The sequence below is a fragment of the Lepidochelys kempii genome, chromosome 6 (genome assembly GCF_965140285.1).
Source record: "Lepidochelys kempii isolate rLepKem1 chromosome 6, rLepKem1.hap1, whole genome shotgun sequence".
In the NCBI taxonomy this organism is placed as follows: Eukaryota; Metazoa; Chordata; order Testudines; family Cheloniidae; genus Lepidochelys; species Lepidochelys kempii.
In genome coordinates this window covers 71,842,617-71,986,795 of record NC_136385.1, presented here as the reverse complement: position 1 = coordinate 71,986,795, position 144,179 = coordinate 71,842,617, and the positions used below count along the sequence as shown (strand labels likewise).

Below are 144,179 nucleotides of genomic sequence, written 5' to 3'. Positions count from 1 at the left end.
ATGATGCCCCCCGTGTGGATGTGATCTGCCTACAGAGAGAGCAAGTGTGAACATGAAATTTGCAATTTTTATTATGTCAACTTTTGGGTGTCGATATCACTTTTGTTGACACAAATTGATAGTGTGGACATGGCCTTAGGCATGTGCTCCATTCATATCCTCAGGATGGTGAATATTACTCTCCTTGCTATACTTGCTCCCTGCCACACAACTCAAGAAAATAAATTGTCTCCTTTCCAATCCATGGCGAGGCTGATCACAGACTGGAGGCATGATCTCACCTTTGGTAAGAAGTGATATTCTCTTGGGGGGTTGGTAGATTGTTTTTAAAATAGTGACATCCAAGGCCCCAAAGTACCCACTTGCCCCTCTGATAATGGGACCCTAGAACCAACCCTGGGCAGAAGTGCAGTGTGGGATTGCAGAGGGAGGAGTGCTTGTCCTGGTAAAGCTATATTGCTGTCAGTGTGCAGACAGATTGCCACTGCACTGGTATGATTCCACCAGTAAGGATTTGTGCCACTCCTAAAAAGTGAAATGACTATACTGAATAAACAGAGATATGTCAGTGGGAGTCAGAACTGCGTGTAAACTGACACATGCCTCCACTGAAAACAAGTGAATCTGCTAGTGCAACTCTTGTGTTTAAACCAGGCCTTAGCACTGAAATAACCTTAGATGCTTAAATTTTAAAACTCAGTCTAAGCTATGCATTTCTATTATGTCTGGTTTAGAGTAGTATTCAGGCACCAAATACAGTTATATGAAATACCGTTGCTTTCTGGGAAAATGGCACACTCTCTGTCCCTTTGAAATTTGTCAGATTTCAGGTGGTTATATGTCAAAACTATGCAAAACTACTGTTTGCACATGAATTAGATTCAAAATTGCAAATTAGCTGAGCTTGAACTGAAAACTGGACTCAACATTCTCTAGGAAAGTTCATTAACCTTAGTAAAACATTTGAATGAACTTCACTGATGGTTTTTAAAAACTTGCCAGTTGTCTTAGACAATTAAATAATAACTGCCGTTAGATAACCTTAATATTTTCTGTATTCAAGATATTTCCTATATAGAAAGTACAGGAGAATTCTTTAGATGCCGGTATACCTATTAATTGTAGATGAAACTGGCAAGTTTTAAATGGTTGGTGTCATGAAGAGTTGCCAGTTTGTAACAAAAAATGAAACCAGATGAGCTGTTCATCTTTTCAGGTTTTATTGTAAACATTTCACACAGTTCTCTGTACATTACATCAATCTGTTGTCCTGGTATCTACTATGATGCCACAAATTCAAAATTAAAACTTCACTGCCGAATTTTTGACTCACTTTGTTTGCTCTGAATTAGTTGTTTACAGTTTTAACAATTAGATGCAGAAAATATGGAAAAAGACATGAAAGCATAGATTTATGTCCAAGTCATTTTATGTATTTGACTCCCAGAGAGAGACTGTCTCTCAGAGAGAGATTCAGTTTTTATATTTAAAAAAAACCCAACTCCAAATATCTTTATTTCTGAGTTGAATCATACGAGAATAGTATTGAAAGAGATCAAAAGAGGCCCCCAGATATTCTAAAAGAGTAATTATGGGTGACTTCAGCTAGTTAGATTTTAACTGGTCAAATGTCACTGCAGGACACAGTTTAGCAAAGTAATGTATTGACATATAAAATGATTGCTCCTTGGAACAGATAGTTCAGGAGTTTATCAGATTACTCTTGACTAAGTGCTTAAGTGCTAAGTAGCATACAGGAATTCATTCTAAAAGTAACTGCAGTGAAGCCACTTTGCAATACTGAACTTATATTGTTGCCAATAGCCTTATGGGAGGGATCATTACCAAAAAAACAAACAAACAAAAAAAACCCTGACTCTAAATTGTAGGACAGGGGACTTAAAATACGTTTTAAAAAATTAGGACCTTAGTTTGAAAGAACCTAAAAGACAAAAGTTGAGAAATTAAAACATTTAGAATGAGCGTTAAGGACACATAGTAGGACCAAAAGATATCACTGGGTCTAAAGTTTAGCAGGATTAAAAAAATTAGACATTTTTGTGACTAACAAGAATATCAATTGTTACATTAAATAGGATGAAAAGACTAAGTGACTTTAAAAAAAAACCCTAATGCTTTATAGTCAGCCACTAAGGGTATGTCAATACTGCAATGTAAGCCCAGGTTGTGACTCAGGTTTGAGCCCAGACCCACCTTCCGTACACACCTGGATCCATCTGACTGTGGAATGTAAGCCTTCAAGACCCAGGTCCTACTACCCACCATGGGGGTGGGCCTGAGCATAAGTCCCCCTGGGACGTGGGTCCAGGCTCTACCATTTTGCAGTGTGGACGCAGCTCGGGCCAAGTCTCCAGACTGAGAGTCCTCCAACGCTCTCTCACAACCCCATGGTCCAGTGTTTCTTGGCCTTTCTAATCCAAGACTACCCAATGATAAATGCCTGGGGTGATGAAGAAACTTCCCCCACAGGAAGATTATTGCCTAATTATCCATACTGGGTTTTATTGTGAAGTATCTGGTGGAACCTAAATTTGTTATTGGTCTGATCCAGTACAGCAGTTCCTATGTTCTTATATCCCTATGGAAGTGTTTTCACTCAAACTAACCAATCACAGAATGCTGGGGTTTTCAGGGGTTTTCCCCAACTTCTATTGCTTCCCCACTATAGAGACTTTGCTCACTAATGAGAGACAATGGACATTTATGTAGGGACTATGAGCGACAGAGACAATTGTGAGCATGCACATCTTTGTGTCAGAGTGTATGAAGGTGTATTTGTGGGTGTGAATAAGAGCTGTCGGCATGCAAGCATATTCCTGTTAGTTGGCTCTGTGCAGCCATGTTCCACAGGAACATGAATAACGCCCCTGTACTGCTATTTGTAATTATATTTATGATTTTTACTAGGTGTTTTGCTACAGTTGGCCCATCAAATGAACTTCCCCAGAAAGGGACAGCTAAGAGTGACAACTGGTGAGGTTGTTACAGTCAAGAGACTTTTCTCAAGCAAGGGCTGGACCCAGGGGCATGAACAGTAATAAAAATTTGGCCACTTTTGGAGGGGCACTTTCTGTGCCCCCTGTGGCCAGAAGAGCTGCCTCTCTTGGCCACATCGTCAGCAGAGCTGCCTCTCCCTCCCTCCCCCCGCAACCTCGGGGCCGGAGAAGCTGTCATCTCATGCCCCAGCCCAGGCCCAGAGGACCTCGTTCTCCCCGCCCTGACCCCAGAGGAGTTCTGTACCCCTGCTGATTGGGAGAGCCCATGCTCCTGCTTGCCCCCCCCCCATTGTGCACGGCCCTGACAACATGTTTAAAGGTTGTCAGCAACTCGCCCTCCCCTACAGAGGTATTAAAAACCCTCACCAACAAAGGCCTATCCCTCTGTTCTCTCCGGGCTTGAGAGGCACAGATCCAGCATGCAGGTAGCTGAGCTCTGAGGCCCTCCAGTTGTGATGCTGGATGGAACTCTACCAGAACAAGAGTGCATTTGCTCCCTACTGCTCTCCCCCTGCTGGGACTGCTGGGAAGCTGATGGAAGTCTTATCTGTGAGGTAGATTGAAAGGGTCTCACAATGAGAAATATTTGACTCTGCAGCCTGGTAATGGAAATCTAGGTTTATCAGGCATCTCGTTGGGACTTAATATGTGCTGGGGTAGAGGATAGAAAGAACTATTAACAAGCAAAATGTCGTCTGCTGCAGTTGAGTAGATTGAGCAGTGGATCCTTGCCAGTGACAATCTAATCTCTCCACTCTCGCTGTCTCTGGCTCAGGTAGTTGGAAAACCAAGGTGTTTTGTGAAGGTGATGTGGACAGACGGGGCAGTTACGAGTCATGGCACAAGTTGTATTCTTATAGTGTCCTTACAGGCCTCGCAGTATTCTGCTCTAGCAGCTGGACAATATTATCCCCTATAGTTCTGGATCCTGATGGGATCCATTAGTCTCCTTCAGTGTATCACCACAGTAAGTCTATTTTGTCTTATTGAGCAAATGGAAAGGTACCAATTTCAACATAAAGATGGTTGTGATTGGGCCAATATCTATCCTAAGCCCAGATCAGATCCAGAATGTATCTTCTTACATCTGAAAGTCTAAAAAGCACTTGTAGAATAGATTGACATAATGGCATAAGGTCCCATACTAATGAGGGAGTGCCTCCTTTGTGAGTCGTGCTGGGACTGAGGCATGCAATAGGCACCAAGCTGTTTGGGGCATCAGGGTTGAGGTGACTGTGCACAAGCCCACCCACAGAAAAGCAGGGGACATCATCAGTGGAAACGTAGGCACCTAGGGATTTTAGGTGCCTACAGGGTTTTGTGGCAGCTGAGCAGGAGTTTTGACGATCTAAATGTTGGATTACTGTGCCTAACATGGCAATTAGGTACCTAAGTCCCCCTTGTGAATTCCATCCTTAGACACTATTGAAAATCCTGCCCTGTGTGTTTTTATTCGCAGTCTCTCCCTTCATTCCCCAGCTTTAACTCAGCATGCTAGTACTACCTCTTCCCTAGACATGATCCTATCATATTAGTCCCTGCCTCTTCCCAGTCCTCTTCCTGTCTTCCCCACTATGGAAATCTTGGCCCAGGCATGACTAAGATAACGGATACATCAGTGCATCATGAGAAAACACACAAATACTAGAATTCCCTGCATCTCCTTACTGGAAGAGAGAGGGTCATCTGTCAGTGTCTGTGTAACTAGTTGCACAGTGGAATCTAATGCTTCCAACCTTCGGGCAATACTTGTTTGACTCTGATGAAGGACTTCTCCCCCCTTTTAGCACCAACGGGTCAGTGGTCTTCACTGCGTGAGACCTTAATGAACCATCTGTTCTTCATTAAAAGCAGTTAACAACAATGCTAATGGCACTAATTAGGCTGCATGCAAACATCCACACGTGTCAGTGGCTCCAGAGCCCCAGGCAGGAAAAGGTCCAAATTGAACCAGCTGCTGCACTTATTGGCAAGTGCAAAACCCTTGCCAGAGAGAGGATACAGATCATCAGGATCAATCAGGTTCTTCTGCCTCTGTTTCCATCTCCCCTTCCCCGTCTCTTCTTCCTTATTGAAAACTTTTTAAAGCTAATATTTTAGCTCCCCCATTCTATTTCAGCCTTTCCTTTCTGCCTTCTCCCACCTATCCTACACCTCTTCCATTCCATAGGCCTGCTACTGGGAACAATGGGGAAATGCCAGCAGAATTTTGTGAATGCATGTGTATCATGATAACATTTGCAGTTCTCTGCTGGCAATTACTGAGTCCTGGCTTGTCCGTAGCAACGAGCTTTTAAATTCTAACCAATATATGCAAGGCTTGAGGGAGCACAGCTTAATGTGCTCAGCTCTGCTACTGACTTGCCATGTCACCTTGGTAAGTCATGTCACATCTCTGCCTCAGTTTCCCAGTCTATAAGAATGAAGAGGATAATACTGCACAGGGACTCGTGAGGGTTTAGTCATTAGCGTTTTGAGATCCTTGGGTGAAAAACAGCTGTAACTGAAAGTTATTATTAATAATAAGGGTTTCCTGTTACTGAGGCAGAGGGGTTTACACCCTCACATCATAATCCAGATGGTCAAGATTCAGCAGTATGTTGTGCCATAAAAATCAGTTAAGCAGTGTGACCCAGTGGATTGAGCTCTGGACTAGGACACAGGAAATGTGGGTTCCAATCCTGTCTCTGCTGCTGGGTAACCTTGGGCCAGTCATTTCTCTAGCTGTAAAATAGGGTTAATGATAGCCAATGATTAAAAGTGCTAGATATTATTATAGCTATCCCTCGGCAGAACCTCCAACCCACTGTCCTAATGACCTCATGTTTCCGTTCATTAAGAGAATACCTCAGCAGCTACAGAAATGTCCATTCAGTGTAACTACTTTAAAGGAGAATCAACTTGGGTTGCTGAGACTGTTTCAAGAACGAGTACTATGGATGCAGAGTTGGCACATACAGTACACTAGTTCAGGGCTATTGTTTGAGAGGTCAGAAATTTCCAAGTGGGCTAAACCAACATGCTGCTAGGCATCTCAAAAGATTAGTTTTAAGTCTCCGACTAAATGTGGTGCACCCCACTGGCATGAAGGAGATTAGTTCATTGCTGTCAGTGACGAGCACTAACGACATTTCCTGAAACACCAATGTTTTCTTGAGAGGTCTTCCACTCCAAGTTGACCCAACACAACCCTGATAATTTTCTGACCTCCAACAGGATCTCATCCTTTATGGTAAAGATCAACTGAGACCATAAACTCCTTGCCACCACCTCATCTCCTTTCCATTGCAACTCCTGGTTCATTACAAACAAGATGATGGCAAACTGCCCAAGATGCACTGCTAGACCTAATGCAATGGGCCTCCTTTGAGAAAGTTTGGGTAAAGGAGGTAGGATGGAGGCTGGATTCTGGGAACAAAGTTTAATTAAAGGCCCAATTCCCTGCTATGAAGGCCAGTGATTTATCTATTGTGGCAAGTTCACTAACAGCTTACGGTCTGGTGAGCTCTGAACAAACATTTCGGAACACAAGAAGTCATTAAGAACCTAGCAAAGGCTTGCTCTTCCCACCACCCCAGAGGTCATCAAGTTCATAAACATAGGAAACACCACTGTCTTTGCAGCTGCAAATATCTAGTGTGTGCCCGGCTGGCTGTACTTCTGCAGTCTCCAGGAAAAAAGCATCCTCAATCAGATGTAAGAAGAGAACCTATGGCTTTGCCTTCACTAGACTCTGACCGCATGTTAATTGATTGCCAAATAATTCAAGAGACTTTGCACGTTCATGAATGCTAGTGGGGTGCACTCCTCACATGTTTTACCCAGGCTACACACATTTGTTCTTCACCACAGGGATCACTCTGGGGTGAGAGAGCGAAGTCATATGGAGGTAGCAGGGGAAGACCCCAGGAGAGGAATCCATCTGGGGAGAGTGGGCTTGCCTGGTTATCCTACTTCATATGCGTACAGAAAGTCGCTTGATTCACTGCTTGGTTAATTCTAATTTTATAGCAAATGATCTCTTCTTAGGCCAGGTCTACACTCAAAAGCTAAGCTGACCCAGCTACGTTGCTCAGGGGTGCAAAAAATCCATACCCCTGAGCAACGTAGTTAAGCCGACCTAATCCATGGTGTAGACAGCACTAGATTGCCAGAAGAATTCTTCTGTTAACCAGGCTACTGCCTCTTGGGGAGGTGGATTAACTACAGTGACAAGAGAGCCCTTCCCAGCAGCCTGGGTAGTGTCTACTCCGAAGCACTATCGCAGGGCAGTTCTGTGCTGCTGTTGCTTTTCAGTTGTAGACAAGCCCTTAGCAGATGATCTCTACCTGGGCTAGGAGTGCTTTCTTGCTACTGTAATAGTTTGCCGACAAACAGAGCTTAAAAGATATCTGAAAACATCAACACCACTATATCATGGCACTCTTCTAGACACTTCCAGCACAGAGACACCCGTTATTTAAATGTCTCCTTCTGTATTACTGTACGGTACCCAAGAATCACCGGCACTGAGACATGAGTGCATTACTTCCGTTGTACAAAGAATTTGGGAATCTTCAGCGCTGAAAACACAACTGCATCCCCTCTGCTTTATCACTGCACAGCAGTGCCGGGAATGTCCAACACTGAGACCCCCCCACCATTACACGCTAATGTATCAGAGCCCGGCATTCACAAATGGCACCAGCTGAGAATTCTGCAGCGTGGACTGCTACTCACCAGGATAGCGCTAACATCAGCTAGGACTGCGCCTCTTTAAAAATGAATTACATCAGCAAGCCCAGCTGAAATGATAGATTAGATAGGGTAGTCTTGATGTCCAGAACTCTGAGCGATAAGGCAGTGAGAACAATGACAATTCTTTCAAATAGGTTAGCATGTGGTGCAGTTTCACAAATTTTGTATTGTTAATGGCCTGATTTTCCCAATATATTGACCGACACCCCCCCCCAACACACACACACAGCCCCCAGTTATTTCAGGGCACATGTGTTTGCCCAGCATTTTTGAAACTCAGACCATCAGACTTGAGTCTGTCTGTGTGTTCTATGTGCCTCCCTCCTTCCCACAGCTCTATATCTCTCCACTGAAGCCTCCTTTCCCTCTAATCAGATCTGATAAACTGGTTTCCCTCTCCAGAAGCAACTCATTACCAAGCTAGTTGAAGGAGGTTATCAGACAGGGCAGTATATTTCTGCACAATGACATGTGAAGGTTGTGCTCCAAGAAGGGAGATTTATATGTGAGAGGACACCCAGTGTCCGGATACAAACATCTGCCTGTGTGGGATTAACATCAGATTTTCAGAGCAGGTCTGCACCTTGATTTTTATTTCCTTATGATTATAAAAAAGAAGAAGATTTGAGCTGGTCTGTAACTGTTCCACTTTTTAGGCTGCAATTTAATCAAATCTTACAAAGTGAGCAGCACCAGGCCCTGGTGCTTCATGAAGCCATGTTAGTGATCCAGTAAATGGCACTGAGCCAATGCTCCAGCATGGCGCTAAGGGGTACTGTGCTGCTGAGGTCTTGCCTGCTTATGGTCTGTAAAGACCCTGGGCCTGGTTCTCTACTCTGCAACGTTGGTTTTACATTGGCATAACTCCAGTGAAGTCAGTAAAATTACACACAGGTAAAACTGGTGCCCCTGAGAATCAGGCCACTTTTTGCAAGATTAGGGGTACTAGCCTTAGCCAGGTTCCACTGTGAGTAATTACAGTCCACCTTAATGAGGGCTTGTCTTCATGAGAAAGTTAAGAACATAAGAATGGCCATACTGGGTCAGACCAATGGTCCATCTAACCCAGTATCCTGTCTTCCGACAGTGGCCAATGCCAGGAGCTCCAGAGGGAATGAACAGAACAGGGCAGTTATCGAGTGATTTGCTCTGTTATCCAGCCCCATCTTCTGGCACTCAGTGGCTCAGAGACACCCAGAGCATGGGGTTGCATCCCTGACCATCTTGGCTAATAGTTGTTCATGAACCTATCCTCCAGGAACTTATCTTATTCTTTTTTTGAATCCAGTTATATTTTTGGCCTTCACAACATCCCCTAGAAATGAGGTCCACAGGTTGACTGTGTGTTGTGTGAAGAAGCGCTTCATTTAATTTATTTTAAACCTGATGCCTATTAATTTAACGGGGTGACACTGATTCTTGTATTATGTGAAGTGGTAAATAACACTTCCTTATTCACTTTCTCCACACCACTCATGATTTGATAGACCTCGATCATAGCCCCCCTCAGTCATCTCTTTTCCAAGCTGAACAGTCCAGTCTTTTAAATCTCTCCTCATACTGAAGCTGTTCCTAGGGTTGCCAGTGCTCCAGGATTGTCCTGGAGTCTCCAGAAATTAAAGATTAATCTTTAATTAAAGATTATGTCATGTGAGGAAACCTCCAGGAATAGGTCCAACCAAAACTGGCAACCCTAGCTGTTCCATACCCCTAATCATTTTTGTTGCCTCTAATTGCCAGGATCACCTTGGGAGCCTTTTTTAAAAGTTGACATTACATTAGCTATCCTCTAGTCTTTTTGTACAGAGGATGATTTAAGTGATAGGTTACATACTACACTTAGTAGCTCTGCAATTTCATATTTGAGTTCCTTCGTAACTCTTGGATGAATACCATCTGGTCCTGATGACTTATTACTGTTTAATTTGTCCATTTGTTCCAAAACCTCCTCTATTGACACCTCAATCTGGGACAGTTCCTTAAATTCCTTAGATTCATCACCTAAAAAAATGACTCAGGTGTGGGAATCTTGCTCACATCCTCTGCAGTGAAGACCAATGCAAAGAATTAATTTAGCTTTTCCACAATGGCCTTGTCTTCCTTTACTGTTCCTTTAGCGCTTCGATTGTCCAATGGCCCCAATGATTGTTTGGCAGGTTTCCTGCTTCTCATGTACTTAAAACAATTTTTGCTGTTAGTTTTTGTGCCTTTTCCTAGTTGCTCTTCAAATTCTTTTTTTGGCCTGCCTAATTATACCAGATTAAATTAAGTGGTGGCTTTCTGACAGACTTCCTGATTGACCTTGGATGAGTCACTTAACCTCTGGGTGCCTCAGTAATTCATCTGTAAAATGGAGAGAGAATATTTCCTTTTCTGTCTTGTCTATTTAGACTGTAAGCTTTTCAGGGCAGGAACTGTCTCTTATTCTGTTTAGCACGATGGGGCCCTGATTTCAATTGGGGTCTCTAGGTATTACTGTAATACAAATAATTTTTTAAAGCCAGGAATATTAAATGAAAATAAACCAAAACCTGTCAATATAACATTACGGTTGCACTGTTTGAAATAACAGACAATCAGGAAATTTTAAAATTGAAGTTCCAACAGCAATGTTAACTCAACGACATTTGCCAGCCTTGCCTGATTTATATTATTATTTTTAAAAAACAAAAAATGTGTTAAACTTTACATTTAACAAGAAAAGCGGGACTAGAAAGTGCCATCTGTGTTCCAGGCTGTCGCGTTAACAGTACTGCGGGTAAAACAGGGACCAGCCCTAAAGTCTGGGTTTGAACTCCCACAACGTTCTGCGGTACTTGTATTACAGGCCTTCGTTCAGATCTCTCTCTAATAGGGAGATGCCAAGCCTGCTTGCTTAAAAGACATTTCTCCTCTTACAGAGATTGGGGGACCCTTCCTCGAGGGTTCAATGGGACTACTTGTGGGAGTAAGGGCTCCCAATGAGATCAAGAGTTACACAGTCTACCCCATTATAAAGAATTTGTATTGAAATGCTCTTTGTACTGTTCTAATGCCATTCTGGGTTGAGCTCCATACTTTCTTCTCCTCCTCCCACTCCCTACAGCTAGCTGCTACGTTCATTTGGGGGGGGGGCGTTAGGGGGTGCAAGCGAGTCAGCAAGGGGAAAATAGGACACTGATGAAAAATGCATGTGCTGCCTTATCTGGGAAATGGACAGTTTCTTTCCATTTCTCTACCCTTTGCTGGATAAACAGGCCAATCGTGGAGTCAGGGGCCAGAGCAATTTCTGAATCAATATTTATAAAGCCATTTCCCAAATGCTATTTCACGCCTCATTGGTCAAAGAGCATCCTCTCTGATCGAGCTAGAGGATCCTGACCTTGCTGATGATGGAGGGGCTGCTTGAGGACATAAAGTCGAACTGGTCGCCCAGCCATAGATAACGGCCCCAGTGTGACCGTGCATTGCTCTCTCCCACCACCCTCCCCCTCCTCTTTATCGCCTCCCTCCCTCAGTGACAGCCCTTGCTGTGAGCCCAGCAGTTTAACCCTCATTAAAAGCCCTAAACAAGCTGCTCATTCATTAGCAACAGTCGAGCTGGGAAAAGGGGGCATTAAAGCCGTGGATACCCACCCCACCCTCCGGGCAAGTCATTTTGTCTGTAGTACTTTTCATTAATTAGAAGATTGATTTTTTTCTCGCTTAAGTATACAAAGTATACTGACAGTGGTGCCATCAAACAAAACAATGGCAACAATTATGGGGTGGGGAGCTCTCCTGACAGATGAAAGATGTGTGTGGGCATTGTTCAAAGAACAGATCACAGATGACAGTAAACCCCAAGGCAGACTGTGTGACTAATATAGGACAGTGTCTTATAATCAGATCACGAGAAACAGGCCCAGAGATATTCACTAAAAAATATGTTGTTTCCCATCAAACAAAGAGAAAACTATTCATTAAAAAGCCACTATTGGTTCAGATCTTGGAAGATACTAAGGCTTTGTCTACACTAGCACTTTTGTCAGTAAAACTTTTATCAGTCAGGGTATGAAAAATACACCCCACTGACCGAGGTAAGTTTCACTGACAAAAGCACGGGGGTGGACAATGCTATGTCGACAGGCGAGGCTCTCAGATGTTCATTTGGGGGTGGTTTAATGATGCTGGTTGGAGAGCTCTCTCCCACCAGCATAGAGAGGCTACAAGGGAGACCTTACAGTTGTACAGCTGGAAGGTCTGTAGTGTAGACATAGCTTTAGTGGTGAGTATCCTTATTAAGCCAGCATGGCCTGTGAAGGCAAAGGGATGCATGCAGAACACTACCTTGAAAATCCCACTGCCAGCAGCACCAGGTTGTATTAGCCATCCTGTTAGAACTGAAGAACCACACTGGGTTACATGATCTGGGATTGCAAGCTGTCCCCTTGGTTGCAGTTAGGCAGACCTGTGGCTGTGTGTGATGCCATTTGAACTGGATGCCTCATCAAAAATTAAAACAGTATTTGAGGCAGGTATTGTCCCTGGCTGTTAAGAAAAGGCTAAAAAAATTCAAGTGCAATTATGAAGGGATGAGAGGAGATGTGGCTCTCCCATCCTCGTTCAGGCAAAATAAGATCCATCTAATTGTACAGATTGTTACTCAGACTTCCAATCTGTTGTGAGTTCCATGCTGTGCATTTGCAAGTGCTTTATCCAGTGTAGTCATGGATGCCTCAGGTCTCTTTTTGGGAGACTATTCTGTACAATCCAATAAACTAGCAGGAGTTCTTTCCCCCTTTGATATTTGTTTTCCTATACAGATTTTCATTCCATTACTCCTAGTTATACTCCATGTACTCCCTCCTAAGTAATTTTTCTCCCTCTTTGGTGTTTGTACCCTTCAATACTTGTAAACCAATATTATAGCTTCAGTTATTTGGAATTTAGCTCTACCTATTCAGGTATTTTTAATCTTCCCTACGTCAGTCCCTCCAGCTTTTTAATCACTTTTGTTGCTGTTCTCGGAACTTCTTCCAGTATGTCATATTACCATTTTTCTGGGGCAGCGATCACTATACACCATATTCTAAGGGCAACAGCCTGCCCATGTGAAGTCAATTGGAGCTGAATCAAACCTTATGTGGTGTTCCACTATTGCCATATAGGCAAGGGCTAGTACCACCACCTCGGTCTGCAAAGGGATGCCTCTCTACACGCAGCTGAAATAAAAAAATCAAAGGATGTTTGCTGCTGTATCTCATTATTAGATGCTTGTGTCTCACAACTGACTGTCCCCCAAGGTCTCTTTCATCATTACTGTTTTCCAAGATTGTTTTTCCAATTGCATCTGCATTTCATTGAAACCCACCATGTTATTGTTCCACGTGGAATTCCGCTCTTTTAATTTCAAGACTCCTTTTGTCCCCCTTGTATTTATCTGATGTCTACAATGCTTCTCAGACTAGTAGCATCTGTGACCTTAATTCACGTGCTTTCTTCCAAATCATGAGCTAAGTTCTTAAACAAAATACACCCACAATTGAGCCTTGTACTTCTCCACAGAGTGCCTTCCCTCAGCTTGACACATTGCTGTTTATCATTTTCTTGTGTCCATGATCCTCCAGCCAGTTTCTAGTCTATGTGACAGTGCTATTATCCACGCTAATTTGAATTTGTTTTTCAAGTTCGATTTTATAGACCATTAAGAACGTAAGAACAGAACCTACTAGATCAGACCAATGGTCCATCTAGCACATATCCTATCTCTGACAGTGGCCCATGCCAGATGCTTCAAAGGGAATGAACAGAACAGGGCAATTGTCAAATGATCCAGACCGTCACCCATTCCAAGCTTATGGCAGTTGGAGGTTTAGGGACACCCCAAGCATGTCTGACCATCTTAACTAATTGTCATTAATGGACCTACCCTCCAGAAACTTATTTATTCTTTTTTTTTAACCCAGTCATACTTTTGGCCTTCAGTCTCATATGGAAGCAGTTCCATATTCCCAATCATTTTTGTTGCCCTTCTCTGTATTTTGTCCAATTCTATTATATCTTTTTTGAGATGGGGTGACCAGAACTGCATGCAGTATTTAAGGTGTGAGCATTCAAGGGATTTGTATAGTGTCATTATGATATTTTCTGTTTTACTATCTATCCCTTTCCTAATGATTCCTAATATTCTGTTCGCTTTTTTGACTGCCGCTGTACATTGAGCGGATGTTTTCCAAGAACTATCCATGATGACTCCAAGATCTTTCTTGAGTGGTAATAGTAATTTAGACTCCATCAGTTTGTATGTATAGTTTGGATTATTTTTTCCAGTGTGCATTGCTTTGCACTTACAACATTGAATTTCATCTGCCATTTAGTTGCCCTGTCACCTAGTTTAGTATGATCCCTTTGCAACCCTTCGCACTGGGTATCAAATGCTTTAATAGAATCCAAATACATGGCATCTACTGCATTCCTTTCATCCAATAAACTATAGCCAAATTAAGCAACCATGTCTTCCTTTCAGAGTAACAGCCGTGTTAGTCTGTATTCGCAAAAAGAAAAGGAGTACTTGTGGCACCTTAGAGACTAACCAATTTATTTGAGCATAAGCTTTCGTGAGCTACAGCTCACTTCATCGGATGCATACCGTGGAAAATACAGATGATGTTTTTATACACACAGACCATGAAAAAATGGGTGTTTATCATTACAAAAGGTTTTCTCTCCCCCCACCCCACTCTCCTGCTGCTAATAGCTTATCTAAAGTGATCGCTCTCCTTACAATGTGTATGATAATCAAGGTGGGACATTTCCAGCACAAATCCAGGTTTTCTCCCCCCTCACCACACCCCACTCTCCTGTTGGTAATAGCTTATCTAAAGTGATCACTCTCCTTACAATGTGTATGATAATCAAGGTGGGCCATTTCCAGCACAAATCCAGGGTTTAACAAGAACGTCTCAGGAACAGTGGGGGGCGGGGAAGGAATAAACAAGGGGAAATAGGTTACTTTTTATAATGAATCAACCATTCTCAGTCTCTATTCAAGCCTAAGTTAATTGTATCCAATTTGCAAATTAATTCCAATTCAGCAATCTCTCTTTGGAGTCTGTTTCTGAAGTTTTTCTGTTGTAATATCGCAACTGTCTGTAATCGCGTGACCAGAGAGATTGAAGTGTTCTCTGACTGGTTTATGAACATTATAATTCTTGACATCTGATTTGTGTCCATTTATTTTTTTACATAGATACTGTCCAGTTTGACCAATATACCTGGCAAAGGGGCATTGCTGGCACATGATGGCATATATCACATTGGCAGATGTGCTGGTGAACGAGCCTCTGATAGTGTGGCTGATGTTATTAGGCCCTGTGATGGTGTCCCCTGAATAGATATGTGGGCACAGTTGGCAACGGGCTTTGTTGCAAGGATAGGTTCCTGGGTTGGTGGTTCTGTTGTGTGGTATGTGGTTGCTGGTGAGTATTCGCTTCAGGTTGGGGGGCTGTCTGTAGGCAAGGACTGGCCTGTCTCCCAAGATTTGTGAGAGCATTGGGTCGTCCTTCAGGATAGGTTGTAGATCCTTGATAATGCGTTGGAGGGGTTTTAGTTGGGGGCTGAAGGTGATGGCTAGTGGCGTTCTGTTATTTTCTTTGTTAGGCCTGTCCTGTAGTAGTCCTTCCGCGCCCCCCCCCCCCCCCCCGTGTTCCTGAGACGTTCTTGTTAAACCCTGGATTTGTGCTGGAAATGGCCCACCTTGATTATCATACACATTGTAAGGAGAGTGATCACTTTAGATAAGCTACTACCAGCAGGATAGTGGGGTGAGGGGGAGAGAAAACCTTTTGTAGTGATAAACACCCATTTTTTCATGGTCTGTGTGTATAAAAACATCTTCTGTATTTTCCACGATATGCATCCGATGAAGTGAGCTGTAGCTCACGAAAGCTTATGCTCGAATAAATTGGTTAGTCTCTAAGGTGCCACAAGTACTCCTTTTATTTTCATGTCTTCCTTGGTATTTATGTATTTTTATGCAGAGCTGCTGCCATGGCACCAGGCGGCCATCACAACAGTTAAAACAAATATAAAACAATCTTAGTCCCCACACCCGCAAAGGCATGTGCCTGTGCAGAGGCTTAAATGGGACCCCACATAGGAGAAACTGCCCATGTCAGATGTCAGACTAACAAACCTGCTGTTACCTTCACCAAGTCTCACTCATGCCAATTATATCAAATTTCTTCTCATCAATGAGAATCTCCAATTCCTTTTGCTTGTTTCCAAGACTCCTAGCCTTGGTATACAAACAGTTGAAAATGTCTTCTCTTCACATTCTTTGCCACATCAGTTCAGTTTGTTTGAAAAGTCTTTGGCCATTTAGTTTTGCTGATTAGAACTTGGCTATTGCTAGAATGACAGCTGGTGGGTCTCTTGATCTCTTTTACGACCAGGGCATAGGAATTCTACCAGATCTGCCACTCAACACTAACGTACTAACTGGCTGCACAAAATCCAACAAAAGCCTGGTTCCTAGATCCATAGGCTGGACTTCCAGAATATCTGACTTTCACAGCCCTTGATTTAGACAGAGCAGTATGTCCACCTTAAAATTCACCATTCATGTGAACATCAACGATGACGTTATACAAGCCACTAGTTGACCATGTGACTAGAGCATCTTAAATAGCTTTGAAATCTAATCAAGAATAATAATATTTTGATGACTTGAGAGAGAAAAGCCCTTTGTGTCTCTGAAATTAAGACCTTCTGATTTCAACTTCACCTCCGTTGCTGCTGAATCAAGCAGTTCAAAATGCAGATGACGTGTGGCAGTAACCTATTTGGGATGAAGTGGAGCACCATAATCAGTTGATTGAGTGAGCTGGCACATTTCCAATTCCTTATGCACTCCAAAAAAGGAGAATATTTTCCTTCCTCTATTGTCTCCAGCCTCTGGACCCCATAGCCCTGCTGGTTAAATGTTTACATTCCGGTGAATATTTGGATTGATCATAAAGATGAAAAGACCCAACAGCATTAAAAACCAAATGAAAAGCATTGTCAAGTATATAATGTGGAGATAGTGGCAGAGAAGAGGAGAAAGAAAAAAGGTGGAGGCTTATGTGAAAGGAAACCCAGATGAGGCGATGAGCACATAAGAGATGGAGTAAGGGATTAAAGGGAGGAAAGCAGCACAGAAAAAGTGTGAGGCTATGTCTACACTACAGCTTATGTGGGCATAATTTATGTCGCTTAGGGGTGTGATAAACTACCCGCCAGAGCGACATAAGTTACACTGACGTGAGTGCAGGTGTGCACAGCGCTACATTAGCAGGAGAGTTTCCTAAGTAACGCTTCAAGCAGATGCGTGTCACCGTGCACTACAGAACAAAAGATTAGAAGTTAGAACTGTAACGATCTTGGGATTCATTAAATAAACCAGTGAATGAGAAAGGAATAAAACTGGAAAGCCTCTCTGGCAGGGTGGCTAACTTTCTAATTTGTGAAAACTGGACACTGAGCCCTGGAACCTCCCCCGTTCCCTGCGCTGCCTCTTCCCTTGAGGCCCCACCCCCTGCTCCTCTTCCCCCCCTTCCCATTGCTCACTGCTCTCTCCACCTCCCTCCCCCCACCAGCTGGGCAAGGGCTCTAGCATAATTTGACTGGGAGGGTGACTGAGGTAGGATGGGGGAGGGAGAGCAGCACTCTGGGGGTGGAGAGGGGATGACTGGGGCAGGATAGGGGAGGGAGAGCCGCATTCCAGAGTGTGGGGGGGTGACCAGAGCAGAACAGCGGGTATCACCCTGGGGGCAGGGCACAAAGGAGGCTGAGAAGGGGGTCCGGGCGGTGAGCCCAGCCACCCACCCCACTCGTCAAACACCGCACGCTTCAGGATCTGTCCCCCGAGCGCTGGCCACTTGTATCACTCTCCGCTGGAGCCAGGCAGTTCCTGAGAGCTCCTCCAGCTCCAGCAGCAGCTGGTCTTCCCACTTTCCCTGTGGCAGAAGGGAAGCTGACTGCGGGTGATTACTGAGGTAACCGGACTTTTGGTGTCTAGCCAGTAGTACTGACTGGACACTGTCAGGTCCCATTTTCAACTGGACTTTCTAGAAGAAAGCAGGCACCTGGCCACTGTACTCTCTGGTGAACTGCAGCACACAGCCATGCGGCGTTCCCAACCCCCGCCTCCAGGGCACATCTTCAAATTCCTATGTTCATAATACAGTCCCTTATGACCAAGCGTCGCAAAATTATAATCTTCTATGAACATATCTTGACATCTTCTCTCTGAAAGAAAAACAAATTAGCTCTTATATACATATATATAAACAGCTAACAACTATCTAACAACACATGCATTACATTTTCAATCCATGTAGTACATTTCCATAAACCCAATGTGTCAGTCACCTAGAGAGGAGAGGTTACCAGCACATCACTCTCGAATAAGTCTGTACTACTCGCTTTCCTAAAATACCCCTACTCCAGGCAGGTTAGCAAGCCTTTGTGAGTCTTTCAGGATGTCAAGGTTCCTTCCTCACTCTGTGAATGCTAGGGTACAGATGTGGGGACCTGCATGAAAACCTTCTAAGCTTACTTTTACCAGCTTAGGTTAAAACTTCCCCTGATACAAACTATTTTACCTTTTGCCCTTGGACTTTCGCTGCCACCACCAAACGTCTAACACCAGTTACTGAGAAAGAGTTCATTTAGAAACTTCTTTCCCCCCAGAATCCTCCCAAATCTTACCCCCTTTTTTTCTGGGGAAGGTTTGATAAAAATCCTCACCAATTTGCATAGGTGACCACAGACGGAACCCTTGGATCTTAAGAACAATGAAAAAGCATTCAGTTTCTTAAAAGAAAAGAAAAAGTAAAAAGAATCACCTCTGTAAAATCAGGGTGGTAAATACCTTACAGGGTAATTAGATTCAAAACATAGAGAATCCCTCTAGGCAAAACCTTAAGTTACAAAAAGACACAAAAACAGCAATATCCATTCCATTCAGCACAGCTTATTTTCTCAGCCATTTAAAGAAAACAGAATCTAACGCATATCTAGCTAGATTACTTACTAAGTTCTAAGACTCCATTCCTGTTCTGTCCCCGGCCAAAGCATCACACAGACAGACACAGACCTTTTGTTTCTCCCCCCCTCCAGCTTTGAAAGTATCTTGTCTCCTCATTGGTCACTGTGGTCAGGTGCCAGCGAGATTATCCTAGCTTCTTAACCCTTTACAGGTGAAAGGGTTTTTCCTCTGGCCAGGAGGGATTACCTTCCATTATGGTCTGAGTTATTCTCTTGTTCCTTGACAGTTTCTCCTTTGTGTGTTGATGATAAAGGATGAGTCAGATGGGAAATGCCAGAATCCACATCTACTGTCAATGTGTTGGAACTTTCTGGGATTACTCGTAAATCCCTTCGATTACACTGAAGTGTGTCCCCCTGGTCTGTCTGGACTACATAAAACCTTGGATGCAGCTGTTCTTTAATGGGACCCCTTTGGCCCCAAGTATTAAAGGTGTGATTCCTCAGGCACACTCTATCAACTGGGTTAAGAGATGGGAGCTCATGGGGCCTTTTGTCAAATTGATATTTCTGCTTCCACTTCTGAGTTTCTTTCCTTTTCCGTATAATTTCATTGTTATGAGATTTCAGCGAGTTATCAATAATTGGTAAATTAGATCTGATCCTTCTTCCTATTAACTGTTAAGGTGGAGAAAAGTCATTCTCCAGGGGTGTACTTCAGTAAACCAGTAACGCTGTGTACAAATCACCCCCACTGTCAAAAATAAAAGTATTTTTCATAATGTTCTTTATCTGTATAGACTTTTCCACAAATCCATTTGATTGGGGATCATTTGGACTTGACGTTTTGTGATGAAAGTCACAATCTATGGCAAATTGCCTAAAATTTGCATTGGAAAATTGTAGCCCATTATCACTGAAGACTTCACCTGGAACTCCATGTCTGGAGAAGATTCCCTTCAAGCCGGCAATCACTGACTTACTATTCGTACTGGTCAGTGTGCAAATTTCTGGATACAAAGAATAATAATCTGTGACTATTAAATAAACCTTTGATTGTCAGGTGAATAAGTCAGTGCCGACCTTTTCATAAGGCCTTTGTGGAACTGGATGAAGTCTCAGTGGCTCTGCCTGTTGGCATGGCTTGTATTTCAAGCATGAAAAGCAGTTTCCTACCACATTAGTAATGTCGCGATTGATCTGTGGCTCATACAGCACCTCTCATGCTTATTGTTTGCACTTCTCAATTCCTAAATAACCCTCATGGATCTTCTGTAGCATTTCTTTTCATAGGCTCATTGGAATTACCACCTTACTACCCTTGAAAATCACCCCATCTATCACAGTAAGTTCATGTCTGCAGTTCCAATAGTCTCTTATACTGGGACAGCAACTGCTTATTTCTTCAGGCCACCCTTTAATTATCACTGTTTTAAGGATTCCCAACAATTCATCTTTTCCCATTTCCTCTCTTATTTGTTGCAGTTTCCTGTTAGCTATGGGAATTGACTTTACAATCAGATCTACATAGGCTTGCATCTCTGTCTCTAAAGTCTTCTCTAGTTTCATGGGCCCCATTGCTCTGGAAAGTGCATCAGCAGTGAACATGAGTTTACTGGGTGTCTAGGTCACAACCAAATCATACTTTTGTAACTTTCTCACCATTCTTTGAATCCTTAAGTAATCAATAATCATTTAGTGCTTTGCTAAATAACACTAACAGGGGCTTGTGGTCCATTTCAACTTCCACTGTCTGGTCATAAATATACTGATTGAATCTCTCACAAGCAAACAATATTCCTAAAAGCTACTTCTCAATCTGTGCATATCTGGTTTCTGCCTCCGTGAGTGATTTGGATGCATATACCACTGGTTGCCAACAATCCTCATGCTTCTATAAAATCACTGCACCTAACCAAGATGTTCATTTATTTTCAGTCCTGGATAAGAGAATGTGTGTAGGGTGTAGCAGCTAATTACAATCACATATTACTACAAACTGGGAAATATGCCTCAGTATTTCAGACAAGCCTACCATGGAAAGGATAAAAAGGAACAAAGGGAAATTCCTTTAGACAAGGAGTACTGAGTAGGGGGAAAACTCTGCTGGTCATTTATATTCCTGGCATCACAAATAAAGCAGTCTCTGAAATGGATGGCCAGATCAGATGGTGACAGCGTTAGTTATAAATTCAGTCTTTCAGATGAGACATAAAACTGAGGTCCTGACCTCTGGTGATCATTAAGGATCTCATGGCACTTTTTGCAAAAATAGGGTTGTTAACCCCAGTGGCCTGGAAACATTCCAATTTAGGTAGCCACTTAAATCATCAATTGAATATGATATTCTCCTCTACTTTCAGAACTAAAGTATTGTATGGTATTTCTGTAGACTGCTACATTACCTCTCTCTATTTCAGTACTAGATGAAGTGATCTCTATACGTACATCCTCTGCCTTCCTCACCGGTGTGTTAGGAGGCTTAATGTTTGTAAAGGGCTTTGAGGTGCTTTAGATGAGAAGAGAATTATAGACTTCAACATGGTTACACCTGTGTGAACCTTCTCTACACTGGGGTCAGTAATTGGGATTTCTGAAATTCAGAGTGCTGAGCAATCATAGAATTGTAGGACTGGAAGGGACCTTGAGAGGTCTTCTAGTCTAGTCCCCTGCACTCATGGCAGGGCTAAGCATTATCTAGACCATCCCTGACAGGTGTTTGTCCAACCTGCTCTTAAAAATCTCCAATGATGGAGATTCCACAACCTCCCTAGGCAATTTATTCCAGTGCTTAACCACGCTGACAGTCAGGAAGTTTTTCCTAATGTCCAACCTAAACCGCCCTTGCTTCTTGTCCTATCCTCAGAGGTTAAGAAGAACAATTTTTCTCCCTCCTCCTTTTAATAACCTTTTATGTACCTGAAAACTGTTATCATGTCCCCTTCCCAGTCTTCTCTTCTCCAGACTAAACAAACCCGTTTTTCCCCCCTAATCTTCCCTCATCGGTTAATGAGAAACTGCAAACTCAAAAGGTAAAACGTTTATGCCATTTCCATTGAATAATCCCACCTGAGAATATTCAAAGAGGAAGAGAGAAGAAAACTAAATAACTTAAGACAGACTGGATAATCATCTAGCTGGACTACCTAGGAAGAAGTGAGACCCCTGCATGTGGAATAATCCACCCCCAGGAGAGTGAAGAACCTCATGCTATTAAGCAGCAATAAAATCTGTGACACTCTAGGAGAAGATGTGAAATACCAATGAAATAAAGCAGAGAGTTTTTGACTCCAGTCGAAGTGCAAAAAAGTATCTGCATCCATCACTGAAAGTATTAACCCTTTACAGACACTGGATATCCATCTATTCACAGTTTCCTGGCCCTAAGCATTCATTTGGCTAGCAGTTGAGCAAGAGACTGCTATTCTAAATTAAACACTCCTGTCACAATCTGCAGAAACAAATACATTCTCTTAACTTACTATTTGAGAGTCAGATGAAGAGAGGAGTTCATTACTCGAGAAATGCTCAAGTATGCCTTTCTTATGTGGCCATTTAAACCCTTACTATACAGAGGGCCTAATTCCATTCCAGTAGTAGCCTATGGGAGTTTTGTCATTGACTTCCCTGGGAGCAAGATCAAGCCCATACTGAGAGAATAATATTAGGACAGATTCTTGTCCATCTACTGTCACATAGAGCCATTTCTGACATGGGCTACAGGAAAGCCAGGACAGCCAAGAGTAGTTTAGGAAGGAGGATTCAAGAAAGACGCTGTTTGCCAATTTGAAATTTGTTTAGTAAAGAGTATGTAGGACTAGAACATTTGGACTTCACCAGGGCACTTATTTTCCCCTATGGGACTTGTTGGTAGAAATTCCATCCTCCCTTCTCAGGCTAGGGGAACCCAACCCAGGTAGGATTGTTTCATGCTGAGTCTTCCTGGGCAATTTCACACAGGGAGTGAAATGAAATGGTCAGGGTGCTACAAAGACGGGCCAAGAAAATGTGCCAAAAATACACCCAGGAAAGTCTAACTTACAGCAACCAGTAAGAAAGTGTCTGCATGATCTTTGAGCTACTGATTTGGTGCAGTTGTCTGGAACAGCCTATTGTATATACCTTCCATCTGCAGCCAGCCTTAGGAGCAGTCAAAGCAAGCAGCTGCAGAAGATTCTAGGATAAGGAGCAATAGCTTGAAGTTAAAGAAGGAAAAAGTTTAGCTTCCACATTGAGAACTGTTCCTTCACAGTCAGAGCAACTTGGCAGTGGAAGAGACCTCCAAGGGAGGTGATGGAGGCACCATCCATAAGACACTAGTGAGAATAATGTGCTGATTGCAGAGGAGTCCCCATAAAATGTACATGGTGTGAGGGATGGTGGCATAGGAAGTCTGGCCTAGCGGTCACAGCTGGGCTTACATCCACAGATCAACAATGGCCACATGGCAGTAGGCAGCAAGCAAGGATCAGGGTAGTCGCTAGAGCCAGGATCCATAAGCAAGAGCCAGGATCCGATTCAGGCAGGGGTTGGAGACTGGAGATCAGAGGTAGTACCAGGCTGAAATCAGGGAGGCAAGAGTTGGGGTCAGAGTCAGGTTGGGGTTGGAGGCTGGAGATCAGAGAGCAAGGTAAGGTGAAGTTTGGAGTTGCAGCAGACCCAAAGTCTGTGCCATTGCCCTAACAACTTCCTGAGCCACCCTACCTAGCTAAAGAGTGAGCATGGGCCAATCAGAGGGCCACAGGGTGCTGTCACTCTGGACCTTTGGGGCGGTACTTTTAGTGGTCCCTAATCTCCACAGTGCTTCTTAGATGGGGCTCTGCATAGCCTCCTGGGGGTGATGTAGGAACATCAGCAGACCCAGGCACTGCTGACCTGAGCTTTAGTCTCACAGATCCTTACATATGATCAGAGTGGATGACCCACTAAGTGGTCTCTTCAGGCCCTGTCACCTATGATGTAAGCACCTAAAGTATAATAGGCAGAAATTATGGATTTGTCGAGAACAAATCATGCAAAACTAACCTAATTGTCTTTTTTGACAGAATTACTGGCCTGTGGATATGGGGAAAAGCAGTAGACGTGATATATCTTGATTTTAGTAAGGCTGCCGACACTGTTCCACATGACATTCCCATAAGCAAACTAGGGAAATGTGGTTAGATTCAATTACTAAAAGGTTGGTGCACAACTGGTTGAAAGATCATACTCAGAAAGTAGATATCAGTGGTCCACTGTCAAACTAGGAGGCTATATCTAGTGGGCTCCCACAGGGGTCAGTCCTGGGCCAGGTACCAGTCAATATTTTCATTAATGACTTGGATAATGTAGATGACATCAAGCTAGGAGGGGTCTCAAGCACTTTGGAGGACAGGATTAGAATTCAGAACAAATTGGACAATTGGTCTGAAATCAACAAGAAAAAAATTCAGTAAGCCAAGTGCAAAGTACTACACTTCGGAAGGAAAAATCAAAAGCACAGCTACAAAACTGGTAATAATTGGGTAGGCAATAGTACTGCTGAAAAGCATCTGGGATTACAGTGGACCTGGTAATAGTCTTCAACTATGTTAAGAGCTATAATAAAGGGGGCGGTGATCAATTGTTCTCCATTCCACTGAAGGTAGGATAAGAAGCAATGGGCTTAATCTCTAGAAAGGGAGATTTGGGTTAGATATTAGGAAAATCTAACTAAGGATGGTTAAGCTCTGGGAGGTTGTGGAATTCCCATCACTGGACATTTTAAAGAACAGGTTGGACAAACACCTGTAGGGGATGGTCTAGGTTTACACTTGGTCCTGCCTCAGTGCCGGGGCCTGAACTAGATGACCTCTTGAGGTCACTTCCAGCCCTACATTTCTATTATTCTGAGAGCTTGTGGTATCAAGGATGCTCCCTGCATGAAACTCTCTATCCCTGATACCCTGCTGTGGGGGCTCTTCCCATTATCTTGGGACCACAAACAGGGCCAAGTATCCAACCTCAGGTGCCCTACTTTTTACTCAGAACTTTTTTTGCTGAGCTTTGCATACCATTTGAAAGCGTGCGAGTTGCCGATAAGATTTCATTGCAAGCCAGCATGGTCAGCAAGCCAACCTTCCCTGTATAAATATTTTAAATATATGAGAGATATTAAACAAACACACTATTCTCAATCTTCACACTCCCTCACATCTTCCCCTTTTCCTGCACCACTTTTAAGAGCAAACAGAAAGCAGGGAAACAATGCCAGCTCTTCTCCAAATGGCTCCAGTGACCTGAACATGATGAAATTGTGGGGGCCTATTGATGTCCAAGCTAGTGGAAGAGGACCAGCAAAGATGACAAAAACTAGAGCTGCCCCCTGTGGTCTGTTCCTGCTGCAAGGGCAGCCTCCATTTTTTAAAGACAGAGTTGACAGAGCAAGTTAGAGGGGAGATAAATGGTGTTTTCTCAGGGTATGTCTACACTGCAGTCAGACGTGTGACTATGGCACATGCAGATGTATCTGAGCTAGCTCTGACTTAGCTAGAGCAAACAACAGCAGCAGTGAAGAGGCGGCATGGGCGGCACAGCAGGCTGGCTAGCTGCTCACGTACATACTCACGGTCCCAGGCAGGGTAAGAAAAGCGACTTTTGAGAACTAGGGCAAAGGCTGAGAAATGTCCAGAGCACTCTTTGCATGAGGAGTGTCAGAGGACCAGCTCTGTGAATGGAGAGGTTATGTAAGCTTCTGTGGGGCTGAAGAGAAATAGGTTTTGCCCTAAAAATTGATGATGAGGCGGGAGCACTTCCTTTACGATAGATTTGTGGATAGGGCTCTCAAAAACTGGGGGGCGGGGGGAGCAAGGACCCCTCTACTCAATTTCTAGAAATGTTTCATATCTGGCACTGGAGGGGAATATGCAGGGTAATTATTCCCCCAGCTCTCATGGCCTGTGTTATTTGCACATCTCTTCACAAACATGTGTCTTGACTATTTTCACATTAAATATCAAGCTGGAATGACAGCATGTGACTTTAGAGAATCAGTATGCATCTCTCAATTAACTGCCCCAGTCTAGCATATGGGTCACTAGATACAATATAATGAAAGCATTGATAATGCCCAATATGTACATTCTTACAATGAAATTCTAATTCTTGCAATGAAATTCCAAGATTTTCTGCCATGCTAAATCCAGGCATGTGGCATAGACCTGACACCAGCTCAGGTGGGCACTTCTGCCCACACTGGGAGCTGCCACCCATGCAAATGACGGATTGAGAGTCACTAAGGTAGATTCTACTCTTGGGAATTACAGGGGGACTGAAATGGGGGCTCTGTGGGGAAGGTCAACATCTGCCACACATGCAGCAGAAGTAGGAGATGAGCAATGACAAAAAAAAAGGAGAGAGAAGCAGACTTTTCCCAAGGCATGGGAGGCTATTTCTACCCTTACAGAAATGCTATCATCAACATTCACTATCCAAAAATGCCTCCTGAGTCCTTAAGATCGCACAACCAGCCCTGTGGGTTTATTTTACGATATACAGCTGTATACCTGTTCTAGAGGGTCTCTTAGCCCCAGTCAGCTGAGCTGGTCAGTTATAAAGCAGAATGTATGCTGCAAACTGTTAAAGGTCACCTGCAAAGAATTTTGGGAAAACTGACTTTTTCCCCCATTTTTTATGCTGAAAAATTAAAGCCTGGAAAATGTGTTTTTCTCCTTACTCTTTGCGTGCTTCTTACCTTAGCAACACCAAGAAATGCAGATCTGGTCTTCCCCAGTTTTTTGTGTTTTTTTAGGACTTGTTGAAAGTCTCAGGAATGTTTATTAGGAACTTTTTAACACCTTAATTGAAGGAGAAAAAGTGCTGAATCTTTAAGAAGCTCTTCCTTTATTCAAAAGCTTAATATTTAACTAAATAGGTGGTAATGATAAAAACCAAGCCCCCAGTTTTACACTTTTGACTAAAATCCCTGCAGCTCAACTTTGTCTTTTCTACCTCCTCTGATGACATCACTTCACTAGCTCTCCAGTAATGAGTCTTCCGGCCTCACCCAAACCAAGATTTCCTAATATAAAACAAAGTTTTTTAAATGTCAGGCCTTCTTTCTAGAATCTCATATAGAAGCAAAAATAAGCACTAGACTCATTCCTCCCATCCCACCTTAAATTAAGGTATTTTAGCATCTTTCTTGCTGTCTACATAAAGAGCCACACCTCACCACTCCCAGGATTGGCTCTTCCTGCTTTTATGGGACATAAGCACTGGAATGACCCCAAGTATCTTCCAGCCAGTCTCGGCCAGAAGGTGTTTTTATCCTCCTCTGAACGTAGAAGGTAACACTAGTTTTCCCTTTGTCCTCTGATCAGAATTACCAAGCAACATACAGTGCTTGGGCTAGAATGACTTCAACCCCAAAAACATGATCTGAAATTAAGGCCTTATTTTAGATGGAAAAGCAGAAGCATCAAGATGACCCTCTTTTTGGAGCACCCTTTAAACCTCTGGCAACAACAGTGTGCGCAGAAGGAGTTAAAATATCAAGCCCTGCCCAGTGGTTGACTTGTTTGTTTTTACTTTGTATATTGATCCAAGGAAAGACGCCAACACAATAACCAAACCCCTCTAACATGTTTTTTTGATGAGGATTAAACTGGATTACCATAACTAGCACATTTTGTCCCTACTTAAAATGGCAATTTACATTTCAATTTTCATTTACTGTACCAATGGGTCTTTCAAAAGTGTTCTCTCTCTCTCTCTGCTGGCAAAGCATTGATTGATCCTTAGCAACCACTCAAAAACTAAAACCAAACACAAAAGCTTTCAAAGACTTTTAAAGAAAACGTAGTGAAAGTTTACAGCAAGAAGCAGAAATAATTTTAAACCACCTTCCCCAAACCCAGAATATGCAGCTGCGCAGAAAGATTGGATTTAAAGTAGGTTAAGCAGTGCCCTCTGGTGCCTTGAAGAGGGAATACAGCTACCCAAAGCCTTATAAAATTGAAGCTGTGAAGTTTTGTTACATTTGTGCCATGGCCAATACCAAAGCATGGTGAAACTTTTTACAGTTATGGTAGAGATGCAGTTTGTCAGCATATTCTGTAACACAATGTGGCCTCTAAAGCCATCTGCTGTTTCCCCCTTCATGGTTGCTACTTGCAATCCAGCTCCCTACAAAAAGATGGTGGGGGGAGCCGTGAGGCAGCAATCGCTAGAGGTTTGAGGAACCACCAGAGGCAGAGGAAGCCAGGAAATAGCCTGATCCACTTTTTGCAACAAGGACCACTGGAAGACTTCAGGCGTGTTTGTGGGTGCACCAGTACATGCCACCCAACCTCTTCCATTATCATTCACGTCACCTCAGTGGCATCATTTCACTGCACACTTTAGAGTGGGGAACCTCTTCCAGTGGGGCAAACATTGTGATTTGACTTCAAACACCTAAACGCCTGTTCTTAAAAGCATGAAAGTCAAGCTAGTGCACTAAAACGGAAGTGTAGCTGCTGCAATATGAGCAGCGAACTGGGCTAGCGGCTCTGACTGTATACCTAGGGTCTCAGATAGGATTGTACTTGGGGTGGCTAGCCCCTCCTATGGCTTCCATCATAGTGGCTACACTTCCATTTTTAGTATGCTAACTAGATCAGAGCTAGCACAGATATGTCTGCTTGAGCTGGAAATTACATCTTTGAACTCCAGTATAGACACACCTACAGATGACACGTTCCAGCAGCTATTCTCTCACATAAACATCACTATTACTGGCTCTTGGAATGGTGAGAGAAGGTCAGTAGAACAAGCAGTGCTTCCCAAAAAGAAGTCATGGTCTTCCAGTACACAACCCTCCACTGTATGTGCACCCCAGATTCAGTACCCAGGTTTCTGAGTACCAGGATTCAAACTCCCCACCTGTAGGCAAGGTAAGCCCCATATACCAGCACAAGGGACTCCAAACCTCTGACTTGAAGAGGAATCCACAGAGCGTTGCTCCATGGCCACCATCATTTCCCATATTGTACGGTATTCTCAATGTATTAAACATCTGCCCATGACAGGGCCACCCAACCCCACGTAAGAGGTTAAATAAAGAGAGGAAATGAGCATCCCCTTCGTTCCAAAAAAGCTACAGAACTATAAATGTTTATTTACAATTTATGAACATTCCAAAACTCCACTTTGCACAGAACAAAGGACTGGAAGGGTTTTGGCAAAGGAGGTTGGAAAAGGAATGTGCGATCACGTTATGTCATTGGCTAACTCAATTATCTAATGGTCAACTAGCAGCCCTTAAATCTTTCTCCATATTTTTCCTGGAAGAGTAGGGGTCTCTTGTCATGGTAACACACAGAAAGTGGAAAAGTTTCATCATAGCTAGCACTTTTAAAAGAAAAAAAAAAGATCAATACTGGCTACTTCTTGCATGTCTGGCTTTATGAGCTATTGATTTTCAGCTGTGAAAGACCTCAGATCAGAAACTGGATAAGAATAGAAAAAGGATTAAAAAAGAAACACTAGCACTGCCCAGACCCTGCTTGAAATAAAAGAAAAGGAAAGTGCTGCAGGAGAATCTGAGATTTTTACCCTTCTGGGGACGTTGGGACTGGGAAGAGAGATGCACAACCTTTCATTTATAGGTCACTAGTTCAAATTCAGTCCAGGCTGGCAACAAGTTACAAAGTCATTACCATCTGACAGCAGATCAGCGGCCTACACAAAATGAGTGAGTTGCCTGCAAGGGAGTGGATTGTTCAGAGCAGAAAGCATGGACTCCAGTGTGACTGCTCATGGTAGTAAGTGCTGTGCCTGGCAGTGGGCTCAGTTATTTTTGTCACTACACTGCTAGCCCCAGTAGCTAAGGTTAAAATACAGGATTAGGACAGGGAGGCTAGTCTCGTAGCCCATTCAAGAGAGCACCATGGAAGGATCTGCGCGGAGCCCGGGTTTCTAGCATAGTTTCCTTAGAGGTTTGACACAGTGCAACTGGGTGGCTTACTGACTGCATGCAGCACTTTCTGAGAGAGACTGCTGGAGAAAAGGACACGTCCACAGAACCAGCTTCTTCCTTCCCTCACATTGCCAGTGTATAGAAAAAACCCTGCAAAGCTCAGGATCCAGAAAAGCGAGGGAGAGGCTAGAATTCAGAAAGTGGGGATGGCCATGGAAATCACATTAAGAAAATCAGACTTCCATCAGAAAGGACTGAACTTTATTTCACTTCATTTAATTTTTAAATCAGTCTGCACTCACATTCCATTACACAGGCATGTTTCCGTCGCACTCTCCAGTCTCAAGCAGCAGGAAGTCCGAGAAAATCCAAAAGGATGTTCCAGCACTAGACACACTTAGGCTATATACAGATCACCCACACCCACAGAAGCCATGTGATGTGCCACAGTGCTGAAAGGATTTATTTGCCTTTCCCTTTGCCAATATGGCAAGGATGCCCAGGCAACATTGCACCCCATGGAGTTCACTTAAATTTTTTCATCAGCTTGTCTAAAATGAGCTTTCCCAGCTCTCAGTCCTTCTGTCGCTGAGATGCTTCACTCTGGGTCTGACATCTGCATGTTCTCCTTGGGCTCTTTCTTGGTCACCATTTGCAGGTACTTCAGTCGAATGGGAGGGAGCTGCTCATAAAGGTCGATACCCATCGGGCTCTCTGGGTTGGGCACTTTGTAGTAGAGAAGGTGCTTTTTCAATACCTAAAGAAAGAAGCAGCCACTAAGTGTGGTGGGAGCAAGTGAGAATCTAAAATTCTACCCACTCACCACAGCTGGAATCCCAGATGTTACTACTACCCCACACCCAACACAAGAGAAAAATCTGTGGGGTGTTAGCTGTCTCTGAGGAAGATTCACTTCCTTCCTCTATGCTCTATTTGCCTGAGGTGACCCCATTTGCATACAACCACCATGCTCACCCCATGTCCTTGCTTTCATCAGCAGTCAGAGAAGGGGTCTGACTGAGAAGCAGGGAGCCCACCTTAGACAATGGGTACTAACAATGCATATATTTATCATTTGCGTAATAAAAAATACAACACCACAAACTGGCATGGTGCTTCATGACAAGTTGGGTTGAGAAGGAAGAGGTTTGGTTTCTTTGAAAAGAGGACTTCTGGGAAGGCAGAAGAACATGTGAACTTATTTTATACTTTTTTTTTTTTTTAAAGTCTAGTTTAGAAGGTTAGCAGAGGAGAGTGGGCCATGAAAATCCATGCTGGTACCCTGCTCATGGCTGAGCTAGAATGGAACCTCCCCCCAGATCTTGAGGTATCCAGATACACTAGTGCTCAAGCCGCTTTCATGGAATGAGAGAACAGGAAACCCATCTCACTCCCAAAAATCATCTATGCCATTCATTCATTTGTAGGGAGGCCAGTATAGTGCTGTCAGAGCTCAGGTTTAGGCATCAGAAGCCAAAATACTGTCACTAAATTTTCACTTGCTCAAGACAGCAGTGACTCATATTTAATCTACCAAGGATGGATAAATGGGGAGTCCAATAGCCAAAGCTGAATCAATGATGATTCAACACCAGTATAATTCTGCTCCGAGTACAACAGCTGGGTACCAAGGAGCCTACCTCATCCACCAACAGCCAGGTCTTCCGCAGCATGCTTTTCCGAGCAGTATCAGCCTCCTGGGAGGAAAACAGAGATGCTCAGCTCAACGCAGCAATGCCTGACGTGTTCATATTTTTCCTTCAGATGGCACAGGACTCCTGAGGGAGTTCTGCCTATTGTTACACTGCATCAGACAGCAATTGGTTCTAGAGCAGAACAGTTGAATATGCAGTAGCGGTGACCCCCACCCCCCTTCTTCCTCCCCAAGTGAGGAAGATTTTGGAGGCAGTTGGGTCAATAGGGTCGCTCTCAAATTGCCACAGCTGAAACTCTACTCTTGCCTCTTGGCATTTCAACTCTCAGGCCTCAGGCATTATATAATGGAGAGGAGCAATCTAGTGCTTAGAGCAAGGGACCAGGAACATGGACTGCACAGCTCCTAGCCCTGTAGCTGAACCCCAAGATAATCCAGGACATACCTGTGTTGTGCTATCCTGAGAGAAAATGAAGCTATTCACATGAGCCACAGCCACAGCATAAAGAACGGGGCACCAGGTATGACGCAGCACACCTGTGACCAGTGTTCGGAAATATTGTCTCAAGAGGTTCAGGTTGTCCTCAGGAGGTGAGGTGTACCGCTCCAGCGGCACAGGAAACTGCAACAAAGCCAAAAAGAGCACCATCACCCTTCCCGAAGGGTTTGTGTCACTGACCGACAGGACAAGCTCCTCTGCAGTGTCCTCAAATACCTCCTCTGCTGACAGACAAAATAGTCACAGATTCCAAGAAGAGAAAGGACCATTGTCATCATCTAGTCTGACCTTGTGTACAAAACAGGCCACAGAACTTCCCCAAAATAATTCCTAGAGCAGATCTTTTAGAAAAACATCCAATCTTGATTTTAAAATTGCCAGGGATGGCGAATCCAGCACAATTCCAGTTGTTTCCATGGTTAATTACCTTCACCGTTAAAAATGTACCCTTTATATCCAGGGTGAATTCATCTAGCTTCAAGTTCTACCTATTGGATCATGTTATACCTTTGTCTGCTACATTGAAGAACATTCTATTGGACACAAAATTTTGGTTGCCTTTCTGCTCGTGGGTAGTGAATGAAACAGTGAGGAGTTGGCAGGTGAAGCACATTCAAGTTATGAAGGAGAGTCACTCTAGTATCACTGCAGCCCGCTAATGTGGCAGTGAGATTAATACATTGATATATGCATCTAACCAGACAGGGGCAAGCAGACAATGGGGCCGAGTCTACATGACCATTGGAAGCTTCACCTTTGCATTTCCTGACTTAACTGTCCACCTTAAAAAAGCATTAACAAAGCTTTTTGACCTAACTTCCTAGGGTTTTCAAAAATATAATTTTCAGCTGATTTTCCTCAAGTATGCAGTGTTAGGAGGATCATCTCTGTTAAATCAATTCCAATTACTTTTCAAATCAAGTAAAGGCAACAGTCCTCACTGACAAAAGGATGTCCGTGCCAAGTTTCAAACTTCAGTCTTTGTTGTAGCAACAGTGTAACTGGAATTTTTCCCCTTGTTTAAAGTATTTTTTCCACCAATCTCCTATTTCTTAAAAAAAGGAGGGATTTTGTTCAAATGTTCCAAAACAAAATTAATTTTGAGCAGTGACAAAGCATGGAAAATATCAACCTAAATATTTAGTGTTCCATAAATGTATGAGCGTGTGAAAATGAGGGATAAAAATTGAAATTTTTCTGTAACCTTCGCTAGTCAGAAGCCCCTGTATTCCATGGTTTTGTGACTGTGGAATCCACACCACACCATAGCATTATGCTCCAGAATTAAAGCCTCCATTTAAAATGGATGACAACTTAAATGCCAGCATGTTACTATTACGCTCCTAATCATTTTATTAAAAGTACCAGCGAATGTGCTCAGCCCACAATCCTAACACCTTTCCAGCTCCTCCCCATTGCTGTAAGCCCCAAACAATCCTTACCTAGTGGCTAGAATCTCCAGTGGCCCTCAATAAACTTAATCATAGAAGCGGAGTTGTCACGTAATATACCAAAGATATGGGGAGAGTGTAAAATACACTGAAATTAATACAGCTTGTACTGTATTAATTAATACAACCTTCTATGCAGGATGTATTATTCAGTTTCCCACTGAATTCAGTAAACACCTCTGATTTGGTTATTTAACTGAAGCTGCTGCAGAATTTCCAACACTCCAGCAACAGAGTGCCACAGAATCCAGGAACTGCCCCTCCACCATCTCCTCCCACCTTGAGGTTAGGTTCAGTTTGCAGAGAGTACCAAGGACCTTGACTACAGCAGGCATTACCGGCAACTGCTACAATAGCCCTGAACTGAAGGAATATCTCCTATGTCAGTCCGTGTGACATTTTATGTTCGACATATTGGATTTCTTCAGCAGGAATAAAGAACTTGCCAACAAGAATGTATAACTGCCACACAGGAAAGAGACAGCTAGAATGCCCACTGCAGAAAGGGAAGAATAATGATGGTGACAATATCCCAGTTTGGGGAATAAAGTGACTGCCGAGTAGTGTGCCTAGAGGTTACCTGTTTGAGTGGCACTCCCAGGGCTCTCAAGGTGCTCACATGCTCCCCGAAAACTGCCAGCCGCAGCTGAACGCTGAACCGCCTCTGTAAAGGGAGGAGAACAAAGACTCCAAAAAGGGGGTCACCGAAGGAGACGCCTTCAAACTGCTCCAGGACACTTATATAGAGGTCATGGAATGATGCCAAGCCAGGCAGAGGAGCATCCAATTCCAGGGAGTCCAGGACCTTGGGTTGGCAATAGAGAGCGAGAAGGGCAGCTGTGTAGCAATAAACAGGTCCTTCCCGGAACAGGTCGCCACCTGTGAGGAACACACACATAAGCCGTGCCAGTTTGGCAGCAGCTGAGATGTTCTGAAGTACTCTGGCACGCCACGTTTCCAGGAGCAGGACCCACTGCAGATTCCGGGTCACAGTGTTCACTAGATCAGGTGGAAGAGAGTTCAGTACAGCCCCCCGTGTCTCTGCACCGGTCACTTTGTTATAGAGGCTGATAAGAGGAAAGAACGGCCAGTCAGAAGGTAGGATGGGCCCTTTGACTTCAGGAAGCAGCAATGATTGCACGAGGTAAGTCCGTCGTTGGTAGGCTACCTGGGAACGGGCAAGAGCAGGCTCCAAATGAACAAACAGAGAGAGATAACAGGCCCGAATGAAAGGGAGATGCTGGTATGATTCTCCCAGCAACACACCGCGGCGGGGTTTAGGGAAACCTGCTGCCACTAAGCCAGGCTGTGCCAGCTTTGTGCTTGTGCCCAGATGTAGGATATCGGAGAAATCGGCCGCTTCTGGCCCTCCAGTTTTCCCTTCTCTGTAAAATAAAGACAAACATAACAAATATTGGTACAGGAGTACTTGTGGCACCTTAGCGACTAACAAATTTATTAGAGCATAAGCTTTCGTTGGCTACAAGCTTATGCTCTAATACATTTGTTAGTCTCTAAGGTGCCACAAGTACTCCTGTTCTTTTTGCAGATACAGACTAACACGGCTGCTACTCTGAAACCAAATATTGGTACTTAACCCCTGCCCGTGCACACACAAAATCAAACTGTGCGCCTCTATATTTCCTTTCCAACGTCAGGAACAATGAGTACCCAGCATCACTGAACCCATCTATGGCTCCCAGCTAGAATGACATGACGCCTCTAGCATCCCAGATGCCACTGGCAGGTCGCTGCTGTGAGGAAGATCACACGCCCTCAGCTGGCAAGAGCACAACCCATTGCCATAAAGAAACATACACACCGGTAGAGTTCTTGCTACTCTTAAAGGAAGCAATGATCTTTGGAAACTTGCAGTGCCGGATGAAGTGCCAGCAGGTGTTATCTATGTAGGTAGATAACACGCTTGGCTACGCAGTGCTGTCAGGGCACTGATGTGAGAAAAAACACACTGCAGGAGCCCCATTTGCATTGACAGGGCAATACTCACTCTGCTGGTTTTGCAGCTGGCTTTGATAAGGGATTGAGAGAGAGATGTGCTCTTGTGCTTAGACTAGAGGACAGAAAAATCAAACCCACCAAGACCTAATCTCAGCTCAGTCACTGACTCCAACTACAGCTTCCTTAAACGTTCGATGGAGACTACTGGGAAGGCTGTTGTGGAGGATTAGACAGTGTTTGTAAAGCACTTTGAACACGAAAAGAACTGGAGAAGTCCAAAGTATTTTTATGGTGGGTTCATCCAGCCTCTTCCAGGGATGTACCATTGCTCCATGGCAAGCTACAAGGAGACACTCAGAAGCAATACAAGACCCAACTATCCCCATTGCCAAACACTGAAAGCCTCACATCTATAATGCTCAGTCTCCACTAGTTTGAAGTAGAAAATATCTGTGGTTACCTCTTAAACCTTCAGCTTTACAATACTGGAGCAAATTGTGCAGGTAGCTAAACATTAACGGTGAAAGGGAGATTTAAAGAGGTCTTCCAATAGGGGGCAGAGAACAGAAGTGGGCAAGATTTCCATCTGCTTCACAGATCTCACCGAATCTTGACTCGGCATTGGTACCTCGTTGCTGTCAGGAAGGTGAGACCAGTAGATGGGGATGGAAGGACACCTGCCACTAACAGGAGGGGAAAAGCAAACCATCATGTCTCTCTCATTACCAGTGTGCTGGAGAGAAACCTGAAGGTCATGCCTCCAGCCTTCACCAGGAGGTCATGTTGCAGGGGAATGCACTATGGTGTCTGTTTTCACTCAGGCCATACATGTCTACACTGCAGTTAGACACCCGTTGCTGCTCCCTGCCGGCTGACTGGGGATCCTGGGGCTCAGGCTAAGGGGCTGTTTAGCTATGGGGTAGACGTCTGGGCTTGGGCTGTAGCCCAAGCTCTGGGACCTTCCCACCTAGAGCAGGGGCGGCTCTACCAATTTTGCCGCCCTAAGCAGTCACTGCCGAATTGCCACCGCCGCAAGCAGCCACAGTGGGAAGAGCTGCCACCGAATTGCCGCAGCGGGACATGGTCTGTCCCCCCATTCTAAATGCCGCCCCAAGCACCAGACTGCTGGAAAGCTGGTGCCTGGAGCCGGCCCTGACCTAGAGGTTGGGTGCTAGCCCAAGCCTGAATATGTACACTGCAATTCAACAGCCCCTTAGCCAGAGTCAGCTGGCACGGGCTGTGGGTTTTTAATTGCAGTGTAGTCACACCCATAAAGGCTGAAAATCGTAACTACGATCTAATGTAAAAATCCATTTTTTCCTTTCTTTTCCAAGAGATTTCCCATATCCCAAACTACAGGCAAGGAATGAGCTTCTTAAGGGAAAAAAATGCAAAGCTTACGGAATGAATTCCGGATTAAAGGCGAGACCCAAAAGGAGCTCATGAGCCAGATGCTCACTCCCTGGCAACAGACGGCTTAACAATGCCATGGCAACACAGTGATGAAGCGAGGCATGCTGGGCGTAATCCGGACAAGTGCCTGCCTGCACAGGAAACAAAAACCCAACAGATGAGAACATTGCAGCATGTCTCAAGGAGGCAGTTACAATGAGTCAGAGGGGCAGTTAGCTGGCCTGGGGGCATCACTGGACCAGAGGCATATTAGATGTTGAGTCAGAGCACAGGAACAGCCAATTTTCATATGGAGATAGTTTTCCTTCCTTTTTTGTCCTAAATCTTTAGGTAGCGTTTCTGTACATTAATAAAACAGCCTCTGTGTTCAGGTCCAGAAGCAGCTGTCTTTCAATAGTGGGTGAAAGGATTCCTGTAGTTACAGCCTGCAAAGTGATTTGGGATTGAAGGCTCTGTATAAGAAATAGGAAAATTATGATAGTTTTGGTAGTAGGTGAGTTGGGCAGTCAGACAAGACAAAGACCAGCTGATTCAAGAATCATTTGCCTGCCTGGTATGTCAGCTGGTAAGGGAGCCATGGCTGAGGCTAGCTGTCGGGGTAAGAATGATTGAGGTGCTGGGGGTTACCATTTTCTGAGCCAATGCTAGCACAAAGTACTGAAGATGGTATTCATGCCGCAGGATCCAGGCAGATGAAGGGGTTATGGAGGGAGGTCTGGTGGGCCAGCTCTGGAGCAGGTAGTCCTTCAGACCTTTGAAGTCTAGCACAGAGGTATACTGTAGAACCAGAAATGGAGGCAAATACCATTAACAACAACCCACTCAGGGAGAGAATACTCTCCCGTGTCACCTCATCCCCTACAGAGGCTTCTTCAGACAAGAGTATTCATATGCACTCAGATGATGTGATGAAACCTCCCTCCTCTCCACTGCAGTGAGAGGCTCTACGTCAGAGATTCCCAGTCTTTTGATTTCTTTACCTTGCATACATGCAATCACAACCAGGCCTCCTAGTGTGAACACCAGAATCATCTGTACCAGATCCCACAGTGCTTCAAAAGGTGGCACATGGGGAAAATCAGCACAATGGTTTACGTGGCTTCTGTTATATGAGGAGGATGCAGCTGCCCAGCTCCAAGCAAAGTCACTTTAGCAGAAGACCAGAAAGCAGATTTGAGGAGGGCCTGTATCAGTCATTTTCTCTCCAGCAAAGTACAAAGGGGTTTCTGTCATTGCCTGCTTACATGCATTTGAATTTACTCACTGCCACTATCTTTTCATTCACAGAAATCAGAGTCAGAAGAAACCTATTAGATCACATAGTTCATCCACAGGGAGCTAATACAGAGTAAATCTCAACACAATATATTCTCCAGTGCTTTAGTCTACTTAGATGTCTCTGGCCATGCACTTCTGCTTCTTTAAGGAGATTATTCCATAATGTAGTCGCTTAGCTGGCAGAAAGGTTTTCTTGATACCCATCCTTAGCGTTTCTTTGTTTAATTTCTTCCCATTACTCCAGTTTTATCTCCTTTGACAACCCAAAAGAATTAATCTCTACTCCTACTCCATGGTATTTAGATTTTTCAAATGTTCAGGTATATCCCGCACCTTAGCCATCACTTAGCTGAACTATAAATATTTATCTGTTCTGATCTTTTCCTATAAATCAATCCTTTGAGCACTTTGATCATTTTTTCGCTGAGTTATTTCCAGAATCTCTAAGCCCTTCGGGTACCAAGGATCCCACGACTGAACGCGGTATTTGAGGTGTCGTCTCACAGGATCTGAATAGAGAGGGGACTCCTCGCCAGTTGCTACTTTGTTTTCTCTTCAGCAAAACGAAACTATTGTTCAGCATAAGTTACCCAACACTATTACCCTTGAATCATGTCTGCAGTTCCTACCCCCTTGCTGGGCTATCACTCATGCAGCATTCATAGCCAGAAGCCAACACTCACCTTGCTGACCAGCCCTTTGTGGATATGGGTGACGTTGTTGATGAGGAAGAGGAGGGCAGTGAGGAAGGGGAAGGGTGACTTGGAACCAGCTAAACTCATCAGGGGTTTCCCTCCAGTGCAACTCAAAGATACAATGCTGGGGAGAGACTCTGGTGCTGGGGAACAGGACAGGGGATTGCATAGAGCAGAGCATGGCCTGTGTGAAGAGAGACATGCAGATCAGATCATGGGCACTCATTTCACTGAGAGCTTTGGTAGTAAGTTGCAGATAGAATCCCACATCTCAGAAACACCCATACAATAAACTGTAGCCAAATGGAATATCCCAGGGATTGCATGCATGTACAATACCTAGCAATATTGGGCCCTAACTGGAGCTGTTAGGCAGTACTTCAATACCAAATAATGTAACATGCTGGTTCTAATGGATTCCAATCTTATGTTGAACTCTTCAGAGAGTCCAGGAACAAAGAGCACAAAACCCGATATCTGATGTTGTGCATTCAGAACTACTGGGCCATAGATACCCAAACAGACTAACATTTTTCCATAGGTAAGCGTGACCCAGATTGTCAAAGAAAATCCTACCCACAAAGACTGAGGAAGCCAGCCCTACGTAAAAAACAGGAATTGGAAAACATGCTGGATTTTTCTGAGTGCCTCCTCACACATCTCTGGTGTGTGGGAAGTGAGCACTTCAGCATTCTCTTGTCCCTTTAAAATAAATCTTCACCTGTAGAATTTGGTTTAAGAAGGCTGTTTGCACATCACCCACCTTCCAAACTAATGGATCACAAGGGCACACTCATGACACAGAATTGCTAAGCTCCGCACTTTCAGCAGAGTAGGACTTTGTAATGCTCTTAAAACTATACTTTTCACATATTCGAGGCACATGCTAGGGGGTTTCTTTATTTTTTTAAGAAACGTTCTCAGTCACACAACTGCACCTCTCCCTGCTCAAACAGGTCAGAAATGGGACTGCACCTGACTTGTCAAGCTGCAGCTGCAGTCTGGCTTGGAGTGGTTTTACCTGAGCAGATCCCACATGCTGTGCATGGCAGGCTGGCTAAGGAGAGGCAGCAGCACCTCAGACGTCAAACGCTCCACTTCCTCCAGGCAATCAATTGGATTTAGTGATGGCTGCAGAAATCATTGAAAAAAGGGGCATGTCTGAAGACATTCAAATGAAGTGAACAAACTATTCTTGGGGAAGAGACAGCTAGATTTATCTCCCTTCCCCCCGCCCCCTTTTGTTTAAAATAGCTCTTTGCCCTATACACACAGATTTTTGCTTAGCGATAATACCATGGGTTACAGTAAGTTGCTACAGGTAGATAAGCCTCCCACTACACCAATGAGAGACCCCAGTGTGCTAACCTTTCCATTAAATACACTTATACAAAACTATGTTGTCTGTTGCAGGACTGAAGGACTACAATTACAACACAAGATCTAATGTAACTGCCCTGTTATTTAAAGGTGGGTAGTTTAGTGCAGTGTTATCAAAGACTTCAGGAGAATCAGCAGCACACAAGGAGATCAGTTTAGCCTCGGAGACTGAATAGTTCCCAGTATGGCCAAACATCATCCTAGATGAGCAATGCACATGATAGCATTTTACACTCCCAACGCAGAGCCTTTAGGGGACCTTTCCATTTCTCCTGCCCTCAATAAAGAACACTTGAGATGAAAGAAGCATTGCAGAGAATTTTGCATCTCCTTCACCTCACCAGAATGTAGTCACCCCACAAAGAACAAACTAAATCCCTCTCCAGAAAGAGACTTAGCTGATTATTCAGTGAAGCGGAGATGCACACCTCAGTTCTGCGCCTTCTAATGGGCACGGCATAAGGAAGCCATGATAGTCACCACTGTATGATTATTACTGTGACAGATATGACAATATCCTGCAATATCCCAGACAAACCTTATGGATTTAAGTATTTGAAGAGTCCATTGTATTAAAAATGCAAATATTTCTGTACTATTGTGGACTATATAGAACTTCTTATGGAGGAACACAGGATTCATGCAATTTCTGGGAAGTACTGGGGACTTCAAAGGACTTTTGGGGACAATATGCATGAAGTGGATTGCCTAGAAAACACCTGGGGTCAAGGGAATGCAAATGACCCACCTCAAAATCCATCCTTTTGAAGCTGCACCTTGAGCAGAAAACCATTGTTTAGTTGATTACCTATTCACGGTCTCTTCAAAGGCCCAAACCAGATAACTGAGTAACTCTCAGAGTCATGAGGGTTCTTCTTCTGAGCAAAGAACCTTACGAACCTGAAGCTACAGGAAAACTCCTGTGCAGGGGTTTGAAGCTCTGCTGATCTGTCAGAGGCCTTGTTGTTGGAGTGATCTCCGGTAAGCTTATTAGCATGCGTATAGGTTCTTTTATTGTTTTCTGTATATTTTCTCTGTAATGCTTTTACCTTAAGAGTAAAATGTGCTTGCTTATAAAGATCTGTGTGGTAACTGATAACTGGCAATTACGCTGTCTACTGTCTCTAAAGAGAAGGCAAAAGAAGTCTGCATAAGCAGCCTGTCTTTTGTGGGGGATATCAGTATAGTCAGGGGACTGCGCAGTCTGGAAATACCCTGGTCAGAAAGGAGAAAGAGAAATGTCTCCCTCCAAGAGAGGCACTGTCTGGTGCCCTTGCTACACCACAGAGGGGGAAAGTAAAGGTGCAACTGCCGTGAACTGTGACAACAACAGAGACAGATTTTCATACCTGCCAATTAATGTTTTGCATTTTTTTTCATGTCATCTAACCACAAGAACATTATTGGGGATAAGTAATCTTTGTACTGGCAGGGTCTTACACACAATTTCCTTTATTCTTAAAGGGGAAAAAAACATTCTAGAATTAGAATTCAAGATTCTAAAAAAAATAAAAATGATTTCTAAATATCCCAGGAGGACTGGATGGCATAAATGTCTGCCAATGAGTGTTAGAGACGTCAAACACTAATGCCACCAGTTCAGAGCCACCCCCAAGTTTGTAGTGACTGACAGTCATTAGCATCTTTTGGCTATTTGGTGGCCTATTTGAAGTGAGCTGGAGGTCTCCATCCACTTCCTAGCAGACAAGTCTCCACACCACTTGAACTGGCACTACAGTGCACATGTTTTGGGCACTCTCAGAGGGGGCAGCAAAGACTGACTGGCCAGAGATACCAAATTATCCCACACTCTTAAGGGATATTTCTTCCAGGTCAGGGCTGAGACCTTTTGGTGGGGCAGTGCACAGGATGCTTACACTGTGGCTGCCTGTCTGATACTTTTTCTGTGAGTAAATGCAAGATGTCAGGCTGATGTATTTTGAGGCTTGACACATTTCAGAAAATTCACTTTAAAGATGGTCATGTACCATGCCAATTATTGGGTTCCTCTCCCTGTCATTACAGAACTTTACCTCAAATGCCCTTTGGGCAGCAAATACACTCATCTTCATTGTTCCTATACTCCAAATACTGATGGGATGACACTCAGTCACAGGGAAAACAGGATTGTGGGCACTGCTGAATGTGAAGGACACTGACAGTTCAGCCAATGGTCGCCTGCAGTTTAAAGGCTGTCCAGCCTGGATTTAAGGACTGGCGATCAATGTATAGTCTTCAACTTACTGTCAGCTACATTTCCTTCTGACTTGCTCTTGTTTCAAGCCTTGCTTGGAATTCAGGAGTTAGGAAGAAAACACACAAGCAGGTGACATGGAAGGATGTCCTGGTTCTTTAACAGGCCTTACCTGTTGGCTGCAAACACTGTAGTAAACCCCCAAGTAGATGATGTATGTTGTTGTAAGAGGCTGGAGAGCTTGCCAGGTTTCCAGCCGGGATATCTCCTGGACAGACCTCCTCAGACTGGTCTCCAGGAAGGGTCTCAGGCCTGACACCTGATTCCAGGTGACTGGTGGAGGAGGAATCTGCTCTCCATCCCCTGGACCACTGCTGCAACGTAACAGAAGAATGATATGGCAAAGGGGAATTTCTCAACAAGAATCTTATCCATGAATCATCACAGCTAAAAATACTTTCCAGCAATGTGCAGTCTTAAAGACTGGCAGACACTAGGGCAAGGTACTGGCTCAGAGCCACCACAAACCTGCCCAATCTGCCTCATGGACGTACATAGTGCCAACATTATGTGCGTCTGTCCCTTTACTAGCAGCTTTTTAACTGCTAGTGCGCCTTGAGCAGATGCCGTCGTCGAATGATCTGTAACAACTTCAGATCTCTCTTAAGGGGCTCCAACTAATTCAGAACGTACCAGTATGTGTTGATATTCTCACCTGATCCTACTGCCCCTACCTGCATTCCCTTCTACTTATCTACTTTAAATTTATCTGCCATGCTGACCCAATCGCCCAATTTGGGTAGCTTACTCTGGAGCTCCTTGCTCTCTTCCAACCAACCATCTTCAGGAAATTCTAGTGCTTCGCTGTCTACTCCTCCTCTACAGCAGTAATAAATATTAAGACACTGGACTCAATATTGATTCCCTGGGGGAACCCATTATTAATTTTTTTCCCACTATGAGATTTAGCTATTTACTCCCACTCATCCTCATAGAAATAAGGGGGAGACAGACAGACAGTAATAGTCTGATATTCAGTAAAAATAAGGGAGAGCTGTGGTAAATACACACAGAAGAATGACAGAATGCATTGCTAGCTCATGGAACAATCCTCACTGCAAAAAACTGGGCTGGGAAGGAGGGAGATGAGTAGCAGCAGTGAGGAATGTAGTAAAAGGTTTAGCTCATTCCCCCTGAGGAATTTTGATATGGTCTTAAAGTGAGGTGTTTTATACCTATGGAATTTGCAAACAAGAATACTCATGTCATTGTCAAGTTAAAATTCATATATCTTTTTCTCACATCTCTCTGTCACTCAGAAATTCTGAAAGGTGAAGGAATTTCTAAAATCTAATTTGCTTTCCACCATTCACTTTCTGCACCTCACTCAGTCTGGACCAGCGATTCTCAACCTGCTTCTCACGGGCTGCTTGTGGTCCAATCAGCAAGGAGCTGCGGCCCATGTGACATCCTCAGGGCCACAGAAGTAGCATTGGATGCAGCCCACAATGGTAAATAGGTTGAGAACCACTGGTTTGGACAATGAAATGAGGCAGGTCAGTTTCACTTTGTTACTGCTCATCAAGTGCCTGGTTCCACATACACTAATGCAAGCTGTTGCAGCTGAATCTCCAACCCTTACAGGGAGCAATCAAAGGGAATCCAAAAGAGGCATAAAAACTTGCTTTTCATTAAAAATAAAACCACCATGGAATAGGTTTATTTGAGTGGCATTTTATGGAGGACCAAAGACTGCTTTATTAATGATGCCCATTTCCTTTCACCGGTCCTCAGGTGTTACTTTTTAAACTACAGCTGACCAGCACCACCATGAGAATTCACTTAAGAACATAACAGCCATACTGGGTCAGACCAAAGGTCCATCTAGCCCAGTATCCTGTTTTCCCACAGTGGCCAATGCCAGGGGTCCCAGAGGGAATGAACAGAACAGGTAATCATCAAGTGTTCCAGCCCCTGTTGCCCATTCCCAGCTTCTGGCAAACAGAGGCTAGGGACACCATCCCTGATCATCCTGGCTAATAGCCATTGATGGACCTATCCTCCATGAATTTATCTAGTTCTTTTTTGAACTCTGTTATAGTCTTGGCCTTCACAACATCCTCTAGCAAAGAGTTCCAGAGGTTGACTGTGTGTTGTGTGAAGAAATACTTCCTTTTGTTTGTTTTAAACCTGCTGCCTATTAATTTCATTTGGTGCCCCCTATTTCCAGTGTTATGAGGAGGAGTAAATAACACTTCCTTATTTACTTTCTCCACACCAGTCATGGTTTTATAGACCTCTATCATATTCCCTGCTTAGTCATGTATTTTCCAAGGTGAAAAGTCCCAATTTTATTAATCTCTCCTCATACAGCAGCCAATCCATACCCCTAATCATTTTTGTTACCTTTTTCTGAACCTTTTCCAATTCCAATACATCTTTTTTGAGATGGGGCGACCACATCTGCACACAGTATTCAAGATGTTGGCGTACCATTGATTTATATAGAGGCAATGTGATATTTTTTTCCTTATTATCTATCTCTTTCTTAATGACTCCCAACATTGTTAGCTTTTTTGACTGCTGCTACACATTGAGTGGATGTTTTCACAGAACAATCTACAATGACTCCAAGATCTCTTTCTTAAGTGATAATAGCTAATTTAGACCCCATCATTTTATATGGATAGTTGGGATTATGTTTTCCGATGTGCATTACTTTGCATTTATCAACATTGAATTTCATCTGCCATTTTGTTGGCCAGTCACCCAGTTTTGAGAGATCCTTTTGTAGCTCTTCGCAGTCTGCCTGGAATTTAACTATCTTGAGTAATTTTGTATCATCTGCAAATTTTGCCACCTCACCGTTTACCCCTTTTTTCCAGATCATTTATGAATATGTTGAATAGGACTGCTCCCAGTACAGATCCCTGGGGGACACCACTATTTACCTCTCTCCATTGTGAAAACTGACCATTTATTCCTACCCTTTGTTTCTTATCTTTTAACCACTCCTGCACAGGTGACCTTCAGGATGCATGAGCAACACTCTCACCAGTGGAGTGATGGGAGGACAACAGCCAGGTCCTCAATGGGAGAAACTAGTGTTCCTGGGAAAGTGCTTCAATGATGCACCTTTTAAATTCAATTGACCACAACTTTCATTACACAGAAGTACCAGGTACAGGATAGATCAACTCTGACTCTAATCTCCACGTATATCCCCATCTCTAGTCACTGTCTTGTTCCCCCTTATGTCACACCCAATGCACTAGATAACTACTTCAGCTACTTTCAAAACACGTGTCCTTTTGCAGAATTTCTACAAAACCCAGGAACATCTTTGGGACAGGGATCCTGCTTTCTTCTATGTATTACACACTGTTGAGCACACTGATGGTACCTCTGGAAAACAGGACACTATCACATAGTTTAGGCTCCAAACATGACCTATCTAAAGTGAAGGTTAAACAAAATGGGAGGGTAGGCCATTCTACATTCATGCTTCTGCGCAGCTACTGCAAACAATGCCCTGGAGAGAACTAGACAGTGTTCTTTTAAAACCACAGCTGACAGAAAGTGACAGGCCTACCTGCTAAGCCGGGCCTGCAGCTCTGCCGTGCAGCCAGCTGTTTGAGTCACGTGGGTCAGCAGGGTGACCACAGCTGTAGCTCGCTGGATGGAAAGTGGAAATGTGGGGTTTTCCTGGCAATCACTTAGCAAGTGGTGCAGGGACTGGAGAATCTTCACCAACACGGGGTAGAGATCCCTGCAGTTTGTGATGGGGGTGGGGTGGGGAGGATGAGTAAAAAAACAAAACCAGGAGAATGTCATTCCAAGCTCAGCAAAAAGGGAATGTTCAATTAGTGCAAAGTTCTTCCTGATAGATAGGGCACTGCCCTAGCATAACCAAGTATTTATACCACACTCACTGCTCTAACATTCAATCACCTGCCCAGAGTAACATATGTACAGACATGCAGCTTTAAGGAATCCTCTTCGGTTTCTCTCCCAACTACTCCTTGGCATTAAGATTTTTTTTTAAAGATAATCCTAAACGTCCTGATCTTAGTCAGCGGGTTTGGAGTATTGGGGGATGGATATTGTGGAAGCACTATTATGAAGCGACAAGTCTCTCGCCTGAAGACAGTGAAATTTCCCATCACCCTAATCTCTTCTGAAAGGGAGCTCGACAGCCAAAGCCCTGCCCCTGAAAAAGCTCTGTCCTCCCCTCCTACGAACCGCATTCCTCTGGGAAAGAAGTCTGTGGTTGCAGGATAGCACAGTTATCAGAAGAAGATTGTAGCCTGGACCCAGCCCACTAACATTTAGCCTGTGTCATTTAGCAGGCATGCTGCTGCTTGTTGGACCATTCAGAGCTTTCTTACAGATGTCGGGTTCATTCCTAGGTGTGTTGCAACAACTGAGCCTGGAGGTCATGAATGCATAGACCACCCATGTTATATGAAAGAGCTGAATCCAGTCGCGAACTGCTGGGAGAGTGGGAATTTCTTGTTGTGTGGAGAAGGAGCAGCACGATGCTGGTGCTAATGCTCATTTAAACGAGGGAGATCATGAAAGGACAGAAGAAGTTGAGATCACAACATAGAAATCAATGGAAGCTAGGTTTTACAGCACCCTGGGGAGGCTCCACAGATCCCTGCAATTACCTGCCCCGGAACAGGCAGCTCATTCTCTTCATTACACAGACACTGAGTCCCCATTTCTCCAGGTTTGGGCCATACCTGTACAGATCACAGGACTGACCATAGCCAGCAGCCACAGCCCACAGCCGGAAAGCCTCAGTGCTCAGCCTTATGGCTTCCTCCCTGCAGAGAGGCAGGTCCTGAGGATCTTCAGCTATAAACCGACTCAGCCGACTCTTCAGCTCAAATTTATTAAGCTGGAAAGAATAAGCAGACAAATAAAGAAGTAAGATGTGTGTCTTCTTTGGGCCTTCTCACTAAAGCCTCATGCAGCTGCAGCCTCCATTCATAGATTCAAAGGCCAGAAGGGACTATTGTGATCATCTAGTCTGATGTCCCCTATAACACAAGTCACAGAACTTCCCCAAAATAATTCTGAGAACGACCTTTTCAAAAAACATCCAATCTTGATTTAAAAGTTACTGGTGATAGGGAATCTACCAAGACTCTCTGTTCCAATGGTTAATTACCCTCACCGTTAAAAATGAATGCCATATTACCAGTCTGAATTTGTCTAGCTTCAACTTCCAGCCACAGGACCATGTTATACCTTTCACTGCTTGATTGAAAAGCCCATTATCAAATATTTGTTCCCCACCTACATACTTACAGACTGTAATCAAATTACCCATTAATCTTCTCTTTAAGCTAAATAGATCCAATTTCTGAGTCTGTCACTATAAGGCATGTTTTCTAATCCTTTGATCATTCTCATGGCCCTTCTGTACCCTCTCTAATTTATCATCAACATCTTCCTTGAATTGTGGGCACCAGAACTGGACACAGTATTCGAGCAGCAGATGCACTGGTGCCAAATATAAAGGTAAAATAACCTCTCCGCTCTTACTCGATTCACTCGTTTAAGTATCCAAGGACTGCATTAATCCCTGTTGGTCACAGCATCACACTGGGAGCTGATTCTGTGATTCAGCTGATTATCCACCATGATCTCAAAATCTTTTTCAGAGTCACTGCCTCTCAGGATAGGTCCCCCATTCTGTAAAGATGGCCCCCAATCTTGGTTCCTAGATGTATACATTTACATTTAGCCATATTAAAACACATATTGTTTGCTTGTGCCCAGGTTACCATTCAGTGATGTTGATCACTGTATCAGTGGCCTGTCCTCTTCATTATTTCCAACTCCCCCAATTGTGTCATATCTGCAAATTTTCTCAGGGATTATTTTGTGTTTTTTTCCAGGTCACTGATCAAAATGTTAAATAGCATAGGGCCAACAACCAATCCCTGTAGAACCCCACTAGAAATACATCATTCTATGATGATTCCCTGTTTACAATTACATTTTGAGACCTATCAGTTAGCCAGTTTCTTGTTCATTTAATGTGTGCAATGCTAATTTTAATTCAACCCATTCTAAACTCTCCTTTAGAATCATACAGCTCACTGTAACATTCAAAGTGATCGGTTTAGTTTGTGTTACATTAAGGTTCCATTTATAAGGGTTTACTAAATGATCAATAAATGTTACAAGCATGTTACAAACATGTTATAAGCAACCCATTGTGGGACTCTAACATTCTATAACTACTGATTAACCTTTTATTAAAAGCCTACTAATCCTTTATAAGCCATTTATAAATGGAAACTTAATATAAAAGAGTGACCTAATTTTTGATATTTGGTGGTTGTTCAATAGGTTTTCCTCTTTCAAAACGGGGTGTCTCATGTCTGTTCAGGTGCTTTATTTGATCATGGGCTCCTGCTCTCTTGGAAACCTTCAGGTTTTAATTTAGTTTCTTGGATATCAATCTATTAGGAGCCTCTATAAACACTGAATTGAGAACTCCGGGAGGTGCCTGCTGTATTATGACAGGTACCTGCTAGCCATGCTGACTTCATACGCTGCCTTGCATAACTGACTTCATTTGTTTTTCTGATTGGTTGTTGGAAGTGAGGTCATCAGTTTGATGAGCAGGGATAGCATAAAGGAAGAATGACTATTTCTGAAGGCAGATTACCTGCCGAGTATTCATCCTCTTTATGGTTTCATTAAGTAATGGACTCAAGGAGGTGTGTGAGAAAGCACCTGGTACCTTCTTGGGTAGAACAGTTGTAAGAGGGCACCTCTACAGAGATGCTGCCAGCACTTTCCCAACACACGTCCACACATACACTCTTGGCCTCCTAAGAGGACTGTCTGACCTTCAGGGACGCCTCTTAACAGTCAATCAAATTACATAGAACATATGCATTTGGCAGCATATGGCTGAGAGAGACAGAGATGGAGGGGCTGGGAGTTACACTGCTAATATTTAAGTGTTTGGAAGCCAGCTGCTTTTCTTCATTCCAGAGATGGATCCAAATCAGAACCCTTCCCTCCACATGAACTCTGGGTCCAAATCTGCAACTCAGACCCATCTCTAGTTAATTCCCTCCCTTTATTTAGAAACCAAGGCATATTAAAACCAGGGCTTCCACTTCTGCCCGTTGTGACCAGAAAGACCATGCTGAATCATACTGCTTACCAGTCTGGCTGTTGCATTCCTCCCCCCAGATGCCAGGACTCTGATTAACTTCATGGCGGTGGCACACGCAACTCCATGGAGGCTGGTGAGCAAGTGCCCTGGTTCAGCTACCCGGGGATCCCACTGGATAGGGAGAAACTCTCTAACGATGGTCTCAATCAGCCGAGGACAGGCCAGGAGCTGTACAAAAGCAAGCAACACAGACATTGACTCTCAGGGCAGGAACGCAACTCCGGCAGTTTGATTGTCAGCAGGAGCAAGTAGCACAACAATACTGAGCCTCCCTATCCCCTCTCCATTTCTCCATCTTCTTCCTCACCATTCCCCCTCCTCACCCATTGCCCCTTCTCTCTAACCGCCTGCACAGGTGGGTACCTGACTGCATGCTTCAGAGGAGTGCCTTGCTACCCGGGTGAGAATATCCAAGATGTCCAGAACTACAGCGGGGACAGGTCGCACCACCTCAAGGATGTACCTCAGCCGATGAAGAAACTGAGTCTTCAGAAGCCCCTGCAAGACAAAGAAAACAAAAACAAACCCATCATGTTCCTAACATTAGCTCTATACACAGTGTTCATGCTACAGCCGCTGGAAAGAAAGCCCTGTAAAATAGGTGTCTATTTATAAGAACAGGATTGAAAACCATCCTTTGTTTTAACGGGAGAACTCTCCACTCAGAGCTGCTAGTGCAAAGACAAACAAGTATAAGTTGGGAGAGAGAGAGAGAGAAAGAGCAACCGAACTTCCATATGGGATCAGACCAGTGTATGAGGGATCCAAACCCACATGCTTCAGCGCATAAGACAACTACTGACTGACAGGGGATAGGAAGACCATTTCCACCGTAATAGACAATTATGAAATAATGTGCCTGTACGGGTTCTCCCACCTTTGCTGAAACTGGCCACTGATCCCCATCTAGTTCAGTATCCTGTCTCTGGCAGTGTCCAGAACCAGAAACTGAGAATGGACAGTTGTCAAGGTTCCTTCCCCACTCTGAACTCTACGGTACAGATGTGGGGACCTGCATGAAAGACCCCCTAAGCTTATTCTTACCAGCTTAGGTTTACCAGCTTAGGTTAAAAACTTCCCCAAGGTACAAACTTTGCCTTGTCCTTGAACTGTATGCTGCCACCACCAAGCGTGTTAAACAAAGAACAGGGAAAGAGCCCACTTGGAGACGTCTTCCCACAAAATATCCCCCCAAGCCCTACACCCTCTTTCCTGGGGAAGGCTTGATAAAAATCCTCACCAATTTGTACAGGTGAACACAGACCCAAACCCTTGGATCTTAAGAACAATGAAAAATCAATCAGGTTCTTAAAAGAAGAATTTTAATTGAAGAAAAGGTAAAAGAATCACCTCTGTAAAATCAGGACGGTAAATACCTTACAGGGTAATCAGATTCAAAACATAGAGAATCCCTCTACGCAAAACCTTAAGTTACAAAAAGACACAAAAACAGGAATATACATTCCATCCAGCACAGCTTATTTTACCAGCCATTAAACAAAAGGAAATCTAACGTATTTCTAGCTAGATTACTTACTAACAAACAGAAGTTCTGAGACTGCATTCCTGATCTGTTCCCAGCAAAAGCATCACCCAGACAGACGAACCCTTTGTTTCCTGCCCCTCCCAGTTTGAAAGTATCTTGTCTCCTCATTGGTCACGTGCCAGCAAGGTTATTTTGGCTTCTTAACCCTTTACAGGTGAAAGGGTTTTGCCGCTGGCCAGGAGGGATTTTATAGCACTATATACAGAAAGGTGGTTACCCTTCCCTTTATTTTTATGACAACAGTTAATCCCAGAAAGATTAGGTCATTTTTTAGGGTTAAACAGTGGGAGATCAGAGTCAGTGTCAAAGGAGGGAACAGAATCTGAAAGTCAAGTGACATTCATTTTTGGACCTGGAAAGCAGGTATTTCCAAAAACATGTGGATTTACTACTCATGTTTTATGGTAACATCTTGGTGATCTGTTCTGGCATTTAATATAAAATGCACTTGCAATAAAAATAGAGGGAACTGAATTTCAAAGAAGCAGAAGATTCATATGGCTATGACATAGCCGTGGACCTGTATCTTGAAAGGTCCCTTGCAAACCTTCTTCCTTTGATAAGAGTCAGTATGGGAGGATATAGCCTTCTTAAATCCCTCAAAATTGCACCTTCCAACTTCATTCATGGTCATCCTTATGCTCTACTTCTTGCGACCGCACTCTATAAACGTTCTGTAAAAGCATACCCCTTCTTATGCACGTTGGACATGACCCTACCACTGTAGTCATCTTGTTCCCAACTAGTGCAAGCCTGCAACTTGCTGGGATTGTCTAAGTATCTCCTAGTTCGTTACAAAAAATCAAATCAACGGATTTTAAGAAGCTGCCATAATTATTGGCATTGAAAACAGTTTAGTTTCCTCTCCTCAGCTGTTTTTAACAGCCATGTTTCTGCTCATCAGTATCATGTTGAACACTCCTATCTTAGTTGTCACAAAGACATGCATCCAGCCAAACAGACCTCTGAAGATACTAAAATGCCACTGACACAAGACCGATCAAACGTATGACTTCTTTGGTTATAGAACCTTCTGCTGTCAACCAACTACCTGGATAGATAAAACAATTCCACCATTCAATGTCACGGCCTTCTACATGCGGTGTCGATAGGTCATTCATTTCTGTTTTATAGGAGGCATGCATAGCTTTGGTTTTATCACCATTGGTCTTAAATCCATAGACCCATCAGTTTTTCGCAGCTCTTCCAGCATTAACTGTAGTCGGTCAGTACTCCCTCCAAGTAAGGCATCATCATCCACATACGAGACCTTCTAAAGATGAATCTTTAAAATTTCAGACCTCCTACTTTGGCCTCAACCAGCTTTGTCATCAGACAGTCTATCAGAACAGTAAATAAAGTTGGGGAGCGAACACACACGTGGCACACCCCTTATTCTACCGAAAAATCAACCTAATACAACTGTTGACTCTCATACATCTAAACATACTGTGGTACAACTCAACCACTAGGCACACTATATCCTGAGGCATCCCATACTAGCATAGCAGTACCCTCAGTGCTGATGGATGCACTGAGTCAAGGGTGGCCGCAGAATCTATAAACACAATCTGAACTTCCTTTTGTCACTCTAGTCGTTTTTCAATAACATTCCACAAAGTATATATAGCAGGGACTGACCAGTATGGAAACCACACTGGTTGTGTCTCATTTTGTACAAGATGATCGCTGTCCTTTTTTTAAAAGGAGATGAAGCAGCCCCTTTTCCAATCTTCTGGAATGTGACTGGTTTCCCAAACTTTTAAGACAACTAAAAGCTGAAACTCCACTCTTGAGCAGTTTTGATGAAATATTGTTAAGACCAGGTACTTTATTATTTAGTAACTGTTAGATCGCAAACAGCATTTCCTCTAATGTCACCAGCCTGTTTCTGCTGGGTTCATTTTTGGATTAAGGTTGTAGCTAACATCTTGTGAGCATCTGTTCATTAATTCACAAAAATTCATGTTAGTTCAGATTAGTTATAACACTACTTGAGGACAACAATCACATCAGCAGGATTTAGCAGTTATACTGATCTGAGAATGACAAACTTTTCATTCAGCACCACAAGCTGAGTTCTCCTCTGCTTTGATTCAGGTCTCGGTTACTACTCCTTTAAACACACTGCCAGTATCTCTGAGTAGAACAGAGATCTAGCTACCCCTGAGCTATTCAGCTGGAGTATCCCAGGGAAACGGAGTAACATGGTGAAAGCCTTAAGCACGTGGGTCAAAATGCTATAACTGAGGATTTATATACCACAGTGAGTAATGGTGGCCATACTATCATTACCTAGAAGGTTGGCTCTGAGATAACAAAAATGACTGTGTTTCTAGGTCTCATATCAGTGGGACAAGGATGAACAGAAGTACATGCAGAATTCACATTAAAGTTATAAGGGTTTAATTGCAAGATGCAAATATAAGAGGGAGGTGGATGAATTATTAGGTGGTCTCACTTAAGTGACATCCCATAAATGATGGTGACATCAAGGTCACCAATGTTCCAGAAATCAAACTGGAATTTCAATGTACAGGTCCATCTAGCTAGCTTTAACAGCACATACAGCCTTCATGCAAGATATGGTTTTGCTGGCGAGATTCCAGACACAGCTATGGGTTTACCTTTATGACATCATACCGGGCCACATCTGGATCTGGCTTGTTTTCATCCCTTGATTTTTTCCGTGGTGTCTTTTCCATTAGAGTCAATTCTTCCTCTTCCTCCTCCTCCTCCTCCTCCTCTTCACTGTTGGGGGTGAAGGGGAACACAGCCATCCCCTGGTACCATGAGAAAGTCTGGTCAAGATACTCCTGTGAGGAAAAGAAAAGCACATACATAACTTATAGCAAAGGGAGGGTGAAAAGGGAAGCATTTTAAAAATGCTTTTGAATACAAGCCAGTGCAACCCAAAATGGGAACAAGAAACCATGGTGTATTCACAAAGCCCAAGTCTAAGCTAAAAGGACCTGGGGATGATGCCAACCTCAGACTGGTCCAAATTCCACTGAGACAAAAGCATTCTGAACAGATACGCAGGATGGGTAGTAACTGTTTATCTAGTGGTTACCTGGAAGACAATATTCTTGGGTTCTATTTTGGTTTCTACCACTGGCTCACTGTTGATCTCAAATGGGTTACATAGAGGTGCACTCGAGTTAAAAAGTATGTTAAAATAAGTGTTATCCATTTTCCTCTATATTAAACTTTGTTTACTTTTTGCATCTTTCTCAGCTTGGACAATGAACATATAGACTAGACAGCTTTACTTTTGTTTCTATCCCATTTCACATTCAGGTTCTCCTGCTCTAGAACAAGGCTGTAAATATTTGAGCTTCCACCACTTCAGAGAAATGTTTCCATCCAAACCAGACCTGTTTTCCAGTGAATGTTTTTAACTGCAGAAAAAACTTATTTTATTTTTTTAAATGAAAACTAAATCTGAGGCTTCAACTACTTGACAGAGTCCCTTTAAACTTATCACTTGGTCTGCCAATCAGTAAAACAATTATTCTACTAGCTGCCTGCCACATAAGTGTGTCGTGCAGCTTAGTTAATGCTTGTAAAGTTCCCAAACAATCTTGGATGAAAGGTGCTATAGAAGTTTGAACTATTATTAGGCACAAAAAGCAATGCTGACAAGATGAAGGGTAAACTATGAAGTCAAGGGCTCAGAGAGAAGGCTGGGATTCCAGCTCGAAGCCCTGAAATTGGGATCCACTGTTTTAAATCTAGAAGTCAAACTCTACATAGATTATTTCAGTCTTCAAATAATTAATAGAAATAAGTCACCCTTGCCTCCCTTTGGCAAGACTAATTTATGGATGACAGGAACATTTAGGCTAGAATGATAAAGCCCTGAAATTATAACAAAGATAACAGAAGTATTAACAGACCCTTAACTAGGCAGAAACTTGGCATACCTGGAAAAGCTGGAGTACTCCTCAAGAGTGAGGTCATGCACAGACGAAGGTGAGATAAGTACTTTGCACATGTAAATTATCATCCAGCTAATGATCTCAGAGTGCTTGACAATTATTAATAAATGGAGTCTCACGGGGATGTTTGGAGGCAAGGCAGTATTGTTTATCCCCATTTGACACAGGAAGACTGAGGCTGTGAGACTTGTCAAAGATCACGCCACATGTCTGTGGCAGAGCCAAGGACACAATGGCAGATGCCCAGTCCAGAGCTCTACACACAAGACCATCCTTCCCTCGTAGGTCTGGAGCCACCCTCTGAAGCCTGATAACGTGAGTGACACACTGAGGATGTTCAAAATGAGAAATCTCAACACAGACAGATGCCTTTATAGTGCAATTGTTGGTAGAGTTTCTGGCCTTGCATATGCAAAGACATCATACCACAAGTCAAGAAGGCAACATTCCTTCTTTATGGCTCCAGCAGAGAACACCTTGACTACTGCATTTTGCTCTGGACACCTAGTTACCAGAAACATGCAGACAATTCAAAAGGGAGTCAGAGAAAAAAATCATTAAGAGGTTGGAAGGATTGGTTTATGGCACTGTTTCCAATGCAGGGGGCAGGGCCCACCCAGGAGAGCATAATTAGACCAAGGGATGATGGAGCAGAGGAAAGGAACAGTAGAACAGGGAAAGCTACATGAAACCTCCATTCACCTCACCTCCCCCACTGTGACTATGCTCCTGTGATTGGAGGAAGTTGCAGGGGACTGCCTGCAAGCTACCTGCTTTCCTTGCCTACTTCAGTGGCAGTCCTACTGCAGCTCCCCAGGGGAGCAGCTCCTGGTCAAAAGGCTGCAGATTCAGGCAGCAGGGCTCACCCATGCTCCTTCTGCAGGGCAAAGCCCAGCCAGGAGGGCATGTGGGTCTTTGTCTCAGAGAGCTATCAATGATATCTGCACCTCAAAAAAGACATGTAGTCTTCTGGTGAAAGAGGGACACACGCAGGAAAGAATAAGAAACAAGACCAAGAAAACAGAGCAAAAGAGCACAGGAGAGGGAACCAGAAAAAATGGACAGATGAATGGAGTGAGGGCAGCAACTGTGCTGGGATAAGGCATGAGGGGGAGAGCGTCCAGCTGCCAGTCCACTGGCTGGAAAGGAGGCACCACAATAAAGGGCCAGAAACCATAGATGTAAGAGGTCAGATTAAAAGAACTAAATACATATAACTTGAAAATGGGGCTGTGAAATAATACAGTGTACATGAACACCAAAAAAGGGAGAGAAGTTCAGCAGCCCTGAGATGAATTTAGGGCAAGGCAGAGTTAGTCTGAACAGCAGGAACAAATTCTGAACAGTGAGATCTATTAAGAGTAACTAGGCCAAGGAAAAGGAGCGATGGAAGCCCTACTGCTTACAGTGACACTGAACAAAGCATGAAAATAGTGTTCTGTGGAGAATAACGGGACACTGACCATCATATAGCTTGATCCAAATGATTTAATAGGTCCCTTCCTTCTGATTCCCACACCCAAATCGCTATTACACCCAGCACCGCTCTCTCACCTCATCTTCAGGGGACACCAGCAGTGCATGGAGAGCCCGGACAGATGCCGCAATGACATTATCCACCGTATCATCCAAGGAGAAGCGCAACAAGAAGAGGAATCCAGCATCGAGCAGCAAGCGCAGGACACTACCCTTCAGGGAGGAGGCAAACTCCCCAGCCTTGGCCTGAAAGAAATGCCACCCACATCCTCAGCATCCACCGAGTCACCCCATTAAAGCCAGGTGTGTATTAACATGCACCACACTTGCTGTTGCCTATGTTAAATGTAAAGCAGCTAAGAAAGCTGCGTTTGGTCAGTGACAACGATGGAGCACCCTGTCCAATGGGAGCTGCATGGCAAGACTGGAACATTACATAGTGGCTACACATTTTTACACTATTTAATCCAAAGCTGATTAACCCCAGAATGACGCTAGCAGTTGCCCACGAGGAGACTTTAGAACCAATTAAAAAGGGAATCCAACGGGCATCCTGGACTCCAGTGGACATGCACGACACAGAGAAATTCAGTAGAGCCATATTGAGTTCAGATACCCACAATGCTCTGCACTTTGGGAATGTTTCCAACTAACAACCTGCCATGGCTTCTTTTGAACCTCCCCCTCTCTCCACAGGAGGGTCACCAACATGCCCCGACGGGATAAACATACATGAGCAATTACACTGCAAACACACGGGGATCCATGAGGAAGGCCGTGCACATCACGAACACCAGACTGCTTGCAGCTTCACGACCCACAGTCCCCCCAGAATACTCCTTTTGTACCTCCACTAGAAGGGAACAGTCCCACGTTCCTCATGCCATTCTGCCATTTGCTGAGATTTCACACTTAGTTTGAGGGATCACAACTCATTTCCTATTTAAGCATGACAAACTATCCCTATAACTGAACTAAGGCTCTCCCACTGTGGTCTAGCCCCACTGCACTAACCCTATCAATGTGTGGGGCAGGGAGAGTGAAAAGCAAGTACAGCAGGAGTAGGAAGACACTTCATCCCTTGGTTTCTATTCTTTTCCTTTTGTTTTCTGTATGTGAATGGCTCCCCTTCCCTCACCTCAGAGATCAGACTTTTTAATTCTGGACCAAACTCCTGCTCCTCACCCCAGCCCAAAAAGTTCTTCACATTAAGTCCTCTCTGCATCATTCATTGCTGACATCCCCTGCAGTACTTTCCCTGTGAGCCAGTAGGAAGTTATGCTCCTTTCCACTGAGGCAGACAATTCATTCTGCCACTGATGCTGGTGCATTACTTTAGGAGCAGGATTGTTTATTCTCACCTGCTATAAGAACAAGCATGTCACATAGCTGGCTCAGCCAACGGAAGAGGAAGTGTAATAAAATCGCTTATGTCAGATATAAGACTGTAGATTAATCACAGTTAACTCAAAAAAATTAATCGCGATTAATCGCAGTTTTAATTGCACTGTTAAACAATAGAATACCAATTGAAATGTATTAAATATTTTGGATGTTTTTCTACATTTTCATATATATTGTATTCTGTGTTGTAACTGAAATCATAGTGTATATTATTTTTGTTACAAATACTTGAACTGTAAAATAACAAAAGATAGTATTTTTCAATTCACCTCATACAAGTACTGAAGCGCAATCTCTTTGTCATGAAAGTGCAACTTACAAATGTAGATTTTTTTGTTACATAACTGCACTCAAAAACAAAACAATGTAAAACCTCAGAGCCTACAAGTCCACTCAGTCCTACTTCTTATTCAGCCAATAGCTAAGACAAACAAGTTTGTTTGCATTTACAAGAGATAATGCTGCCCTCTTCTTATTTACAATGTCACCAGAAAGTGAGAACAGGCATTTGCATGGCACTTTTGTAGCCAGCATTGCAAGGTATTTACATGCCAGATATGCTAAACATTTGTATGCCCCTTCATGCTTCGGCCACCATTCCAGAGGACATGCTTCCGTGCTGATGACGCTTGTTAAAAAAATAATGTGTTAATTAAATTTGTGACTGAACTCCTTGGGGGAGAATTGTCTGTCCCCTGCTCTGTTTTACCCGCATTCTGCCATATATTTCATGTTATGGCAGTCTCTATGACCCAGCACATGTTGTTCATTTTAAGAACACTTTCACTGCAGATTTCACAAAATGCAAAGAAGGTACCAATGTGAGATTTCTAAGGCTAGCTACAGCACTCGACCCAAGATTTAAGATTCTGAAGTACCTTCCAAAATCTGAGTGGGACAAGGTGTGGAGCATGCTTTCAGAAGTCTTAAAAGAGCAACACTCTGATGCAGAAACTACAGAACCCAAACCACCAAAAAAGAAAATCAACCTTGTTCTGGTGGCATCTGACTCAGATAATGAAAATGAGCACGCGACGGTCCGCACTGCTTTGGATGGTTAACAAGCAGAACCCATCATCAGCATGGACGCATGTCCCCTGGAATGGTGGTTGAAGCATAAAGGGACATATGAATCTTTAGTGCATCTGGCACATAAATATCTTGAGATTCCGGCTACAACAGAGAACGCATGTTCTCACTGTCAGGCGACACTGTAAACAAGAACCGGGCAGTATTATCTCTTGAAAATGTAAACAAACTTGTTTGTCTGAGTGACTGGCTGAACAAGAAGTAGGACTGAGTGGACTTGCAGGTTCTAAAATTTTTTATTTTTGAGTGCAGTTTTTTTTGTACATAATTCTACATTTTTAAGTTCATCTTTCATGATAAAGAAACTGCACTAGAGTATTTGCGAACTGAAAAACACTATTTTTGGTTTTTTTACAGTGCAAATACTTGTAATCAAAAATAAATATAAAGTGAGCACTGTGCACTTTGTATTCGGTGTTGTAATTGAAATCAATATATTTGAAAATGTCAAAAACACCCAAAAATATTTAAATAAATGGTCTTCTCTTATTGTTTAATCGGGTGATTAATCAAAATTAATTTTTTTAATCGCTTGACAGCCCTAGTCAGATGAAACCATGGAGCCACCAAATATGCAATGTCTGCGACACTGCGGAACAGCACTTTTGAGCATCTTCTTCTAGCCCAGGGGTCTCAAACTCAAATGACTACGAGGGCCATGTGAGGACTAGTTCATTGGCCCAAGGGCTGCACCGCTGCCCCACCCCACCCCCCAACAGCTGCCCCAGCTCCGCCCCACTCCACCCCTTTTGTGAGGCTCTGCCCCTGCCCCGCCTCTTCCCTGCCTCCATTCCAACCCCTTCCCTGAAATCCCCACCCCAACTCCACCCCCTCCCTGCCTCCAGGGGGTGCAGGAGGGGTGTAGCAGGGGGCTCAGGGCAGGGGGTTGGGATGCAGGATGGGGCAGGCAGCTCAGGGCAGGGGATTGGGGTGCAGGAGGGGGCTCTGGGCAGGGGGTTGGGGTGCAGGAGGGGTGCAGCATGGGGCTTAAGGCAGGGGGTCAGGGTGCAGTAGGGGTGTGGGGTGCAGCAGGGCAGGGGTTTCGGCTGCAGGAGGGGTTTGGGGGGCGGGTCCGGCCCGGCGCGTACCAGGGGCAGGGCAGGCAGGCAGGGAGGGAGCCTGCCCTGCCCCCACACCGCTCTGGGAAGCGGCCAGGACCCGGGGGGCGGGGGAGCAGCGGCGGTGGCACAGGGGTCTGTGTGTTGCCTCGGCCGCTCCTCCAGGTACCTCCCCTGAAGCTCCCATTGGCCGCGGTTCCCCATTCCTGGGCAATGGGAGCTTCGGGGGAGGTACCTGGAGGAGCAACCAGGGCAACACACAGACCCCTGAGTCGTCCCCCTCCCCTCCCCTCCCCTCCCCCAGGTCCTGACTGCTTCCCAGAGCAGCGCAGGGACAGGGCAGGGAGGAAGCCTGCCCTGCCCCCAGTGCGCACCAGGCCGGAGCTGCTCTAGGTAACTTCTGGGGAGGTGGGGGTACCACGGGGAGCTGGCGGGCCACAGAAAATAACCGCACAGGCCGCGTGTTTGAGACCCCTGTTCTAGAGATAGCTGGGGCTCAGTTCTCCCATAGCACAATTCCACTTGGATTCACACAGATCCACACCTGACATGTGCATACACACACCCTGCCCCTTTGTCAAGGTGGCAGGGACAGATGATACAGGAGTTGGCTCTGCCAGCTTCACACCCGTGACAGGTTCTCCTTCATAGGGGGAATTTTCTGCTGGTGTCTTCTGGCTGGAATCCATCCACTTTGTGCTGCCTGAGCAGTGCAAAGCGAACTTATCGCATTAGAGAATCTGGGCCCTGATATTGCCAGCAGTGTAAACTAGGAGGAAGAACTTCCATACAAAGGTCACTCACCTTCTGGACAACATGGCCTAGCACCTGTAATGCCAATGTCCGCTGCTGAATGATCTGACTGCGGCACAAGTGGAAGAGCTCTTGGAGGGAGTAACCAGCCCTCTACACAGAGGGAGAGAGTAAAGGAAAAAAAAAAAGCTAGATAAAACAGGATCCTTAGAGTAGTTACAAAATATAGCACAAGGAATAAACTGCATTGCAAAAGAGTTGTGAGTGCTGCTTTATGCAAATGACTAAAGAGATTCTATTCTACTTCATTGAGAGACTAGCTAAAGGGTAAGCCTTGATAGGTAAGCCAATTGTGTGGGGGTATTCTTTTGCAAGTAGATACATTTTAAAATGGGATTAAGGAGCGGAAATAGTGACTCAGTATGTTCTGATTTCTCTCCTGGGTCCTAATTCAACATGCATTCCTAAGGGGCACATCAGTAGGATATCCAGACACGAAGAATCTGAGAATTAAACATGGAAATCAGAATACGGTGTACTCTCTTTCCATTTCCACTTTATTCTGATATCTCCCTTACTTCTGCTTCTTCTCCATGGTGGTGTAGGCCCAGATGAGTAGGTAAATCTGCATCTGGGGGAATCAATTCTCCTTTCAAACTAAATCGTGCTTGCATGCCCTATTTAAAAAAAAAAAAAAGTTATTTTACTGCCTTTCACTCCACTCAGCTTTTATATCTTACTTCCTTAATACAGTTTCAAGCTCTTAGCTCACGAAGTCCCAAGTTCTCTACAACTTATCTCCATTGCCCTGGTTTCTTAACTTCCAGAGCTATTTCCCCACATATTCCAGTTGCCAAACTTCAAGTTCCCAGATCTCTCAGACACTAGACACTAAATTCCCATCTCAATCCCTGGTCCCCTCTAGTTCCAGATCTACCCTGCATAGTATCATGGAAAAGACAAGTACTGGATGAACATGGTAACTGGATTTTCATCACACTCTAAGAGAGGATAGGGACAGATCTGGAGAGATGCCATTGTTGGCATCGTTTATAGTTTGAAGAAGAGAAGGCTCATTTTCCAGCAACATCAGTCTCTGAAGACTTCACCAACATGAACCACACGTCCCACCAACAAACGAAAAGAGAGAAAAATCAGTTTCTACTTTCCAAACCTTTTTGGTTCTCTTCTGCCGTGGGTGGGGCAGATCCTTTATCCACTCCAGCTTCTCAAACTCCACATTGTTCATGTGGATCCATTCCTTCTGGGGCTTGATGGGAAGGTCAACTTCTTTGAGGAAGGAGAGAAAGCATCAGAGGCATTATCTTTCCTGGGCACAGAGAGAGACAGCCAAATATTTGGCTATGAGAGTATTTCATGTGCAGTTTTCATGTAAAGTAACAAGAAAACTATCTTCAAATTGACTTATAGCTGGTGCATAAACATCAAAGATTTACTGCTGTTTTAATCTTTCATAAGCTCTAGAAGAGGAAGTAAACAGCACTATAATGAAATTCACAGACGATACTAATTTGGGAGGAGCTGAACACCAGACAGGATACAAACAAAGAGATTAGGGACAGAAAAAAAAATTAGATTCAAGTTTGAGAACTGCAAACTAAAAACATCTGGGGGAAAATAATCTGAAATAAAGAGGCAGAAAGCTAGGAAGCAGTAATGCTGAAAGAAACAGATGAGAATGGACAGTAAATTATTAGCCTGCAGTGAATTATGGTAATAAAAAGGTCAGTGCAATATGGAGCTGCCTAGAGACATCATGTCACAGGACAGAGAGGTAATAGTCCCTTACTACACAGATCTGATGCATCCACACCTGCAATGTTGTATTCAGTTCTGACTACCTAGATTAAAAGAGTTTGTGATGGCATGCAAATCCCGCACAGGCCCTGAGCAGGTCAATGAGAGCTGAGAGGCCAGTTATGTTACTGATCATGAAGCCCAGTTGGGCAAGAGCAGGCTGGTTAATATAAAGAGCAGAAATCTGTAGCAGAAGGGGGCTGCAGGGAGAGAGTCGGGGTGGAGTGGGGATAAACCCTGGGGATCCTAGCCTGATTAGAGAAGGCTGGTAAGCAGCTGGGGAGGCATAAAGCAGGCACTGAGGTGGAGGAGGCCCTTGTGCTGCACCCTGAAAGAAGGGCAGGATTTGGACTGCCAGGAAGAGAGAGCTCTGGGAGATGTTCTGTGGAGGAACAGAGTAATGAGAACTTAAGAGGCATAAGGGAAAGGCTGAGAGAGGCTGGGTAAAAAGGAGCCCAGGGAAACAGCAGCAAAGAGTGGAAGTGCACAGACCTTGGTTGCTGGTTACAGGGTCCCTGGGCTGGAACCTGGTGTAGTGGGAGGGCCTGGGAAGGTGGCAGGAGCCTGGAGCTGGGGCCAAAAGACCTTCTGGTGAACTAAGGGGTGGACAAAATCATGACCTGGCCAGAGGACTGAGTTATAGGAAGAGAGGCCACCGGAGTGACCATCAGCAGAGGGCACCATGTGGGAAAACCACTGCTATGCCACACCTGGCCACGAAGAGGTGATCCTGAGGCACGCGAATACCCTTCACAGAGCTAAATACATATAGAGAGAGAGCTTGGCTGAGCCACGACTCAGCGGAGAAGCACGACAACAGCTGACAAGTATTTGAAAGATGTAAACACGATGGAGGAAGATCAATTATTTAGCATAATAAACAGAGCTTTAAACTACAAGAAATTGAGAGAGAGGAAATTTAGGCTCAACATCATGGAAAACTTTTTGTCAGAGAGATGAATTAAGCTGCAAGTTGATCTCCAAAGGGAAGGGGTGCTTGGGACATGTACCTGGAGCCAACTAAACACAAGCAAAGGCACAGTAGAAATCTGTCCCATACTGGCTTGAGGATGGATTAGTTACCAGTCTTTTCCATCTCCAGATTCAACCTGGAAAACCACACAAACATTAGCTCAAGGTAGCCTGGACCAGGACTGGTTGCTGTGACCAGAGGGCATTGAAGAGTAGCAGCCTTGTTTCTGATTGAACAAAACAAGAGCAGGACATGGAGATGTTTAAATTACTGCTGTAATCCTCTGCACTGACACACCCTTGCAAGAAACAATGGATACACAGAAATCCTTTTTTCTGATCAGTCCTTTTCCCGCAGATAACTGGCCCAGCCTGAAGCCTAACCTTCTCCTGGCTCATGTCTCCAGTTAGCATTTTAATCTTCACAAAGGGCCCCCATAATTTCTGAGACATAGCCACAGACTCATGATTAGTGTAGTATTGAATCAGGCAAGGAACCAAGAGCAGTGTTATCTACCCCAGCCAGAAAACTGTTCCACAGAACTTCAGCCAAAGGCCCAGTGCACATTTTAATTAAAGAAAAAAAGCATCTGAAATGAAAGAAGGTGGCATGTTTGTGGGTGGTGGGTGTGAAACAAAAGGAAGTAAAATCACCAGAAAACTGAAATCTATTAACATTTCTAATTCAACAAGTTGTTTTTCCCCTCTCCATTAATCACTAAATGAAGAGGGCTAATTTAATCATGCCATGAACAGGATTATTAATGTTACTAGTGGCCCTTGCATTACAATCTTGTCAACAGGAAAAGACGGATACATATTCCAAGGCATCAGCAGATTGTTCAATTACTGAGAAATCCCTTTACAGAAACACAAGCTGGTAGCCTGAATGCAACATATGTACCAAACTTTGCAAGGCTTCCATTGCTTTAAGGGTGACAAACTCAACCCTCTCCCTCTCCACCCTCCTTCCCAGAGCCTGTAGGCACTTTTTTCCTCTGATGAGAGTACAGCCTATGGGCAAAGGACTTGGGACAAATTTACCAGAAATTGAAGCCTTTTATTCTCACTAAGAAGGAATTAAAACAAATGCCTCCTCGAATGCTGCTGAACCGAGCTGCTGTTTCTCCTGTGGGATTCAGGATTACCATTTCTGCCAGTTTACTCATGATGAATATATTCCTTGACATCAGCAGTGGCAGCTTCCCAATGTTAAGTGCCAATGTAAAATTAATATTACATCTCCTGCTGGGCATGGTGCATTGCATGTGTAATCTCATGCAGCTGGAAATGCCTCAGTGATTTTTAGAATTGCTTCTTTCTGTAAAATGCTTTCCTGCTCCTCTCCTCCTTGAAATATGAAGTCTCCCATAGAAAATCCTCTTTTCCCGTTCCAACACTGGCTTCCAGGGGGAGCAAAGCACCCTCCCCAACCAACATACTCTTCCCAAGAGCTCCAGTACAACCCTGCCCACCCTTTAAAGACCACTTCTCCTGAGCAACTAATTTGTGCTGGTGCCTGGTGTGGAGTGGGGCAAGCGAGTGTCACTTACTAAGATGCAGCTTGTGCACTCCATTGTTCTGGAACTGAAGAGCTAAAAATAACCTTTATATTAAGGCTGATGGAGATAAAGAATCAGAGGGAGAAAACTGTTGTGGAGAAACAGCAGAAGGATTGTGGGGCGAGGCATTTTCTTCAATAGATGCTAAAACAGCTTTCCTTCCCCTCCACACACACAAGCTTCTCTCTCACCAAGGAAATGGTAAACACCGTGGTTATCTCCCCAAAACACACTGCCGAAATCCAGGAGCAATTCAAAGATCTCATTAGGCAGCCTGCACGCTACATTGTGACCCAGAGAACACATCAGAAAAGAGGATCGAGAGATGGAGACAGCAAAGGAACAATGTGAAACTGGGGAGAGGTACACCAGCGAGGGAGAGATGTAAGCAACAAAGGCACAGTGTTGGGGAAAAAACGACAACAAGATGGAGAAAAGGAAAAGGCACAAACAAAACAACAGGGAGGAAAGCAGGACTTGGAACAGAAACTTAAGGGAGAAGTACTCCTGTTCGCTAAGCAAATTCAATGCTGACGTAAGACTCCTGGAGACAGAGATCTTCTTGTCAAGAGGGCAGGTGCAGCAGCAGTGCTGGCTTCCCCACAGTGCCCTCTCATGGTGCCCCAACAAGGACCTACAGTGAGAGCGTGTTTCTGTCTCCATGTCCATTCTCTCTTTGGCCTCTCTGCTGAGACTGTAAATAAGGGGACAATTAGCACCAGTTGCATCGGTACTTTGGTGAGGACCACTAGCCGCTCACCTGAGACCCATCAATTCATTTAACTTTTAAAAAAGGGAAATAGGAATAGGCATTAAAGCATGCAGAGGACACACAGATTGGTGGTCTCAGCAAATCCAGTAGCCATGCATCTGATCTGCACTGTGGCTCTGCTGGGAGTAGGATGCTGACTAGACTGAGGCCAGGTTCAGTGGGCACTTATTCTGCACTGGCAGTACTGTAGCTCTCAGTATCTCACCTTCCTCACAGCCTGGAAGGCCACAGCCCCTTTTATGCACAGTGGATAGAAATTAGCCTCCTTTTGGGAGAGCGGAAAGGGTGGAGACTTACTCCTTCCCCCGCTCCCGTTTCCCTTCTATGGGGTTTGGTGAGAAAAGGAGACGCCCTCTCTCCGCCCCCCCGGCCCGTTCTGAGAGAGGAAGAAAAACTGAGCCTTGACTGGTACCCCTCATCTCCATGGACAAGAGAATAAGTAGACCACCTTGGGGACGGAGCAGGGGGAAAGAGATGTTTGCTAGTAGGGGTTTGGGGAGAATAAGACCCAAGGGAGCACTGTAGGGTGCCCCTGAAGCACTACTCAGAGGGAAAAATGCTTGATTACTTGACAACAAAATGTCTGCTGAGCCAGGGTAGGAGACACCTGAGTGGGAACTCAAGAGGCTGAGGGGATTGTTTCTGACCCGGGAGCCAAGATATTCATTGACAAGAAACTGGCATTTCCCCACCCACTCCCATACACACTTTGCCTCCTCTCTGTCTGAGCTTCAAAGACCAGCCCTGGTAAAGCAAAATACAGGAAACACCATGGAAAACTTAGTAGGATTATCTTTGAACATTTCACTCTGTAAACGACAATTCTACAGCACGATTGCTCCCTTGCTGCTTTGTACTACTCTGTCACCCAAAGAATGGTGGAGCACCCCGACCACAACCACCCCCGTGTGAGCACCAGGCAGGCATCCGCTGGAAATCCACTCAGTTGGTTCTCAGATCCAAGCCACACAGTAAGATCATGGGAAGTAAGGAAAGAAAAGACCAACTAGGTCACCCAACCTGACCAAGGCCATTTACTGCAGAATTCCCACTAACATCTTGTCTTATTAGTAGGGCCAGCACCCTCCAAGAGAGCTGAACTCTTGAAGGCAGAAGCTGAGCCCCAAGGGCTGTAAATACCCATAGGTGTGCGGATTCATTGCAACTGAACGGTGGTTGCTGACATCCCTGGACCATGCTGCAAATGAATCAGCAGCAAAGGGCATCAGTCATTCCCAGATAAAGCAGCTATTCGTGAAGTGGCAGTGCCATTTAAAGAAAGCTATTCCAGCAGCAGCTGCCTCTGTTTCTTTCTGCCACACTTTGTCCTTTCCTTTCCTTTGCCTGCTCAGAAGATCAGTGAGGCTCACCCTATTTCCTCACAATGCATCTCTGAATGAGTTAGAGAGATTAATGGGTTCTTTCCATTTACAGGCTGCATTGTATAAAAAAACACCCTTACAATGCACGGAGTTCAAATTAAAATAAGTGTTGTTGTTCCACTTGGACTCAAAATCTGATTTATTCAAAAACTTCTGACCAAAGGCTAATTTGGGTATTTAACAAATTGTTGCAGAATTCAGCACTGGAATGATTTAGAAAACAGACAATCTTGCCACAGAATTAGGTCTAGCGTGCCACCAAGCACGAGTTTTGTCACCTGTGATTTCCATTCTTGTATCTTTTTCAGTCCGCACAGACTCCTCCATGCCTGACCCCCCTACAGAGAAATCCTTCACAGTCTCCTTTGCACCATGCTGTGATTCGGTCCCAGGTTCTGGAGGTCCAGGCTTCTCCCGTCTCTCCTGACCTTCATCAACACCATGTCGTGACTTTAAGAAAGCAACTAAGCTGGGATCTGAAAGTAATGACAGACAAATAGAATAGTGAAATTGAGTCATCAAAATGCTTCTTGATCCAGCTCCTGCTATTTATGCTTTAATCTTTTTTACTCCAGTCCCAAATGCTCTTGGTGATCCTCTCTAAGGCACTTACTGCTTTAGGACCTCTTGATCCTGTAAGGTGGGGACAACTGGTTGTTAAAATGACAGGAAGAACCGATCTGATGTCTTTCAAGGCAGGGAAAAGACCAAAAATTCTATTAATTCTCCCAGTTCACAAATATAAACAAAGTAATTTCCCCCTGTATTACAAAAAAAAAAAAAAAGGCACATACAGGTCACACTATTCATTATGGAGAAAACTCTGCTCTCAGATCCACCTGGTAATCTCAGTTCTGACATTCTGCTCTCCCTATATATGGACTTCTCATTGACATCAATCTGATTTCCACATGAATAGGAAACACAGAACATAGTAAGAAGAATTATTCACATTTTATTGAACCACAACAAAGTTTCAGTTCAAGTTCTGGGTACAACTTGAGGGGAGTTCTCTTTATCTGAACTGGATCATCATCCCTAGTATCAGACATGGACTTCAAATCCAGAGAATCATAGGAATGAAAGGGGCCTCGAGAAGTTATCTAGTCCAGTCCCCTGTACTCATGGCAAGACTAAGTTTTGTCTAGACCATCCCTGACAGGTGTTTGTCTAACTTGCTCTTAAAAAACTCCTATGAACGGAGATTCCACAACCTCCCTAGGCAATTTATTCCAGTGCTTAACCACCTTGACAGCTGAGAATTTTTCTTAATGTCCATCCTAAACCGCGCTGCTGCCATTTAAGCCCATTGCTTCTTGTCCTACCCTCAGAGGTTAAAGAGAACAATTTTTCTCCCTCCTCCTTGCAACAACCTTTTATGTACTTGAAAACTGTTATGTCCCTTCTCAGTCTTCTCTTCTCCACACTAAACAAATCCAATTTTTTCAATCTTCCCTCATAGGTCATGTTTTCTAGACCTTTAATCATTTTTGCTCTTCTTCTCTGGACTTTCTCCAATTTGTTCACATCTTTCCTGAAATGTGGCACCCAGAAAGGGACATAACACTCAGGTTGAAGCCTACTCAGTGCAGAGCAAAGCAGAATTACTTCTCATGTCTTGCTTACAACACCCTTGCTAATACATCCCAGAGTGATGTTTGCCCCCCCCTTTTTTTGTTTTGTTTTTTGCAACAGTGTTACGCTGTTGACTCGTATTTACCTTGTGATCCACTATGACTCCCAGATCCTTTTCTGCAGTACTCCTTCCTAGGCAGTCATTTTCCATTTTGTATGTGTGCAACTGATTGTTCCTTCCTAAGTGGAGTATTTTCCATTTGTCCTTATTAAATTTCATCCTATTTACTTCAGACCATTTCTCAAGATCATTTTGAATTTTAATCCTATCCTCCAAAGTACTTGCAACCCCTCCCAGCTTGGTATTGTCCACAAACTTTATAAGTGTACGCTCTATGCCATTACCTAAATCATTGATGAAGATATTGAACAGAACCGGACCCAAGACTGATCCCTGTGGGGCCCCTCTTGATATGCCCTTCCAGCTTGATTGTGAACTACTGATAACTACTCTCTGGGAACGGTTTTTCCAAACAGTTATGCAATGACCTTATAGTAGCTCCATCTAGGTTGTATTTCCCTAGTTTGTTTATGAGAAGGTCATGCAAGACAGTATCAAAAGCCTTACTAAAGTCAAGATATACCACATATAAACACTGGCAGCTCTCTTCATGATTTGAGGGGAAAGGGTGCTTGGAAGGGGAAGGTGTTTGGCGGGGAGAGAATATTCTTGTGACTAAAACACAGGTCAGAGTCAGGTGATCTGAGTTTTACCCCTAGCTCTGCCACTGACATCATATAATCTTGTGCCAGGCACATAACCTCTCTATGTGAGAGATTCCACATCTGTCAAGTGGGGACAGTGAAAATTACATCCCTTGTGGCAGCATGGTGAGATTCAGTTCATTAAGTGTTTATCAAGTGCACAGAGATCCTCCAATAGACGGTAATAGAAGTGAAATGTTATTAGAGACAACAACAATCACACTGATTACTACTCAGAGAGAAGAGGTACAAGGTATTAGGAAATTAACCCTGCAGGGGGTTATACTGTTAGATTAACATTGGCTTGTGGAAATTTCACTCTGGTAAATGTACTCCATGTTTTGAAATCAGTTTATAGAAAGGAACAGATGAAATTGGGACACAACAAGCTACCCTATGCCCCTGTTCGCCATAGCCTGTCCATGTCTCTCTCTCTCACACCCCACAATTCAAACTAAGCCTCCCTCAGCGAGGGATCCCACTGGATCAAACATTCTGTGTCAGGGCTGACCGTCTTAAAACACCCATTATTTCTATTAATGCAAGTAGAGTTGTGCTTTCCTGTACTTCACTGCGCAGAAAAAGGAAAAAGAGGTTTTATTAATCATTCTAGAGTTATATGTATAAATAATATTCCGAAGACACTGATTATGGCAATATAGAGACAGTCCTCAAAATCATGCTCTGCCTCAGCATAGTCTCTTTGGTGATAGAATCAATATAGTCCTGCTGCAAAGATCCCTACAATCTGAAGAGGCTATACAGTGCAGCTGGGCATGAAGCTTTATCATCTCCTCCACACCAAGGACACAGATGCTAACCTAGCTTCTGGGCTGCAATAGCCCTCGCAGTGTCCCTATGCAGCCTGAGACCGGAGGGGAGGATTCTTTTCCTCCACTCCTTTGTGTCTGCCCAGCATCGGGCCACATACTCAGTCTGGAGCCTGGGCTTAGAATTTGCCTTCAGGTGAGCCATTCTTCATAACACTTCACTATTTTGGGGGCATAAAATTCAACCCACAGATCTGACCGGTTTCATTCCCTGAAGCCAGAGGACTGAAAGTCTGGGTAATTTTACCCTGCTTGGCATAAACGTAGATACTACAGGTATTTTTATTCCCAAAAAAATGTGAAATGCTTTTTGAAATGTATTATGTCTTCTGCCTCACTAATACTCTGTGGGGGCAAGTTCCATAGTGCAGAAAGAAAGGTTTCCTTTTATATTAGTCTTGTTAAAAGTGATAGAAATAAAGACTCATTTCATCTCAGGGGTTCGGATAGTGCAGCTCTCTGAATTAAGCGTGCCCCCAAGATTCTGGCTGCAACTGCTTTACTCCCTCCCTTTGTGGCCTATCCAGTACACTCTACATCTTCTTCACCCTCCTCCAGCCTGGAATAAGCAGCAAGGTGTTCATGTGCAGAATACTGGGGTTCATACCCAGCTGAACCAGCAGCCTCCTCTGCTCCTGTAGGATCTCCTCCTGGGTCATGGAGTGCAACTTCTGTAGGTTCTCCTCATGGATAGCCAGAGCTTCCCGCTCACTCTCCAAGCTTCCAAGACCCTCTCCGGTTATGATATGAGGTTGCTGAGTGCTCACACCATCATCAGGTTTGCCTAGAAGATCCAGCCACAGAAGTCATTAGTGAGTCAAGTGTCTATAGCATTATTAATTCATCCAAATCTGAACAGATCAAAAACATGCCACTGCACAGAAATCAATTACTCGCCAGTTTTTTCAGATAAAAACAGTACTTAACAATGGATTACTATCCAAGATAACAGTGAATATAACCTATTCCAGTTTTTGCAGCCACTGTTACCTACCCTTTAGGTTTCTGCTCCAGGTTTAATGTTAGCCCTCTGCTAAGCCCTGGTACACCACCACTGCCCCCATCCTGTCCATGTTTGCAATCTCCAACACTCACACAGCTCTCATGATTGTAAAAGATGGAGCACTACCCAAACCACACTGCAGATTACAGCACACATAAACAAACAGCATGTGAATGACATTAACAGGTGAAAGTCTGCTAAACAGACATTTGCCTTGACAGGTTGGGGACTGCTAATCTACTGATTTTCTTCTCCTTGATTGTCAGAGCTCTAAGTATGCAGAAGGATCATGCCCTGAGCAAACCCCAGCTCTCTCTTTATCTGCCAATCTAACACCCTTCTTAAAGAAAGGGTTAAATGGAATGAGCCTAACAGTGCTGTAAAATTCTCATTTTACCAGATAGTGACTTCAATCCTTCAACTGGTCCATGGTCCACCCCACAAGGAAAATGGTCTCAAGGATTCAATTCTTGTTGTCTGGAACGACAGCACATTCCATCTGCTGCATACAATACCAGAGCATCCCTAATACTGTAAACTGGAAATCCTGCAGGCATTGGACTGCTCTTCAAACAGTTTTAAGTAATATCTCTGTAACAGTACCAAACATGTTTTGTACTGTCTCCACAGCAGCTGAAAACCTTGTGTGTTGAGCATTTGAGGCGTGAGGGGGGAGAGATGGAGAGGAGCCAAGTATGGGCAGAACTGCCTATCAGAAGAAACCCTAGGCTTCCCATCAATATAGCTGACCATCTGACATTTAACATTAGACAGACAGAAGAACAACCCAATCTACATTAGTGGCAGCCATTTCAGTATGACAGTTGAGACAGACAGAGGCTTCATGACTCACCATCCTTAGTGCTGTGGAGTGGCTCCTCCTCTGCTGATCCAGGGGAACACATGGCACCTGAAACTGCTAATCTTCCATGGGTACGCCTAGTCTCAACAGCAGGTGGAGCTGTCACGGCCTCTTCAGCTGCTCTCTTAGCAGCTATCTTCTGCGCAAAGATACTTTTTCTTCCAGATTCCACCTTCACCTGCAGGAAGATAAATTCCCAGATCAACACTACCTCTTCTCCAGACGTCCCCACCCTCATATCACAGACAACCGTCTATACGCTCTACAAAAGGGTTTCCAAAACAAGGAGTTTGGAACAGGACATTTATGAGGGAAATAAATACCAGTGTCTCCCCTCTCTCCTGCACATGCATGACAGTTTTCTACTGTATTGTTTGAAGGTAGAACAGAAGGAGAAAAATAATTGCCCTCATTGTTTGCTGGTTAGAAACAACTGGGTTTAATTATAGGTGATTTCTGGAAAATCAGGACGCAGATACACCTCAATATCAATGAGCACAACAGCTCACCATCTCCGGTTAATCTGAAACCCTGTTTATCTGAGTGCTTTGCATTTTTGAGGATAAGTGGGGGTTGTACTGTACTCACCACATGCTTGGAACAGGCTTCTTACAAGATTATTGGCCTGCAGTGAGGTGAGAAGATTTACACAGTAATAAGTGGGAGAGTGATGCTAAAATAATCCTGGCTAAATTAATGCACTGCTTGTGCTAAGGAAGGCAAGGCTCTGTATTCCCATCGATATATAGGGAATCCATGCACACTAACGAAACAGGACTCCTGAACTCTTCTTGCTCAGTGATGGGAGAAGAGTGCCTAAAAAATGAGAGCCTATTAAAATAAAACTCTAAGAAGTTGCTTCCATATGCTTACATATTTATAGTAACAAACTTGGCGGTTTAACAGAAGCCACTTCTTTTTAATAGTCTTCCTTCTAAAAAGCCATCTCTTCAGATGCACCAGCACATCCATCTTGTGTCATCACCCCAGAAACTGGATTCCGCTCTCGCTCAGTTTTGTTTTCTTAGCCTGCACCTCCTGTTACTGCAAAACTAGGTTGACAGAAGCTACTGCGTCTGATTCTAGCTTCTCTAGCAGATTTCAGGCCAAACAAAATCAAAACTCACAAAGCTGCACAACAACAGAACCACTAACCCAGGAACCTATCCTTGCAACAAAGCCCGTTGCCAACTGTGTCCACATATCTATTCAGGGGACACCATCATAGGGCCTAATCACATCAGCTACACTATCAGAGGCTCGTTCACCTGCACATCTACCAATGTGATATGTGCCAGCAATGCCCCTCTGCCATGCACATTGGCCAAACCAGACAGTCTCTACGTAAAAGAATAAATGGACACAAATCAGATGTCAAGAATTATAACATTCAAAAACCAGTCGGAGAACACTTCAATCTCTTTGGTCACTCGATTACAGACCTAAAAGTTGCAATTCTTCAACAAAAAAACTTCAAAAACAGACTCCAACGAGAGACTGCTGAACTGGAATTAATTTGCAAACTGGATACAATTAACTTAGGCTTGAATAGAGACTGGGAGTGGATGGGTCATTACACAAAGTAAAACTATTTCCCCATGTTTATTCCCCACCCCCTCACTGTTCCTCAGACGTTCTTGTCAACTGCTGGAAATGGCCCATCTTGATTATCACTACAAAAGGTTCACCCTTCCCCCCCCTGCTGGTAATAGCTCATCTTAAGTGATCACTATCATTACAGTGTGTATGGTAACACCCATTGTTTCATGTTCTCTATGTATATAAATCTCCCCACTGTATTTTCCACTGAATGCATCCGATGATGTGAGCTGTAGCTCACGAAAGCTTATGCTCAAATAAATTTGTTAGTCTCTAAGGTGCCACAAGTACTCCTTTTCTTTTTGCGAATACAGACTAACACGGCTGCTACTCTAAAACCTGCAACAGATACCAATGAAAATGAACTCACAAGAAGGTTTGTGAAGAAGTGCCACCCCCAGGGGAATTAGTATAAATCCTATTGTTAAAGTCTTTCATTATTTATTAATAGAGTACGGTGTTTTCTCTGGTTAAAAAACAAAAACAAAACAGGCCATGTACACAGTGAGATCTGGATTCTCCATGCTTCCTCAGCATACAGCTCTGAAGTGACCTCTCTTTCTAGATTAGGGGAATTCAATCTCATTTAGTTGTGGGATACAAGGCAACCCCTGACTCTGATTTGTCAGGACAGCTCTTTCTTGTGATGAGGAGGAAATTCCGTAGATATGCGAGTTAGCTTCTGATCTCCAGCATGCTGAGCTGCCTGCTTATAGCACTGAGAAGCACCAATACCGTTGCCAGGCATTCTGCTCTACAGTGGGAAATTCTGGTAGTTAAAGAAGAAAGTGAGGGAAGACTTGGATGAAGCTGCATTTCTGACCTCATTTTTTATTTCAGACCGGTGAAACGCTCTGGGAAACGGGTCTCCAGTGGGCACTGGCATGGTCACAGCTGCCGTGCTCGTGTCTCGTTCCTAAAGACAGGAGAAACAGAAGGAACTAAACAAACTACTTCTTGCATGTGCAAACACAAACTGTTCGCTCTTCTCAGTGTGCTCCAGGATACTGCAGTGCCACAGCTACTGGATTCACCACACTGTAGGAGAGCAAGGGCTTCCTCCCATCTGATAACACTCCCTCCCCCCTTCCCTAGTGCTCTATTCACAGCAACCTGACACGCTATTACAACACACAACGCACAATGATTTTGCTGAAGACTGCCGTGATGTGTCGATCCTGACACTCCAATCTCTCCTCTGGATCCTCATCATTAAAGCAGACACAGGCATTTTTGAACTTGGACTTCTTTGGAGGTGCTGGAGTTAGGGCCGGGAGCACATCAGGAAAGTCTGAAGAGGCAAAAAAAAAATAACAAAAGAACCCCAATACACATTCCATGAGGTTATTTATGATGCACGGAGTTACTCATATCTTCAAGGGGCTAGATATGTACTAGGGAATCTTGCTCTGGTATTTTAAGGTGCCTACTACCTTGGCAAGAATTGAACATGATGAAGAAGCAAACTGAGAATTCTCAACTTCTCTGGGAAGCAGAGAGTTTGAACTTATGTATTCAAAGATTTTATTGCTGATTTCTTTACAGGCATCACTTCTGGGGAAAGGTTTTAAAGAATTGTGGGCACAGGGAAGAGCACTGAGTTCAGGATTGCAGGTCACAAGGGAAAGCTATAGGTACAAGGGCAATACACAGAAATGCTAAGACGACATACTGAAACAGAGAGGAAGCACTGTTCTGCAGTTAGAGCACAGACTGAGGATTCCAGAGACCAAGCTTCTAGGCCCAACTCTGCCAATGACTCACTGCGGGACCTTGAACAAGTCAATGCCTCAGTCTCTCCATCTGTAAAAGTGGGAACAATATTTCCCTACCTCACCAATGGCTGTGAGGTTTAAATCATTGATGTTATAAAAGCACCTTGAACTTAGATGATCAAAGGTTCTATAGAACTGGTTATAGTTATCAGTGCAGTGGCAGGCTGATGGATGTTAGAGGAAGGAATGTATAGCACACTAAAAAAGCTGGATGCTGGCAGGACTGTGTGGAGAATTAAACAGAGGCTCTGAGGAGAGAGTCTAAATGCCGAGTAAAACGGCAGGTGCTATGCACATGAGACAGCTACTACAAATGCAAGTCCAAGCAAATGGGATATTGCAGGGAGAATGGATATATGATGCCACGATTGCACTTGAGGCAGACGTGTGTTGCAGGGATAACTCTGATGGACGCTGTTGGAGGACAGGTGCAAGCAAAAGCACAGGTCATAAGAGGAGCACTTTACCCTAGATAAAGGAGTAAGGATGAAGAATGTCACAAGCAGGATACAAATGCAGGGGAAAAGCAGATGGATGTTGAGGGCAAGGAGGTAGAAGACATAAAGCATACAAGTGCTGAGGTGGGGGTGATTACCAAAAGATAAAGGGGGAAGATGTCCATATTAACATAAAATAAAGACACCCCAAAGAAAGTTACCTTCTAGTATCACCACATCCTTGCTGTCCTGCAGTGGGGGTCTCTCCTCATCTCCGCTGCCACCAGCTCCTCGCCTCTTGTCTGCTTTCTTCACGACCTTCACTGCCGGGGAAGCTCTTGCTGCCAGGAACTGGTTCTGAAATCGCAGCAGATCTGCCTCAGACTCTCCAGGCTTTGGCCTTGACAACATCCTGCTTCCTCACTTTTGCTGCTTGCCCTAGAGCTGTGTGTCAGGGTACCTGGCGCACACACAGGAAACAAATTAGAGACTTGGATTCTGGGGAGAAACCCCCTAAACACTTCATTCTGACACACACAGCTCTCCCACACTCTTACTGCAATACCCCACCCTCTTGAATCACCCCAAACACTGTTCTTCCTATTAATGGCGCAAATGAACTGTTACCTTGTCTTCACTACCAGTCAATGCACTACCAGACAAGCAGACACCTGCTCTGCCAGATATTTGTGAGCAAAACTCCATCAGTCCAACAGGCACTGCTCTTTTCAAGATATTTAAAAACAAACTTTGCATGCAGCCTTTAATTGCGTGAGGCTGTTAGTGTGAGGCCCACAGTGGTGTAGTTGGATTTATCCTACTTTTAGCACCAAAATTAGTGCAAGGTCACTCAGAAGGTGCAAACAAACATAAAATCCCCTCTTTGGAATCAATCACCTCTCTCCACGCATCTAGCCTCCTCTCAGAATCTTACCATTCTCTGTCCACCTTTGGTGCAAGAGCCATCTCCTCTGCAGTTCCTGAAAACTGGAACAGCTTTCCTATATCTTCCTGCCTCTTTCACTCTCCATCTTACTCAAATCTCACCTGACAAATGATTTCTCCCTTGATTATTCCTCTTAATTTTGCCCTCCCTCTCTCACTGGCCTTTTGCCTGGGATTTAATGTTTGAGAAAAAGGATACTACACAAAATAACTCAACTCTAGATTTACAATCTAAATAATCTATATTTGAAATATTTTAATCACCTGTATTGAATCTATTGGAAGGAAATAGCTGGAATAGGGGACATAGTTCACCCCGGTATAACACCATTGACTTCAATGGCATTAGACTAGGGATAGATCCATCTTATTCTCTCACCGTTCTTTATCCAAAGACCCATATAAATGCAGCCATTATGGGGGGGAGGGGTAAAAACTCTCTATTTTGAAAAAAGACAGGAAGTTAGCCACTTGAATCTAAACATTTTTGCCTATCTTTAGGCACCTAATAAAGTAGATTTTCAGAGGTGCTGAGGACCGACAGATCCCATTAACTTCAATGGTAGTTGTGAGTGCTCAGCACCTCTGACTCTCAGACCCCTTTGTCTGACGCCTAAAGGAGAATTTAGGTGCCAAATTTTAGACACCCAAGTTTGAATACAATGGCCTAATGCTTGTGACAGTTGCCAACTCAACAATCATAGAGTGGTATCCTCTATTTTTGCCAAGACCAGGTACAGCACAGGCAACAGCAGGATGAACTTCCCTACACTACCCTGCCAACACAACCACCTCTAGGAGCCAGAGGGAAATTCCTTGGCTTCTCCTCTACAACTGCCAGCAAAGGTCCCACGAGTAGCTGCTGGTAGGTTTTTGGGGCCCTGGAATGAGGCTGCCCTATATTAGGCAATAGGGAGGTAACACTGTGCTATGTTCTTTGTAAACACAAAGAGCATGATTTTATATCACAAATCAGCATGTATTGGTGCTGGATTGCCTTTAAAGGGAGAAGGCAGAATGCTGCCTTACAATCTGGCTTCCTTCCAACAATACTGCAACACCTGTGACTTATTTAGACACTTCTTCCCTCTTCACTTCACGACACAAGCACACTTGCTTGTAGTTTATTTATGGAGCTCTCTGCCTCAGCAAGGGCTGCAAAAATCTCATTTTGATTGACTGGTTCCCCCTATGATATGCATAAGCAGCATCACATGAGAGCAAAAACCATGTGCTTCATGCTCTACCATAATGGACTTCAAAGACCATCTGAGCCCAAATTATGATGGTGCTGGAATATCAGAAACAAATCGGCTAGAATCAAAATGCATTGCAGATGCCCTTCAAATAAAATCCCTCACCAATTCCTCCATCCTTGCCCTGCCTTCAACACCCAGATTTACACAAGCCTACCTGGGTACTTTGTGCATTACTCACACCATCTGAAAATAAATGGGGCCAAATAGGCACTTTAGAACAGTCCAGAGAGAAACATCAGACACTGCAGGGTGAAAGCCAGCCACAGAAGACATTGAAAAAGAGAGAGGGGTTTTTGGAACAAGTGAAAGCCACTCCCGTCAGCATGGGTGTAACTACCACCTCTTGGAGTGATGAGTTACAACATAACATCAGAGCTATAGTGTGGATGGGAATTTAACCTTGTTCTGGAACCAGGCTTAAGCCTTGAACACGCACATTCCCGATTCCATCCATGTTGTAACTGGGTCAAGAGACAGACATGCTGTAACCAGCTTCCCCAGTTTTGTGCATTTGTAAGTGTGGATGAGTCAGAAATGGTTTAAATACATTTGATGCTAGCAGGTGGGCAGGAGTAGTTGACTAGCGTGCACAGGATTATTTTTTCCCCCAATACCTTCATTCTAGACTAGGGATGGGCAAACCTTTTGGCCCGAGAGTCACAACTGGGAATAGAAATTGTATGGCGGACCATGAATGCTCATAAAATTGGGGTTGGGGTGTGGGAGGGGGTGAGGGCTCTGGTCGGAGGTGCAGGCTCAGGGGTGGGGCCAGAAATGAGGAGTTCAGGGTGCGGGAGGGGGATCAGTGCTGGGGCAGGGGGTTGGGGCACCGGGGTGGAAGGGGACGGGCTCCGGCTGGGGGTGCAGGCTCTGGGATGGGGATGAGGGTTTGGGGTGCAGGAAGGTGCTCCAGGCTGGGACCGAGGGGTTTGGAGGGCAGGAGGGGGATCAGTGCTGGGGCAGGGGGTTGGGGCATGGGAGGGGGGTTGGTTCAGGGATGCAGGCTCTGGACAGCGCTTACCTCAACCAGCTCCTGGAAGCAGCAGATTATCCCTCCTCCAACTCCTATGCAGAGGCACGGCCAGGCAGCTCTGCTGCGCGCTGCCCTGTCCACAGGCATCGCCCCTGCAGCTCCCGTTGGCCGTGGTTCCCAGCCAATAGGAGCTGCAGGGGTGGCACTTGGGGCGGGGGCAGCGTGCAGAGCAGAACCTCCTGGGTTTCCCTATGCGTAGGAGCTGGAGGAGGGACATACCGCTGCTTCCAGGAGCCGTGCAGAGCAGCCCCCGACCCTGCTCCATGGCTGGAGCGCCGGAGTGGGGCAAGCCCCAGACCCTGCTCTCCAGCAGGAGCTCGAGGGCTGGATTAAAATGGCTGGCGGGCTGGATGTGGCCTGTAGTTTGCCCACCCCTGTTCTAGACCATTTACCAGACTACCTACAGGAAGACTGCTGTACAGTTTGGCTTGCACAACTGACAGAAAGTAAGAAATCCCTTCTCACAGCTGTCAGAAAAAGCATGCTAGAACATCACCAGCAATAACCATATTGCTGCTAGTGGAGCTCTGAACCCAGTGCAGCAGGGCCTTAAAGACTGGACCCAATCGCCTTGCAACTCAGGCCTCCATCTGCACTACAAGAAGAACCTTAATACACAGGTATCTGCCACACTTAAGGGTGTCCATATATAAAAAATATTATAATTATTTTTGGTAAAACACCCACCAACACTGTGGATATAAAGTAATGGTCTATAAACATCCTGGAGACCAGTGTTTTCTACTAGATGTGAGAGAGGGGGATGGGAACAGGTGTAGGAGATCAACCATGTTTTGTTACAGGAGTTGAACTCATTGAACCCTGTCTCTTCTGTTAGGATCGCCAAGCATGTGAGTGGGGAGGAGGGCTAGTGGAAGCCATATTTGTCACCAAAAGTAGATACATGTATCTTTGCTGTAGATGATGAGTAGGACCCTACCAATTTCACAGCCCTGAAAAAGGTGTAATTGACCATGAAAAAACCCTTCCCTGTGAAATCTGATCACCCCCTTGCTGCTGGGAGCGCCTAGGTGGGCTCCTAGCTGCAAGTCCCCACGAGGCTGGGGGAGGGGGGGGCGGAGGGGGGAACAGGACTTGTCCTTCCCTTGCACAACTCATCTCAGAGGGAGACCAGATCCATCTCCAAGTGCCTCTCCCTGCTGCAGGAAGCTCTGGTAGAGGCTTGTTGACACGGGTCCGATCTCCCACTGATGCTGGAAGCACCCCAGCCAGGGGGCTCCTAGCTGTGAGTCCCTGCTGGGACAGGACTTGTCCTTCCTTTGCATGACATCTCTGGGGGTAGGGAAGATCAGACCCACCTGCAGGTGCCTCCCCTGCTGCAGGAAACTGTGGGGCTGGGCAGCAGCCCGAGGTTCCTGCAGCTGGAGGCGGCTTGTGATTTTTCCCTGCTGCTGGGGGAGCTCCTAGCTGCAAATCCCCACTACCAGAAAAGGGACCCCCTTACAACACCCCTGAAATTTCAGATGTAAACATCTGAAAACATGAAATTGACCAATTTTAAAATCCTCTGGCCATAAAATTGATCAAAATGGACTGATAATTTGGTAGGGCCCTAATGATGAGGCAATATTTACCATTACAATGGTAAATGGGTATGTTTCTAAGAGTTGCAAAGCTTCCCCAAATCAGCATTAAAGTCTGTAAAGTGAGCAGGTCCATCTGTTGCTCTTCTCACTGGATACAAAACAATTGAAAGTTGTTGATTTGAGAGGTTTTTGTTTAGCATACAACTTCATTACTGGAGCATCCCATACTTAGAAAATTTCTTCCAGCAACTCCTAAATTCACCTCCCAATTACTGTGATGGGTACTGAGTCAGTTTAAGACATCTGCCTGAAAATATTGCGCTGATTTGATGTGAGCCATTCCCACAGTGATTTCTGATTAGGAGCCAGATGAACTGTGCTTATACTGGAGGAGCGTGAACAGAAGGAAAGCTATAAGCAGCCTGCAAGTGGCAAGACAGCAGCTCTGACCTAGATGTGACTAATAAATGAGGAAGGGCACCCCATACAGGAGTGTAGGAAAATTCCTCTCTGACTGTGAGGAGCCTCTGAACCCCAAGATCTCTTATTTTCCCCATCCCCAACATGACTTTGTTAACTCCTTTCAATGGAGATTACCAGTTTAGTCACCAAAGTGGACCAGAAGGGACTTGCCCCTCAATCACAGCTCCTAAATCAGACAAAGGGATCACTATAGGGCAACATAAGGTGCTTCCTCCAGCCAGAGGCTGAGCACACTCTCCCCACAACACCTCCAGCCCTGTCCTGCTGGCCTTGAAGTGGGGGAGTGAATGGAGAAAGGCAGAGAATTGCACTCAGGCAGGCCTCCCTCATGGCAGTGCAGAGATCAAGGAAGGCCACAGCCTTAGTGCTCTAAATCAATGTCAATGAAAGACTAACTGAGCTATTTATCTGTCTACTAGACCAATGTGTACTATGTCGTTTGCCCCTCATGAAAGGCTTTCTTCATCCTAGAGACTGTGGCAACTCACACAAAAAAAACCCACAACAGCTCTAGGATGGGGGGTAGTAATTGTAGCCTGTAATCAACAATATAGCCAAATATCCTCGGCTATAACCAGTCTAACCCTGGAAGAGGACCTGCTGAATGGGCCACCTGCAGAAGAAAAAACAAGGCATATATGGTCACAGAATATTTATTACCTGCATTTGGACCAGGTAACAGCGAGTGCCTTAGGAAAAACTTCATGCCCCTACACTATCAATTGGATCTTTGGGGTAAGGGAAGCCTCAAGACTTACTGCAGAGGGCCAAATGTTAAAATAAAGGAAGAGATCTGCTGTTAATAGATTACATTAGAATAAACTAAAGTACTCAGCAGTTTTTTTCAGAGTACACAACGCTGATGGGATTTTGGTATACAAGTCATTCTATGTGAGGATTTTGAGACAGATTATAAAAATAGGCTTAAGTTAGAACCTGTAGAAGTAAACAGCTCTTGGTCTGAAAAATAATTTGTCAAAATAACTCTCACACAGGTTAGTTATGATTATATAGTGATATTCACCATATGGTCAAATGTATTGCTACTGCATGTGCTGGAGGATGCTGCTGGTTGGAGGAAGGGGGTGGTTAATGGTTTGTTGTGCTTTCAAAACATTGTCCATGGCACCAAAAATTTAGGATAAGTGCCTGTTTTTCAACTATTTGTTGTAAATCTAAACATACACAACATTCCAACATATGTTCATAAGCCAGGGCAAAACTGATGTCCTAGCAAGCTTTATTTCTCACATCTGTGACTACATGTCCCTTTTAGGTCAACATATGTTCAAGACAGTAGCTGAGGATATGTCTTCACTGTAACTAGATACCCACTGTGGGCCTACGCCAGCTGACTCAGGCTCAGCCTAAGAGGCTGTTAATCTGTGGTATGGGCTCAAGCCCAAACTCTGGGACCCTCAGCCCTGGCAGGGTCCTATAGGTTGGGCTCCAGCCTGAGCCCAAACTTCTACACCATAATTAAACAACTCCTTAGCCAAAACCCCCACAAGCTTGAGTCAGCTGGCAGGGGACCCGCTATGGGTTTTTAATTGCAGTGTAGACATACCCTAAGCAACTCTAATTCCTCAGTAAGAGCAGAAAATGCCTATATAATCTCCACTAGCACTTTTATGTCCATCAAAGGGTCCCCAGGCAGGGGGTTAGAATTTTTCCTTCCCTTCGCGTTTCACCTCCAATTTATCTCTGAATGGATAACCCTAATTCTCAGGCTTTTGCCGGCTTTCACCCACCACACTCCTGCCACACAATTACTGCGACCCGCTGTGTTTCTGGGTGGTTGCTCAGTGAGCTGTAGCTCACGAAAGCTCATGCTCAAATAAATGGGTTAGTCTCTAAGGTGCCACAAGTCCTCCTTTTCTTTTAGGCACGTGTGCGTGTGTCTCCGGGTGGTGGGGGGCGGCGGGGAGGGCTGGCCCCTGGCTGCGATCTGCTGGGGGGCAGGGAAGTAAGGAAATGGGCACCCGGCTCCGGAATGAGCCACGGGGGTTTGCTAGCAGGGAACGACGCGAAACTTTCCGTCTCTGTCTGACACGCGCTTCCCGGGCGCAGGGCGGACGGACGGACGGACGGACGGACACACATACACCCCCGAGGGGGGTTTTACTGCTGCCCACGCACCAGTGGCCCAGGGCGAGGGCGGATCCGAGCCGCCTGAGGAGAGGGAGACCTGTCCCTGCTGCTTGTCCGCACTCAGCCCCGTCCCCGCCACCCCGAGGGAGACAGCCCGGGGCAAGCCCCTGCCCCAGCCACCGGCCGACACTGACCTGCGCATGTGGGCCGCCCCCGCCATACTTCCGCCCCGCAGAGGTCGTCACTTCCGCCCCGCCCCGCCCCGCGGCCTTTCACCCCGGGCCAGGGCGGTTTCCAAAGCTCTTGTCTCCGCCCACCGCCGCCATGTTGGAGCCGTGGGAGAAGAACAGCCCCGCGCAGGGCGGTGGCTCACGTGGGCCGATGTAGCTCTGGGGTCTGAACGTGTGACGCAAGCGGCGCATGTCTCCGGGAGTCCCGCCTCCCTAACGCATGGCTGTCAGTCACCGCCCGCTCGGGAGCTGCAGCCTGCGCCCACCAGGGAGCCTTGCACGTGGCTAGGCCCCTCCTTCCCCCACCCCGACAGCGTGTCCCTGCCGGCTGGGCCCTGCCTCGCGCCTGCACCCCGCAGCGCGTGCCTGGCTCCTTCCACTGCCCCGCGCGAGCCCAGCACGGCCGTTCCCCGCCACCGCCCAGAGCCCGCTTGGCTGCTGTGCCGGGAGGTCTTCGCGCTCCCAGGGGGCCAGAGCCCCGCTCACAGAGGAAGGGAGGAGACACCCACTGTGGCCCCCCAGCCCGCCTGCAAACCCCTGGGGAGGTGCTTAACTTCCCGCGCGTGGGGTTTTAGCCGCGCTGCTCCCCTGCCTAAAGTTAAGCCTGTGCATGAATCTGTAAACATTGGGAGCCGAGGCACGGGCAGTAAAGGGGACTGAATTCCGCCTTGCAAATGTGTAGGATTTGGAGTAGATCGTGGCAAGGAATATTAATTTAAGATTATTTCCTAGGTACGCCCCTGAAGAGCTACCAAGTCTCCTGCTTCTCTCCGCTACCTACTGCCAAAAACCATCCAACATGCTAGTGCTAGCCTGCAGGTTCCCTGAGAGACCGTGGCACTAAAAATCGATGCGACTCACATATTTCCCTGAATCCTCTCATGATGTAGCTTGCCCCAAGTCCGGTTCCCCGTATGCAAGACATGAATTTTAAGGACAGAGAGTTTTAATACTTGTGCCTGGATTTATGTAAAAACGTTTAGAATTATGCAAATTTACAATCTTGCTTTTTAATGTTGTTGTCATAAGGTGTTTGCAGGTGGGAGACTGGAAACACTAGAGGAGAAAAGGTGTCTATAGCAACAGGAGTGTAACTGACTATTTGTAGAACTCCATTGCTTTTTGCAGGAGTGTTGTAGCTGTGTTGATCCTAGGATATTAGAGAAGGTAAGTGAGGTAATATCTTTTGTTTGACCGATTTCTGTTGATGAGAGAGTAACTAAATAAATAAAAATGGAAAAGCTGTTGTTACTTACAGAAAAGGAGTAACTGCCATTAGAGCTGAGGCTTATTCAGCTGTCATCTTTTTCCACTTCGTAGATGTATTGTGTGGGGGTGGGATTATAAATGCCAAAGGATTTAGATCAGGGATGCCCATACTGTGGCATCCTAATTTGCTCCTCATAGCTCCCCTGTCCCTCCAGGGTCTGAACCAAATTGATTGTTAAAATCCTGCAAACATTCTTTTCTTCATCTCGTAAAGGAGGATAAAAAGTAAAAGCAAATGTTGGATGTGTGTGTTTATCAATTACTAAAACATGTAAATCTATATGCAAGTTAGGACCAACATTGCAGATTTGGGATGCTTCCTGGCTTAAAACCTAGGTCATGATTAATTTAAAATGTCAAAAAGGGAGAAATTCAGTTGTACACCAAAAACACTTCACAGAGAACTTCCCTCTTTTCAGCTATTGAAGTCCTCCAACAGGCCATGCTGCTTCTAGGAATGGCAAAGTTAAGAACCCCTCCATTGTAGTTCTTTTAGGGTTTTTTTGGTGGTTGTTGTTTAAGTGAGTGTGGCCAGCACAGAAAATATCCTATAGTTACACAGTTCAACCCACCAGCTAGGCAGAGAGATCAGAGGCACAATTCTGATCCAGACCCAATGATCTGATGCCCTTCTACTCCCTGCTTCTGGAACTAATGTTATCTGATTCAGGCCATCATGGCTGTTGGCCTTTGCATGTTGAGCAGCTAATACTACATCTAGTGTACTTAGGAGCTGCTATATTTTATCCCTCATGTTAGGCATTCCTAACTACCTGTGTGGGTTCCCAGGAAAGGAAACCCCAGAGACTTTGAAGCTCCTCTGATGCTGCCCTATCGGAGTGCAGCTCTTCTGCTGGCAGAGCAGTGCTTTGCCTTTGCTAAGGGAACAGAGAGTGAAAGATGATCCTAGTTCACAGAACTATGTTGCTTCTAGTATGGACATTGCAGCAGAGGCTAGCCACATGAGTACAGACCGAGAGGGTTGGACTGTTGCTCGTGCCATGGTGTTCACACTGCTAGTTTTAGTGTGCTAGCTTGAGCTCAGCTCATGTATGTCCATATACCCAAGCTGGGAGGCATGCTCCCAGTTACAACCTGGGAAACTTAGGCCTGATTCTGCACTGCATTGAAGCCTTTCCAGTTGCACTAGCATAAAACTAAATGGACAATCAGGCTCTTCCCTTTAGTTTGTAGTTCCCAGTTTCTGCTGTTCTGGGGATGTGGGAGCAGATAAGAAAGCAGCTATATTTTGGGAGTGTGGGACATACAGATGGAGTTTGAAATAGTTATTTACGTTACTTGGTATTGGACTTCTAGGGCCAAAATCTGTACCCATTGACTTCAATGGGTTTTGGATTATGCCCTAGTTTATTTGAAATAAGGAGGCTGCATTTTAGTTTGTTCTAAGGCTTTAATCTCTAGAATAGACTGGTCAAAGCATGACTAACAAATAATCTGCAGAGAGCAATACTACGCTGTAAGAGAGATGGACAAGGTGACATAACAGGAATAAGTATTTCTCATCTCTGATTTATCTCAAATCTTCTGTACAAGTTCTGAGGTCTGCATAGTGTGACAGATACTGTAGGCATGAAATAGGAAAGTGTCCATAATATTTTTTGTCAGATAGGTGTAAAAAAAAAAATAAAATACTCAGTATTCAGTTATAAATTTTTTTCACAGACAAGACCACTTCCCCTCAGAGCTGCCAGAGTTGTATGCATCTCCCCCCCCCTCATTTTTTATGATCAGTTTTAATAATACAGTCAAAGATACTATATAGTGCATGCTCTATCAATAAATCATGCCCATGTATCTTCATATTGGTCTTATAATTTATAAGTACCAACTTACTTGTGTGCATCTGTTCAATTATTCTGGCTAACAAAATGTCCCTAGTCCAGTTCCAGGAGTCATAAGAGGTGAACTGCAATGCTTTACTTAGAATTAAAGACATTGTTTTAGACTTTATGGACTCCTTCCCCTCAGTCACAAACCTGGATAATCTTCATTCCTAGTTCTAGCCCACTAGAAGCCCCCAGTTTAACACCTTGTAGTAGAAGCTATTCATCTTCTGATCAAGGGATGGCCATGACAGTCTCTTCCTAAGAGCCATATGCTTCCCCTCCATTGCGTGGCATGGAAGAAAGCAGAATGACAAAGATCTCTTGGAAATGGGCTTGGAGGATTGTATGAAGGGGAAGGCAGTGGGGATATACAATATGTCCACCAATAGTCTGTCGCAGAGTTGCAACATGGTAAAAAGATGACAGGCTCCCTGAAAGGGTGCTGGCTAGGAGATACAGCCACAGTTAGGATGTTCTTCCTCCAAAAAGATGTAATGTATGCAGCACTAGTCAACCCTCTCCACTGTGGGGTCAATCCTGCAAGGGGCTAAGTGCCATCAGTTCCCATTGAAGTCAGTAAGAATGAAGGCACTCAAGACTGCAGAGGAGTGCTCAGCACTTCACAGGAAAAGTGATAGATGAACCCCTTGGGAAGGCTCATAGCCCAGTCCAGCAAAGCACACAAGTACGTGTGTAACTTAAAGAATGAGTAGTCCCCCATGAAGTCAAAAGGGACTACTCTGTAGGATTCATACAAGGTTCATGTGCTTGGCAACATTCAGGGCACACCCGGAGTGTTGTATAGGAGCTGTGCACACACAGCTCCTTTCAAGGGCATCAACCTTGGAATCTCACCCAGATGACATGAACCGTGGGAAGCCTCCTAGGACTGGGCTCAAGGCCCGAGAGCAAGGAATGCGGTAGATAGAAACTGGTAAATAATGTTAAACAAAGCCAGTGTATTCCTTTTATCTGTTGGAGAATGTAATGCGCAGGGGGAGAGAAAGAATAAAGGGGAAGGTGGAAAGCTGACAGGCAGAAGCCTGTTAGCAGACCAGCCGTTTGCTTGCTAAAAGCTCTGTGCTGTCTTGTCATTGAACCGCCACACTACTCATATGCTTAAAGTTATGCACATTGTCTCACCACACTGGTACCTCCTGCTGGCTGTTTCATGAATTAATTCTGGTCAGTAGGTATGTCCTCCAGTGGTAGTGGCTCTCCCATCCTCATCTCACTGCAGTTCCAGTCTCACTGCTTCTGGCTGTGTCACAATCCAGGTTCCTCCTTCCACAACAGTCTAGCTGCTCCTCACAGCAACTTGGCAGTCTATAGCCTGGCCACTTCTTCAGCAGCAAGTGGGGGAAGAGAACCCAAGCCCACCCACTATTCTGGGTCCCAGCCTAGGGTCCCTGTAAACAACAGCTTCCCACTGCCCCACCTTTCTTTTTCCACCAGTGTCAATTCCCTAGGCTACTTCCCCACAGCCCCAGCACCTTCGGCTCCTGCCTCTGGCTCCTTCACCCTTTTCCCAGGGCTTCAGGCCTGCAAGTCCTAGCAACCCTGTTCAGTCCAGTCCTCTCCTTTGGGCTTTCTGCAGCATAATCACTTGGTCTGGCCTGCAGCTACCTTTGATATAGGCCAGCTGGGCCCTGATTGGCTGCAGCCACTGCCCTAATTGGCTGTTTCCTTGTAGCCCTCAAGGGCCAGTGCAGGGCAGACGCCCCGTTACACGCATCCATATGAGCACAGCTGGAGTCAGTGACAGCTTTGTTGCAAGTAGGACAAACTGAGAGGCAAGCAAAGCCAGTGTGCATGTCCATATATACCCAGAGATCCACCTGCAGCGTTCTAGATGGCTTTTCTTTTAGATCTCTAGCCTTCATTTGGATTTGAACCCAGCCCTACTGTACTAATCCCAACAGGTACACCTCACTGAACAGACTGTTGTGGATTTATAGGCCCATGTAAGCCAGGGATGTTTTCAGTTAAACCTCTACTTACTCACTTTAAAAAAAATTCATGGCCAAAGTGAATTCATGTAAACATATGAATGGGGATGTGTGGATTTTTTTTAAAACAATATTTGCTCATATCTAGCAATACATCTGCCTAGCAGTATGTTGGCTTCTGAGAATTAGTGTGGGATTTCCTCTTAGTTGTTTGTTTTATTGGATTCCTGTATATAATGTTATCAGGCTATGAGGACAGACTCTGAAATAATACAAGTCTTCAAAAACTACAGATACTATTTCTGGCAAAGTAGATATAATTTACTCTTAACAAACTAAGGTGTCTTCATTGTCTCATCACCATTCCCATCACAATCCCAAAATAACTCCCAGTTAGGAAAGAGTTTTCCTCCAAATATCAGCCTACAGCTGACACTCCTGAGGGCTGACTCCCTTTCAAAAAGGAAGGTGTAGTCAAAGTGGATTTACTTCTCTTATACTGTACATCATAAGTCAAACACTTGATTTGGAGAGAACTGTAGGTGAAATTCTACATTTGTACAGATAGCAAACACATCCTCATCAATACACAGAATGACTAAAGGAAAAATCTGTGAACTGACAGTTGAGTCACTTTTTTTACTGGCAACACACCCCAAAATACCATAATGAAATAGATGCTTCTAAATTTCATCCTCTTCTGCACAGGAGGTTTTCCCTCATTGCTACTGCCGTTGGACCTGACTGCCAAAGTCTGAGTAATGTAACGGATGTATTTAAGTCTACTGTGGCAGATTTTAAAGAAATCCTGTCAAAGTGCCTAAGCCTGACATTTCACACAACTTAAAATAGTTTAATGCAGTGGGCTTGCTCCCTGTATCAAATTATTCTTGGGATCTCCTGAAGAACTTTTTATTTTGGAGGTACCCCAGGATTCTTCCCATTCTCCTTTTATTACTTTGTCTCCCACATCATAGCAATCCATTCTCCAGCTGATTAGGGTGATAGAGGTCTAAATGCTGCTCCCACCATAACCCATCATTGCTATTCAGAGTGTAAAACAGAGGGAGCGGCTTAAGAAGAGGTGAACACACACACATACAGTAAAATTGTATTGCCTTTGCAACACTCTTAGTGCAGAAAGCTCAGTAATGAATGTAGATCCCCTGTGTGACAGCTATATTGTATTGTGACTAGGATCAAGCCATCAGAAAGTATTTAATACTGTACAACTACACTAATGCTGTTAGATCTGGCAAGAGCCACTGACACTGCTGATCATGAAGGGCTGACTTAAGCGACCTCACAAAACTGACTGTGGAATCACACAAAATGGGCTTTGCTCAGTCATCTTTGAGAACTCAGAGGGTTGTGATGGGCAACTGTGTCTCCTCGTGTCTGCTCACCCATGTTGTCCCACAAGGCTCAAGCTGGTCTCCCCTCCTGTTTACATATATGTTAGTCCCCTTGGGGAAACCATGAGATGCTGTAGCCTCCTCCAGCAATACGCATGGTGATACGCATCTGTACTTCTTTTCTTCTTCATGTCAGCTGCACACAGTGCCATCACCCAGACCTCTAGGCCTAGAAGAGATAAGCAGTTGCATGAAAAAATAGCTGGCTAAAATGAAACCCAGGCAAGATGGAAGTGATGGTTGGAAGAGGGAGATTCCTTGAAATTGCCATTACCTTAAAGAGTGTCTACTCTCCTATCTGTTACACAGTCTTAGGATACTACTGTGTTCTTGGTTGCCTCTGGGATACCCAAACAGCAAGTGTAAATGCCCTTCTCCATCTTGCACTGGGTAGGAGGTGAAACCCTTTTTGGTAGATGCAAACCTAATCATGGTGATCTATATATTCATCACATCCAGACTGCACTATTGCCATGCACTATGCCTGGGGAGGAAAATGAAAGTCATAGGGAAGCTCCAGCTAGTCCAAAACACAGTAACTCATCTACCAGGCCACACAGGTTGATGGGAGCACATTTTTCCAGTGCTCTGCTTGCTACATTAGCCTCCTGTCCAATACCAGAGCCACTTCAAAGCTCAGTTCTTTATTTTCAAAGCCATCAGTGGGTTGGCGACGATTAGCTTAGTGACTCATCATGACAGCTGCATCCATCAGGAACTATGGAGCTGATAATGTCCAGAGGGAAACTCACAGGCACTGGGACCAGGTGTTCTTACCTACAGATGTACAATGCCCTTCCTCCAGAAATCAGATTGACACCAACTCTTGACACCTTCAGAGTGCAAGGTACGTCTCCTCCTTTTGCTATTAGCTTCACACAGCAATAACACTGGAGAATAGCTGATCAATGCTTCCCTCAAGTTAATCAGCAAAGATAACCCAGTACACAAACAAAATTAAAATTAGAAGGCTCTTTCCCCCATAGCAGTGTAACGAGAAGCAGCAGAGACCTTCTGACCACATGTTGCTCTCCATAATTCTGTTAAGAGACTTGATTGCTGTGTGTGTTAACGGTTAAATTAAGAGTACCTTTTAGTCTCATCTTATTACTAAGGAAGATTCTATTTTAAAACCAAAGTCTGTTTGGCAGTGGATACTCTGAGTGCTGGCATGTTGCCTTTGAGAGAAATAAAAGCAGCAGCAACTGCCCTGCTGTCTTCCCCCGGGGGGCCATCTTGGGAACACTCCAAGCTATCAGCTTGGCTACAGGATGGCATTGTCCAGATTGCTCTTTCTGGATCAGAAACCTTGGGCCCGGGTCACATCACTGGTGTAACTCTGCTGAGGTCTAAAGGTAGATTTGGCCTTTTGAGTTTAGTCTGGGATGATGTTTGGCCAAACAATACCTGGTATGAACCACAATCCCTCTCCAGGGATGCAAAACAGGATGAATATTCACCTTTAATTGGTGAAGTCCACTGTTTTTTAGTGTCTGGAGCCACTGGCAGTTTATCTATCCCTTTGGCTGCTCTTCTGGTGAGACTTTTGCCTCAGACTTTTTGACTGCTCTATTTGTTATTTAGTTGTGCTTTTGACTCTTCCCAGCTCCCTTGTCACAGTCCCTGAGTTAACTATACCTCTGACCCACACCCCCTCTTTGTCTCCATATGGGCCCCCAACTCTAGTCTCAGGCCTCCAGCCATCCCTTTTCTCAGGACAGAATCCCACAGTTCTCTCCCCACTAGACCAAGGCCTTACACTGCAGACTCCTGCAGTTCACTGTGATTGCCTCAGCAACTCTGATTGCAGTTGAGCACCTGCAGTCCTGTTTTCTCAGAGGCAATGACAAGGTTATCCAGTGACCAGCCAGCTTTCTGTTTATTCAGAACAAAACAATTTCAGCTAAAACACATCTTCAAAACAATAATCAGCTTATATGCATACCTAGCTTATCAGGTGGTCAGTCATCTTCCACATCGCATCCTGAAAGGTCCAAAATACTTCAGGTTCTTCTGCAGGCCCTGAGTCTGCTAGAGAATCTCATGCTTGCCAGCTTTTAGATGGAGTGAGAGCGACCCTCCCCTCAGGTCAGGGCTGTTTTTTATTCAGTTTCAAGTCTTTTGTCTGACAAGGCCTTTGAACAAGGTCAAATCAGTCTGTGTACAATTCCCCAAGAGAGTCAAAACTTTTTTTTTTAAAAAAAAAAAAGCTTATTACCTGCATTGTTTCAGTATGGGGAATTTGCATTAATTACCAGCCCCCCATTATCTTTCGTTCCAGCAAAAAACATTCTTTATCTTATCCATTTAGCCAGGAATACAATCAATAGCCAGCTCATAAAGATACATATAATATTTATACAATTAACACAACAGTCTTTGAATATTCCGTGATTCCATAGCATCATGTTTGTCACACTCCTATGTCCCTAAGTTTCAACTTGATTTCACTGCATGTGAGTCTAGTGCTCATGGAATGTGATGTGTTGGCATCTGTGGAGAACAAAGTCATCTTTGCAGAGAGCAGGTATCACATGGGCAGTGACTGTTTAAGATTCCTCATGCTGGCTCACCTATGCAACTCTATCCTGCCTGGAGCTGAGAGGATAGTTCACTTTCCATCTCTGTGTAGGTATGTTCTCCCTCCCCAGCCATGTGAGCAGCACACTTTGAAAGAGGGGAGAGGACCTATAGTCTGAAGGAATAGGAGCAGGGAGGGATTGGAAGCAGCAGGATTAGGAGTAGCCCTTCCCCTCTACTATGTGCCTCTGGAGATGACTCACAGCAGGGAGTATGTGAGGAGAGGCTGCTCTTAGTGAGAGCAGCGCAGAGCCAGTGTCAGAAGGGGCAATCAAGATTTCTGTGAGTGCAAGATGGAGGGAGCAAGAGAGGAAGAGGTCATGGCTGGTGGGGATCTTTTTAGCGATGTAGTGGGGGTGGGCATTCCAGAGAGAGCAAGAGAAGGGGAGGAAGGAAGTGGAAGAGTGTGGATGAGTTTTGGAAAGGATGGGCCAGAGGAGAGAAGATGAAGGAAGGACCAGAGTTGGAGTAGTTGTCACCAGAACCAAGGAAGAAGTGGCAGAAAAAAACAAGGTGAGAGAGAAATTTGTAGAGGTGGGAAGGGAGGCACAAGGATGGAAGGGAGAAAGGAGAAGGTAGAGTTGATATGAACCGCAAAGAGGGGAAGGTTGAAGAGGTGGGAGATGCAGTTGCCAGGAGATGAGAGAGGAGCATTCCATACCCCTCCAGAATGGACTGGGAAAATACAATTGTGTGCTTTAGTTCTACCTGGGCAGCCCCAGCGCAGCCACTCAGGGCCTCATGGGACCCACACAGAGAATATGTCCTGTCACACCTGCTATTAAATCCCAGGCCTCTCTACTGAGACTTCCAACAGGATTGATAAGGACACTTATCCACTGGAAACTGGACTGAGACTCTTCTCCCGCCCCTGGGCCAAGTGCATTTTACATAGTTCATTGAAAAGTCCTCATATGACAACAACCAACCCAATGATCATATTCCATTACCAATCCCTTCAACTATACAGCTCCTCAACATTCAGAATGGTTAATATTGGGGTCAGAAAATCCTCAGTAATGGATGCATCCTTTCACAGTGCCAGCCCATTAGAAAATAGGAAGTCCTTACAAACTAAGAGGGAATATTGCACTTGTCCTTTTTTGCTCCAAAGAGGCAAGAAAGTAAAAGCAATAGAGGATGCAATCCAAGTGCTGATAAATTATTGATACCCCCCTTCTGCTCTTTACTTACAAAAGGAATATCAAAGCTCATTTTGTAAATGGTCGAGACAGACTTTCTGTGAACATATCCACAATTTGATTAACAGAGATTGCATTAAGTTATGCAGGTGCCTAACTCACACTGATTTCAATAGGAGTCAGGTGCCAAAATGCCTTTGAGGGTTTGGGCATAAGTGTTAGCACTGTAGCAATTTTACAGTCTTTGCAAATAGTAAGACATGTTTTGGGTTATGCTCTGATAAAGAGACATAGGTTAAAGGCAGCTCCACTGTCATGCAAAGTAATTGCTTTAACGTGTAATTAAGACCAGGTCCTCATCCCTATACTAGGGCCCTGATCCAAAGCCTGCTGAAGTTAATGGAAAGACTCTCACTGACTTTAACAGGCTGCAGATCAGGCCCCACAGTTCCTATGACTGCTAATGCAACACTTGTAGGACAATGTGACGTAATCTACTTGTAATAATAGCACCTCTCATCCAGGATGATCCCAATATGCCTGTGTACATATGTCAAATTACAAACCACATATATAGGAATCACTCTGCCCCCTACTGAAATGCAGCTACCTCTGGGGCAGAATGTGGTAGCTGTTTAACAGTACACAAAAAGTTCTCACCAGTGTTCAGAGGAGGGAAAAAATTAAGAGTCATAATGTAATTACCCAAATTGGAACTGGATCAGGACAGAAGGTTTAACACCTCTCTTTTGATGAAGTTCTAGAGGATCTCTAATAATCATAAGTGCTCAGGACCTCTGTTTTCTGTGTCATCTGAAAGGCAGACAACAAACACCCATGCTCAAAGTGACTTAAGACAGTGATATAGCTCTGCAAATTTAGCCCCAATATTCACTCACTAAAATATAGAACAACATGCTGCCTGCTAAATTGTGAAATGGCCCCTGTGTAATCTTGGAGGAAGGGTCATCAAAACTTTAATTAACACGTGCTCTGTGTTCCCGCTCTGAGTGGTTGATTCTGACCTTACAGTAGCTACAGATATTGACTGCACCCACCTCTTATTGCTCTGCAGAATGGAGGTGTCACTGAGGATGCATTTTGTTTCTTGTTTTACTAGCCATATAAAGAGAAAGAGACTAGGCATCAAGCCCAGATAGAGGGGGCAAACGTTAGGGTAGGGCATGTGAGTTTTGTGTGTCTGCCTGTAAAGCGCTTATCATACTTTGGCACTATATACATAATTATGCATATTTAATGTGTGTTAGAATAGAGAGAAAGGCTTATAAAGGGAAAAAATATCCCCTTCAGGCAGATAGAGCAAGTGACACTGATCCGCTGATTTATGGAATTGCAGAATGAGCTTCTTTGCATGGATTTTGCTGTCCTCTCTAGAATTTAAGCTTTTGGGGTTTTTTTCTGTCCCTTCTGGTTGTGAAGACAACCTTCATAACAAGCGGATGCACTGAGTCTGCAGCTAGCGAGACTGAAGTGATAGCAAGTGAGATGTGACCACTTTCTGAAGCTTAATTATCAGGGACAGTAACAGCCATTCCTCCCCCCCCCAACCCCCCCACCCCACCGCGTTCTCAGTTCTCCTCATGTCTTTAGGCTTTTCCCATGCTTTGGTTCAACTGCAGCCAGAGCACTGACAGTACCTAGTGTACCAGGATGCCCACGTCTGTGCCTCAGACCAAGAACCCCAGCTGGGCTCAGGAGTAGAATCTCTACCTCTTCCGCACCTGATCCCTTCAGTTACCAGCCCTTGGGGTCAGCTGGCAGCAATAATCCTAGAAACCGCCAAGTTAATTTAAGCAAATCAAAGTTTATTCAACATACAAAACTATATGAAAGAATCTATGGAAATGAAAGCAAATCACTACATTTCATACCACTGTCCAAGGCTGCCCCAACCCTCATTGGGTAGGTTCTTGCTTAGTACAGGTGAATGAATATTCAATAAGTTGGGGGGAAATATATCTTACATTCAGAATTCAGCCAGGTCCTTGTTTTTCCTTCCAGTCTGACTCAGCTTTCAACTCAGAGGTAGCTCTCCCCTATGCCACTTGGCCCACCTGGGCTGATGCCTTTCAGTATGTCAGGGGTGTGTGCACTGCAGCTCTGATCCAAAGTCCATAGAACTCAAGAAAAGTCCTTCCCCTGACTTCCATGAGCTTTCATCAGACCTGAAACCAGGTGGACCTCCCCATCTTGGTGGGATAATACGCATGACTGGAATATTGGTATAGAAGGGTACAGCTTGCTCAGAAAGGACAGGCAAGGAAAAAAGGGAGGAGATGTTGCCTTATATATTAAAAATGTCTAGTTGGACTGGGCTGAGGTTGAGATGGAAATAGGAGACAGACTTGTTGCAAGGGTAAGGATAAAAGGGGTAAAAAACAAGGGTGATGTCATGGTAGGGGTCTACTACAGACCACCTAACCAGAAAGAAGAGGTGGATGAGGCTTTTTTTAAACAACTAACAAAATCATCCAAAGCACAGGACTTGGTGGTGATTGGAGACTTCAACTATCCAAACATCTGTTGGGAAAATAACTCAGCAGGGCACCGATTATCCAACAAGTTCTTGGAATGTATTGGAGACAATTTTTTATTTCAGAAGGTGGAGAAAGCTACTAGGGGGGAGGCTGTTCTAGATTTGATTTTGACAAATAGAGAGGAACTGGTTGAGAATTTGAAAGTGGAAGGCAACTTGGGTGAAAGTGATCATGAAATGGTAGAGTTCATAATTCTAGGGAATGGTAGGAGGGAAAACAGCACAATAAAGACAATGGTTTTCAAGAAGGCAGACTTTAGCAAACTCAGGGAGTTGGTAGGTAAAATCCCATGGGAAGCAAGTCTAAGGGGAAAAACAATTGAAGACAGTTGGCTGTTTTTCAAAGAGACATTATTAAGGGCACAAGAGCAAACTATCCCACTGCATAGAAAAGATAGGAAGTGTGGCAAGAGACCACCCTGGCTTAACCAGGAGATCTTCAATGATCTAAAACTCAAAAAAGAGTCCTACAAAAAGTGAAAACTTGGTCAAATTACAAAGGATGAATATAAACAAATAACACAAGTATATAGGGACAAAATTAGAAAGGCCAAGGCACAAAACGAGATCAAACTAGCTAGGGACATAAAGGGTAACAAGAAAACATTCTAAAATACATTAGAAGCAAGAGGAAGACCAAGGACAGAGTAGGCTGGTTACTCCATGATGGGGGAAAGACAATAACAGAAAATGTGGAAATAGCAGAGGTGCTTAATGACTTCTTTGTTTTGGTTTGCGTCAAGAAAGTTGGTGGCGATTGGATGTCCAACATAGTGAATGCCAGTGAAAATGAGGTAGGATCAGAGTCTAAAATATGGAAAGAACAAGTCAAAAATTACTTAGACAAATTAGATGTCTTCAGATCACCAGGGCCTGATGAAATGCATCCTAGAATACTCAAGGAGCTGACTGAGGAGATATCTGAGACATTAGAAATTATCTTTGAAAAGTCATGGAAGACATCCCAGAAGACTGGAAAAGGACAAATAAAGTGCCCATCTATAAAAAGGGAAATAAGGACATCCCGGGGAATTACAGACCAGTCAGCTTAACTTCTGTATCTGGAAAGATAATGGAGCAAATAATTAAGAAATCAATTTGCAAACATCTAGACGATAATGAGGTGATAAGTAACAGTCAGCATGGATTTGTCAAGAACAAATTGTGTCAAACCAACCTGATAGCTTTCTTTGATAGGGTAGCAAGCCTTGTGGATAGGGGAGAAGTGGTAGATGTGGTATATCTTGACTTTAGTAAGGCTTTTGATACTGTCTCACATGACCTTCTCATAAACAAACTAGGAAATTCAACTTATATGGAGCTACTATAAGGTGGGTGCATAACTGTTTGGAAAATCATTCCGAGAGTATTTATCAGTGGTTCACAGTCATGCTGGAAGGGCATAACGAGTGGGGTACCGCAGGAATCGGTTCTGGGTCTGGTTCTGTTCAATATCTTCATCAATGATTTAGATAATAGTATAGAGAGTACATTTATAAAGTTTGCGGATGATACCAAGCTGATACCAAGCTCAGAGGTTGCAAGTGCTTTGGAGGATAGGATTAAAATTCAAAATGATCTGGACGAACTGGAGAAATGGTCTGAAGTAAATGGGATGGACTTCAATAAGGACAAATGCAAAGTACTCCACTTTGGAAGGAACAATCAGTTGTACACATACAAAATGGGAAGTGACCGCCTAGGAAAGAGTACTGCAGAAAGGAATCTGGGGGTCATAGTGGATCAAAAGCTAAATATGAGACAACAGTGTAACGCTATTGCAAAAAAAGCAAACATCATTCTGGGATGTATTAGCAGGAGTATTGAAAGCAAGACTCGAGAAGTAATTCTTCCACTCTACTCCACGCTGATTAGGCCTCAGCTGGAGTATTGTGTCCAGTTCTGGGCACCACATTTCAGGAAAGATGTGGACAAATTGGAGAAAGTCCAGAGAAGAGCAGCAAAAATGATTAAAGGTCTAGAAAACATGACCTATGAGGGAAGATTGAAAAAAATTGGTTTGTTTAGTCTGGAGAAGAGAAAAGTGAGAGGGGACATAATAACACTTTTCAAGTACATAATAGGTTGTTACAAGGAGGGAGAAAAATTGTTGTTCTTAACCTCTGAGGATAGGACAAGAAGCAAGGACGGTTTAGGTTGGACATTAGGAAAAACTTCCTAACTGTCAGAGCGGTTAAGCACTGGAATAGATTGCCTAGGGAGGTTGTGGAATCTCCATCAGTGGGGATTTTTAGGAGCAGGTTGGACAAACACCTGTCAGGGATGGTCTAGATAATGCTTAGTCCTGCCTTGAGTGCAGGGGACTGGACTAGATGACCTCTCGAGGTCCCTTCCAGTTCTGTGATTCTATAATCTTGGAACAACCCTTCATAGCCAGGTCTCCAGAGTTAGCTGGAGCAGTTCTCTGCCTCACAGTTGCCCTTCTAGCAGCCTCATGTTAGATATGCAAGGAGTGTGCAGCTGGTACTTGACCCACATTGAAGGAACAAGTACCCTTAACCCACTTAGTTCATTCAGACCAACTCTTCTAGGAAATCCCAGCACTGCTCACTGCTTTTGATTGTGCAAGTGAACTCATGCACCAAGCATCCCTCTTTGCTCCAGAACCCTCCTGGCCCTGGACTACCACCCCATGGACCTGCCAGCTTCTTTAAACTGGGCTGGAGTTTATCAGAAAGGGGGCCAGCTTTAAAAAAGTAACATTATATGGCGGGACTGGGCGTGGCGGGAATACTAAAGCCAAAAGAGATGCTTTGTGTTTGCTCACTTGCCTGCTGGTGAGACTTTAAAAAGCATTTAAAAATATATATACACCTCCATGGCACAAAGGGAGAAAGGGATCCCAGGACAGGAGTCTCACAGGCGTGGAGCGTAATGAAACATGCAGCAAACATGGGGGATGCAGCATGACACCCCTGGTCAGATTGAGGGAAGTACGGAGTGAAGGCCCAGAGCCATGGACAGGGCAGCCTGTTTGCAGGAGGCTGCAGTTGTGTGGAGGGGGATAAGGGACCGGGGATCTGTTGGAAACGAATGCGAACAAAAGAGAGGCTAAGGAAGCAGTGAGGTGTGTGGTGGGGGAAGGGAGGAGGCAGAAGCGAGCCTAGGGGCCTCTCCTTGCAGACTCGCATGTCAGGTGACAGGAGGCATCGGTGATGGGCGCTGGAATAGGTGTGATGCAGCTGAATGAACGCGCTCGTGCCGCAGAACCATCAAGGCCACGGCAATGGGGAGAAGGCAGGGAGCAAACCCCGGGTTGGGCTGGTTTTTGCAGGGGGCGCAGGTTTGTGATCCCAGAGATATGCATGGGGATCGTTCAGTGGGGAGTGTTAATACCGCTTCAAACAGCAAATCCCTCGTGCACCGCCGCGAGCCCCGGGCCTCGGGGCAAGGAGGGAAGGACTGCCACAGACAGGCTGGAGCTGTGCTGTGCTCGGACCAAGGCGGCCCAGACGACTCTCTGGTCACTCGCGGCTGGCGGGCCCCGTGCACAGAAAGACGCTGGCAGGACCTGGGATTTCTGGGCGTGGGGAAGATCCCCGCGCCCTGGACTCCCGGCAAACGGGAGCTGGGGCTTGTTTACCCAGGTGGCGACACATGCAGAAGATTGTTTTTAAAACCCGGGGAGTCTGCCCAAGAGAGACACCCCGAGCCCGCCCGCTTGCCCGCCAGCGGCCCGAGGAGGAACGCGACGGGCCGGCTCAGGGAAGCCCAGGGTGGGCTTTGGAAAGGGCGCTCCGAAGTTGGCAGGGACTAGCGCCGCTGCAGACTCCGGGGCTGCCTGCACACGCTGAGGCGATGCACTGACAGGGAGCGCAGGCGGGGAGGCTGCACCCTCCGAAGGGAAAGGGGACCCCGGCTGCCTGCAAAGCAGCCTCCCCAGCTCCGAGAACGGCCTGTGTTGTCCTGGCTCAGGTGAACGATCCGCGGCTGCATTGGGTTGCCAGGCGGACGTCTCCCGCCGGTTGGTGGGAGAGGCACTTTCCCTAAATGCAGCTTCTGGCTTTGGCTGACAAAGTGACCATGCTTGCAACGCCACGGGACTGCGAGGGATTTACACTCCCTCCCTCCCCTCTTCATTCGGATTGTGGCGTGTGTGGGGAACGGCTCTGAATCGCGTAGATTCTGCAGGAGCAGGACCCTGCCTTGGCGATGGGGAGAAAGCTGCAGTCTCGGGGCTTTCTGACGGGTAAAGCCCGACTGTCCTGCTGGGAGGAGGCGCTTGGAAACCCTGCGGCCCCCGGGTTTATTTGAGGTGAGGGGGGCTGGGAGACAGGAATGGCAAAGAATGTCTTCGGAAACAGAACCAGCTGCTGAAACAACTTCGAGCAGCCCAGAGGGAAGAACAACGGCACCTGCAGATGTTCGAGAGGAGGTGAGCAACCCAGGGCGTATCTGTGCTGGGGGGGGGGGGTCACTGGTGTACCTGTGTGCAGTGTGTGGCTATATATGCGTGTGTCTGACAGCCCCAGCTGTGCGGAGGGAGACACACGCATGCATTGTCTACAAACCCAGGAGAAGAGTGATCGGTAATGGGTCTTGGTTCCTGAACTCGGCGGGAAAACCCGGACTGCGGGCAGGGCTCGATCACTTGCGGGGTTTGGTGTTTCTGCGTCCGAACTGGATTAAACAAATGAAACGGCGAGAGGAAATGGGGGGGGGGGATTTCAGTGCAAGAGAAACAGTCTCAGGGAGCGAATGTAAGGAGCTGTCGCTGCTGAAGTCTAGCCAGCTAGACGGGCGTTTGGGGACCTGTATGTGGTTTGTAATGCAAAGGAGAGAAAAAAATAAGTGATTGTAATGCAGCTGGGCTTCTTGCAACCTCTTTACTGAGGCAGTAACCAGTCAGCCGGTATCCATGATCCAGCCGGTGCAGGGCGATTTAATCCCACCCTACACAGTAGAGACTATCCCCCTCCATGCCCCTAGCAGGCTCCGGGAGCTCTCCACGGTGCTGGGGTTCTCCCCATGACAGCGTCGGATTTACCCTGCAGGGTGAGAGCTGAGTAAGGGGCTGTGCTTTCCCCACCACCCGCCCCAAAAGTCAAGGCAGAATCACCCAGTGCTCCTTTGCGGAGCCAAGCACCGGGTCCCAAGAAGGGATGGGAGTCTCGCCCCGCTTCTCCTGTAAGGGAGTCACAAGAAGGGCTCTGCGGCTGTCTGGCTATTACAGTTTCTTTCTTAACCATTGGCTGCTGCAGATTTATAGACTGTCCTGAACAAATCAGTGTTTCCAGACAGAATCATGGAACTGTCTCCAGACCTTTCAGTGCCTCTTGCTGTGATCTCTCTGAAACATGGATACCCCGCAGAACAAGCACTGGTTAACTTTAATGCCTGCTGACCCTAATCACGGACATTTGCATTTTTAATGGGCCTCTACACAATTACAATAAATGGCACCTTTAGGCAAGTACTAAAAATATGAGTGTGCTAAAAAATTCCTGAAGATCAAACAATATCAAAAGCCATACTCACACTACACTCTTACATGATTGTTGTTATAACATTACAGCGATGTAATATAATGTGCTGGGTATGTGGAATGCAAACCAGAAAGTTTCAAATGTAAACATTTAAGCCTTGTGTTTAAATATCTAACAATGTAGTACAGAACCAAATCCTGAAGTCCTTATTATGGCAAAACTAACTGAGTTCAATGGCAATTTTGCCTAAGTAAGGATTTCAGGATTTGGCCTCCAAAAACATACTCCCCCCCCCCACACACACACATTTTTCAACTTTCAAGCAAAAATCCAATTGGCTGAGGCCCTCAAGTGACTTAAAATAGCTTTGTACTATTGCCCTCCAAGACCATCACCTCTAATCAACTTGTGTTGTCTATTTGAAGGTTGACATAAAACATATTGACCCATAACCCTTTGGCTGAGACAGAATCACATGACTCAATGATTGTAAATATAAGCACCAGAGCATCATCCTATGTTAGAATACATTTAGAGCAAAGAGATATTTAAGCTTTTTGTCACACTTAGTGCAGGATTTGGTGTTCACTTTTCTGCTCTTTTGCAGTTTCATAGGCTTGTTATCCCCATTATGAGACATAAATCATTGGACAGAGAGGAAGTTTTAAAGTAGTATGAAGTTATCAACAAATTTAAATACTATCCCCTCCCCAAAGGAAATGAATACAAGAGGCATAAACTATCAACCAAGGAACATTTCCACTTTTATTCAGGATAGCTCCTGCTATTACTGCTGGGGCTCTGTCACTGATTCAGAGTGCCAAATGATCTTGTAAGTTTAAATAGGGCAGCCTCAGCAAACCCTATATTAAGTTCAAGTATATTTAGAGTAAACCACCTACAACAAAAAAAAAACATTTTTTAAAGACTATAAAACTGACTTTTCAGCTTAGGTTGAAAAAGTTACTACAGAAGAACAATAATGTCCTCAGTCAGTGACTTAAAGTATTTTACCCCAAAGTCAGTCACTTTTCAACTTGTGAGGCATAGTTCACAACTGTAAACTTCAACTAGTATCATTCTACAATTGCTGATATCACTGGAACTCTCCAATGTAATTACAGCCTAATAGGAGATCAATAATTGGGTAGAGCTGGGAAGGAATTCTTGATTTAGCCAGTCTGTGCTCCTGAACCACAGAGGGTTTTCACTGTATTAATCCCATCACAAAAATGTCTAGACTCTTACTGGACATTTCTGAAGATGAGAGTACTTGATCTCCACACTTATATCATGCTTAAATGATCCCCACTCTTAAATTTTTCCTCTGGTCCAATACAAACATTTCCATGCTTCATTTTACACTAACTCCTTGTCTCATTATTTTAGCCTTATGTAATGAGTCCTTTCCTCCCCATCTGCCTGCACACACAGTTTCTGTGTAATGTTCTTAGGTCCCTCACAGCCCCTTAAGTGTCTGGTATAACATGGGTGCTTATCTATTATTCACACAATTTGTGTGTTCCGGTTTCTTTATAAATCATGGAAGAAAATCTTAACAGTGACTAGAAAAGCTTTTAATTGAAAAGAGAAAACAAAACTGGTAAGTTCCCAAGCCAGTAATAGATGTTTGAAACAGCTGAGTCTAAACAAATACAATTTAAAACAGACCTTTTGAAGACCAATTTGTTTTCAGTTACCTACTATGACCCTAATCCTGCATTATTTAAGTCAGTGGATCTTCACCATTGACTTCAATGAGTGTAGAAACAAGCCCTTGGACTTAAGACCAATGTTCTATGATTTGCCCGCCCACTTCCTGGATCCCATTACGACTGACAATTAAAGCAAGACCTAGAGCTGGTGCTCTGCATTGTTTAGTAACGCCACCAGCTGTTGCACAAGAAACACAGACGCATTAACAAAGCTTTTGGTAGGGAAGGGAAGGAGAAATGATTTTCCAGGTATTTCAGAAGGTGTTTCCATATCTACATGGATTCTCCAGAAATATTTTCCCTCTTGTTTACCTTTTTTCTTGACTTCCTTTCCTGCTCTAACCCACCCTCCTCCATTGTTATGCTTTAACTGCTGGCTGGCCAAGTTTCCCAGACTGGAAATTACTGTGAGATCCAGACCCATACCCGGTGCAAATCAATGTATTTCCATTGATTTCAATGGGGTAATGCCAATTTACACCAGCTCAGGATTTGGCCTTAAATATCTTAATTTTAAAACCTTAATTGGAAGTTTTATTTTAGCCAATTAAACTTCATGAATAAAAAGTCATTTATAACCTTCCATAGCTAAATAATTGCCAAGGAATCAGCAACCAGGATACCAGCAGGTTACTGTCATTTTGAAATATTTCTCTCATCCATTCCTGTAGATTTAAATAGTGCTTATCCTTTGCTGCTTTTAACTTGTCCTTTGTATTAAAAAACTTTAATTGAGTGTGATACAATGTAATCAGTTAAGCTCTCCAGATGAAAGAGAAAACTACAAGAAGCCATGGGCAGACGTTACTGAAATCCGCAGACTCGAGGCTGTGTGACATGATCATAACATTACAGATAACAGACCTCTTAAGTCATCTCATCCATCTCCTGTTGCAAATGCAGGCACATGGAGAGCTTATTTCTTATAGCATCAAAGAGTGCAAATTATGGTCATGATGACACCATTTAGTATTGCAACTTTAAAAAATATTGCTTATTTGTGAGCTTCTGGCTCTCTCTAGAGCAGCCAGCATGTTGTGTGACTCTTTTCTCTCACACACACAAAAGGCCATACAATACAATGCATTTTCCATTTTGGGGTTTATTTTAATCACAGCTTCATGATTTTTCACCAGACCCCTCTCTCTGACATAAGTCTAGGCATCTCAAATGCACTTGTATTATTCATTTGCTCATTCTCTACCTGTCATATCATAGTCCCTTGTGTATCACTGTTTGCATGAAGTTCTGAATTCCTAATTAATGCCGTTCACTAAATTTTAGGTTGAATGCCCTAAATTTTCAGGCATGTTTAATGTTAATGTTAACAATCCCATTTCACAGCCTTGGAAATGCTAAGAACTGGATCAACTACCCTTGCCTTTCTTCATGACTTAGATTTAGGCCTAACATTCTCATGTTCTAAATTTTACCCTGTTCATGGACTGAATCATAATCAATGGAAGGTGACAAGAGGCCCAGGTAATTCATGGCATTTTCATCAAATCTTCATCTTCATCTGAGAAAGGTTTATGAGCCCTGTAAACAGGGAGTGCAGCCTCCCAACACTGTAGATCTCCAGAATATGCAGGGATGGGAACCCCCTTAGTCCCATAGAGGGACATTTCCTCCATGCTCCCCTCTTGTCCTCCTCCTTCTGAAGGAAGGAGCTGTGCTACATTCTCTTCTTTCTCTGCTCAATAGAAACAACGCTGAGGGAGGGGGGAAGACTCATGCTGCTCCCAGTCAGGTATCATGAGAGTCAGTCGGTGACAATCTTGCAGAGAGCAGTTGGTGTCTTTCTCATCCTTGCCCTCTCCAAAATTCCATGAAGCACCATCCCCACAGAGTTCTGGCAGAGGAGCTTTTGGGGACTCCCAGATCAAGAGCCGGGGGTGATGAAGCCAGAGAAGCACCATTTCCTCCTTGGCCCCTTCTGAATCCCATTGGCAAGAAGTACCAAAGCAACATCCAAGATACCAGCAGGGGCCTCACCAGAGCATGATACAGCAACAGCATCACCCTTTGTTTCATATTCTATCCCTTTGCTAATGTGTTCTAGTAACTGGTTCATTTTTTTTTATTCATATAAATACAGCTGCTATGTACTAGGCTGATGTTTCCACCTCTCCAATTCCCTTACCTGATTGCTTTGCCAGAAGACTGTCCCATTTTAGCACATAATCCTTAGACTGCTGCTTTGATCATATACTAATTCTACATTTTCTGACACTGAAGTGTATTTGCCTCCTGCTGGCCCAATCGCCTCATTCATCCAAATGCTTTTGAATCAGGACGGAAGAGGAAAGATCCCTTCCCCTCCCCACCTCTTCCCCAACAAACATAATGCAAGGAATAAACTTGCTTTATTGATATGGATAACTTCACTGTAAATGCAGTTCAAAGTGCCAACCATAGCAGCAATGCAGGAAAATGGAATACCCTTCTTTACAGTTATTGTAGTTCCAGGGAATAGTTGCACTGCATATCCTGTCAACGGCTAGTCCTAGCTTGCCATTGAGTCTTTTCACATCCTCACTCAGAGTTTCTGTTCTCTTCTTATGTCCTGTATTTTTATCCTGCTTTGTTTTCTAATCATGTGTCTATGGTCTGTGTTCTGGGGTTGGCTCTGTACTCTGTCTTCCGCACCAAAAACTTATGATAGTGAAAAAAATAACCAAGAAACTGCACTTTCCTGTGTTTGAGCTTCAAATGGCAGCTATAACTCCAGCAGCACATGCATTTTAACAGTAGTGTCCTTCCATAGGACTCTAACAGTGTGTGCTTCCTCCTAGCAGTGGGTTTTTAGTACCTATGAAATTCCATCAGTTTGGATTTCCTTTCAATAATGCTCTGCTATGGATATCACTGAGAAGAAAAAAACATGGGAAACCACCTGATGGAACTACATGATCAAAATTGCACTAGCCCCTGAAAACCTCATTAATGTAATAAACAATATTCATTACTTCATCCGTCTGGTTTATTTAGGACTACAGTTCTTTGAATTGACTCTCAACATTCTTCCAAGCATTAAAATATAAATAAGTACAAAATAAGGGCTGGTCTACGCTGAAAAGTTACATCGGCATAGCAACATCTCTCAGGAGTGTGAAAAATCCACACCCCAGAGTGGTATAGTGTAGCCAACCTAATCCCTGGTATAGACAGCACTAGGTTGATGGAAGAATTAGGTACCACACATCAGGAAGATGAATTACCTACAGTGATGGAGAACCCCTCCTGTCACTGTAGTAATTGTCTACACTGAGCATTACAGTGCTGCAGCTGTATAGCTGTTGCATTTTAATTGTAGACATAGCCTAAGACTCAAAGAAATATTTAAGGTAGGTCCTTAAATACATTTGGTCAAATCTTCAGCTGGGGTAAATGGAGTACCTACATTGACTTCAATGGAACTAGGCCAGTTTAAACCAGCTGCAGATCAGGCTCATGAATTTAAATGGAATAGGACTGAATCAAATTGATTGTAACCACTGTGTGACAATGAATAGGAATAACTGTTACTTACTGGATACTCAGAGGAGCAGTAAATTCTCTTACTGGGCCATATCCAACAATGCAGCATAATAGAATCATAGAATATCAGGGTTGGAAGGGACCTCAGGAGGTCATCTAGTCCAACCCCCTGCTCAAAGCAGAACCAATCCCCAATTAAATCATCCCAGCCAGGGCTTTGTCAAGCCTGACCTTAAAAACTTCTAAGGAAGGAGATTCTACCACCTCCCTAGGTAACGTATTCCAGTGTTTCACCACCCTCCTAGTGAAAAAGTTTTTCCTAGTATCCAACCTAAACCTCCCCCACTGCAACTTGAGATGATTACTTCTTGTCCTGTCCTCTTCTACCACTGAGAATAGTCTAGAACCATCCTCTCTGGAACCACCTCTCAGGTAGTTGAAAGCAGCTATCAAATCCCCCCTCATTCTTCTCTTCTGCAGACTAAACAATCCCAGTTCCCGCAGCCTCTCCTCATAAGTCATGTGTTCCAGACCCCTCATCATTTTTGTTGCCCTTCGCTGGACTCTCTCCAATTTATCCACATCCTTCTTGTAGTGTGGGGCCCAAAACTGGACACAGTACTCCAGATGAGGCCTCACCAATGTCGAATAGAGGGGGACGATCACGTCCCTCGATCTGCTCGCTATGCCCCTACTTATACATCTCAAAATGCCATTGGCCTTCTTGGCAACAAGGGCACACTGTTGACTCATATCCAGCTTCTCGTCCACTGTCACCCCTAGGTCCTTTTCCGCAGAACTGCTGCCTAGCCATTCGGTCCCTAGTCTGTAGCTGTGCATTGGGTTCTTCCGTCCTAAGTGCAGGACCCTGCACTTATCCTTATTGAACCTCATCAGATTTCTTTTGGCCCAATCCTCCAATTTGTCTAGGTCCCTCTGTATCCTATCCCTGCCCTCCAGCGTATCTACCACTCCTCCCAGTTTAGTATCATCCACAAATTTGCTGAGAGTGCAATCCACACCATCCTCCAGATCATCTATGAAGATATTGAACAAAACCGGCCCCAGGACTGATCCTTGGGGCGCTCCACTTGACACCGGCTGCCAACTAGACATGGATCACTACCCGTTGAGCCCGACAATCTAGCCAACTTTCTACCCACCTTATAGTGCATTCATCCAGCCCATACTTCTTTAACTTGCTGACAAGAATACTGTGGGAGACCGTGTCAAAAGCTTTGCTAAAGTCAAGAAACAATACATCCACTGCTTTCCCTTCATCCACAGAACCAGTAATCTCATCATAGAAGGCGATTAGATTTGTCAGGCATGACCTTCCCTTGGTGAATCCATGCTTACTGTTCCTGATCACTTTCCTCTCATGTAAGTGCTTCAGGATTGATTCTTTGAGGACCTGCTCCATGATTTTTCCGGGGACTGAGGTGAGGCTCTCTGGCCTGTAGTTCCCAGGATCCTCCTTCTTCCCTTTTTTAAAGATTGGCACTACATTAGCCTTTTTCCAGTCATCCGGGACTTCCCCCGTTCGCCATGAGTTTTCAAAGATAATGGCCAATGGCTCTGCAATCACAGCCGCCAATTCCTTTAGCACTCTCGGATGCAAATCGTCCGGCCCCATGGACTTGTGCACGTCCAGCATGCCCTGCTAACCTCTCTTCTCCCACCACTTCAGATGGAGAAAACTCTCCATGCCTGGAACCCCAAGAATGTTCCTTGTTTTTCTCTTTACTTTCCCCTGCTTCATCAGGGGCCTCATGCTATGGCTAACCTCTCTCTGGCAGAGAACAGTTGGACCAGTCTCCCTCTGATGCTCACAAAGGCTATTTCTCTAGCCAGTCGAAGCTTTTGCTAGAAAGTGGTGTAAAGTACATCTTTTTCCTGGGAGCAGAGTATGCTGCCTCTGCTGGGATCCCAGCCTTTGCTTACCTCAGTGCAAGGGACCCACGTTGGGTCCCCTGAATAAGAGTGTATCGATCATTTATTTATTTTAATCCTTCCAGCCTGTACAATTTGAGAATCGGTATCTGTGCCTGATATTGCTTTTCTTGCCATCTCCTTCTGCCTCTTTGCAAAAGATGGTAGCTAAGTTTTTTCATCTCATCAAGAGATGTTGCAAAAAATGGAGGCAAAAAGACTGAGAAGCTCTGAAGTAGCACCCAGTGAGTAGCACGAGTCTTTAGGTGAGTTTGTAGTACATTGTAGCACATTAACACTGACAAATGTTAGATGACAAACAGTAACCATTGAAAGGTTTGTTGAGTCATTATCACAACATGGTTGCAACGTCATAGCTAAGATTGTATTCATTTAAATAAGGAATTCAAGCACTTTGCTTTTGATGAACAAGCAAGTGCATCTGCCCCAAATTTTATGAACATAACCTCTGAGGAAAACTTGAAGTTTCTGAGGAGTTTCAAGAAAATCAGTTAATTAGTTTTCAAGTTGTAATAAATGAAAAATTGGTCCACAAAAGAGTATGCTGAGTCTTGTGGTCTTTTAGGCCCTTCTAGCTTAAAAATTACAACCTGTAGAAAGTAAATTTAAAAAATGTACATAGAGTTCAGTGAGGTCTCTGGGTTATGTAATTATTTTATTAATTTAAAAAGAAAAATGGGGATTTATATAAAAACTGTTGGTTTACATGGCCATGAGCTGAGTGAGCCCATAGTTTATGATGACCAGGACCTTCTATCAAGCACTAGCTGTTGGTTCATCTTGGACCAGGAGCTCTGTCACAGTGGTCATCCAATTCTGGAGTGGCACCACCAAGTTGTCTGGGCACTATGTAATTGAGCTACTTTCAATCTGAATATCCCTGGGAAATTAATACACACTGTTGTGCATCAGTCAAGGTTGTTCTGTACATAACATACCTAACATAAAACCACATAAGCATGGAAAAGAAAAGTGAAGGTACCTAATAGTAAACACCTTTTACTCCTCCTCCTCAACCCAGAGACACAACACCCCACCATTGGAACAATCACCATACACCACGGACAACACACATCACAACCTTCACTCCACCCCAGTAGGGATCCCAGCCCTCCATTCCCCAAACATGAGAGAGTGTGATGTTCCAGAAACGTGCAGAACGTAGTAAGGGGTGAGGGCTGGGAGAAGGCTGGTGATGAGTTTGGGGAAGGGAGTGCTGGAAGGCTGGCATCCCTGCCAGCAGAGTTAGGGTTGTGATGTGTTGTCTGTGGTATATGGTGGTGGTTCTGGTGGTGGATGGGTGTCTGGGAGAAGGAGTAGAGTGGATGTACTATTAGGCTCCTTAACTTTTTATTTCTTTGCTTTTGTGATTTTTGGATTAGGTATGTTATGTACAGAGTAACCTAACTCACACACAATGTTGTGGTTCTGGGTACTAATATAATACCTGCTGGCTCATTACAGGGCACTGTGTTAATTCCCAGTTCAACACCCAGCCCTCTGAGGGCTCCATAATCTCCAAAACACAGGAAAGGGAAGCGACATCTTTGTTCAGAGATGAGGGAGCAGAGGCTGCATGGGAGCTAGAGCAGTGGGCTGGAAGCAGAACATGGGAACTGGGACTGAAGAGCTGAGAACCAAGCTGGGAAGCAACCAGTTGTGGGCAAAGGGACTAGTGGTATCTACAGCTGGTGGCCAGCCAGGAGGAGCCTGCAGACTGGGGCAGCTATGTGGAGTGGCCTGAATGAAACCATAGGTGCTGAACAAGGGAACTGGACTCTGGCTGGAGGATGTGCAGGCCAGTGTGTGCTTGTCTCCAGGAAAGGGGAGGGCTGGAGTGATTATTCCTGGCATGAGAAGCCCCACTTTGACACGACTCGACTGCACCTAGGGGCTGCATTAGGACCTGTGGAGTACCATCTCTTTTGTGCTGTAACTTAAAGCAATGGTGCCTAGGTAATCTGCATCCTATTTCCAGCAGCTCTAGTAAAGAAATCCTCTGTTACCAAAGACATCAGTGTTTTCAGGGGTTAGAGCTGGAAAAGCCTAAGGCTTGGAGCACCTTCAGCACTTGCACTGACCATGTGGAACCTGCCACCAGCCACCTAGGAGCTGGTATACCCCCAACAAACTGGTGGAAGCAGTGGGATCCCACCAATAGCCCAAAATAGAGAAGAAACCCTTCCAATTGACAAGAGGTTGAATGGCTGGCTGTCACGGAGTCACCGGGCGATGCTTTGGAATTACTCCATACGAAGCCAGTCAGGACTCTGGGGGAGCTTCCTCTCTCTGAGCAGACTGTCTCCAGGGCAAGAAGCTTACACAGCTTCGACCTTCCTGGGTCTGACCTCGGAGCATTCAGCATCCTCTTCTCACACCGTGCACTTCCCACAGCGAGTCCTCACAGGCGGGGCTCCTGGGGAAGCCAGAGGGCCCTGCACCCCAGTTCCACAGTCAGACGTGGCTCTCAGCCAGCCAGTAAAACACAAGGTTTATTAGACGACAGGAACACGGTCTAAAACAGAGCTTGTAGGTACAGGAAACAGGACCCCTCAGTCAGGTCCATCTTGGGGGCCAGGGAGTTCAGAGCCCCATCTGGGCCTCCCTCCATTTCCCCAGCCAGCTCCAAACAGAAACTCTCCCACCCCTCCTCTGGCCTTTGTCTCTTTCCCGGGCCAGGAGGCCACCTGATCTCTTTGTTCTCCAACACCTTCAGTTGGCACCTTTGCAGAGGAGGGGCCCAGGCCATCAGTTGCCAGGAGACAGGGTGTCAGCCATTCTCAGTGCAGACACCATCACACTGGCCCTCTAGGGCTCTGCAACAATCACACACCCTTATCCCACCACCTAGATACTTAAGAAATGCCATGGGGAAACTGAGGCACACACACAGTATTCAGAGAAAACATTAAGAACATTCCTACTTCGTCACACTGGCCAGAAGTGCAAGTACCAGGTGCAAGAAACAAACCTCTGGAGGACTGTTCTTTGGATGGAAATGAGACAGCAGGGTAAGAGTAGGTGTGTCCGAGGAGGGGGAGAATGACACCCTACCTCCATGCTCAAGATATACAATAGAGTGGACCCTACTACCCTACTGGGATTTCAACACCAAAGAAAGATGGTTTATAACAGTCTGCTGGCCCCACCGTGAGGTCCTGTGGCTTTGGGGGTGTGGGTTGGAATCCCATAGCTACCACAAGTTTGTAATTGACCCATTGCTGGATATGACTGCTCCCAAGCTGCCTGGCCTTCTCTTCATAGCCAGCTCCCAGGCTGCTGCTTTGCGTTTTCAGGGTGTCCTTAATAAGGTGATTTTAAATCACTTCACAAACATGAATTCTCAATGTCCCTTTGAGGCAGGTGTGTGTTTTCTATTTTATGGATGGGTACACTCAGTCACAGCAAGATTAACTGAGGACAGAATGAGTCAGCAGCAACAAAACCCAAGACTCCTGGCTCCCGGCCCACTGGACGCACTGGATAAAATTAAACTGATATGTGAGTATGCCTCAGCTGAAGTCCTCTAAGTGCTATGCTTTCAGAATCTTTGGCAGAACTTGTCTGTGTGACCTTCCTTTGGGAGGCAATATTTACCTTCAATTCTCTTTTCTCCCAGAGAAGTGTTCACTGCACAGATTCTAGCTGGTATTAACAGGGGCACTGTTATAATTACCACACTGCCAGGGTCCTTGCTACATTTGACAAGGTGTGGATGCAAGGAAACATACTCCTTAAACCCAACCTTTCTGTGGCAGCATTGCTGATGCTGTAACAATGGCTGGACACTACTGTGAGGATCACCCACTGCTAGCACTGTGAGGAAGCTACCACAGCTGATGCCTGACCCTTGTAGACGCTTCAGTGATAGAAGTTCCTTTACAGTAGCTTTAGCTGCCACAAACAGGTTATTACTGTGAGGAAGCGGTTACATGGATTCACAAGGCAGGTGCGTGTGGAGTCTAACCAGAGAGTCATCACATAGGATAAAAATTGAAAACTTTCTAGTTAAAAAGTAGAAAGGAGGAAATAACTGCAGAGGTGTGAATAAAAACTATATGAAAACAGAACAATTATTCTTAAAGGGCCTGAGCCAAAGCTCACTGAAGGCAATGCACATACTAACATTGACTTCAGTGGGGTGTGGCTCAGTCCCACAGAATACTTCTTTTGAGGATTTCACAGAACTTTATATTCACAGATTAAGTCCTACAGGATCCCTATGACGTGGAAAGGGATTATGATGATGATCATTATTTATTTATTCTAAGTGTCTAGGTAAATTGAGGCACCAGAGGTCAAATGACTGGTCTAAGGATAGTGAATTGATGGTAAGGTCAGGCACAGAGCCTTGCAGTTGTATTTTCCACACCCCGTTAAACCCACTAGACAGTTTCACTTCCTTTGAAAGCTATAATGACGGTCTTGGACAGCTATGTAGGACACTGACAGGTGAAGAGACCATGCATCCCAGTTTTATTGGTACAGTCCTCATTTTTCATATAACATCCTGGTGTCTCAGGAATTTCTTTCAGGACATCTTACATTTCCTTTTTCTTTTCTTTTCTTTTCTTATTTCATCAATCAAACCTTTTTTAATGCAAAATCTTTGTTCAGGACACACTGCTATAGGAAGTAAAACTTGCTCTGTGCTTGCCAGAGATAACAAACAGTCCTGTGGAATGAGAGTTCAGTCTGCTGAGCAGAATTTGGACTGAAAACTTTAATGCGTGCAGTCACGATCAGCATCTACTCTGAGTAAACGAGTAGCTCTAACACTTGTTCAGCACTGGATGACGAAGTCATTCAGAACACAGAATTACTGGGAAGAGTCCTCCTCTGCTGGAAATATACACGTTGTGTTGCTGCTGAGTCAGAATGCAGCAGCAGCAGCACACGTTTTAAAAGGTGGCACTTCTCTGGGCATTAATGTTTTGTGACCATGTAAAATGTTGCCACAAAAGTAGGCCTTTTATAAAATTCTGAAAATCACGGTCACCTTATTGATCAGGATCCTTTGCTTAGAGAGCGACCTAATTTTTTGGCCCTCACCACTGTAGAATCTGAATGCCTTAAACTCATTAATGGATTTTGGACCAAATTTTTCTCTTCATGCCATTGGTGTTGAAGTAGGGGGCATTCCCACCCGACCTGTTCTTAGTATATTACAGACACTGGCTAAGATCCAAATTTACTTCTCTCCTGGGGTTTTCTTTCCTTCTAACTTGAAGAATAAACAAGCATTGCGCAAGAGTTTGCCCATGAACTTGACTGCTTTCAGGGTTGGAGGCTCCTTCTGTCCCTGCCTCTGGTTCCCTCCTCTTCAGAGGGAGGCTCAAATGTTTTTATAAACTAGGTTGAAGCCAATAGGACCCATCTGGGACGGTGGCCAGTGTGAGTCAGTAGAGCAGCTTTATGTGTTTATGCAAGGTCCTAGAGCTCGCCACTCAGACCAATCAGCAGAAGAGCTCTGCCTCTCTCTTCTGGGTACTATAACCTGCCATCCTGATACAGGCAATTACTAAGGAGAGAATTTGCCCCCCTCCATTTTGCCTTCTCTCTCTAAACAATCAGTCTGATAACTTGATTTAATGAGAGGAAAACAGAAGCTGCAGAGATTTAAAGCCAAAAGAGATTCAGGTGCACAAGAAGCAGATGGGAGTGATAAGGACTAAATCTTCTGCAGAAATAAATACCTCTAGGTTTGTGACACTACAAAGGCACGGATTGTGTGAAAATTCTTTTTTTTAGACCATAGGAAAGAACATTTCTGAGCAGCACTTGACACCACAGCTTTTAAAAGGAGAGTTATTGAACAAAAGATTTCACTTTGATTGGAATTCCATCCCAGAAGAGCAAACAGTGCATTTGTAACATATATCCAATAACAAACAGGTGCTGTGGGGAAATCCTCCTGGATGCTACATGACTCTTTCCATTAAATTATCCCCTTATATTTTCCTCTCTATACACTTTGGCAGCCATGCTTTTAGCACTTCCTGTTGGCCGAAGGCCATGACATATGGGTCCACATCTTGAAATTTAGGGGTGGTCAGCTTCCTAATTCAGGGATGTTGGCAGCTAGAATTTTGGTTCAGGACCTTCTCTCGTTATATGGATGTCAAATTAAACCTGATATAGGGGTTCAGCTGGAACTAGATTGAAAAAGGAGCATGTGCATTGATTTTGAATGGTTCCCAGTCAGTTAACTTTCTTCTCTAGACATCCCCACCTCCACAGCATTAGACAATGGTTATGCTAACTCCCAAACGGTCAGAAGAAAAGTGGGTTGTAATGCAATTCTCCCTGGCAGCTTCACAGGGAGTTTTCTGTCTCTCTTTTCCAATGCCCAGCTGAAGCAAGCTGAGAATATTTCTCTAAAGTGTGGGACACTTTGGAATACTGCAGCACCTTGCTGCATGTACAGTGCCACTGTGCTGGACAATAGCATTTTATTAACACCCTAGTCAACCAACAGGTAGCTTTGCACAACATTTCTCTTCTTAGGTGATCCATTTCCACAGCCCTCTCTAGATCAAGGTGAAAAGATTCACAGAATTATAGCAAAAATCCATCTCCACCCAGGCATGGCACCATCCTGATGTAGAGCGTAATGTTTGGTAATCCAGTGTTCTTTCCTCATTTCACTGCCCTCATTCTCTGGGCCACATTCATCCCAGGTGTACACCACTAAAGTCAGTAGAATTACACCTGGGATTAATTTGGCCCATCATATTTTTCTTTATTTGCTTGTTCCCTGTCTAGCTATGTTTCTTCTTCTCTGATTTCCTTCATCTGAGTTCTCAATCTTTTACTTATTTGCCCCTTATCCAGTATATAAAAATAAAGGCTCACCCATGTAAACAAATAACATTGAATCATTGCCCACGTGAGTAATCCTTAGCCTTGCTGAGTTACTGAGTTGTTTTATCATTGAATGGCGTCATAAAGGCACTGTAGAGTGATGTCCTGACTTTGCATTAGGCTCGGAAGGGAGGTGGCCACACAATCCATATTGCTGCTACGCCGTGATGTAAACATCACAGTGGAATGCAGAGACATCCCAGCATGACAGATTGTTACGAGGCTCTCTGACTCCATTTGCTACAATCCCTCCCCACCGCTCAAGTCTGCTAAGATGGAATTTGGAGGAAAGAGTTTCTTTTTTCTCTTTCTCTCAAAGCTCTTATCCAGCGAATTCCACAGGAACCATATGTGGTACCTGGAAGGGCCACATGCAACATTACAGCTACACATTGAGGATTACTGGATATATCATGCTTTAGTGGTGTAATCTTCATTGCCATCCAATTAATTCTTACCTGGGACCCATCTCTGTGCTATATTCCAGTCTTTTCCTGTGTAGGTTAGTTGCTCTCTCTCTCCCCTGTCTGTCTTCGCTATTTCCCCGCCTTTGTTCCATTTACATTCTACCCACGTCTGGGTTATCCTTTCTCCCTCCTCTCGCTGACTTCCCTCTCTCTCCTTTCTTCTCCAATTCCCTGTCATTTTTGCTATTTCCATTCAGGCCACGTCTGGGTTACCCTCTGTTTTTTCCCTCAATCTTTCATTTGAGACATGATAGCAGTTTGCTTCAGCAAAATTACAACTCTTGAGGTCAGCCATCAAGGGCAAGCATGGTTTTTAAAAGGAACAGAGGTCTATTTTAGAAATGCTTTTGCAATGATTTTTTTTATTAATTGTGAATTTTAATGCTTTTGAAAGTGGGGAACCAGCAGATCTGGTTTGGAGTCAGGTACAGCACAGTCAGCACTGGGCCCCAAACTATTCACAAAAGAAATGCAATGGATCATTGTATTTACCTGCAACACATTTTCTGCAAATAGATCCACTGCAAGAGTTTTCAAGATTTAAGATGTGGAAAATCTGAATGGGTAGTAACAAGGCATTTTTTAACTAGAGAGAGAAAAAGAAATAAACATAGGTCACCATTTCACGTTAGGGTAACATATTTAATGATCTATAACTCAAAAACAGTTTGTTCAGTTTCCTTTGAATTTTGCAGAAAATGTTTCCCCAGCCTTCAGAGTAAGTATGGTAATTTCAGGTCAAATTTATTTTGCCAGCCAGAGTTACAACTGGACTAAATATAAGGCTTATAACGGAAGCTGCTTGCAACTTTAGCTATCCTCTCTCTATCAGCTGCACTTAGCTAGAAAAAGATATACAGAGAGGGATTGCTTCATGCATTACCAAAATGCAATTGCTTCTGGAGTAGAACACTACTACTGTCTAACAGCATTCAGCAACATTAAATAACAGTTTGGAACAGAAAGTAAATAATAAATTGTTAATTAAACATAGGTTCCGTTTTTATGAATTGCTGGGGGTGCTCGACCCCCGCTCCTCCCCAGGCTCTGCCCCCACTCCACTCCTTCCCCCCAGCCCCACCTCTTCCCACCCTTGCCCTGCCTCTTCCTGCCCCTGCTCCACCTGGTTCAGTCCCCACCCCTGAGTACACCCCCCTTCGCTCCTCCCTGCCCCCCCCAACAGAGTCTCCTACTTGTTGCTAAATAGCTGATCCACAATGGGTGGGAGGCCCTGGGAGGGAGGAGCTGATCAGAGGGCCTGCTGGCAGGTGGGAGGCACTGGGGGGGGGGGAGGTGCTGATCCACAGGGCTGTTGGTGGGCACTTAGCACCCACTGTTTTTTTTCCATGGGTGCTCCAGCCCTGGAGCACCCACAGAGTCAGCACTATGCAATTAAAGTTACAAGGAGGATTTACGTAAAACTGTTACTATGCTGAAATGAATACTGTCATTACACCAAAGTGTTGGTGCTGAAACTGACATGGGCTCTTTAATGACTACATGGGGGCTCATGGTTTTGGTTTTACAACCTAGACGTTTAGTTTTATGAAGGCATAAACTTCTATAAGAATTGGTGCTAGGCCCAACACTGTTCAACATTCTCATCAATGTTATGGCAGTAAATGTAAAATCACTGCTGATAAAATTTGTGGATGTCACAAAGATTGGCAGAGTGGTAAATAATGAGGATAGGGCAGTCATGAAAAGTGATCTGGATTGCTTGGTTAGCTGGGCCCAAACACATAAGAGGTGTTTTAATGCAGCCAAATGCAATGTCATACATTTAGGAACAATGAGTGAAGGCCATATCTACAGAGTGGGGGACTGTATCCTGGAAATTGGTGATTCTGAAAAAGTCTAGTGTCCTCGTTTTAAGAATGATGTTGAGGTATTGGAGAGGGGGCAGAAGAGACCCACAAGAATTATTCAAGAGCTGGAGAAAATGCCTTACCGTGAGAGACTTAAAGACCTCCATCTGGGTAGCTTGTCAAAAAGAAGATGGAAAAGGCATTTGATTACCATGGATATGAACCTTCATTGAGACACAATACTAAAGGGCTCTTTAATCTAGAGGAAAAAGGTGTAACAAGAACCAATGGCTGGAAGATGAAGCCAGACACATTCCAGTTAGAAATTATGCACAATTATTAACAGTGAGAGTGATTAACTGTTGGAACAAATTACGAAGAAGAGGTGGATTTGCCATCACTTGATGTCTTTGAATCAAGGCTGGATGCCTTTTTGGAAGTTATGCTTTAGTCAAACACAATTGGGCTCAGTACAGAGGTAACTGGTTGAAATGTAATGGCCTGTGATATATAGGAGGTTAGTCTAGGTGATCTAATGATACCTTCTGGCCTTAAACTCTATGAATCTGCATTTAGTTTTAATGGAAGCTGAAGCTCCCTGGTCCAGAATATCCTTACAAAGCCAGGAATATTCATAAATATTTTAGATGCCTCAGAATATCCTTAAATATCCAAGAATAACTGAGACTATCCTTGATTGTTATTTACATGACAAAAATCCCAGCTCATTGTTAGCTGGGACCTGTCATGTGGTCATTTGGTCAACATTTTCACATGAGCCAGCATATTCAGTTGTCTGCTAATTTTGGATGACCAACTTGACACACAGTGGACCTTCTTTTCAGAGGTGATGCGTGGTCCTACCTCCAAAGTGAAGTCAATGGCAGCTGTGGATCCTCAGCACCTCTGAAAATCAGGCCCAGAATGTTTCTAGTTGGGCACCCAAAAAGTGAGGCTCTCATAGTCAGTGAAAGCTTTTGAAAATATTGTCCTACATTTTTACTTTTTTCGTCAGAAGTCAGTGATTCTGACCACTCAACTAGCATATGAAAATGAGTGCATGCTTTTGGGCTATCACTCAGCTCCATTAAAACTCTTTACCTCTCACAAGACTCTCAGGAAGCAGAGTTACAAAGACACTTCCTAACTGGAATAAATATTTTTCCTGAACCTCTAACTTCTATCTCATCTTTGGACTGTAATTTTTAAAGAGACAACAGCAATACTTTTGGAATCCATGGCCATGCTAGAGACATTTCTGCTGAAGACATTCAGAATGAGTGTAACAATGCACATCTTAACGGGCTCCTAACTACTTGCTCAAGGGCAGTAGATATCAGGAAAAGAATCCAGGCGCCCTGGTACCCAGTTCCTTGCTCTAGCCAACAGAGTACAATCCATCCCTGATAGGCAAGTGGAAAAATATGCCAGCTTGTCTATTCAGACTCTCCTCTTCCTTCACCCAGCATTGGTATCTAGGAGTAAAAGCCAAAGTCTGACCCCAAGCTTGTTACAACACAAAATATTGTTTAAAAGGGGGTGGGGCTGGGGGAGGTACTGAGTTACTGCTGAAGAAGCAAAAGGACTAACATGCTGTAGCTGCAGTTCAGCAAGGAACATGAAACACTGGGCGTGCCTGGGAAACCAAAACCATTCCATAGCTGCTCTTTATTTTGGGCACCTGCCACCCCACAGTGTCTTTGAAGGCAACTGCCCAGGAAGTCGGGCTTTGATACTTCATGATTTACAAATGAAACTGCACACAGGATTCTCTACGTGTGTCCTGAAGGGGAAAATTAACCTAATTGTAGACTCACACACCTGCCTCACCTCTGGTAATCTCTTCAAGTGCCAACCTAGAAACACCTGTTTGGTACATGTACCAGAAATTCCAGTTCTTAATCTGCAGGTTGTGACTTTCCAGACTATTTTCTAATGACCACAGGAACAAATTAAATAACATCTATCACATAAAGCAATGGTCCAAAGGCTTCACACCAACAGATAGTAAACAAGTCATGACAGCGTATGAAACTCATAGACTGTAGTTTAATATATAATGAATTTGTATGAAAGAGGGGTGTGTTTCTTCATTAGATTTTGAGAGTGGGCGATACTTTACTACTATTATTGTTGTTTTTATTCTTTATTATATCTGACATCTTTCATACAAACTGAGCCAAAATGCTCATATGCCAATAGAATTACAACATTACATAATTATAATGCCAAAGGAAGGGAGAAATGAAGGTGTATAGGCAAGGGGAAATATATTTGGGATTTGAGATAAAATGAACAGCGGAGGAGATAGAAAGATATAAGGCAGCTGCAGAGAGAATTGGTGCAGGGGCAAAAAGAAGAAATAAGACAGTGAACAAAGGGAGAGAAATAATGACAAGGTTTCCTGAGCAGTTCCATGGAGGGTTTTGAACCCAAAGACCATTTTGAACTGGATTCTGAAGTGAATGAGGAGTCAGGGGAGCGATATTTGAGAATGGGAGTGATATAGTTGCACTTCTTTGTGCCTGTGAGATTGCGGGGGCGGGGCAGCAGCATTCTGTACCTGCTGGTGTGTGGAGAGTGGACCCTAGAGAACAGAATTGTAGATAATCAAGGAAAGAGATGGAGGCATGATTGGGGATTACAGCTGAGCTGCAGTGGAGGCATTGGCATGTAAGGGCAATGGTACAGAGATGGTGACAGGCTGTAGGGATGGGCAAAATGAGTTTGCAAAACAGCATGAATATCTGCCATTTTTTGGTGATTCTGGTATTTCCAGTGTCACTGGGTACACATGAGGCTGTCAGGTATCACAGCCAGCTTTAAACAATCCTTGTCCACCCTTGCATTGTGCTCAGGCCCAGCCTGGGGATTTGGAGAGGTGTTGGGCCTACTGAGGAGGGCTGAGATTTGCAAAGCTGTGCAGGGGATTTAGCTACACATCTTCCATTATAATAGATGGCTGGAGCCCCTGCACTGTTTTGCAAATCTCCTCCAGAATTCACATGTAACTGGCTCATTTTACACAAAAAGTGCCTCTGTGTGCAGGTGAGTGTGGATCTGAAATTCCATCATGGCCTTCTGCTGTAGAAGAAAAGCCCAGCTGCTGCTTCAATCCAAGCCTAGAGACTGGTTTATAGAAGTTTACAGTCCCCTCGCAAAGAAGAGGGCTAGAAACTTACTTTAAAATATAGAAAAGATGTCTTAGAGTCTTCATGAGGTTCCCACCATAGTTCCCACATATCAGGGGAGTCTGGGGCTGTGGGCTTTGCTGGGCCCAAAAGTTGGGCTGTTCAGAAATGCACAGTAGAGTGATAATGGGATTAGGGTTTAAAAGTAGGTGCTAGAAGGAATTTCACAAGACTCAGGGTACATCTGCACTGCCATGTAAGTTAGTGGGACTCAAGTCAGCGGACTCTGGGTTTGAGAACTCAGGGCTTGAGCATATACAGTGATTGCCAAACAGGGCCGGCCCACAACATTTTGGCACCTGAGGCAGGGAGCTCAAATGACAGCCCCATGCCCCCTTGCTTGGGCCAAAACTTTGAAAGGTCTCAATTCTGCCTTCTTCTTTTTCTACTCCTCTCATGGTACTGCTCTGCTACCTACCCCAATAAAGGAGAACTAACAACTTAAAAGGCTTTGTTCAAAAATTTTAGGTAACACTTAACTTTCAAATGCCTGAACAGCAAATGTAACTTTTCTTGTCTGCATAGTAAACACTGGCATTTTTATCTGTTTGAATAATCAAAGTGGTGGTTTCTTGACTGAAAAGATTTGAACTGCCTCCCGAAGGTCCACAGTCTGGGCCAGCTCATGCTTTATTGAGATGGTTGCAAGGCCGACCAGCCTCTCCTGTGTCATTGTGGAGCATAGATGTGTTTTTATTAACTTCAGCTTGGAGAAGCTGCGTTCTCCACTGGCAACTGTTACAGGAAGTGTTAGAAGTATGCGCAGAGCAACAAAAGCATTTGGAAAGAGAGTGGTCATCTTATTTGTGCACATATATTCCAGTACGGCCTTTGGAGTTGATCTTGCTGAATTGTATCTTGAAAGGGCTTTCAGTTCATCACATAAGTCACTCGCATCAATATCGCGCATGTCATCATGTGTCAACACTGTCTCTAGGGCCCTGCATTGCTGGTGTAGGTCTTCTTCAGGTATAGTGAGGAGTTTTGGAATATCATACAACATCCCAAATACACCGCTGTGTTCCTTGAGCTGCAAGTTCTTCAACTGACTGTATTGCACAATCTAGCACCTGGTTAAAGAATTCAACTTTGAATTGTTGTTTGGGGTCTCTTATGGGATTATCCCATGCCTCGTAATCAAAATGTCTTCTTTTTTGGTGACTCTTGTATCCTCGAATGGGTGGGAAAATAGTTTCAGTGTGAAGTTCCTCTGCCAACTTCTGTGCACTCTTCAGAACATTTTGAAATCCCTCATCTGACCAGTAAGACTGTAGGTGTGACTTTGCTTTGTCCAGTTGTTCCATTTCTCCAGATATATCAAGGTCAACACCTTGGAGTTTCTTGCTTACAACATTTATTTCAAACAGTATGTCATACCACAACACAAAGCCACACAGAAATTTGAAGTTATGTACGTTTCTGGTGATTCCAATTCCCTCTGCCACTGTTCTCCCACGAACAGTTCCTGTCATAGCATTATCCTCCATAATGGCAACTATGGCATCATCCATCTTCCCAATTTGGTGTTTGATAGGCTTTTTCACCTCCACTCGACTTTCCCATCGTGTGGCACTCACTGGTTTCAGTGTCAGAGAGGATGTTCCCAGATGTTGCTTCAAAATCTGCCATTGATGAGTTGATGCAGAGAAAAATACATAGATGCTTTGAATTACATTAAAAAATTCAGCAGCCTCACTCGAAGCTGATGCTGCATCACTGACCACCAAGTTCAATGAATGAGAACTGCATGGGACCAAAAAAGCTCGAGGGTTTAACTCTTGGATCCGTGTCTGTACTCCTCTGTTCTTTCCTCTCATGTTGGCACCATTATCGTAGCCCTGCCCTCTCATGTCAGCTATCGCAATTCCCGTATCTTCCAGCTTTTTAAGAAGCACATTTGTCATACCAGCTCCTGTAGTATCATCAATGTCAATAAATTCTAGAAAATGCTCTCTGACAGTCACCATTGCAGGGACATTTTCACTAGGTTCTGTTGTTGTTACAAAACTCACCATTAAAGCCATTTGTTCCGTATGGCTGATGTCAGGTGTGCAGTCCAGAATAACAGAGTAATAACTTGCTGACTTCAGATCTGCCACAATCTTCTGTTTGACTTTTGTTGCCAGTAACTGTATGATCTCATTTTGAATTGTTTTTCCAAGGTAATGGTGTGTGTACATTTCTTGGGTGGTGACTCTTCTTACATGCTCCTGGAGTACAGCATCAAACTCAGCCATCAGCTCCACAATTTTAAGGAAGTTTCCATTATTTGGCACATACCGCTGATGTGAAGTGCCATGCAGTGCTAGGTTTTGGGTAGCAAGCATTCTCACAATGGCAATGAGTCTTTTCAGAACATTTTGCCAGTGAAGAGACTCTGATGCAATCTTCTCTTGATGCTAATCATCTCTGGTGGCCTTTAACCTTAGTCTCATCTCAAGCTCTTTCCACCTATGGAATGCTCTCTGGTGATTTGCTGCCTTCTCATGGCATGCCAGATTTCTAGCCAGATTTTTCCAGCCCTTTATTCTTGTAGCACCCATTGTGGCTGGAACATTAGACTGGAAGAGTTTGCAACAAAAACAGTATGCAGCATTCTGGGTATTTCAGTACATTAAAACTTCCCCAAGGCACAAAGTCTTTGCCCTTGGATTAGGTAAAACGCTGCCACCACCAAGTGATTTAAACAAAGAACAGGGAAAGGACCACTTGGAGTTCCTATTTCCCCAAAATATCCCCCCAAGCCTTTACACGTGCTTTCCTGGGGAGGTTTGAGAATAAACAAGATGAGCACAAACCCCTTCAATTTTTAAGACCCAAAAACCCAATCAGATTCTTAAAAATCAGAACTTTATTAGAAGAACAAAAAAAGATAAGAGAACAACTTCGTAAGATCAGAATGGAAGATAATCTTACAGGCAGTCAGATTCAAAACATAGAGAATCCCTCTAGGCAAAACCTAAAATTACAAAAAGACACAAAAACAGGAATACACATTTCCTCCAGCACAACAAATTTACAAGCCAAAATAAAGAAAACCTAATGCATTTTCTAGCTAGGTTAATTACTAACTTTACAGGAGTTGGAGGGCTTGCATCCTTGATCTGTTCCTGGCAAAGGTATCACACAGCCAGACAAAAGCCTTCCCCCCCCTCCAGATTTGAAAGTATCTTGTCCCCTCATTGGTCATTTTGGGTCAGGTGCCAGCTAAATTACCTTAGTTTCTTAACCCTTTACAGGTGAAAGGATTTTGCCTCTGGCCAGGAGAGATTTTATAGCACTGTATACAGAAAGGTGGTTACCCTTCCCTTTATATTTATGACACCTGCACTCTGACTAACTAGCTTCCTGTGCTTTCTTTCTTTTTCTGAATGCTGCCCCAGAGGAGTGTTTTCTTCTTTCATTCATGACTGCTGTTCTGTGCCAGCTATAGTGGCTCTCAACACTCAGTTGAAGGGGACACATAAGCAGGCTGGTAGCAGGGCCTGAGTGAGGGAAGATATCAGCTTCTTAAGGTCCTAACTGGCTCCTACTACTTCAGTTGACTGCCTGTTCTCCTCAAGTGGGTTCAGGGAAGCAGCGGGAAACAGGAAGCTCCCTGAGAAGCTGGTGTTAATCAGTCCAGGCTCCTGGGGGTGCTAGAGAGGTACATTAGAGGCTCCTCCTCCTCTCTCTTCCTGCAGCTCCTGCTGCTTTCTGTTATTCCCTCTCACCTTTTCTCCTGCCTGCCTGTTACGTCTCTTGTGCCCTCCTTCCTCCAGCACAGTGCTCCACCATCTCTGTGCACCTAGAGCAGAGAGAATACATATGCACCAGCAGCAGACACAATTTTCCACACTCTGGGTCCTAGTGGCACCCCTCCCGCCTAGTCTGGCACCTGCGGCGGCCGCCTCAGTTCACCTCATGGGAAGGCCAGCCCTGTTGCCAAATTTAGGTTAAGAATTTTTTAACCTGCGCCCAAACCTTAAGCTCTGGAATCCACATTGGAGTATGCAGACATGAATCCAACCAACTGTATCTCAGGCTTCCTAGCACCTTCCCAAAATGTGAGGCGCTGGCGGGCAGCTCGGCAGTGTTTTCTGACCCACCAAAGGTACCTGACAGAGATAATGACAGAGCAGGAGGAGGAGGAGGACACAGACATGGAAGACTTGAACTGGCTGATGCTGCTCATGACACTCGGTATAGCCACTGATATCCCCTCCATAGACCAGCACTTCTAAAGCAAGGCAACAAGAACAAACTGTTAGGGTCACATCATCATGGAGACCTGGGATGACCAGCAGTGGGTCCAGAACTTTCACACAAAGAAAACTGTATTTCTGGAGCTTTCTGAGCAGCTTGCCCTGACCCAACAGTGTAAAGATACATGCGTGAGGCTGGCCATGCCTGTCCACAAGCAGCTTGCTATAATCATCTGGAAGATGGCTACCCCATCCCGCTACAAGTCAGTGGCCAATCAGTTTGGTATTGGAAAGTCGACTATGGGTAAGTGGCAGTGGAGATTTCTGAGGCAATCGGGTGTGTGGTTTACCACAAGTTGGTAGGTATAAAAGATATTCCTGAGGTAATTGCTGGCTTTGAGAGAATGGGGTTTCCAAACTGTGCCAGGCACACTGATGGGACCCGTGTACCCATAGTTCGCCCTCATCATGGAGCACATGAGTACATAAACCACAAAGGGTACTACTCCATTGTTATGTGGGCCCTCATGGTCCACAGAGGTTGATTTGTCAATGTCAGTATTGGCTACACTGGAAAAGTTTATGATGTCAGGGTTTTTTGCTGATTGAGAGAGTCTATATTCATGGACAAGCTGGGACATTACTCCCACCACAACATTATTGTATATGAAGTTCCATCCCCACTGTTATTCTGGGAAATGCCATGTACCCACTTTTGCCTTGGCTGATGAAACCATACCCTGATCTCAGATGCCCTGGCAAAAGAAGGTTTAATTACATTCTTAGCAGGTGTAGAATGGTGGCTGAATGTGTATATGGCAGACTGAAATCCCGCTGGCGATATCTACAGACCCATTTGGACGCCAGTGTCGTCAATGCTGTCTGCATTTCTGTGGCTTGCTGCGCTCTTCACGATCGTTGTGAAGCCAGCGGTGAGCCATTTGCCCCTGAATGAACCTATGACTGCAAGGCCCCCTGAACTGGTACACTCAGCCAGAGAGTGCATCAAACACAGCTAGAGCTGGATGCACCCCGGCAACAAAAGTCAGGGACGCTTTGTGCTTCCACATTCCATGGGCCAGCTGAAGAGGGAGAATAGTACCTCTACGTGCTTGTTGGGGAGGGGGCATTGATTGCCCTGCATTGTACTTTTGAATGACATAACTGTTTATGTAATGGGGTGGTGTGGAGAAACCACTATGGATTGATGTAAATAGATGCTGTATGTATATAGCTGTAGTGAGACATGGGTTTTGCATACAACGTCCCACTTGTCCCTGCTCCTCTGTTTATCTTTATTATTTGAAATACGCATTATCTCATGTGTTGCAATGATGGCAATAAATATTCTTTATGAAAAAAAAAAACCTTTATTTTTACACAGTTAGTGGAAAAGTCCAATATTAAACCACTGCCTGGCAGGCTAGCTGCCATTAGCCCGCTATAACACCAGCAACACCAAAAGCTTTAAAAGTATCCAAGAGCATCAACTTGTGCAAACAGTGAAATGATGTACAAGACACCCTATACACACACTGTTGTGTTTCCCGCCCACCGTTCTCCTTTCACGTTTGCCATTCACTTGGTGCCGGGGCAGGGACGTGGAGGTGTCCATGGGGGAGGGGTTCAGCACTGAAGACTGCATGGGGCACATTTGTCCATCCCAGCCACTGATAGGGCCCAAATGCATGGCCTACCCAGCCATGGAATTGTCCAGGCTGTTCCTGAATGCAGGCCAGGGTACCACGGAGGGCACGCAAGCCCTTGGAGCCTTTACGTTTGCAGCCATTCGAGACAGCTGCTGCTCAAACAATTCTCTCTGTTGTGCTCCATTGTCCTCCCTTCACCGCCTTTCCTGTTCCAGGAACTGTGAAGCATATGCCTGCTCCTGCACCACTACCCTGTCCTCAAGCTGCGCAGCCAGAGTGAGCCTTCCCGCTTGCCTTTCAGCTTGTCTTTCCTCTTGGAATAGGATGAGACTCAGAAGGTTACTGTCTCAAATAGCTGAGTGCAGGAGCCCAGAAAAAATCATCTTGGAATTTCAAAGACAGAAAATGTTCCTTATTGAACTTCAGTGTATTGGCAGAGGGCTGCTTCACACCACTGACGCTCCATAGACACGGCTGGGCAAGCCCCCACACTCCGTCCTTGCTCTATAGCGGGAGTGCTGGGCGGGCAGGTGAAGGGGGGCAAGTCCCTGTGCCCTGACCCTGCTTCCTGGCAGGAGTGCCAGGCAGAGGGGCAGAGCAGGGAAGCTGCGGCCCCCTAACCCTACTCCGTGGCAGGAGCACCAAGGAGCGAGGGGACTGCAGGTGGAAGGGGTGGGGAGGGTCCCCCACTTGTCCTGGCCCAGGGCCCCACTAAACTGTAATCTGCCTCTGCTTCCCAGTAAAAACTCACTTTTACATGCTTGTTTTACTGTTTGTATTTCCTGGTCTCCATTTGAAATTCCACAGGGTCGGGGAGGGGGGATGCAAGGCACTGACGTGCAATCCACCATTAGCAGATATACGCTGCTTCCCAGGGTTTGCATTGGTTCATAGAGCCGAAATCCCTCTCGTTCCTATATTAATAAATCCACATATAGACTCAGAAACTTACCAGGCTTCAGGGCAGCTTCTCCTTCTTCCATTTCTGCTGCTGGATCCACGGTGGGCTGTTCCTCTGGGCCGGGGGGGCATCAAAAAGCTCCTCTAAGTATGGCCCCAGGATGTGCTCAGTTGCTTCTGCAGCAAAGCCTCCTCTGGGGCTCATTTCATCAGCAGAGTTACTTCATTTGCCTCATTTGGTGCCTGCTGCTGGCTCCAATCAATTCCCATGCTGGCTACAGGGACCAGCAGGGCATCATCCCAGCTGACCAGGTCATTGTGCACCGCTCATTGCCCAGTGCTCAGTGCAATCCCTACACAGGGTCAAACTCATCATAAAATAGGTACAATGCTGGTGAGTTGCCAGAGGCGCATTTGTGATGCCTGGTTTTCCGGTATTTGGTCTTAATCCACTTAATCCATTCCCTGCACTGATCACCGCTTTGGTAAATTTCCAGCGCCGCCAGCTTCTTTGCTGTTTGCTGGTATGCATGGTCACTTCTGATACTCTTACTAATAAAATTAATTGTTTGGTTAAACTCTCGTGGCCTCACACAATAGATTAACCAAAATTGATCTGTGCTCCGGTAACCACAATGCAGCATGCTTTGTAAAGGACTTCTTCTGGTCAGTATCCATGGCAAACACTGCAGGTTCTCCAAAGGTTTGTTTGCAGATTGGCTGTCAGAATAAAATGCTGAGCTGTTGTATTAGAACAAGGTGGGGTGCTTCCTTTTCCCTGGAGTCGACTGATGATTCTTGGGAGAGAGAGGACAAATGAAGTCTGCGCATAGTGTTGTGGATACTTTTGGTGGACTCCAAGAACCTGAGTCCAGGGCAGTTGCATCTACACTGCAAAATGATAGGGCTCGAACCCTGGGTCCTGCTTTGACTTGGGCTTAGACCCTCTACTCTCACAGGCTCCTAGGACCCTGGATCCAAGCCTGAGAGATTTGAGTGTCAATGGAAGAGGGCTTAAGGCTTGAACCTGAGTCAGAACCTGGGCTTACATTGCAACATAGACATACCCTCAGTAGCTGGATCTGGACTCAATCATATACCTACATGGCTCCTGCTGTTTTGCAGTTATTGTTCAGAGTTCTGGGTGCTGGTTGTAACCACTTTGTTCCTCTCCTCAGAGTTCCCTAAAGGAGATGAGGAAAAATGAGCCTGATTTACATTTGTAATAAGGTCCCTTTACACCACTATGGAAGCCTAATGGGGCCTTAAAGTGGATGTAAATTACATTTTTATCAATTTGGTCCCTTTACACTGCCAGTGGTTGTCATAATTTCCTCCTGGAAGCATTCTGATCTCAGTTACTCTAGATTTACACTGATGTAATTCCATTGAAATCACTGGAGTTACTCTGAGTTTACACCAGAGTGAGATGAGAATCTATGAAATTAGAATCTAGCCCCATGAGTCTAACTGTATGGGGCTCAGCCTCAAAGGAAACCACAAAGACCTCTAAAAATGACCTAAAATAGCTCTTCTGTGCCTAAAAATGAACGACTTTAAAGTCAAACCTCAGCCTTGCAAAGTTAAAAGCAAATGCTGCTGTCCCACCGGGAAAAGGGCAAACTCTACTTGCAAATGGCATAAAGCTCCCATTTCTAGCTCTGCAGGGTCATGAAGTATTGGACCTTAAACTCATCACTGGTCCAGAATTGAATCTTGCCTGTTGTGGGCCTCACACAATCAATATTAGGGGGAAACATCACATTTAGGGGGAGAAGGAGGCAATTTTTCTCTGATAGGCTGCTTTAAAACTGTTGGAAGCTGTGAAGAAGTTTGGAATGTTAGAGGTGGCCCCTTGGGAGATGGATTAGTTCCATTTTGCATCAGTGGGGGAAAAGCAGAGAGATGGTATATGTATCTTGGTGTGTTTCACTGTTTTTATTGCTACAACACTCTTACTACAAAGTGGGGCCAAAGGGCATCAGTAGCAAGAGGGAGGCCAGTACAGAGATATTCCTCAACCGTACACATCAGGTGTAAGGCTCTTGCTGAGTGTGCTCCTCCCAGCCCATACACTGGAGCCAGCCGGTGCTGGAACTCTCGCTGCTGCTGCTCTTTATAAAGAGACCGCTCAGTTGCTACAGTTTCTGGCTACTTGGCTTGATTTGTTTCTTATTACAGCCCAGCACAGCATGACATGCAACAGCTTCATTGCAACATCATCAGGGTGAGGATGCTAATCCTGTCCTCTCAGGGAACACAGGTGGGAGTGTACAAGAGTAAATTCTTTTATTTGTGATCTGTGTCCTGCCTTTTGAGCCCTCAAAGCAGGGGGATCTGCTGGATTTTAACTATTCACATATACACCATTAGCTACATAGCTTAAACCCTTTTTTTGGCTTCTTGCCAATATTGTTTTCAGCTTGTTACCATGCCACCTGGAACTGTGATTCTGTCAGAACTGAAAGTAAACATGGTATAATCTAGGCAGTTTCTGGATGGGAGACCTCCAAGACAATGCTACAGCACACATGGTGTTGATAATTTGGTAGGTGTCGCTCTTAAGAACATAAGAATGGCCATACTGGGTCAGACCAAAGGTCCATCCAGCCCAGTATCCTGTCTACCGACAGTGGCCAATGCCAGGTGCCCCAGAGGGAGTGAACCTAACAGGTAATGGTCAAGTGGTCTCTCTCCTGCCATCCATCTTCATCCTCTGATAAACAGAGGCTAGGGACACCATTCCTTGCCCATCCTGGTTAATAGCCATTAATGGACTTAACCTCCATGAATTTATCCAGTTCTCTTTTAAACCCTGTTATAATCTGAGCCTTCACAATCTCCTCAGGCAAGGAGTTCCACAGGTTGACTGTGTGCTGAGTGAAGAAGAATTCCTTTTATTTGTTTTAAACCTGCTGCCCATCAATTTCATTTGGTGGCCCCTAGTTCTTATATTATGGGAACATGTAAATAACTTTTCCTTATTCACTTTCTCCACACCATTCATGATTTTATATACCTCTATCATATCCCCCCTTAGTCTCCTCTTTTCCAAGCTGAAAAGTCCTAGCCTCTTTAATCTCTCCTCATATGGGACCTGTTCCAAACTCATTTTAGTTGCCCTTTTCTGAACCTTTCTAATACCAGTATATCTTTTTTGAGATGAGGGGACCACATCTGTACGCAGTATTCAAGATGTGGGCGTACCACGGATTTATATAAGGGCAATAAGATATTCTCCGTTTTATTCTCTATCCCTTTTTTAATGGCAGGTTTCAGAATAACAGCCGTGTTAATCTGTATTCGCAAAAAGAAGAGGAGTACTTGTGGCACTTTAGAGACTAACCAATTTATTTGAGCATAAGCTTTCGTGAGCTACAACTCACTTAGGGCCTAATAACATCAGCCACACTATCAGAGGCTCGTTCACCTGCACATCCACCAATGTGATATATGCCATCATGTGCCAGCAATGCCCCTCTGCCATGTACATTGGTCAAACTGGACAGTCTCTACGTAAAAGAATAAATGGACACAAATCAGATGTCAAGAATTATAACATTCATAAACCAGTCAGAGAACACTTCAATCTCTCTGGTCATGCGATTACAGACATGAAAGTTGCGATATTACAACAAAATAACTTCAAAACCAGACTCCAGCGAGAGACTGTTGAATTGGAATTCATTTGCAAATTGGATACAATTAACTTAGGCTTGGATAGAGACTGGGAGTGGCTAAGTCATTATGCAAGGTAACCTATTTCCCCTTGTTTTTTCTTACCTCCCCCCCCCCCGACGTTCTTGTTAAACCCTGGATTTGTGCTGGAAATGGCCCACCTTGATTATCATACACATTGTAAGGAGAGTGATCACTTTAGATAAGCTATTAGCAGGAGAGTGGGGTGGAGGGAGGTATTTTTTCATGCTTTGGGTGTATAAAAAGATCTTCTACACTTTCCACAGTATGCATCCGATGAAGTGAGCTGTAGCTCACGAAAGCTTATGCTCAAATAAATTGGTTAGTCTCTAAGGTGCCACAAGTACTCCCTTTTTTAATGATTTCTAACATCCCGTTTGATTTTTTGACTGCCACTGCACACTGTGTGGACGTCTTCAGAGAACTATCCACGATGACTCCAAGATCTTTCTCCTGATTAGTTGTAGCTAAATTAGCCCCCATCATATTGTACGTATAGTTGGGGTTATTTTTTTCCAGTGTGCATTACTCTACATTTATCCACATTAAATTTCATTTGCCATTTTGTTGCCCGATCACTTAGTTTTGTGAGATCTTTTTGAAGTTCTTCACAGTCTGCTTTGGTCTTAACTATCTTGAACAGTTTAGTATCATCTGCAAACTTTGCCACCTCACTGTTTACCCCTTTCTCCAGATCATTTATGATATTACCTGTGAGTCAGCTCCGGGCTGCTGGAGGCACAGGACCTGGTTCTGGTTTACATTCCTCTGGCTTCATGCTGCTCTGGCAGTCCTCTGCCAACTCTGGGGCATGGCCAGAATGAGTGGGTGGAAAACCACTAAAGAAGAGTGCTCCCAAGGCTTCTCAGCAACGGAGCGCGGATTCAGAAATTCAGCAGTTGCAGAATGCAAGGGCCAAGACAGCAGCCAAATTGTCTTCTCATTCATACACTGTGCAACCCTATCAATTTCAGTGGGATTGCACAGAATGTACATGAAGGCAGAGGTTGGACTATGTGTCCTTATGGGGTGTAACAGAGAGTAAGTGCCTTGTGTGGGCTATCGGATCTGGGGCCCAAGCACAGAGGAGTGAGCAGGTATTGTGCCTCTGCTTATCCTCACCCCTGAGCACATGGGCGAGGTGAGAATGGGTGAAGCATTGACTCTGCCCCTCAATACATGAGGATAGTACAAGGACACAATGAGACAATATTGGTCGGCATGATCGACACTGGCCTCAGCACACTGGCAGCCTAACCATTGTCATGTTTTTTGTAGGTATCGCAGCACAGTAAAGTTTCAAGGAAGAGTTTGAAGGAGGATAATGAGGTCGCTTTGCAGGTGGTTACAGAGAGCACCTCCCAGGCATGAGGGTCAACAGGGGAGGAAGCACAAAAGGTGCTTGTTTGAAATTTAACAAATGGCAGATAGAGGCTGGCTCTTGGGCTGGTCAGAGGCAGGAGATGACTTTTCCATACTGAATAAGAGATGATAGGTAGGGTGGGAACAGTGCTTAATATGTGCCAGGGCTGAGCACCGGCACCTCTAGGCTTGGCAATTCATAGCCCCGGTGCCTCTGGGCTTGGCAGTTCATAGCCCCGGTGTCTCTGGGCTTGCTGCATCAGTTGTGAATGTAAAAAAATTGCTTGAGCCCTGGCACCTCTTTCATTACAAATTAAACACTACGTGGGATGTTGTCATGAAGGGCCTGAAAGCGAAGACAAGCAGCTTACATTTGATACAAAAGAGAAGAGGGAGTCCATGAAGGGATACAAAGAGAGGGGTGACATGGTCAAAGAGACAGGATAGGAAATTATCTTTGCCTTCTGAATGGATATGAAGAGGGCACAATTGCCTTTGTCAGAGAAAAGGATGTGGCAGTAATTGGGATGCGAGATGATGAGAAGACTGGATGAGAGTTTTAGCTGTGTGTATGGATAGGAATGGCCATATCTTAGAGATGTTAAGCAGAAAGAATCTACAAACCTGGATATGAGGACCTAGACAGAAGTCTGAATCAAAGATGACATCTGGGTTATGGGCATGAGTGACAGGAAGAATGGTGGTGTGAAAGGAGGTAGCAGAGAGAATTTTGGAAGAAAGATCTGTTTTAGCCATATTGGGCCTGAGCTGACGGCTAGACATCCACAAGGAGATGTCAGAGAGACAGGCTGCAATTTTAGTTTGACCAGAAGGAGAGAGGTCTGGAGTAGATTTGCTGTTGGTACAGGCCAGCACCATGTTACTCCCATTGTGGAGCAAGGAGAGAAAAGGGAAGGTGTTGTGCCTTGGAGAGACATTTCTGAGGCATAATGCCTTATGGGGCTACTCCTGTGACTGCAGTTTACACAGACCACACCTTACTGAGGGCTCTGCCTACAGGCCCAAGCTAGCCCTAAGGCATTCAGTGGCTAAGACAAACACAATCTTGAAGGTAAGAGTCATGTATTATGTAAAATGATGCCACTGACATAAATTACTCTTTCTCTCGCTTCTCAGCAACGCCCTGTCAAGCAGTCCTTGAGTGCCTCCATGTGCAGAGAATCCCACTGGAAATGCCTCCTCCTTTCCGTCCTTATGTATGGCTGCCTGGGTGCTGTGGCCTGGTGTCAGCTAGCCCGAGTCACCAAGCTCAGCTTTGATAGCTCCTTCAAAGGCAAGTCTATGATCTACCATGATAGCCCGTGCTCTGATGGCTATGTCTACATCCCCCTAGCCTTCCTCACCATACTGTATGTGGCCTACCTGGTGGAATGTTGGCACTGCCATGCCAAAAGTGAACTCCAGTACAAGGCGGATGTGGACAGCATCTATGACCGTATCAACCGCATGCAGCAGGCCACTCCCTGTATTTGGTGGAAGGCCATCAGCTACCACTTTGTGCGACGCACCCGGCAGGTGACCCGGTACCGCAATGGTGATGCCTATACCACCACACAGGTCTACCATGAGCGGGTCAACACACATGTGGCTGAAGCTGAGTTCGACTACTCTCACTGTGGATTCAAGGACATTTCCAAGGAGCTGCTAGGCCTGGAATGCTACACAGCCACAAAACTGAAGTTCACCAAGTGCTTCAGCTTTGCCAACACAGAGTCAGAGAACGCCTACCTGACCCAGAGGACTCACTTTTTCACAGAAATTGAGGGGCTGGATGACTACATGGAGGTCAGGGAAGGCATGCAGCTCAAAAACATAGACTTCAAAGAGCTTATGATGGCCTATGGGGACCCAGAGCATCTCCCATGGTATGTGTCCCACTACACTTTCTGGGTGGCAGCTGTCTTGATGATCTCCTGGCCACTGCGGGTGCTCATAGAGTATCGGACTGCGTATGTGCACTACCGCATTGAGAAGCTCCTAGGCCTAGAGTACACAGTGCCCGGCATAGCAGAGGAGCCCCTTTATAGGTATTGCATGCCCCGGGATAACACTCAGGACAGCACTGAGCTGGAATGGCACATCTGTACCAACCGACAGCTGATCCCCAGCTACTCGGAGGCCATGCTCCTGGACCTGACAGACTCCCCTGTGTACAACGGCTACTCCATGCGTGGGTACAGTGAAATAGCTCATGGCTGTGAGCGCTGCAATCAGGCCTCCAGCACCTCCTCCATCTTCTCCCGCTACGCCTTCCACAGTGGCAGCGGAAACTCACACCTCTCCCTCAACACCAGCCGCTTCTCTTTGTGCCGGGTTCATGGTTCTCACAGGACAGGCCTCTGGAGGAGTTGCAGCAGCAGCATTGCAGACCGTGGCTGCCAGGATGAACAGTGTTGCTCTTACTCTAGCCAGCTCGCCATCAATGAAAACCCACCCACCTACCAGGATGCCCGCTTTTTCCCAGTGTTAATTGTGCACAGATCTGAAGGGCACGAGGGAAGGCGCTTCTACATCCGGCGCTCATCCTGCCTGGAGACATCTCTGTGATCAGGCCTTATGGCTCTAGGCTCCTCCCTCCCCAGGACAGCTCCACTGCACTAGTGCTGTTTGACAGAGATGGTATCAGCAGGGAAACCGTTAACTTCAAGACTGTGCCACCACACACTGGCTCCACAGGGCAAACTCTCCAATTCTAATTCCCCTCCCTGCCAATGCAAGAAAATATGTCCACTCCGACAAGCAGCTACTCATTTCTCTTCCTGCCACTTTCCATTACTTCCCCATCATTAGGTGCCCCTCTATTTTTTCCTCTTTCCTACCCTTCTTCCACTCATCAGTCACCCTTTTCTTTCTTCCCGTTTCTGTCTCCCCTCTCATTCCCATCTCCAGCCTCCCCTCACATTTCAGTCATTATACTTTGCACCACAACAGCAATTTCCACCTGAGGATCTCAAAGCGCTTTGCGAACATTGATGCATTTAGCCTCCCAACTCTCTTGTAAGGCAGGAAACTGAGGCCCAGGGAGGTTAAGCGATTCACCCAAGATCACACAGCAGGTCAGCGGCAGAGCCAGAAGCAGAATTCAAATCTGCAGATTCCCAGTCACCTGCTGTTACCACCAGACCAGGTTTATCTTTCCCTCCTCCTTCTCTCATTTACTCCCTCCCTCTTTCACTTCCTCCTGTTCTTCTCTGTTCATGCCTGTCTTCCTTTATGGCTGTCTCAGTTCTGCTCCCTAAGTTCTCATCATTCCTTCCCAGGGTTTTAAAGAGTGCTGGATCTTGCCTAATCAAAGTTTCTTCCTTGCTTTCCGGGTACAGCCAGTTAGTACTAGTAAAAAATGGTATCTACAAGGCACAAATTTAATGGATTAAAGTTTAACACATTTGTATAAACTAAGGGCCTGATACTGAAAGGTGCTGCACACCCAGAACTTTCACTGAAGGGTCAAGCCCCAAAATACTGAAGTTTACCAGTAAAAGGAAAGAACATGCTCCATCCCACCTTTCCTCCTACCCCATCACACTCCCGGGCCTTGTCAATAAACATTTCCTCCTGTTGCTAGCCCCAGTTCTACTCTTCACAGTTAGCAATGTTGGGGGCACTACTGTAGACTGAGTGCTGGTGGGCACCACCATTTTTAGCATTGTGACCCTGATTCCCAGTTACTCCATTCCCACACCTGGCACAGGAATGAGGTGGCCAAGGTGGCCTTTTGTCACCTTTGTCCTCCCCATATTCTGGGGCTGTTTGGGGGTTGCCACAGGCCGCAGTGTAAGTTAGAGCAACCTCAGAGCTGCTCTAACTTAAACTCTGTTTCCCATGCCTTCTATGGGCCCTGGGAAACAAAGAATAGCTGTAGCACTGTGTATTAAGCTACATCCCCTGCCCCATTCTCAGCCTCCCACTCCATGGCCCCAATATTAGGGGCTGGGAGCACAGCGCCTGTATCATAGAATCATAGAATATCAGGGTTTGAAAGGACTTCAGGAGGTCATCTAGTCCAACCCCCTGCTCAAAGCAGGACCAATCCCCAATTTTTGCCCCAGATTCCTAAATGGCCCCGTCGGCCCCCTAAAGGATTGAACTCACAACCCTGGGTTTAGCAGGCCAATGCTCAAACCACTGAGCTATCCCTCCCCCCTAGTTCTATGCTAGTTCTATGCTGGCCAGGAGGCCCTTTATATAGAGATATCCTTGGGGTGCTGTTTCTTCTCCCCATAAGGCCCCTTTATGCTGCCAGACCATGGTAGAGCTGCCTTAGTGTAATGCCAGATTGGCCCCTGTGTCATCTAATCCTGCTCAGAGCAGGTCTAAATGACACACTGGTTAAAACAGCGGCGGCAGCCCATGACACATCTACAACAGAGTGCTCTGCTACTGGTGGAGCTGAACTGCCGTTAGCAATAGTAGACAAGGCTCTAGGCTCTGTCAGTGGCACTCCGGCTTTCCCGTCTTGGGAGTCAGCATTTTTTAAACATTTCCTAGCTCCAAGATCTGAACAAATCAAAGGCGGCTGACCATTCTCAGGAACTGCTAAGGGACCATCTCAGAATGCAAACCTGCATGCAATGAGTGATTGTCTCACACTGAACAAGACCTAGAAATGGTGTTGGGTAGATCACGGACATTATGATTATCAGTGGCTTACAGTGGATATCAGAATGCACTACAGTATTTTTCAGAAACAATGTGTTTTAATACCACAGGGCAAATAAATAAAAAGCATTGTCCACTAAGAGATTGTTAACAAATGCTTACTCCCAGATCAGTTTCTTATATATCTACTTGTAATCTGAAATTTGAACTGCCTGTTTGGTATGTGTAGATCATATCTGTATCTATACATATACAGTGATTTCTTATGGCATTGACTGTTGCATCATGTAAAAATCCTTTCAGTTTAATTATTCTGTTTTTGTAATACTGCATTTATTTCAACACAAGAGAGATAGGGATTGCTTTCACATATACAACACAAAGTTAATCTGTAAATGATGGTGATTGCAATCAAAAGGTTGTCTCAGTCTACAGGAATTTATTTATTTCTATAAATGTTTTATGTAAGTGACTACCACTTTGAAAGCTAGGCACTAATTACAAAAGTTAGGAAACATGCGTGATGCTTTTAGTTTATTACCTTTAGAAAAAGTGCTTAGAGTTACTTGCTCCAGTGCTTAGAAGAGCCAGTTCTAGGTTTGGGGAGTTTTCAGAGATGTACTCACCTCAAAATCTCAATTGTGGTAAAATTCAAATCTAGGAAGAATTCAGACCTAGATTCACACTATAATGAGCCACCGAAACCTCAGATCTGAACAACGGTGCACCCCACCACCACTCAGAATAGGGGGAGATTTTAAATCCAGATCAAGAATCAGATCTGAGCCCTATAGCTTGAGCTCATCTCTAATTATTTTTTAGATGGAGCAGTTAGAATCATAGAATATCAGGGTTGGAAGGGACCTCAGGGGGTCATCTAGTCCAACCCCCTGCTCAAAGCAGGACCGATCCCCAATTAAATCATCCCAGCCAGGGCTTTGTCAAGCCTGACCTTAAAAACTTCTAAGGAAGGAGATTCCACCACCTCCCTAGGTAACGCATTCCAGTGTTTCACCACCCTCCTAGTGAAAAAGTTTTTCCTAATATCCAACCTAAATCTCCCCCACTGCAACTTGAGACCATTACTCCTTGTTCTATCCTCAGCTACCACTGAGAACAGTCTAGATCCATCCTCTTTGGAACCCCCTTTCAGGTAGTTGAAAGCAGCTATCAAATCCCCCCTCATTCTTCTCTTCCGTAGACTAAACATCCCCAGTTCCCTCAGCCTCTCCTCATAAGTCATGTGCTCCAGCCCCCTAATCATTTTTGTTGCCCTTCGCTGGACTCTTTCCAATTTTTCCACATCCTTCTTGTAGTGTGGGGCCCAAAACTGGACACAGTACTCCAGATGAGACTGTTTAAAATATGATTCCTTTTCTCCTTTACATACACACGCACAGAGTTAAATTGAGAGCATATGAAAGACTTAAGAACTGGAGGAGGCTGCAGCTTCCAGAAATACAGGAACTGGACACTTTTCAGCATTATTTCCTACTAGAGGAGGCAAGGCCGGCTCTAGGCACCAGCAAAACAAGGAGGTGCTTGGGGCGGCACATTTTTAGGGGCGGCATTCCGGCGCCGGCCATGCAGCCCCTAGAAATGTGCCCCAGCTCGCCTCCGCCTGCTCCTCTGAGCTCGCCACCGCCGCTTGGCTTCTCCCCCCTCCCTCCCAGGCTTGCCGCGCGGCAAGCGAGGAGAAGCCGAGCGGCGGTGCACTCGGGGGAGGCAGCGGTGGTGGAGCAGAGGTGAGCTGGGGCAGGGAGCGGTTCCTCTACCCCCCACCCCATTACTTCCTGCGCTCCCCCGCCCCACCCTCACTCACCTCCGCTCCGCCCGCTCCCCTGAATGCGCTGCCCCTCCCTCGCCTGAGAGGGAGGCGGGAGAAGTGGAGTGGCGGCATGTTCAGGGGAGCAGGCAGAGTGGAGGTGAGCTAGGGTGGGGGGTTGGGGGGGGAGCTGCAGGAAGCAATGGGGGGGGGGAATGCAGCACGCCCGGGGGAGGAGGCGGGGCCGGGGCGGAGTTGTGGGGGCACGAAAAAGAAGAGGGGCGGCCAAAATTTTTTTTTGCTTGGGGCGACAAAAATCCTAGAGCTGGCCCTGAGAGGAGGTGATGGAGAGGTAGAGGAGAGGGGGAAGGGAACACAAAAGGAGACAGAAAAGGGATGATAGAGACATACACACTGAGTGAAAGGAAGGGGCTCAGATGTGTCTAAAGAGCTCTCAGCCGGTTACAGTGCGAGTTCCCCCAACACAATTAAAATGTGATTCAGTCTTGGAGTGTAGCTGGAGCCTATGTCTCTGAACTCTGCGAAAACCCCAGTCACATCCAAGGCTCTAGCACAGTCAGTCTGGGGACGGGGTTAAAAGGATATTTAGGTGCAAGACTGAGACTGACCCGTGTTTCAACTATGTCAAGGGACAGCCATATGTTAAGTGGGTCCCTAGACATGGTTATTACTGTGCAAAGTTATTATATGATGTAAACAAGTTGTAACAAATCCATTATTATGATGGGCTGGGCAGAACGTGGGAAACAACTGTTGCCAAACCAATTAATTTAATCTTTTCAGGGAAGTGTTCACTAGATATATGTACTACCTCCATCAGAATATCCCCCATCTCCTTGGATATATCTTTGGCAGGGCTTGAAAAGCCCTAAAGATTCCCACCAAGTTTCCCTCCCCACCCCTTTGAACATGCCTTGGGGCATAATTGAGGAAGCTACACCTTAGCTTAGCAGGCCCACACAGCTGGGCTAGCTTCAGAGTCATTCATGCTATTTGACAAAACAAAAAGCCCAATGCAGCTCCCATTCTCATTCTGACCTGGGGCTGAACATGCTGGTTCAGCCATCCCCCAGCCAGCTCAGGAAGTATCTGAACAGTCATTCTGGATCTCCTTCGCCGCAGAGCAGAGCTACTCCTGCAACTTGAATGTCACTTCACTGTCACTCTTGCCAGCACTTCAATTTACTAATGCAGGATGACAGGCCTATCTTTTAACAACTATGAGAACAACTTGTGCCCTTTGAAGCTAAAGTCAGAGAATGGAAAGGACTGGACATTCACATCTGAGTGTGAACTAAGTCAGCTGTTTGGAGACCACCTCATTTAAAACATGGGGAATGTGTGTAAAACTGCAGGGGAATAGCAGCAGCAACGACAAAGATGGATGTAATCTAGTAGCCTTTGCAGAATTTGGGACACTAGAGTGAGGCCTTTATTTTTCAGCCATCGGAGAGAGGCTGCGATGGTAATGAAGACAAAGCTGTTTTCTCTTTTGATGGACAGTTCTTCTTTTGTAGGCTCATTTTTCAGCAACCCTCATAATTAGAGCTGGTTGAAAAACAGAGCAAAAAAAATCTGGCCAATATTTGAAAGAAAAAATTTCCTCTTGCCTTTAGAAATTTGTCAACACTTTGACCAGCTCTGTAGTTGCTCAAAAAAACAAAAAAACAAAAAAAGGGGGGGGGAATCATGAAAATTTCATCATTAAATTTTTCACCAACATTTTGAAATTTAAAAAAAATTCAACATGCTCGACTGGCACTTGACTCTCTGTAGGGCTGAGCTCTTTCTGCCTTTGCCAAAATGCATATAAAGCATCCAATGGGTCAGGTGAAACATAACACCACAATATCAAAATAGAGGAAGGAAGGAGATAGATTAATTATGAGTCGTTGTGGTGTGTCCTTTATAAATTGATGTGTAATGAACATTGTCATTGGTAGTCTAGGGCCAATAGTACAAGGGCACTGATACACAAAATCATTGATGCTGAAAAGCAAGGAATGTTTGTTCATGATCCTCTGAATCTTAAAAGCATTCAAAAGTCACAAGTTCTTTTTGATTTCTTCATGGTAATATAGCACTCTCCCGTAAGTTTTCCCACAGCAGTCTGCAGTCCAACAGGCAAAGTATCCAGGATTTCAGTCCAATTTTCACACAGTTCTTCGTCCTTATCAGTGAGGATATAACCAACTTCTGAGAAGATATGAGGCCAGATCCCCAACTGGTGTAAATCAGATGAATTCTATTGAATTCAATAGAACTAGGCTGAGTTATTCCAGCTGAGAGTCAGGCCTATGGCCCTTAACAAAAAGTTCATATCACACAGTCACGTTTGCAGATAAAGCTGCCTCTATAGGCTCGTTTTTCGGGACACTGGTAACTAGAGCTAGTTGAGAAACAGGAAAAAAAAATCTGGTGAATGTTTAGACAAATTTTTTCTATACTTGGTCAAAAACTTTTTAAATAATAACCATACAAGAGTAAATGCCTATTTCAGATCTCCCAGCATTTCTTAGGTGCATTCTCTATAGGTTCCTGGCCTTTACCTGAACTCATTGCCAAGATGAGGAGACAGGGCTGTGTGTAAAATAGCACATCAGATAAAAATCTTTATGTACAATTGTTTATATCTCATATAAATCTCTTGGGGGTCAGATCTCTTTTTCTGTGTGTCATTTTTCTATTATTCCATCTTGTTCTCTGTTCATCTGCAGTTTGTTTCAATTATCTTGGCCCTGAGCACACTTGTATGTGAAACATTGTCTAATAATTACAGCATGGGCCTGGGAATCAGGAAATATGGGTCAGTCCTCAGTTATGCCACTGACTCTCTGTGTGACTTTGATCAACTCACTTCATTTATCTATACCTGAATTTCCCATTTATCACTGCTTCAATTCCCCCTTCTCTAAATTGGGAATATTGATACCCACACCAGAGGGATATTGTGACATTTGTAAACCTCAACAGTTGAAATCCTTAGATGAAAGATGCTGTAAAAATGCAAAGAGTTCATATAACGCCCATTACTCTTCACACAAGGCTGCTAAACCTTGAGAACATAGTTACGTTCTATAAGCAATGGCCCACATAAATGTGTGCATCAATATACAGCATATATAGCTAGATCTGGATTTGGACATATGGATTTAAGGGAGAGATAGAGATTAGCTACAGTGATTATACTGGAAATGCTTTATGCTTTTAGCAATCATATACACTGAGCATCATAGCCCAAGAACTGACAAGAGCATCATAGTCCCCACAAAGGATCTGCCATGGATTCCTTACCCCGAGAGCACCATGGTTCCCTGCTAGCTGTTTGATATACCTGATTTGTCAGTGTCTCCTTCTTGCCTTTTCATTTCAGATTGTAGAAACAGAGGAGGGAGAGAAAACACATTTTCATTACAGTCATGCACCCCTACTTGGCATTGTTCCAACACCTTAGGGATTCCTAACAGAAATGCAAACAGATGAGGATTAGTATGAGTGCAGAAACCAGAGCCTGGGGCTTGGGAAACACTGGCATAAGTTATGGAACCCTGTTGTGCCTCAGTTTCCTCATCTGTCGAATGAGGATAGCAATACCTTCCTTCCTCACAGGGGACTTAATTCACAAATGCTTGCCGGGGGAGCCTGAGGTGGAAGGCACCATATAAGTGCCACACATCTTAACTATGATTACAAATTGAAAATTGCACTGTGCTATAATGATACTTATGGCGCCTTTCTGCTATGGTTCGCAGGGTGACTATGATGAAAGGACAGAGTCAGGGCAGGGGGGCTGGAACAATTTGTATAGTGGGGGTGCTGAGAGCCATTGAACCAAAGTGTAAACCCTGGATAGGATGGAAACCACTTCAAGCCACAGGGTGAGGCAGCACCCTCAGCATCCCTAGTTCCAGCACCTATGTGTCAGGCTATTTGTTATAACCTTCACAGGGTTCTTTTCCCCCTCACAAAAATAGCTCCATGGAAACTCGAAGCTAAAATCTGTTCCCTTTTCATAGGCTACATCGTCCCTTACATTTTGACAAGTGGAGGGGGCCCAAATCAAGCCGACTAGGTCTGGGGGACACAGAATATCTCCCACCTGCAGATGAGCTGCAGGGACTAGGGTTCACATACTGGGAGCAGGCTGGCCTTGGTATCATTTCCCCACCATAAGCCTTGTGGGGAAATACCTCTCTACCATAATGCCTCATCAGTCAGCATTACCTTCTGTGCCTCACTGCTGCAGGATCTCCCAGTGGGGAGGGTTGAGGGCTTTGCTATGAGTGCAGAAGCAGTGCAGAAGCACAAGGGCATGGTGCAGATAACCTAGGCCTCTTCAGTGCTTGGGAGATCGGGGCTTGGGTCTGAAATGCCCAGTTGTGCTTGCGTCAGCACAATCCATTCCCTTGCTCCCAGATAGTTCAAGTCAACTCAGAGGCACTTCTGCTGGAGGAAACTGAGGCCAAAACTTTCAGACAAAGTTACCTAGTAAAATTAGGTTTCAGAGTAGCAGCCTTGTTAGTCTGTATTCGCAAAAAGAAAAGGAGGACTTGTGGCTGAATGCATCCGTGAAGTGAGCTGTAGCTCATGAAAGCTCACGCTCAAATAAATTTGTTAGTCTCTAAGGTGCCACAAGTCCTCCTTTTCTTTCTAGTAAAATTGATCTCTTAAAGCCATAGTTAGACACCAATACA

At 44.7% G+C, this 144,179-nt stretch overlaps 2 protein-coding genes across 8 annotated transcripts; one reads left to right on the top strand and one right to left on the bottom strand.

Moving 5' to 3' along the window:
• Positions 1-29,903: 29,903 nt before the first annotated feature.
• RPAP1 (RNA polymerase II associated protein 1) lies at positions 29,904-83,634 on the bottom strand. 7 transcript variants are annotated; one of them, XM_073348699.1, is made up of 25 exons: positions 83,566-83,634; positions 76,235-76,473; positions 74,944-75,092; positions 74,625-74,717; positions 72,194-72,380; positions 70,945-71,121; positions 67,446-67,643; positions 61,836-61,951; positions 61,240-61,338; positions 60,713-60,814; positions 56,436-56,603; positions 53,568-53,756; positions 49,758-49,892; positions 49,383-49,562; positions 46,933-47,090; positions 45,780-45,956; positions 42,360-42,561; positions 39,635-39,744; positions 38,602-38,797; positions 37,268-37,417; positions 36,629-36,771; positions 33,849-34,653; positions 31,764-31,940; positions 31,305-31,361; positions 29,904-30,421 (listed from the first exon to the last, which is right to left on the bottom strand). In XM_073348699.1, the coding sequence occupies exons 2-25, from the start codon at positions 76,422-76,424 to the stop codon at positions 30,263-30,265; spliced, it is 4,317 nt and encodes a 1,438-aa protein (XP_073204800.1). In that variant the 5' UTR covers positions 76,425-76,473; positions 83,566-83,634; the 3' UTR covers positions 29,904-30,262. The 7 variants fall into 7 exon arrangements, with proteins under 7 accessions (XP_073204800.1, XP_073204802.1, XP_073204803.1 ...); XM_073348701.1 differs by having other exon boundaries at positions 42,360-42,558; XM_073348702.1 differs by having other exon boundaries at positions 61,836-61,948.
• A 17,035-nt stretch (positions 83,635-100,669) lies between these two features.
• On the top strand, positions 100,670-136,289 carry LOC140913868 (transmembrane protein 151B). The gene is made up of 2 exons (XM_073350679.1): positions 100,670-100,756; positions 134,217-136,289. The coding sequence occupies exons 1-2, from the start codon at positions 100,670-100,672 to the stop codon at positions 135,645-135,647; spliced, it is 1,518 nt and encodes a 505-aa protein (XP_073206780.1). The 3' UTR covers positions 135,648-136,289.
• The last annotated feature ends 7,890 nt before the right edge of the window (positions 136,290-144,179 follow it).

Excerpts from the sequence above, each read along its gene's own strand:
- RPAP1 (XM_073348699.1), bottom strand. The coding sequence starts at position 76,424 with ATGTTGTCAAGGCCAAAGCCTGGAGAGTCTGAGGCAGATCTGCTGCGA. Across the intron at positions 71,122-72,193 it reads ACTCCACAGCACTAAGGATG|GCAAACCTGATGATGGTGTG; the intron begins GTGAGTCATGAA and ends TGGATCTTCTAG. Across the intron at positions 38,798-39,634 it reads AGCATGTGGGATCTGCTCAG|GCCATGCTCTGCTCTATGCA; the intron begins GTAAAACCACTC and ends CTCTTCACACAG.
- LOC140913868 (XM_073350679.1), top strand. The coding sequence starts at position 100,670 with ATGTCTTCGGAAACAGAACCAGCTGCTGAAACAACTTCGAGCAGCCCA. Across the intron at positions 100,757-134,216 it reads CTGCAGATGTTCGAGAGGAG|CAACGCCCTGTCAAGCAGTC; the intron begins GTGAGCAACCCA and ends CTCGCTTCTCAG.